We start from the raw sequence: 144179 nt of genomic DNA, 5'->3' as shown, positions 1-144179 counted from the left end.
CCACTGGTGGGTGCCTGATCTCATTATTTAATCAGAAGACAACATCTAAATTTAAGCTCACCACATAATGTTGCTGCTCTTAAAGATTCATTTCTCCCTAACCTCCATCAAGAGACAAGCTTCAAAATATTTATCTAGAAGAGAAGGATCAAAAGTAAATTAAATGCACAGCTGTGTGCAAGTGGAGCCACATGCATGTAAACCTATCCAACAGACAACTTCAAATATATTTTAGAAGTCAGAGTTAAATTAGTAAAATTTGCATTCAAATTAAACAGAAAAATTTTCTCCATGATTTTATCATTTTTCCACCAACTAAAGAGCTCATCAACATGCCAAAGTTTTGTATATTAAGGAGCTTCCTTTAGCCCCAAGTTGTCTGCCAGCAAAACTAAGCAATTTGCACTTCGGCAGATTGTTTTACAAAATTATTACAGCAAGGAAAATTCAAACTGCTAAGTTTGCATAATAACATAATAGTTAAGTTTCCATCTTGATGATAATTAAGCTGATTATAAACAAGTATATACTTAAGGAAAGCCCAGCTTTTCTTCCATAATGCTGTTATTCAATTGGACCAGAAATTCATTTGATTCTCATCATTTCTTCTTTAGACTCCAACTGTAGTATCTGTGATTAAAATATTTCTATCTGAGGTATTTTTAAAAATTTGCTGTTTGTTTTTTAAACTTTGAATGACTGATCAAGAAGTGTTGAGTAAGACACACTTTATTTCCCTGAGAGACCTCATACATAGCAGTTAGACATGGGGCTCTCGATCAGCAGGTAGGCTGAAAGTTGTTTTCTTAATTATTAGCCATGGGACTTTGGAAAACTTACTATTCTCCCTCTTTCTGAGTTCCTTCATTTGTAAAATCAGCTTCTATTGAAATTTTATATGAGAAAATACATGGAAAGCATATAAGTATTCAAAAAATGTGAGCTATTATTATGCATATTAAAAGCTTTTTTTAGCAAAATAAAAATAAGTCTGTGAAAAAGAGTTTGCCGGTTATGTATTATCTTATATTGTAGTATTATAAGTTCTTCCTTTTAAAAAGCTCTACAACTGCTTTAAAAGCGCTGCAATAGACCTGCTATCAGTTTCCTACTCTAATAAATGGAGCATTGGTGTGTACAATTCAAACGTTTTCTGCAGGTAGTTATAAAATGAGTAACGTATCTGTCCTGTTGGTTTTAAGACCTCCTGAACTCCTCCTTTTGGCATTTACTAGGTGATATATACTAAGAGTGACTCTCTCTCTCTCTCTCTCTCTCTCTCTCTCTCTCTGTGTGTGTGTGTGTGTATTTATATGTGTATACATATATATAAAATCAATCTTTATGTATGTATATAATATACATCTTTTATATGATTTTAACACATTATAAACTGTAAGGGCATATAAGAATAAGCTATAAAAGAATATTTTATATTTTGATAAAAGCAGCTAAGTCATTTTGGCTTTTTCCCCTGCCATATTTTAGTCATTTACTGGTACACACACACACACACACACACACACACACACACACACACACACTCTCACACATTCTCAGATACAGTATTCCACCTGAAGAAATAGGAAAAATTAGGAATTCCACCTGAAGAAGTAGGAAAAGGTCAGGCTTCTGGAATTTTTTCTTTTAAGTCAAAGAAGACTGTAATATCTTTAAGTAATGAAGTTCATCATCTTCTCTGAGTTGTACACATGTTTTGAAACATCCATTAGCACAGCTAGAACATGAATTTTAGAAAAGCCAATATTTTAAGCAACTAAATGTCAGGTCTGTAGAAGAATTATAGTAAGCCACTAAAAAACAGTTTATTTCACTGAGTCTGACATCGTACCTGAGCTTGATTCTTTGAATTTCTAAATAGAATCATTTAAAATTCCTAGGTCTCCTTAAACAGTAACATAATATTCTCAACTATATTCTCATGGGAATGAACATAAAAGTACATATTACAAATATTAGAGCAAGATGAGAAGCAGTAATATACAAGGGGGAATTTGAAAGCCAACTGCTTCTTGCAGTCCAAGTATGACATATCCGAATTTACTTGGAATGAGCAGGTCTAAGGGACCCACAGTGGCACTTGCCATTGTGTTCAGGGAGTCTAGAATATGTGTCTGGAGGAGCTTTCAGCAATGACCAAATTACTGAAAAGATTAAAAAACATGGAGATTACAGTCCCACCTTACTAACTAAGCCATTTTCTTTCTGAGTAATGACGTATTTGTGTAATTTGGAACAGAATGTGGCAGTGATATATGAATTCTACCTTTCATTATTCTTGCAGTCAGATGAGTAGGCTCTGATAGCACTGAAATACAAGTGTAAAGACAGCATCATTTTTATTATAAAGGTAAAAATCTATAGCTATGTACATCCAGCAAAGCAAGTCAGCTTTAATGGCCACATTATGTTTTCCTTAAGGGATATTTCAATTGCGTCTTGCAATATTTAAGATTTAAATAAAGCCAATAAATGTCAGTTTTCAGGGCCTAGGAAGATTAGTATCTATAGAATGCTTCTGAAAGCTATTACTCTTAAAGATAGTATCTTTAGAAAACAAATTTGTGGTATAGTGTCTTGAGGTCTCAGTCACATTACTCAGGTCTTAAAACACATTTGAATGTTCACTTTTTTTTTTTCATTTGTGTGTGTGTGTGTGTTTTATTTAGCAAGTGATTTTTTTTATTTTTTAGCCACAATTCTCCCACATTTTTATATTATCACAATTTTTCCATATTTTTAAACACTAGATACACAATTTGTTAGAAGGTAAAAGGGAAAAACATTCTTTTTGCTGAATAATATCACATTATATTTAACTTAAAGGTTATTAACTTTTTGAATATCAAAAATTGAAGCTTCTGGGAATCACATTTATTTGTAGGTCTCAAAATAGGCCTCAAGTCTGAATAGGAAAACACCTTTTATAAACTCTAACAAAACTCTCACCTCAAAATAAAACACTAGGAAATTTACACAATTGTATCTGTACTCAGTGTCTTTACAATATCCAGAAACCTACTGGATTTTTACAAATGACAATGCCAATAGGAATTACATTCAGAAGAGAACTTTTATACTAAGAGGTCCTAATTTGAAACCTGGCACCCTGTCCAGGAATCTGTTCAATCCTTAGAATGGTCAGAAAGTCATCTTTGTTAAAAACACAGGTCCTTGGACACCCCCAAAAGCCAGGCAGAACGAAGAGAATTCCAGTACATTGGCTTTTACTGTTCATCTGAATGGGGTATAATTGCTGGTCCTATTTCTGGGCCTGTCATCACCTTTTGCAGTTTTCATCGCGTGTATCCATAGCTGTGCAGTTCTAAACCAGCTTTTAGAACTTTTGCTTAAAAACTGGTGTTAAGGTGCCTCCATACCTATCTCCCAAAACCTCATAAAGCATCCGGCATCAGGGCAATGTGGTCCATTGCTTTACCTGATGGATAGCTTCATTTTTTCTTTTTATTTAAAAACAACAGAAGGATGTAGTATTATGACAAAACTATTTCCCTCCACAACTGAACTGTGTTAGCATTGATTAGAATATCTGGTATGTAGGCAGACTGGGAAAATACCAGGGCTTCCTCAGGAGATGTTGATTCTGAGGGTAACCCGCAGCCACACGCGGAGGGCTGAATGCCTGGGGAGGTCTTTGTTTGGGGCGGGGGCTGGAAGAAATCTCCTGGGCCCGGGCCCCTTGGATCTGGGCGCCTCCCTGCAGCCAAGGCAGGCAGAGGCAGGGAGACAGCCCGTACCTGGCCAAAGGGGTTCTAGATGAGCTGCCTAGGTCACCACCGCCTTTTAATAAAGACCTGGATTATGACAACTCCAGCCGTGTTCTGTGCCACAGTGGGCGGGGTGCTCACAGTGGGTCCTGGGACCAAGCAAGACCCCGCAAGTCCACTGAACAACATGCCATCAAAGCAAGTCCCATCTGACTCTGCCTGGGGCCCACAGCCAAGCAACAGCAGCATCATCACCTTTGCCCGCACAAAGTCCGTGTGTGTCCTTTCAGCTCATTTCACACACGTGTGCTTGCCCGAGCGCACACTCACACCTCAGTGTACACGTCCACGTTGGCACTGCCTGCTGCCGAGGGCTGTACCTTCTATTTTGGGCTGGGTCAGCCTGGGGAAACTGTGTATGCAACACCGGCTTTCAACCGAGTCACTCGAAAATTAGTCAAATCAATCCAGGTAGTGTGTGTGTGTTTCTTTATCCTGTTTCTTTCAAAAACAGCCTCCAGAGGAGTTTTTTTTAGACACTTATTTAAAATGTTAATGAAGGAACCCGTGAATGCAAGGGCACAGAAAGCAGCTGACTGGACTACACCAACGCAGAAGCAAGTCCCAAATGCGCACCGGGAGGGGGAGGGAAGGGATGGGGGAGGGGGAGGGAAGGGATAGGGGAGGGGTGGATGAGGGGAAGGGTGAGGGGGCAGGGGGAGATGCAAGCCATGCCTTGGCAGGAACCGCTTTTGTTGTCAGCTCCAATGACTATCCACTCTTTTTCGTTTCCTCCGTGCCACTCTACTCACACTAGTGATCTAGGACTTGAAGTTTAGAGGCTTCAATGAAGACAGACTAAGAAAACACATTGAGAAGAATATCATGGCGTGTGTAAAAGACTAAAAAGAATATTCTATCTGAAGGATAAATTACTGGTTTTTTTCATACCTCTATTTCATTAAAAAACGTTGCAGATTTAAATAAAGGAAAAATACATGTTTAAAATAAATAATATCATTGTTTCACTTACATGAAAACTTAGTGTGAGTTTAAGAACTACCAAGTTACATGAGAACTCCGAAAGTTTAATGCACCAAACAAAAATGGGTTAAAAGAAATCTATCAATGGCATTCCACATCATCCAGAAATAAATATCTTTAATATTCCTTTTTAGCAAAAAGATGTGTCATTTCAACGATTTCCAAAAGAACCCTCAAAGGATAACCATTCATTATCCTTTGATTAGGCAAAATGTTCTTTTAATCTCACTCATATTTAAAGACGTTAAACTCTATTTCTTGATGAGTCAAATAATCACTTCTTTGGTATTTTGTGTGCTAACTAGGGATAGACTTGACTAAAAAAAAGCAGCAAGTGCTGGATTTTAACTGAAAATGAACATTTTCTTCTCTCAGGTGCCATTTACTCTAACCAGTGAATATGAAATGTATCACATAAATGCAACAAGACTAGTGTTAAACCTTAATCTTTGCTACTGCAGTCTTCTAGAATTTTCTAAACTTGAGACTATCATACAGCTTCAGTGTCAGTAAGCTACAACTTCATTATACCTCTCCCTTGGATTTTCATGAGATTCTGGTTATTGCTCCATTATGTGGACTGCAGTGAATTCACTTTATTTGTGCTACCTTCCAGAGACTTCAGTTATTTGCCACTGAAAGAGTCAAAAATAAAAGACTACTCCACAAAAGAAAACTATCGGTGGTTTTTATTTTCAGTAGCCTAAATTATTTCTACTTTCCTTTGAAATGGATATATGAGAATGTGGAGCTGTGGTTCTTAAACTTTTATCATTCCCTAGGTATCCCCATCAACACATGATATGACTTCTGTGCTCATTCTCCACCAAAATACTCCCAAAACAAAAATTTGGGAGCTTGTATATTTAGGATACAAATGAGTCAACAAGTCCTCAATAAGGTAGGTCATGGATTTGGTTGGGACATTCTAAAAACCCAATTACAGATTTAAGAGAAATTTATTTTGAATAACCTTTCATTACTACCAGAATTTCTAAGAATATTTTCCATTATTTGAAGTTGGAGACATGCAAACTAAATAGTTAATATGATTATTTAATAGAGAAAAATGGCAAAATTAGAGACTACAAAGAAAAATATAAGACAAAATTATAATAGATATATGGCTAATTGGAGTTCTCATTTAAAAAGCGGAAAAAACAAAAGCTAATTGCAAATTGACAGATGGTACAAATACTCCCCTCCCCCCACCACACACATAAAACAGGGGCAGGGGAAGGAAGAGATTTCATTCATTATAATTAATAACTGTGTTTTACTAGGATGAAACTAAAAGGTGTGGAAATTTTCCAGACAGCAAAATGGTTTGTCAACTTTAGTATGTATACCTAGAAGAACATTACATAGCCTTTAAAAATGGGGTCTAAAAGGAGCAGTTAGTCAAATACAAGATTTAAAGCCAACAAGTCAAATTGGAACTACAGATCTGTCAGTGAATAAATATGTGATCATAATCAGTTCATTTGACCATATGGATCCTAAAAGCAAATAAATAAACTTTATCCCAATAATTGTGTTAAGAACTGAAAACACCACATAACAATAACATTAAACTAAGATTCAATAGACATGGGTTGTGGACTTATGAATATCTTTATAGCCTATCGGTGCTTGGGCAATTACTTTATGTCTCTAAGCCTTGGTTCTTTATATATTATATGAATAATATAAAGAATGAATGTTTTTCCTCTCTCAAATATTTATAAAGAAACAATATCCTCCCCGCACCAGGCCATACACACTCGGCATACAATAACTTTTAACTGAATTAATAGTATTATTGTAATTCAGTTTAAGGATTGACAAAGGAGAGATAGAAGAAAGAAACAAATACGATAGAAGAGGTCAAATTTGAAAATCTGTGTGCGCTTCATAAAACCAAATTAAATCACAATACATATTGCTTCTTTTGACAAGTATACCAAATTCCTTCAACCAATAATCTGAAACTTGTTATGCAACACTGAAATAACATTGTGCATCCCTTTTAGATTTTTGCATCTATGTAGCAATATATCTACTTTAGAATCTACAATAAAAATAAAATTCACTAAGCCAATAACATGTAAAATGCTTGCCAGAATCCAATTATTCTTTGTGCATCCAAGATGTTAAACTCATTATTACAAGCCTTGATCTTCTTGTAATACTATTAGTGAAGCTCAAAATTTTATCCTGTAGCAAAATTTTTTCTGATAAGAAGATGAAGTTGATTGAAGTCAATGGGAGCTGGATATGAGCAAATGCTGTCAATCTTTAGTCTCAGATAAAACTATTTCCTCTCCAGCGGAGGTGGTTTCTTCCCTGCTTTCATCTTAAGGCAAAGTGCTGAATACTGATGAAGGAAGCCTTCAACTAACCTCGGTGATTAATGTTTGGAAAACTCACTTGGATTTTAAACAGAGTTTGGATTTGAATTTTGCATAGGGTCAACCAATCCGACAAAACCAATAAAAGTTTCCTTTTCACAGACAGAACATGCCAGTGAATTATCTCACGTCCTGACCAGTGCCTTACAGTGATGTGACTTGTGAATTTTTAGTACTATCTATCTTTATGAAGAATATGTAGTGAAGTTGTTACCAAAGATAGTGATAGAATTGAATAACACTGAAAAAGTACAGGAAACAACAATGGACCCAATACCACATCATGAGATGAATTCAGGCTGTTTTTCCTCTTACATTTTAGTTTCCTAAAGGATCTACAGAAAGGAATATACACACGCTCTTAGTAACATTGTGGAAATTTTTTTTTCCTAATAGAAAAATTCAAAAGTTGTCTACCTATCCATTTTTTTTTTACAAGGAAATCCTTTGTTGAAAAGACCTAAGATATATAAATTCATGGATAAATTAAGGTGCACTTGTTTTCTGCACATCAGCTGAATAGTATATTGATGTTTGGTGGTATGGACTGGGAATAGAGAGAGAGCATAAGTGTAAATATATTCAATCGAACTACAGTTTTTCTTCCCTTTTCTTTCAAGTCCCTGAAGTAACCCAGGACCCTACTGAGTGCATGCACACCTAATCTCCAGAAAGCTCAAGATTTCTCCCAGCTATTACTCATTATGCCTCAATTATCCTCTATCATCAGATTGAGTTTCTTATAATTCACAACTAAAGAGGAACTGTATTAGTCTGTTTTCATACTACTATGAAGAATACTACCAGAAACTGAGTAATTATCAAGGAAAGAGGTTTAATTTACTCACAGTTCTGCAGACTTCTTAGGAAGCATGGCTAGGAGGTTTCAGGAAACTTAAACTAAAGGCAAAGGCGAAGAGGCAGCAAGTACATCTCACACGGTGGCAGGTAAGAAATGAGAGCGAGCAACGGAAGGCGGAAGGACCAAACGCTTATAGAGCCATCAGATCTCGTCAGACTCACTCACTATCGCGAGAACAGGATGGGGAACCACGCCCACAATCCAATCACCCCCACACGGCCCTCCCTTGACACAAAGGTATTAAAATTCAAAATGAGATTTGGGTGTGGACACAGAGCCAAACTGTATCAGAAACATTCCCTCTCTCGGCCCCCCCAAAAAAGAGCTTTTAGAGTGAGAAAGGCCCATTATTAGGGAAGCTGTGTCTTCCAAAATCTTGGCAACTAAAATTGTACTTCTTTCCTGAGTTTCCTAGCATTAATAAGTGATTCTCAACAGGTGGTTCCTAGACCAACAGTACATATTGGAATTACCTGTGCACTTGTTAGAAATGTAAATTTTCAGTCAAGACCTATTAGTCAGAAACTATAGGAAGGGCTCAGCAATTTGTGGTTTAACAAGCACTCCAGGTGATTCTGATATCGGCTAATATTGCATAATACTGTCTGGTGATAGATCTGACAATTAAAATTAAGTGGATGTGGCTGGGCACAGTGGCTCATGCTTGTAAGACAGTAGTAGCACTTTGGGAGGCTGAGGCAGGTGGAACACCTGAGGTCAGGAATTACAAACCAGCCTGACCAACAGTTAAACCCCATCACTACTAAAAATACAAAAATTAACCAGGATTAGTGGTGAGCATCTGTAATCCTAATCCCCACTACTCAGGAGGCTGAGGCAGGAGAATTACTTGAACCTGGGAGGCAGAGGTCGAAATGAGCTAAGATTGCACCATGGCACTCTAGCCTGGGCAAGAGAGTGAGACTCCCTCTCAGAAAGAAAAAAAAAAAAAAAAAAAGTGGATGCTTAGGATAAGGAAGAATGGCATGCATTCTAGGAGAATGTGGTACAAGCAACAGAAACCTAACTCACAAAGGCTTAAATAACAACAACAAGTCCATACTTACAAACTATAAAAAAAATTTGAAAACTGGCTAATCTGTTGGTTCCATAATACAAGGAACCAGTTTCTTTCCCTTTATTATTTCTGCCATCCACCTTCATCTTGCTTTTTTTTTTCTGTTTTTTTTTTTTTTCTGCCTTCAGACAATTAAAATAATAGCCTAAGGTTCAAACATACAGATAACACTAGTTGTGAAAAAGAATAGGAAGAAAAATCATGTTAATGGTTATTGTCTCTAGTTAATGGAACTATGGATGATTTCTAGTTTTCTCTATCATTCTATGTATTCAAATATATTACCAAATATATGTGTCACATTTATACTTACTAGAAGGAGGAAGATGAGGAGGGAAGGGAGAGATGATAGGAAGAGGATTTTAAAAATCCTTTTTGTCTCCTATACATTTCTCAGTAATGTAAATATATTATCCTAGACCTTCAGTAAGCTCTGTGGAAAATTGCTAGTATAGCCTACAGGATACAAAACCTAAATCCATGTGCCTATGTTAAAACAGACTGAACACTAGAATGTGAAAAATGTTTGGGCCCTGTTCCTTTTCACTTTGGGGATTTATTTTTATTTGAATATTCATCAAGCTAGTGGAATAATCAAGAATAAAGGATTACTTGCAAAAATTTTAATTTTTACATTTACATTTTAAAACCAATGGTCTTTTTTTTTACTTATACCGAGATTATTTTACACTCATTTCTTCTGTTTAGAGATATAACAAAATTAGCTTCTAGATAAGCTTTTATATATATCTCATGCAACTCAGTACTCATGTTCATATATATCAGTTATCCAGTAGGATTTCTCTAATGATAGAAAAGAATATAATAGGCTAGTAAATAATAGAAAAGAATAAAGAGACAAAATATGTTATTCTGTGTTTCATATAGAAATAATATCTTTCATTAAATTGTGATTTCATTATTTTGAAAAATAGCAACTACAAAACTCTTTTCATGTCAAAGACAAATGTTGGTGACATTCCATAATTCAGCAAAGTACAATTATCTCTTCTCATATTTCATAGCCCATTCAAGAAATTCTCTGATTCAAGGAGCTGAGGGTCTTATGCATACTAGATGACAAACCTTTCTGACTAAATGTGTACTTGATTCAAACATCAGTTCTCATTCAATGACCAGGGGTCAAATCTTTCTGTAACTTGTTATCTTCATTCAGTGCTCAAAAAACTCTTTGACATTGAACAAAACACAATTTTGCTTGAAGAAGAAGCATAATTCATCTTCTACATCATTTCTAGTTCTCAACCACAGATACTTTTGCTACTGGTTGTCCTGCATGGTGATGTTCCGTATTAACGGCTGGAATTCCCAAAGGCGTTAGAGGTATACTGCTGAAGCAGGACAAAACTTGGGAACACTCCAGATTTTCCCTAGATTTGGAGCTCCTCACTGTACATCAGCATATAAAAAGCTCTGAGTAGCTCTAAAGTAAAAGACACAATTGACTTCTTTTGAATCAGGGTTTTTGAAATTCAGTTACCCTTGGAAACATTTATATACAGAAAACATTTATATATGAATACAGTAACTATTCATATCCCAGCCAACTATTCATATCCCAGATACACATTTATATTCAGAAAACATTTGTATATCAATACAGTAACTATTTATATATCAATATAGTAACTACTCATATCCCAGATAATTACCACTCCACATTTTGTAGAATTTCGTTTTCAACTTTACCATTACTTTATAAAAAAGTACCCACCTCACAATAAAATGGCTTGGAGTGACTTAGCGTACTTGTTTTTCAAAAGGTTTTCAATGTACTGAAACCTTCTAAGTAACATCATCTTAACCTAAAGCATGGACACTTTAATAATTGAGTTTCATATTCTGGGGCAGACCATACAGGAGGTTTTTCAGCAGCACAACTCAAACTCAGTAAATTACAAGAGAAAAACTTTAATACTTCTAGGCCAATAGTTATTACCAAAGATGCAGGAGTATGGAAATAAGCAACATCACTGTGCTAACTTGATGTGAGGGATGATCCAGTCAGAAAATTCACACTTCTCTCATCCTTTTATCCTTCTTTTCCTTCTTCCTTCTTTTATTTATCACTTCCTTCCTCCCTCCTTACCATTCTCACCCTCTTTCCCTTCTTCTCTTACTTCCTTCAACTGATCACCACCTTATACTAATGAAATCAAGGAAGAATGGCCTCACTGGTGACCATACTTCCCTCCTTCAGTTTCTCCTTCCCATCCCTTCCCTTTACTGTCTTCCTTATTTCCTTACTTCCTTCTTTACAAAGAGACACACCAATTCTCTTATCAGGTCAAAATAGTAGAGATTGAGACAGCATGTTCTGTAGTTGGGTTGTCTCTGGACTTTGTTGCAGTTTTAGTTCAATTCATTTCACCCCATTTTGACTATAGGATCCAGACTTTTCCCTCAGCTGGGCTTGAGATCTGAACACAGGTGAGGTTCTAGCAATGTGTAAATATTCCACAGGTGAGCTCCCTGCTTTATGAATTGTGAGAAATCTATCACTTCTTTAGAGCCTGATTGACATTACTTTTAGGTCACTGGGATGATGTCTTTGACCTACATCCCTGCTCCCTGCTTCCTGCATCTTGGGAGCTCTCTTTCATTCCTGCTGCCTCGTGCTTGGCCCTGAGACGTTGGTTAGAACTGTAAAGCAGATCATGCTTTGTGAAGCAAATATTTCCTCAAAGAGATTCCTCTCAGTTCGTTTCTTCCCTTTGTCTTCCTTGGCTGGAAACACAGAGTACCTACCGGAGTATTTCTCAGATCTAATTCGCTGCTTCCATTTTGGGGATGGTACTTCCTGAAACCTGTGGGGATGTGCTGGAGGTAGCGGAGTGTTGCTCTGTCACACAGGACCGTATGCTGATTTTTCCCTAGCTTGTACTACTAAGGAAACTTTATTTCCCTCTGTTCAGTCAGGGATGAGTGCAGCAGTGGATTATTTCTCTTGTGAGAATCTTGCCACTTCCTAAATTTGGGGTTTTTTTCCCACTCAGCTCTCTTTGATTCAAGAATAAAATGTAATGATGCAACTTAAATTGTTTGGGTTACTGGAGTGAGAGTGATAGTCTGCTATGCCCTTCTCCATTGAAAATGGAGTAAGCATTTGCACCATACTCTTTATTAAGAAAAGTTCTATTCTTAAAACTAAAAGTGGGTCACAAATCAGACCTACTCCTCATGTATCCCTCAACACAAAAAAATAATGAAAATCTGTGAAAATAACCAAACGAAAGTTAAAGACAACAGATATCTGGAGCTTCTGGAGAGCTGAACCTGTTGAGGTTCCTGGAGGGTGTTGCTCCCAGGGGATGGTGTGGAAATTCTATGCCCTTTCCTGTACCTTGGTCTATGTATCTCTTCTACTGAAGGACATAAAATAATCTTGGCATCTGAAATAACCATGGTGTCTCAGGTGATGACAGAGGAACACTGTAATGGAAATACTGCTGCCCAGAAAAATTCGATAATACAATAGAAATGACTTATATAGGATCATGCTACCTGGGGAGTGAAAACAGGAGATCCATACAAGCAGGGAGCCCTTTGTTCCTATGAATAGCTATCAAAGGACTGACAAGGAGCTGCTTAGTTAGTGGATGGTGCTTCCAAGGTGAATGGATAGTGTCCTATTTGGAAGAATGCCACTTAAACAAGGAAACTAAAATTGAATCATTTTGGTGAGCTGAATTGCATGCTGTTTTCCAAGTGGTGGTAGAAGAACTGAACAGTGGTAAAAGTCGTTGTGTTTGGGTGTTTACTGACTTGTGGGCAGCGGCCAATGACCTGACAACATGGTCAAAAAATGGAAATCTGGCCTTTTAAAAAGTTGTTCATAAGGGGGCACAGCGCTAGGGAATTTGAGGGGCACGTTAAGGTAGGACATGTGGATGCCAATGAGAAGAGTGCCCTTCCAAGTTCTGAGAGTGAGTGAAATTGACAAGCAGATATCCCCAGGCATTCATTTGTGTGGCCTCCTCGGTCCATGAAACAAGTGGATATGGGGCTACTGCAACAATGCAGAGACGGACTGAGACTAAATACCAGTAAGAAGTGTTCTGTTTGTCAGCAAGAGAGACAGAAACTGCCAACACTTCTGGAGCAGATTTTCTGATAGGAAGATACTGAAAAAACCTGGCGAATGTGACTGATCCTGGTAGCCCTTGGGGGCTACAAGTGGCTCTTGACAAGAATGGACACTGATTCTGGACTGGGCTATGCTTAAGATGCAAATGCCTAGAGTGCTGTAAAAAAACGAGAACATAATCCCAGCACTTTGGGAGGCTGAGGTGGGTGGATCACTTGAGGTCAGGAGTTCAAGACCAGCCTGGCCACAATGAAACCCTATCTCTACTAAAAATACAAAAAAAAAAAAAAAAAAAATGGCTGGGCATGGTGGCACATGCTGATAATTCTAGCTACTTGGGAGGCTTTGAGTCAGAAGAATCACTTGAACCTGGGAGGTGGAGGTTGCAGTAAGCCAAGATTCCAGCATTGCACTCCAGCCTGGGTGACAAGAGTGAAACTCCATCTCAAAAAATAAACAAACTAGAACAGAAACCATTGCATGAATTTGGACAGCTGACTGTCATTTCTTCAAAGCAAGGAAGCAAGGAACACACAACTACCCATAGTGTCCAACAATGGGCAGAGAGATCTCCTCAGAGTAATTGATAGAGAAGTGGAACTGGCAATTAAAACAGGTTTTCCAAGGTAGGTAGAGATAAAAACATGAAGGGCTGGCTAACAAGCTTTCACAAGTATGTTTGCTCATGGAATGTCTCCATTTTTCTGGTTGATCTGGGGAAGGAGAGATGAGGAAGGATGCTGGTATTTCCATGTAGCTCTTAACAAGGGAGGAATATGCTTGCATAAATGTTATACTTTTAGTTGTACCTTTCTTCTCACATCACCTCAACTTTTTGTCTTTCCTTCACCTGATACAGTGACCCTAGGATTAGAGCTGCATATGCAAGCAGAAGCAGAGGTGATTCCTAAGCAAGAAACTCTGTTTTTCAACCTTATGCCAGAATTCCTAAAGGCTTGATGGAGGTGTGATGTACAAAATTACTGGTAAGAGTAAATGAAGTTATATTGCCTGGTGGTAAAAATGGGCCACTAGTTTGGCACCTATGTAGCCTTACCTGACCTAAATGGGAGTGGGCTGAGTCCACACTTGTATCGGTGCCTGTAATCTAGATCAGCACAGAGGTGCTTCCAACATCACTTCCAAAAGTTATTAACGCAAAGAAAAAATATTACCTGAGGGTAAAGTAATAAATAAATGGGTTATGAATTCAGAAATATCTAATATTACATTAACATCTCGAAAGAGGCTCAGAGCAAGAGATAACATTGACTCTTGGATCAAATATACTAGTTGCTGAATGGGTGAAGCTACTTGTTTGCTGAAACCACTCTTGCTTTAGATGGAAGGGAATGCCGTAAACCTCAGTGTCCTCACCCTGGGAGGCATTCAAACAATATGGCAGACTAGGCTAATGATTAATGTAAAAACATCTTTTGAGATGCATATCCTTTTAAGTAAGGGATAAGGGCTCAAAGGAGGGACTGGTGATATTGTAAAATATGCATTTGGTCTTTGATTATGTTTCCTGATCTATAATTTTGAAAATCCTTGGAATCTCCTAAGTCATGTCTTTTTGTTTTTGTTTTAATTTTTTTGTAGAGATGGGATCCTGCTATGTTGCCCAGGCTGGTCTCAAACTTTTGGCTTCAAGTGATCTTCCTACCTCACCCTGCCAAAGGGCTGAGATTGCGGGTGTGGGCCACCACGCCAGGCCCTGTCATGTCTTTTTGTATGCTAATGATGGACTCAAGGCTGGCAGCCCCTACATAACATCAGAATGGGAACTAATCAACAGAAAGTCCAAGGCATTTATAGAGGCTTGGGATTTTGAGCCCACCCTGTAACCTCCAAGGATGTAAGAGGAGCTGAAAGTTAAGTTAATCATCAAGGGATAGTGGTTTAATCAAGCACGTCTACATAATGAAGTCCCCACAAAAAACCAAAAAGATAGGATTAGGAGAGCTTTCAGATAGCTGAACATAGGGAGGTTCCTGGACGGTGACGCATCCAGAGGAGGACATGGAAGCTCTTGCCCCTTCCCCTATACTTTGTCCTATGCATCTATTCATTGGTATCTTTTCTAATATTCTTTATAATAAACCTATAAACTTAAAAAGATGTAAGAGTTCTCAAACTGTGATTTTCAAGTGAGCTAATGTTGACTTTGGAGAAAGATTAGGCAGATAAAGAGGAGAACAAAAAAATAGGAAGAAGGAAAAGAGGAGGAAGAAGAGAAAAGGAAGGATAGAAAAATGAGGATGGACATTGGTTATAGGTCAGTCAGTCATGAACATGGCAAAGATGTTTTACTTTTGTAACTCAGCTCTGGGATAATCACAAAGACCACATGCAAATGCATCACCATTTCAGCATGTTCATAAAGGATATGAATTAAGTTACCAAGAACTGTTATTGATTCATACAGTTAAATATGTTTGTAAACTTTACAAATGAAAAATATACACACTTTTAACATACTCACCCACTGATCTTTGGTAGAGCTTTTTATATTCACAGGATTTCAATGGGTAGAAAGTAAAACCATGTATTTCATCACCAAAACAACTAAAAAATATATATGGAACACAATAACTCATTATAGTTACTAATTTACTTATATAGTAAGCCAGAAATACATCGATGGGACATTTTATGAAGTGAATGCTACCTACGACATGCACATGGTAGGTTCAAACCATTTACACATAAAGTAACAGACGTTAAGAAATGCAAAAGTAAATTCTCAAAATATATCATTCATTCAAGCAGGTCCTTTTTCTGCTGCTCTCTGTCAAAGGTCAGATGATGTGAAGTTCAACAGCGATATTGTTCTAACTCTGTCATTTATCATTTTTGACTCCCTTCACTAATGCAACTCTTTTTGAAACAATAAAGTTAGAATGGGCATAGAGGCCAGATCCGAAATCCTGGCCAAATGGCTACTTGTCTTTGTGCCTTTATTCACACTGTTCAACATAAAAATGTAGGTATATTAGCTCTTGGTGACACGTGGTAATTCAGTTACAAGGCGAAAAATGTTCAGGAAAGATGTAACTTTCTTTTAGGTGTTAAGCTTGAGAAGCAATTTTAGTTATCCTTTCATATTGTGGAGGCTTTTTAGTTTTTCAAGAAATGTCTTTAATTTCAGCTGGTTTCCTGTGTCCTATTTTCTTGGCTATTATTTTATATATGTTAGAAAAATCTGTAGATTTGTTCTTCTGTATTTAATTTACACCTTGGCTCCTGGCAGCAAATTTGATGAAACAATAGTATTTCTCCCCTACTTTGTTTTGAATATAAACCAGCTTTAAACATATGTATTAGTTTCTCTCAAATGATATGTTACTTTATCTAACTTAATAATGATAAAAATAAAATGTGATAATTAAGCTTAGTACCTTATTGACATTAGTCCATATAGCACTTTAGGAAGTCATGTTGCAAAAAGAAAACACCTTATATAGCAACTAAAGAAGTTTTACTTCCATACAATCCAAAGAATGTGTGCTGAAATGCCGGCATGCACAAGGCCCTGTACTTTTATCTCAGACATTAACATGGGTGCAACTTAACAGAATACTTTATGCCTACTCTAAAATATGCTACATTGTAATTGTCTAACTTGTTCTTCCTGTCTGCTGCACAGAAAACAATCAATTCACTGAGAACATGGTATTGCAATAAAGAAAGAGTTTAATTGACAAGAGGCCAGCCACACAAAAGATGGGGTTATTTCTCAAATCAATCTCCCTGAAAGCTCAGAGGTCAGGATTTTTCAAGACCAGTTTGGTGGGAAAGGGACTAAGGATTGGGTGCTGCTAATTGGTTGGGGATTCCATCATAGGGGTGTGTAAAACTGTCCTTGTGCACTGAGTCTGCCTATGGGTCAGGTGCTACAGGACTGATTGAATCATGAGTTGCCAGTCCAGGTGGGTCCCACTGGTTGCCAGGATGCAACAGTCTGCAAAAATATTTCAGACAACAAATCTTAGGTTCTTAATAGTAATGTTTCCTATAGGAGCAATTGGGGAAGTTATATATCTTGTAATCTCTGGAATAACTGGTTATTGTTTAACTATGTCTGCATCTTAGTGAAATTCAGGGCCCTCTCATAATCCTAAGCTTCTGGATTTTCATTACCTTTACAAAGGTGGTTTAGTTTTGGGAAGGGCTATCATTATCCTTCCATTAAGTTTAAACTATAAACTCTATTCCTCCCAAGGTTAGCTTGGCCTCTGCCCAGGAATGACCAAGGACAGCTTGGAGATTAGCAACAAGATAAAGTAAACTAAATCAGATTTCTCTTACTGTCATAATTTTGCACAGGCAGTTTCAAAATCACTTGGGAGATAACATACAACTATACAATACAGTCTTTACAATAAAAAGTCCTAGAACAATTTTGAATAAATAGGATAGTCACATATGAAAGTTAGATAACAATATAAAGCCATTTCAATATTAACAAATTAAATATCCAGATAGGTAAAATGTATACTAATTGAAATTCAACATTAAACAGTTGAAATAGATTGCTTAAAAGAAGAGGAGTAAGATTTATGTAACACAACTTGTAGGAATTAATTATAATAAATGGATATGATACTAATATGTGAATAGAGAGAGGAAATGGCATTCTACTTATTCATCAGCCCTACACACTATGAAAGGACTTCTCTGAGCTACTAAAAATTATGGCTATTGGTGATATATATCTAACTTTGAGCACCAAACTTAAATTTCCTCACTGGAAGACACTTAAGTTGAAGGAGGACGCAAACCATATCTATCTTTGTCACTATTGCAGCCCTAGGACTTAACTCAGTGTCTGGCACATAATAGATGTTTAAGATTTGTTGAATGAATGAAATCCCAATTTCATAAAGGGCTTTCCCACACACAACGCAAAAGAAATTATTTGAGCAAGAAGCAGTATAACACTCTAGAGTTGTGCTGTTGTATTTAATTGATATTATTTTCTTAATCTCTTTGTGCCTTAGTTTTCTGCTCTGCTAAGTGAAAATAATTTCACTATATGCCTTATAGGGTCATTAAGTAATTTAAATTAGTTTCTTTATGTAAAATGCTTCAGAATGTGTCTTCCACATAGAAAGAAATTTATATCTCTTAGTGTACATCAGCTAAGGCTTCCATAACAAAACACCACAGACTAGGAACCTTAAAAAGCAGAAATTTATTTTTTGGTTCTGGAGCCAGGAAGTCCAAAAAGCAGGTTTGGTTTCTCTGAAGGCCTCTCTACATGTCTTGCAGTTGGCTGCCTCCTCACTATGTCCTCACATGCCTTCCCTCTGTGCCCAAGCACAAACATTCCTGGTGTCTCTCTCTTCTTCTAAGAACACCGGTTGTATTGGATTAGGTCCTCACACTTATGACTGAATTTAACCTTTATTATTCCTTTGAATGTCCTATCTCCAAATACAGTCATGTTAGGTAATTAGGAATTCAACATATTAACTGGCGGGTAAGAAAGTGGGTGTAATTAGTCCTTAGCAGTTAGTCTCTAGTTTACCATTTCTAGGGAGATATATATATATATTGGTTACCCAGTTTTCTAATTTGCAAAAACTCAACGTGGATAATACCTATAGCTATGCCTTATCTTTGGCAAAGGAGCAAAAATTCTAGGCATTGCTTAAGATGAAGAAAATAAAGACTTTAGATTCAGCAAGGAGAAACTAACAATAAACATAAACTTAATAAACAAAAGCATCATATATGTGCTAAAATTTTATAAGTATTAACAGTAATGGCAAAAACCACGATTACTTTTGCACCAATCTAATAATATAGAAAAATAAAATTTTGGCAGAAAGGATTAGAAAGAGTGACTGACAGCCAGCTAAAAAGATCAGGGTAGGTAGGTCTCATTGACATGGTGATTTGAGCAAAAAATTGAAGACACAATGGAGTTAACCAATAGATATCCTGAGGAAGAGTGTTTCAGACAGAGGGAAAGCTGGAGCAAAGCTGCACAGGGAATTTGCCTTGCATGTTTACACAGCCACAAGGAGGCTGGTACGGCTGGGGCTGAAGAGGTAACGGCAAGAGTAAGAGGAAAGGATGTGGGGATGTCATAGGAAGCATGCTGACCATTTCGAGGACTTTAGCTTTACTCCAAATGAAGTTGCAGGATTTTCAGCAAAGGAGTGACTTAAAATCAAAAATATTATTTAAATTAAAGTTTAATTTCATTTAGAAAACAAAAAAAAAAAACATGATGGAGAAATTGTGTGCCAAATGGCTGCGCACCAGGATTCCTCTAATGGAGAGTGTCAGATCTGCAACAAATAATTGAATAATTGCTTAAGTAGAACACCTGGCCCTCAGTGGCATAAGTATTGTGTGGCACCATGACCTCAGAGCAGGAGGAGGTTGCTTGACATTTAGGTGGAAATTTATAGTTCCTGAGGCAATGAAGAAGAGCGTATAAAAGTCAAGAAACAAGAGCAGAAAAAACTAAGAGACAGCTAGTGAGAAAAGAGAAGGTATGCCCTGGATTATGTAACCTCTATTAAGGAACCCTGTAAACAATTCACTAGATTCAATTAAATTATTTGATGTTTAGAATATTAGTTTCCTATTGCTATTGTGACAAATTACTAAAAATTAATGACTTAAAATAATGCAATTCGTTATTGTGCAGTTCTATTGATCAGAGTCTGACATGGCTAAGATCAAGGAGTCAGGAGGACTGCCTTCCTTTCTGGAATGTCTATGAGGCAATTCGCTTCTTTGCCTTTCCCAGCTTCTAGAGACCACTTTCCTTGACTTAAGACTGCCTTCTTTGATCTTCAAAGCCAGTACCATTTGGCAAAGTGCTTCTCACACTGTCATCTCTCTGAGTATTCCTTTCTATTTCCTCTACATATTTATGGACCTAGAGGGTTATATTGGGCCTACCTACCTAATTCAAGACAGTCTCCTTGTCTTAAGGTCAGCTGATAAGCAATCTTAATTCCATATGCATCCTAACTTCCTTTTGCCATATAACCTACATATTTATAGGTTCTTGAAATTAGGACATAGACATCTTTGGAGGGACATTATTCTGTCTACCACACTTGGTATAAGTGATTTTTTATAAGAGAAATTCAATTAAAGACTAGGAATGTAATGTGACAATGATAGTTTATTGAGTATCATAAGATGCCAATAATGGTGTTTCACCTGCATTACCTCTCTTTTATTTTTCCCTTCAAAATCTGTGATCTAATGGAATCATTCATATTTTCAAAATGATAACACTGAACTTAAACAAGATTAATTGCCTGAATTCACATATATTGCTTGGCCTGCACTAGCTTATAAATAACTAGGTAGACTCAAACGCACAAAGATTCAGCCAACCCTTTAATTAGTTATATTTTAAATGACTGAAAAATGCCTAAGCCATATTGTTGAAATTATCCAGGTCTTCTTTACTCGATATATCCCATATACCAGTGAGAAATGAAGGCAAGAAACAATAATTAATTTAGCATCCTTTTTTGTTGTTTTTGTAAACAAATAAATAAAAAATTTCCTTCTTAAGAAATGTTCAAAACTTCCAAGAAAACTAATAAGTTACAGGTGAATCCTTTCCAAATGTATTGGAGGATAATCTAGAAATTATTATTTGTCTAGGAATTCAGTAATTATTCAGTTAGTAATTACTGGCTAAGGCTTGGAAGAAATGACTCATTAAATTTTTATTTGCTGAGACATGCAGCTTCATACTTAAGATCACAAGCTTTGGAGTCAGATCTCTGGGGTTTGAACCTACATTGATGCATCATCGTCACACAGAGGTCATAGTTTACATTAGGGTTCACTCTTGGTGTTGTACATTCCATCAGTTTGCACAAATGTATAATAACATATAACCACCATTATAGTATCATACAGAATAGTTTCACTCACCTGAAAATTTTCTGTGCTATGTCTATTCATCCCTCCCTAACAAGTGGCAACCATTTAATCTTTTTGCTATCTTTATATTTTACCCTTTCCAGAATGTCATGTGGTTTGACTAATGTAGTTTGCATCATTTCTAGATAGGTTTCTTTTGTTTAGTTATATGCATTTAATTTCCTCCATGTCTCATCAGGATTGCATAGCTCATTTTAGTGTTGAATAATATTTCAGTGTGGATTTAACACAATATATTTATTCACCTAGTAAAGAATATCTGGATTGCTTCCAAGTATGGGCAATTATCCATAAACATACTATAAACATTCCTATGAAGGTTTTTGTTTGTACATGGTTTTCAAATCACTTGAGTAAATAAATATCTAGACCTAAATAAATGAATTTTATTGTAAGAGTACATTTAGTTTTTATAAGAAACTGCCAAATTGCCTTTCAAAGTGGCTGTGCCATTTTGCATTCCCACCAGCAACGAATGAGAAGTGCTGCTGTCCACATCCTTGCCAGAATTTGGTGTTACTGTTTTGGATTTTCACCATTCTTATGCATGTGTAATGGTGTTTCACTGTTGTTTTAAATTTTGATTTCCCTAATAACATATAATGTTTAACATATTTTCATGTACTTATTTGTTATGCATTTAGTTTCTTTGGTGAGGTATCTGTTCAGACCTTTTGCCCATTTTTTAGTTGGATGGTTAGTTTTCTTACAGTTGAGTTTTACATAATTATTTTTTATGCTTTGGATAACAGTCCTTTATCAGATATTGTCTGATATGGCTTGGCTGTGTCCCCACCCAAATCTTATCTTGAATTGTGTAATAGCTCCCACCCCTGAATGTCATGGGAGGGACCCAGTGTGAGGTAACTGAATCATGGGGGCAGGTTTTTCCCATGCTGTTTCTGTGATAGTGAATAAGTCTCATGAGAACTGATGGTTTTATAAAGGGCAGTTGCTCTGCATACACTGTCTTGCCTGCCACCAGGTAAGGCATGACTTTGCTCCTTCCCCACCTTCCGCCATGATTGTGAGGCCACCCCAGCCCTGTGAAACTGTGAATTCCTAAACCTCTTTTTCATTATAAATTACCCAGTCTCGGATATTTCTTCATAGCAATATGAAAATGACTACTACATTGTCTTTCTTTTGTAAATGTTTTCTTTTTTTTGAGACAGAGTTTTGCTCTTGTTGCTCAAGCTGGAGTGCAATGGCATGATCTTGGCTCACTGCAACCTCTGCTTCCCAGGTTCAAGGAATTCTCCTGCCTCAGCCTCCTAAGAGCTGGGATTACAGGTATGTGCCACCATAACTGGCTAACTTTTTGTATTTTTAGTACAAATGGAGTTTCACCACGTTAGCCAGGCTGGTCTCGAACTCCTGGACTCAGATAATCCACCTGCCTCGGTCTCCCAAAGTGCTGGGGTTATAGGCCTGAGCCACCGTGCCTGGCCTGGAGATGTTTTCTCCTAGGCTGTGGCTTGTCTTCTCATTCATTTGATAGTATCTTTTGCAGAACAGAAGTTAATTTGTATTTTTTAGTACCAAGTTTCTAGTAATTTGTTATAGCAGTGATAAGAAACAAATACAGCAAGTTATTTTTAAATAACCTATGTAAAATCCCTATTTAAACACCCTATTGTGTCAAAGAGTATCTTCTTAGCTTAACCCAGGTACACGTTTCTCTGTTCATCTGCAGGCATTTATTAGCCAATAGTGCCAATTTTATGATGAGATGTTAGATAGCAAGAAGAATGCTTGAGGCTTGTAAATTTGTTTTTGTCTTCCTTTTGCTTCTCTTGGCTATATTTGTAATTGCTGATTTACTGTATTAGTTTTGTTGCCAGACATCTTTGGATATCCTCACTAATGTGCTAATTTTCATTCTGTAAAATGCAAAAGGAAAGAAATGTATCTGGACTTTATATCAAAATTACACTTTGAAGTAGCATGGCCTATATTCCTAAACTTGTGTTTTAATTTCTACATTGTTTGTTTTACTTTTCAAATAGCATATTTATACTTCTGGTACAGAATATTCCAGAAATTCATTTCTGAAAAGAGCTTCTTTGTTTTCTGTATGTATTTTTAATTATGGGAAATGTTACTATTAGATATACTTTTTGGTGTATAAAAATGGTTCGCCTTTTCTTTCAACCATAGCAAATATTTTAATGTTTAATACATTAAAAAAAACAGCAATAAGAATAACTATCATTTAATCATATTACAACAGCTGGAAACATATGAGAACCCAAGCAGGGATAAAAATTAGACACAGTATATCTAAATATATATTTTTATATAGTATGCCAATAAAATTCTGTAATTTCAAAGAATAAATAATTAAGACCTGGAAAAACATACTTAAGGACACTTTCTAGGGCAGATCGAGGCAATTTTTGTGAATTGAGAATTTGGTTTCTACCTCGATATTTCCTCTTACTTTTCTTACCCCTTAAGGTACTCTGTGGCATCCCCTTAACATGTTTTTCTATAGGATAAAATCTGATCCTGTCATACCTGTACTTTAAAAATTACTTACCCCAAATTATATGTGGAAAGCTGGACTCTATATAAACTATTAATAGTTCTAATCTACCCAACCAACCTCATTTTTCACCACGGTTCCTATCTTTAAACTCCACTCTCCATCATATAGGACAACTCAGCCTGCCCAGAACACCTGCTGTTTTCTCATTCTTCCATGCACCCTCTTGAATGCACCTCTTCTCTTGTCTTTCTGGTAAATTACCAAATAATTCAACATCATTTGTCTGAAATTTTATTCTGTGAAAATTATTTGGTATTATCAAACATCATTAATGAGCATTTTCCTTAAATTCTATAGCATTGTGATCTACTCTAATAAATTCTACTTTTACATGGTGTTGTTTACTACTTTATAAAATGTTCTACCCTACTAGACATCTCCTTGATATCAAAAACTACATATATTCATATTTGAATATGTAATACTTACCAATGGCTCTTATACCTCAGACTATCATTAAATGCTTTTAAAACTACTTGTGCCTCTAGGCTTTCCTCCCTCAATCTCATATTTGAGGTGTCATATCTAAAATATGAAATGAGATACGTGAGCTCAGCACTCCACAGCCTCTTACAAGGAATTCTCATAGGAGATTCCTTCTTAGGTTCATTCAATTTAATTCTATTTATATGTTCCTCTTCTCCCGTTCATATCCAATAGGACTTGTACATACTAACTGCACAGGTTTTCTGTGTAAAATATTTTCATTTTCTTTGACTTAGCTTCTCCATTGATTTTGACTTTTATTATTTTTATGTAATATTATTTTTGTTATTATTATTAATAGAGACAGGATCTCACTGTGCTGCCCAGGTTGGTCTGGAACTACTAGGCTGAAGCAATACTCCTGCCTTGGCCTCCCACAGTGCTAGGATTACAAGTGTGAGCCACTGCACCTGGCCACTATTGACTTTCAAGATGGTAATTAGCTGAATATATAAGCAGTCCTTGTTTGTAACATAAGAAGCTAATTAAAATCTCAAGGTTTTTCTTCTCTATAATTTTGTACATGTCTTTTAACAACGGCATTTTTGAGGTGATGCTATTGTTAGTATTGCCAAACCCATTTAGTTATTCTAGTACTGAGAACTTTTAACCTGGCTAGGAGAGTCACATGGTGACATTTGAAAGCTTGTGCATGAACTATTTGGGGTGAGCAAGGCCTGTGTAACCATTCAGACAACAGTGAGTAGCTGCCTACTCTGTCCTTGGAGAGGCTTCAATAGAGAAACTCAGTGTCTGAAGGAAACTCGGTCAAATTGAATGAAAAGGCAAATTTGGCAATAGGAAACAAAATACGATGTTGACTTGTACAAGAGGGTAAAATACTCAGAAATACCATTGTTTTAAAAACCAAATAATTCACTGATTTTCATTAAAATCAAATTTAAAATCACTTGAAATTTTAAAATTGTGAGGGATTACTTAACAAACAGTTTTGTTCAAAACATTAAAAGTTTTCTAAAAAGATTGGAAGAAGGTGAGCCCGAGAAAGACAGCAGGAGTTACCAGTGAAATATTTCACAAGAAATGTGGCTTGCAAGGAATGTTAACCTTAGCAGGTTCAGAAATATTTGACCATTCTAATAATAAACAATTCCCTCTACTCTATTGCTTCACATCTGGCTAGGATATACTGTTTTTCTAAGCCTCCTTATCCTTTCCCACTTAAAATTAGTTCTCGTCCAAATAGAAAATACATTATAATTACATAAGTCCTCTGTAACAAAGATCACTTTAAAACTGAAATTAGATCTTAAATTAAGCTGTTTATTTAAACCCTTCTTCCTTTAGCTTTACAGAGATAGTAAAGGTCACAGCTCTTGATTAGTTGATGGGTTTTAATTTTATTAAGTTAACTTCAAAGCCTTTTATTCAGATCAAAATGTCATTTGGTTTATGCAAAGTTTTATATTGTTGCTTTAATTTGATTTTTTTTTTCCTGTAGCTATTACTCTTTGAAGCTGCTTTTATCCCCTGCAACTCGGATTCACTTGAAATCTAAGAGACTGAGAAAACTGTTCCGTTACACCAGATGCAGATTCAGTCATTTCTTCTAAAGTCAACTAGATTCCACTTCCATCCTATTTCCTCCTTCTTCAACATTCCATACATTTTTGGTAACAATGTATTTCTCATAAATTTAATAAAGGAAGTGAAAAGTTTCCTTTTGAAAGACTCTGAGAGCTGAAAAATAATCTTTCAGGAAAACTCTTCATTTTTTGTTTTTGTTTTGGTTTTGTTGAGACAGGATCTCGCTACATCACCCAGGAGAGAGTGCAGGGGCTTGATCTTAGCTCAGTACAATCTTAAACTCCTGGGCTCCCACCTCAGGCTCCCACGTAGCTTGGACCACAGACATGCACTACCACAGCTTAGCTAAGTTGTTAAATTTTTTGTAGAGACAAGGTCTTACTTTGTTACCCAGGCTGATCTCAAACTCCTGGGCTCAAGTGATCCTCCCACCTTGGTTTCCCAAAATGCTGGGATTACAGGCAAGAGCTACTGTACCTGCCAGCTTTTCATTGTAAAGATGATATTAATACTGAATACTGGCTGGGCACCGTGGCTAATGCCTGTAATTCCAGCACTTTGAGAGGCCAAGGTGGGTGGATTACCTGAGGTCAAGAGTTCAAGACCATCCTGGCCAACATGGTGAAACCCTATCTCTACAAAAACACAAAAATTAGCCAGGCATAATAGCAGGTGCCTATAATCTCAGTTACTTGGGAGGCTAAGGTGGGAGAAACACTTGAACTCAGGAGGCAGAGGATGCAGTGAGCTGAGATCACACTTGCACTCCAGCCTAGACAACTGAGCAAGACTCCTCAAAAAAAAATTAAAAAAAAAAAGGAGTGAATGGGGAAAAGGAATCAGTAAAGCAGAAAAAAACATCTCTTCCTAAAAGACAACATTTTGTCAAAGTGAATGGAGAATACATCTCCAACCACATTTATGAGTTATGAAAATATATTTTTATTGTTTTATAGAAGCCTTGAGATTAATTTCAAATAATTCTCTACTTAGAAAAATAATATGACCATTTGAAATTATTTTTACATTTTCTAATATTCTGTTTCTTTATGCTTCTCTTAGGATTTGTGAGGTTTATTATTTGTGTGTGTGAGTCTGTGTGTGTGTGCATGTGTGATAAATGAACTGCATTTAAGTTTGAGCCTTACTGTCTGCCTGTCAGTAACTGTTCAGCTAGTGTTACCCCCTCTTCGTAAGCCCTCACTTAGTCCTCCTTTTCTCAATGGCCTCTCAATTGGTTCCCATCAGAACAACTGCTGTCAGACAGTAATAATGGTAGTGCTCCTTCATACAGTACTAAAATGTAACAAATATTATCCTATCTGCCTTACGTATATTAACTCATTTAACCCTCACAACTGTCATAGGTGATTGGTACTTTCTTTCATCATCTTCTTTTTATAGATGAAGAAAGTAAGGCACAGGGATGTTAAATAATTTTCTTCCTAAAATTAATTTATATTTTCTTTCATTTTCTGTCATAGGCAAAAGTCTATTCATTGTACATGGGGAAGAAAAGATTCTTTCAAATGATACCGTCTTTAAGTGGAAATGGGATACTGGAAATACATCATATGTAATGTCTTGTGTGTTTACATGACTAATTGGGGACAGTCTGAACAAACCCCTTAAAATCACATAGTTTATTCAGTCAAAAATTAAGAGTTTAATAGCATAAAAATATGGCAAATGATTGTCAAATGTGTCAGCAATATTATCTCTGAACTTTACTTCTTAAGGCACAGACTAAAAACTTAGAGTTATCTTTCTTCTAATTCTCTACAAAGTTATCTTTGACTATGACTTTGACAAAAGGGTATTTCATTGTATAGTCTGTGCCTAGGGTATTTTATTACCTCAAGAAGTGTTAAATAGCAAAATATAACCTTTCAGTCCATTATCAATAACGTTTCTCCTTTTCAGAAATACTTCATGTCTGCTTCTTGAGTTCTTGCTATGGCTAACATCAGAGAATTTCTCTACTGCTCTCATACTACACTTGAGGCTTTTCATCCATAATGCTTCCTTCACGCTTCATGAACTTGACACACCTTTCTGAGGAAGCCAGGAAACTTTCAGGCTAAATTACTGTCACCTGTTTTTGACTTTGCTCTACAGCTTCCATATCACTCTACAGTTACTAAGAATTGAGTAACTGACAAGAATTGAGTCCAAAAAGACAATGAGCAGAACTGCACAGATTCAACTCTGACAGCAATATGGCTAGCAATGGGCCCCTTCCATACCAGACAAAATGTTGCAAGCGAGCTCCTTGTTTTGATTCAATCTGACAAATATCCATTGAGAATTTTCTATTAGTGAAAAAAGAAGTATTAACTTTGAGTATCAAAGAAGTACCTGTATTATAAAGAAGCACAATCGCTTACTCCCACGAGAAACCCGACTTTTCTGAACCTGTTTTCTTCATGTAAATTATATTATAGAGCTTCAAAAATTAAATGAAACAAAGAATATTTTACCTTTATTCTGTGGTACACAGTAGGCAATCAATCCATATACATATATAAGAGGAATAAATGAAAGCAAGTTGAAAATTTGTAAAGCTGTCAATGTCTACATCCATTCTCGCAAAACAAGTGTTTATGGTTAGCTGACAGGATGGACCCAATGTCACAGCATTCTTTTGAAAGTCCTGAGAACAGCCCCCACTTTGAAATGGGTAAAAGTGTCTCCAGACGGCCACTCACCTGTACGAATGTTTATTTTGTGAAATTTAGATCATATTGTAAGCATGGGCTTTTATCCTATCTTTTTCATTTAAAGCATATTGTAGGAAAAATATGAACAATTTCCCCCATTCTCATATACTCTTCCATAAATGAATTCTGTTATTCCTTAAATTTACATGTAGTAAGTTTTTTGGCATACAGTTTGAGTTTTAACACATACATAGATTCAAAAACATCACAGTCAGGAAATAGAACACTTTCTTCACTTCTCAAATTGTCCTTATGCTGTCTTTTCATAGTTAATTCCTCTTCTATCCCCAGCATGTAGCAGCTACTGACCTGTTCTTTGTTCATACAGTGTTGCCTTTTCTAGAATGTCCTACAAATGAAATCATACATGAAATATATAACCTTACTCACCATAATATATTTAAGATACACCTATATCACTGTGTGTATTAATATGTGTTCCTTTGAATTGCTAAGTAGTATTTCATTGTATGGATATACCGTAGTTTGTTTATTCATTTAAATATTGAAGAACATATGGGCTCTTTCCAGCACTTAGCAATTATGAATAGAGCTGATACCAGCATTTGTATAGAGATTTTGGTGCAAGTATAACTTTTCATTTCTCTTAGGTGAATACTAAAGAATTGGCTTGCTGGTTTATAGCAGATTGTGAGAGTCCTAATATCCGTGTGTTCGCCTCTTATCTTTGCATTATATAGAATCTCTTTCTCTATGACTCACAACACCCTTAAGTTAATAGAGTTTTTTTTTTCCTGCCAGGCCCCAGTATACCCATTAGCCTGTCTTTATTTTATGTGTCTGCTAGGAAACTTCTTATAAAGGAACCACAATTTCTTAATAGGGCTCTAAGAATCCAAAATGGACCATCGATATTTGCTTAGCTTCAGTTTACACATCTAACAAGTGATCAAGCTAATGTTCAAATCCAGTCTACCTTCAGAGCACTCACACTAAAATACAGAATACTGACGTTCTGTTAATAGTGGTCATTATTATCGTGAAGCAGATGAACTCAGAAGGCTGTATATGTATTAGTAGTTTAAATTTCCTTAGAAAACTACAGATTATATAGTTTTGTAGGAAATTTCTATAGTAAATATGTTCATCTTTTTTCAAATAGACTTTAAAGTGAATACTACTTCAATTTTTCCCTCAGAAGTAATTTATAACTGTGCTCTTAAACGCTTCAGCAATATCGTGATAATATGATTGACTCAAAAATGAAAATTAAGAGTTTTGTAACAATAAAGGGGATGCTTATTGGTACAAACCACAAAAATAGTTGTGTTTTTTTCCCATTCCTATCCTTAAAGAATTGAATCTCAAGATCATTGATAAAAACTCCTTTTGATTTCTGAGTAGTCCCTTACAAGCATGACCGAGACCACTTTATCACTGAGGCTGATTTCACAGTGGTGTAACACCTCCTAAATATTAATATCATTACTAAACTTTGCCAGCATTTTTTTCAAAACATTGTAATAGTGACTTGTGAAAATAGAAATAAAAATAAATATATTTTGATGAGGTATGTTTGTTGTAGAGGGTCTGGAAAGGAAAAGAAGTGTGTACTTTATGTTGCCAAATAAATACTAGGACTATTCAAAGCAAAAAACTGCAGCTCTCATAGGCTTCTTGGAAATTCATTTCAGTCAGTCATAGCTCTTTTGAAAAGCCGATTTAGAAAATGTTTCATGTATAAGACAGCGATTAATATTGCAAAAGCATTAGCCGATAATCTAGCGGTCCACATATATAGCATTACATGTGCATTCGAAATAAAGTTTGAATTTTACTTGGCTTTTCAGAGCAAGGTTTTATAGTGGAGTAAATATCTAGTTAGCAGTTTCTACCGTTTATTGGGAAAAGGATTCATACTTAGAAATATACTCAAAGCAAGGTTCCTTACTGTTCAAGAACAAATAGACTTTAGCAGGACTATCACAGGATTGCATCAGTGTTCTGTCTGCCTCATTATACAAAGCAGCAAGGTGTAATGGTGAGAAGTAAAATATGGCCTAATTTTCAGAGGCTTACATGGGGAGGGAGAGCATGGATCAAGAGAGGAGCACCTCTCTTCCCTTTCAACTGGCTGTATCTGTGCCTGCCCTGATAAGAAGGCTCCCTGATGGGCCAGCTTTAAGGCTTCTAATCTATTCAGAAAAGAGAATTAATAAAAATAAAGATTTGCATCAGCTTAATTTGTATAAAACAGTCAGGTTAGGCTGAAAGTAAAATTCACTGATCTCATAAATAGAAACTGATAAGTTCAAAAGGATTTAGTATCCTTAAGTTAGAATCTAGAGAAAATAGCTCACTTTAATATTAGTAATTTTCAACCTTTTTGTCTATTAGCTTATGAGATAACTTGCTTCAGTATTCTAGATAATCACGTACCTTAAAAACGTCCTTAGAAAGGTATGTGGATTGATTACTGAATTACGTATGAGATGAAGATGAGTAGCGTTAACTTTGAAAATTACTTCACTGCTACTGCACCCTTAGACAGAAAGCCTGGCAAAGGTTTCTATACCCACAGTGGTGAATTTGGGATGATTTCAACATACTTGAAAATTTATGATTAAGAGGTATTATTTCTTTTTCTAATTTTGAGTATCATTGAAGATATTTAATTCTCCCTAGAGACTACCGCTAGATTATCATTTACTCATTGAATCACATATAGGAAAACAATGACTAATATTATTTTTAACATTTAGCATAATTATTTATATCATTTCAATTCACGTAAATAAGGAAACCTTAAAAATATAATAAACATAGCTTTAGATAGATACAATTCCTATATTAAACAGTTATGTAACAAAAACAGCTGACTTTTACTTGGCCTTAATATATTGTACATTTCCAATAAAAATAATAATTTCCAATTCACAGGTATCAGTCACCAACTCTGAGCAATTATCACAAGTAATTATTATATCTTAGGTACCCTGGGAGCCATGCAGTAGCATAACATGCTAGGGCATGTGATATAGCTGATGGACAAGTTACATAAAAAGTCAGAGGCAGTCATTCAAGACAAAAATTTAGAATGTAGACAGTAAATGTTAAAGAAATGAAAAGTAGATCAACCCTTCCCTTTGATATGATTAGAAAAGTCTTCTCAGAACTGGTAAGACTGGACTTTAGCTCTTGAAGAAGAGGACAGTATCTGATAAGCAGAAATGAAAGGTAAGAGCCTCCAGATTGATAGCGTAGCTTGATGATGGATATTGTTTAGATCAGGGTAGGCGATACTATAATAGAAAAGATAAATTTTCAATAATAACACAATAATGCTTTATTTGTCACTCATGCTGAGTCTGATGAAGTTCATGCTGTCTACTTCCTTATCATAGACACGTTATCTGAAGCATATGGTTCACAAGCATTTGGGCAGAAGTGATTACAGGACCTGACATAACTGCAAAGAAGCCTGGGATAAATCAGAGGTGCACTTAAAAGGCTAGCGGTCATTAATTCTTTCTAAAGTAGGTGGGCTTTATTAAGGAGAAATAAAAGAAAATCTGAAAAAGGAATACAGATGTCAAATTATAGAGTACTTTGAATATTAGACTTTGCATTTCATCTTGTTAATCGTCAAGTGTTAATCTCAAATAACTATTACATATTGAAATTACAAAGCACTAAATATGATCATAAAGAAGATACAATATAAAAAAAAATGAGAGTGGGAACTTAAAAAAATAATACCTGAGCCATTAGAGATGAGAACTCCCAAGACGATACAGACAACTATTTATGTTTTTCTTCTTCAGAACTGAATTTTATGTTTAGTTGTGTGCCTCCTGCCTCTTCACCCTCCCTCCAACACTAGTTTGTATTTGAAATTCAACAATTATAAATTGAGAAACAAATATGTACTCGGAGATGTTGTGGGTTTTTGGGGCACACTAATGAAAGAAATTGAAAAATGTTTCTGTCCTGGTGCAGCTTACACTCTGACGTGTTCTAACCTTTTACATTTCTAGATTTTGAAGAACAAGATAGCACAATTTTCAATACACTTCTTGTTTTAAAAGAATATGCTGCTGCTCTTAAAAAGGTTAGAACATTCCTAACCTTTTACATTTCTAGATTTTGAAGGAGAATAAGATAGCACAGTCTTCAATATACTGCTTCTTAATATACTGTTTCTTTTAAAAAGGTTAGAACAAAGGAGAGCAGGTTATTTAAAAGATCCCACTCTCCTCCTGTCTCTTTTGCTCTGTCTCTCATCATGTGGCATGCTGACTCTCTTTTTGCCTTCATGACTGTAAGCTTCCTGAGGCCCTTACTGGAAGCTAAGCAGACATTGATGCCATGTTTATACACCTGTAGAACCATGAGCCAAATAAACCTCTTTTCTTTTACAGGACGCAGCCTCAGGTATTTCTTTATAGCAATGCAAAATGGACTAGCAGACTAGGTCTTTATCAAGTACTCACTGTAATACAAAAATCATTGAGCAGGTAGAGAAAAACAATCTCCAGTTCCCTAAAATGCTGAGCTGATAGAATTTGATGAACCCATACATCCATAAAAGCCTAACCAGAGCTGCATTTTCTATGAGGACAAGAGGAATTCACACTTTCTCAGTTCCATTTCTCTACATACATCTCCAATATTCATTAGCCACCAACCATAAAGTAGATAATGTGCTAAAGACAAGGGAAAACTACAAATAAAACAGCAACAATAACAGCAGCAAAAAACATCCCACAATAAACCAACAAAACACAAAATTAATGTGGTTGCCTGCTCTTAAGGAGTGCACTATTCAACAACTCTCTCTCTTCTAATAAATGGCACTGATAAGTAGGCTGCCGTGCCATGAAATAGAGTATCGAAGGCCTGTTTGTGAAATGTCTCCCCAAGCCTTAGGCACTGTTTGCCAATCTGATTCAGGTAAGGAAAAGTGTCTAATGAATAAGTAGTCAAATGCTGCCACAAACTATAATGTATAAGCAAGGAACCTAAAACCATGAATGACCTTCTCAGATTTATCCCATTTTAAGTGGCCAGTCACAATAATATATATTAATAAGTGGAAATATATGTTGTCTTATTAATATGATATTGTAAAAATCATGTCCAACTCATACAGTAGGTTAGTTGAAATAATTTGTTCTATCTTTATATACCTTGAAACTAGCTTAGGGGCTTATCAATAAAAGGATCTCCATAAAGGCCTGATAAGTGCAAGAATAAAATAAAAAATGAGAATGATGTATGAATGTAACAGACTCCTTGTAATGTGAGTACCTCTCTAGACATGTACCTCATGGTATTAATTCATTCTCACATTGCTATAAGGAAATACTTGAGACTGGATAATTTATAAGGAAGAAAGATTTAACTGACTCATAGTTTAGCATGGCTGTGGAGTCCTCAGGAAATTTACAATCACAGCAGAAGGTGAAGGGGAAGCAAGGCACCTTCTTCACAGGATGTAGGGAGCGAGGAGGAGTATTGCCTTTTATAAAGCCATCAGCTCTCATGAGACTTATTCACTGTCATGAGAACAGCATGAAAAAAACCCACCCACATAATTCAGTTACCTCCCACTGGGTCCTTCCCATGACATGTGGAGATTACAGGAGCTACAATTCAAGATCAGATTTGGGTGGGGACACAGCCAAACCACATCATTCTGCCCCGGCCCCTACCAAATCTTATGTCTGCATATTTAAAATTAATCATTCTTCCAAACAGTGCCCCAAAGTCTTAGCTAATTTCAGCATTAACTCAAAAGTCCAAGTCCAAAGTTTCAACTGAGACAAGGCAAGTCTCTTCCACCTATGATTCTGTAAAATCAAAAGCCCATTAGTTACTTCCTAGATACAATGGGGGTACAGGCATTGGATAAATATGCCAGTTCCAAATGAGAGAAACTGGCCAACCGAAGAGGACACAGACCCCAGGCAACTCTGAAATCCAATAAGGCAGTCATTAAATCTTAAAGTTCCAAAATGAACTTCTTTGGCTCCATGTCTTACATGCAGGTCACAGTGATGCAAGAGGTAGGCTCCCATGGTCTTGGGCAGCTCGACTTCTGTGGCTTTTCAGGGTACAGCTCCCTATCCTGGCTGCTTTTACAGGCTGGCATTGAGTGTCTGCAACTTTTCCAGGGTCATGGTACAAGCTGTCAGTGGATCTAATATTCTAGGGTCTGGAGGATGGTGGCCATCTTCTCATAGTTCCACTTGGCAGTGTCCCAGTGGGGACTCTGTGTGGGGATTCCAACTCCACATTTCCCTCTGCACTACCCTAGCAGAAGTTCTCTATAAGGGCTCTGCTCCTGTAGCACACCTTTGCCTGGGCATCCAGGCATTTCCATACATCCTCTAAAATCTAGGTGGAGGTTCTCAAACCTCAATTCTTGACTTCCATGTACCCGCAGGCTGAACACCATTTGGAAGCTGCCAAAGCTGGTTGCTTGCACCTTCTGAAGCAACAGGCTGAGCTGTATGTTAGCCCCTGTTAGCCATGGCTGTGATGCAGGGCACCAAGTCTTGAAACTGCGCAAAGCAGCAAGGCCCTGGACCCAGCCTATGAAATGAGTTTTTCTTCCTAGGCCTTTTGTAATAATGGAAGGAGCTGCCTTAAATGTCCCTGACTTGCCCTGGAGACGTTTTCTCCATTATCTTGGTAATTAACATTTGGCTCCTGATTACTTATGCAAATTTCTGCAGCCAGTTTGAATTTCTTCACAGAAAGTGGGTTTTTCTTTTCTATTGCATTGGCAGCCTGCAAAGTTTTGGAACTTTTATCTTCTACTTCCCTTTTAAACATAAGTTCCAATTCCAAACCGTATCTTTGTGAATGAATTATTTTTTTAAGAGCACATATTGAAGTCACATACTGAATGCTTTGCTGCTTAAAAATTTCTTTCATCAGATACCCTGACTCATTTCTCTCATGTTCAAATTTCAACAGTCTCTAGGGCAGGAGCAAAATACTGCCAGTCTCTTTGCTAAAGCATAGTAAGAATCACCTTGGCTCTAGTTCCCATAAGTTCCTCATCTCCATCTGAGACCACCTTAGCTTGGGCTTTTTTATCCATATCACTATCAACATTTTGGTCAAAACCACTCAACAAATCTCTAGCAAGCTCCAAACTTTCCCACATATTTCTGTCTTGAGCCCTAAAAACTGTTTCAACCTCTTTTCTGTTAACCAGTTCCAAAGTCGCTTCCACATTTTTGGGTGCTTTTACAGCAATTCTCCACTACCCAGTATCACTTTACTGTTTTAATTCGTTCTCACGTTGCTGTGAGGAAATACACCAGACTGAGTAATTTATAAAGGAGAGGTGTTTAATTGACTCACAGTTCAGCATGGCTGGGAAGCCTCAGGAGACTTACGGAAAATTATGGCAGAATGCTAAAGGAAAGCAAGGCACCTTCTTCAAAGGGTGGCAGAATGGAGTGAGTGGAGAAACTGCCCTTAATTAAACCACCACATCTTGGGATACTTATTCACTATTAAGAGAACATCATGAGGGACTGTTAGAGGAACTTCCCAGGGCCGGCTAGGGGCCTTTGTTTCCCTTTTTCCACCTCTGGCCAGCTAGGGTCCTTTGTTTCCACTTTCCTGCCTCTGGCTCTTGGAGGTGGGGGCTCTGTGACTCAGGGTTGTAAAATAGTAGCCAATCTGGTAAAGGATTCAAAGATCAATTAATGCAGAGGAAGTTTGAAAGAACCCCCCTCATTGGATGAGAACATGCATGGGGAGGGACTAACTCAGGGTTAAAAACTCTAGCCACCCCAGCCTGGACTGGCACCGTCTCCAGGTTCCCTTCCATGGTGGTGTGGAAGCTGTCCTTTGGCTACGCCTAATAAATTGCACTATCACACACTCTTTGGGTCCATGAGTTCTATTTGAACTGTAATACTCACCACAACACTGAGGCCCCTTTCCCCATTCTTTGGGGTTAGGAAGGCCAAGAACCTAAGTTCCAGTTACAGCCACTCTGTTCCTGTGATGACCTAGTGGTTAGAACTGCTGGTTTTCACCCAGGCAACCCGGGTTCGACTCAGGATATGGGAAGCAGAGAATCTGGCTTCAGCTACTCTGGTTACAATCATGGAAGAAAACACCCCAGTGATTCAATTACCTCCTACCTGGTCCCTTCCATGACACATGGGGATTATATGAATTACAATTCAAGATGAGATTTGGGTAGGGACACGGCAAAACCATATCACTCATCTCTCACTTCATATTTTCATACAAGTTGCATAATTTCAGTTAAAACACCTTTTTTTAGAACCTTCTGGACCCCTAACAATAGAGATTTTTCTAAAATCTAATCTCTAATAGAGATTTCTGAAATAAGAACATTTTATAAAGTAAAGTCTTCCTGAGAAAATATAGTTATAAGCACCAGTTTTCTTGATAAAGATAAATATACCTAACGTGTTCTGGGCAAATGAAAATAAATGCAGTCACAGACAAGCAAGTAAGATTTTAGGGAGAAGTCTTAGACTCAAAAAATAGGAAAAAGAAAGATCTATTTAAATATCTTTTTCAGTTGAGTTAATAAAAGTAAAAAGTATATCAACCATAGTTGTTCACAGGAGAAGATGAAAGATGGATGAACAGATTAGAATGTCTTGAGTGGGTGCATTGTTCTGATTTGCATGTTGTTGATTTGAATGGCAAAGGTTTAATTTGAATTAAAAAGTTGGAATATAAATATATAATTGGCTTTGATGCTTTAAGTTAGACTGCAATGTAAAGAATCTAGCTTTAATTTTATAGAAGTCAAGAGTCTAATACTGATATATAATTCCTTATTCCACTTTAGGGAGCCTGTACTCACTAGTGGAGTAGAAGTGAGGAGATTACTGCTGATACCATAAAACATCAATGTGTTTGAGAGAGAAATCATATCTTCAAAATCCATACTAGTAAAGGGATACTTACAGAGTTGTTAGGAAATTCTTATTAAAAATAAAATATGAAACCTAGAATAACTAGCATAATATTGAATAAGAACAAAGTCAGAGGGCAAATGGTACCAGACTTCAAAAGTTATTATAAAGCTATAGTAATTAAGATTTTATAGTAGGAACAAAACAAGAAACACAGAGATCAAAAATATAAAATACAGAGCCCCCTAATAGACTCACATAAATATAATCCAGTGAATTTAACAAAAGAGCAAAGGCAATTAAATTTTAAAAGTGTAGTCATTTAAACAAATTTTTCTATGAAAAAAATGAACATTCACATATAAAAAGTGAATCTAGTCAAACAGATTTTTTATCTTTCACAAAAATTAACTCAAAGTGCATCTCTTCTGTAAATGCAAGTTAAAAAATATAAATTTTATAGAAAATAATAAAGAAGAAAATTTAGGAGACCTTTTGTTTGGTGATAACTTTATATATAATACCAAAAGCTGTCTATGAAAAAAATTAATAAATTGGACTATATTAAAACTAAAAACTTCTTCTCTATCAAAACCACCGTTAATATATTGAAAAGACAAGAAACAATCTGGTAAAAAAAAAATCTCTTCAAAATGATTGTCTGATAAATATTTGGCATCTAAAGTATACAAAAAAACTTAAACTGAACAATAAGAAAACAAAAACTGGGCAAAAGTTCTCAACAGATACCACATTGAAGAAGATATTTCAGATGGCAAATAAGCATATGAAAAAAATGTTCAACATCATATGTCATTAGGGAATGAAATTAAAATAATGCTGTATCATATTACTACATAACTATTAGCTGGAATCCAACATGTTGACAGCAACAAAGGGTTATAATGTGGAGCCACAGGAACTCTCTGTCAGTGCCAGTGGGAATGCAAAATGTTTTAGCCACTTTAGAAGCCAATTTGGGAGTATGTTACGTAACCAAACATGCCATACAATCCCGTGATTATGTTCCTTGATTTTTAACCAAATGAATGGAAAACTATGCAGAATTCTTGACTGTTTATAGCAGCTTTAGTCATAACTGATAAAACTTGAAAACAATCAAGATATTTTCAGTAGAGCAACATAGAAATAAATTTGGTACATTGGAATACTACTCAGCGCTAAACAAAATCAAATCTATCAAGTCTTGAAAAATGTGAAGAAAACTTAAAGGCATACTGCTAAGTGACAGAAAGCAACCTGAAAGTGTTAGATACTATAATAGTCTAACTATATGACAGTTCTGGAAAAGGCAAAACTGAAAACGTGAAAAAAGCAGAGGTTATCTGATGTTAAGGAGAGTGAGGGTAAATAGTCAAACCCCAGAACATTTTAGGGTAGTAAAACTATTTGGATTAGTCTGTTCTCACCCTGCTATAAAGAAATACTTGAGACTGGGTCATTAATAAGGAAAAGAGGTTTTTAATTGGCTCACAGTTCTGGAGGTCATACAGGAAGTACAGCAGCTTCTTCTTCTGGGGAGGCCTGAGGAAATTTACAGTCATGGCAGAAGGCAAAGGGAAAGCAGGCTCATCTTACATGGCCTGATCTGGAGCAAGAGAGAGAGGGAGGAGGGAGGCGCTACACACTTTTAAAACAATCAGATATTGGATATAACTTACTCATTCACTAACACAAGAACAACACTGATGTTATGGTGCCATGGCATTTATGAGAACTCTGCCCCTATGATCTAATCACCTCCCATCAGCTCCCACCTCCAACACTGGTTGTTACAATTTGATATGAAATTTGGGTGTGAACACAGATTTAAACCTATCATTTTGGCCCTCCCCTGTGAAAATCACTTGTCTTTCTCGCATTGCAAAATACAATTATGCCTTCCAACAGTACCCCAAAGTCTTAACTCATTCCAGTATTAACTCGAAGTCCAAACTCTCATCTGAAACAAGGCTATGAGCCTTCTGCCTATGAGCCTGCAAAATTAAAAACAACCTAGTTACTTGGAAGATACAGTGGAGGTAAAGGCATCGGGTAAATACCGTCATTCCAAAAACGGAGAAATTGGCCAAAAGAAATGGGCTATAGGCCCCATGCAAGTCTGAAACACAGGACAACCATTTAACCTTAAAGCTCCAAAATAATCTCCTTTGACTTCATATCCCACATCCAGGGAACACTGATGTGAAGGGTGGTTTCCCAAAGCCTTAAGAAACCCTGCCTCTGTGACTTTGCAGGGTTCAGCCCCTGTGGCTGCTTTTATGGGCTGGTATTGAGTGCCTGTGGCTTTTCCAGGTGTATGGTACACACTGTCAGTGGATATTCCATTCTGGGGTCTGGATGACAGTGGCCTTCTCACAGCTACACTAGGCAGTGCCCCAGTAAGGACCATGTGTGAGGGCTCCAACCCCACATTTCCCTTCTGCACTGCCCTAGTGGAGGTTCTTCATTAGGGTTCTGTCCCTGTAGCAGGCTTCTCCCTGGACAAACAGGCTTTTTCATACAATCTCTGAAATCCAGGTGGAGGCTCTCAAGCCTCAACTTTTGCACTCTGTGAACCCTCAGGCTTAACGCCACATGGAAGAGGCCGAGGCTTAGAGCTTGCACCCTCTGAAGCGGAAGCCTGAGCTGAAGCCCTTTGAACCACAGATAAAACTAGAGGGTCTGGGATGCCGGAAGCAGTGTCCCAAGGTTGTGCATGACTGCAGGACTCTGAGTGCGGCCCACGGAACTATTCTTTCTTCCTAGCCCTCTGGGCCTGTGATAGGAGGGGCTGCCATGAAGGTTTCTAAAATGCTATCAAGGCCTTTTTCTCACATTGTACTTTTCTTTTTTTTTTTTTTAAGGCAAATTTCCACAGCTTACTTAAATTCTCCTCTGAAGCTCAGCTTTCCTTTTCTACTACATAGCCAGGCTATAAATTTTCCAAACTTTTACACTATGCTTCCTTTCTAAATATAAGTCACTGTTTTAGATAATTTTTTTGCTCACACTGTTTGAAGCAGCCAGGTCACATCTTGAATATTTCACAGCTTAGAAGTCCCTTCCACCGGATACCCTAAATCATCATGCTCTAGTTCAAAGTTCCACAGATCCCTAGGTCAGGGGCACAATGCAGTCAACCTCTTTGCTAAAATATAACAAAAGTGGCCTTTGTTCCATTTCCCAATAAGTTCCTCATTTCCATCCGAGACCTCCTCAGCCTGGACTATCACCATTTTGGTCACAACCATTCAAGTCTCTAAGGGAGTTTCAAACTTTCCTTCACATCCTGTTTTCTACGAAGCCCTCCAAAGTCTTCCAACCTCTGCTCATTACCCAGTTCCAAAGTCACTTCTACATTTTCAATTTTCTTTATAACAATGCTTCACTCCTTGGTACCAATAATCTGTATTAGTATCTTTTCACAATGGTATAAAGGAAAACCTGAGACTGGATAATATATATATATATATAAGGAAAAGACATTTAACTGGTTCATGGTTATGCAGGCTATGCAAGAGGTATAGTCGCTTCTTCTATGGTCTCAGGAAACTGATGGTCATAGCAGAAGGCAAAGGGAAAGCAGGCTCATTTTACATGGCAGGAGCAGGAGTAAGAGAGATGGGGAGGTGCCACGCACCTTTAAACAATGATATCTCGTGATAACTCATTCACTCACTATCATAAGAACAGCATCAAGGTGATGGTATTAAACCATATCTGAGAACTCTGCCCCTATGATCTAATCACCCCCCATCAGGTCCCACCTCCAACATTGGGGATTATGGTTGAACATGAGATTTGCGTGGGAACATAGATCCTAACCATTTACTATACTATATGATTCTATAATGGTGTATACATGCAATTATTCTTTCTACACAACTTACAGAAAGTTCGATATGTAAGAGTGAACTCTAATGTTAACTGTAGATGTTATTTAATAATAATGTATCAATATTGATTCATCAATTGTAATTGATGAAACATATCACACTAATACAAGTTGTAAATATTAGGGAAAGTTGGGAAAATAGGTGGTTTACCAGGGCAGTTTGTACTTTCTGATCATTTTTTTCAGTAAAACCTAAAAAGATCTTTAAAAAAAAGAATTCTACTATTTAAAACACATATTTAAAAGAGAGATATTACATCAAATACTACCAGTCACTGTCTAATATTGTTTCTATTTTATTTGTGACAATCCCCAATGCAAAGCAGATCTTAAGTAACAGTTTCAGAACAAGCTAGAGGTCCAATTCAAAGACAATTTACTGTCAAGTTGTAGTATAGAGAAGAGCATTATCAAGACCCTTCTAACTGACCATGTTTAAGTAAAAATGGAAAATCAGGCACGCAGCTATACAAAATACTGAGATTTATCAGGCCATGGTCAGAATGAGGCCTGCTACAAGTCACAAAGACATGTCAGGGACCCCTCTGTTTCATTTCCAGCTATTAGTCAATATCTTTGTGACCTTCAAAGCTTTCTCTGCCCATCATTTAATAATTTTAAAAAACTATTTTTAAATTACTTTTGGTTTCTTGGATGAATAATCACTTCATATTCATAATTTTTTAAATTTCATGTAGCAGACACAATTTTTAAATATTCATCACATGAATTTATTAAATGCTTTTATCTTGAAACTATTCACCACTCGTTAAAACACTCCACAGAATGTGAAGGGAAATCTTAGAACAATCATGAAAGAAATGATATATCTGAATTATAATTATTTTATTTATAAAAACACAACAAATGTCATTAGGTTTTTTTAAAGTTTTACATTGCAATTTGTTAATATACAGCTATTTAGTTTTTAGAGAGACTACAGAAGACTTGAATTCTAAAATCCATGACTCATTCGTTACTAGAATTCTCAAACAAAATATCCATCACAAATGTTGCATGTAACATTTTCATAATTTAATGCTTGACTAAATTGAAATAATGGCAGAATTTTTATTTGGCTTAACACATGTATCCAGAAAACTCTGTTGGCAGGTCTGAGACTGATAGTTGAGCTGCATTGAGATTGCTTGTCCTAGATTGTCTTACAAAGAGCATATGTCATTTAGGTGATTGGAGTCTATTTCACATGTTCTTAGCCTAAACAGAATACCTATTAACTTCACTGGGAATTAGAATGCTTAGAGTTTGATTAAGTCTTCTTTGGGAGCCAGAATTGTAGCCAGCTGTAGTCCCTTCAGCTGTTCCATTAAAGTTAAGTTTTCATATTTAAGGTAATTCACACTGATTTTCTCTAAGGTACAGTTTTCACAAAATATCTGTAAATTTTGTGCTTATTTTATCAAGGTAATATATTCTTTCTAACATTTGATTAAATAAGCATTTAAAAAGGCAGTACAAAGATCCTCAAGTATTTCTTTTTATTTTTCACTTGAGTTTTCATATTGATTCAGGATGTTGGAGATGCTCAAACTCAGTCCCTCTTTGATCATAGAGCATGGATTATAATATATAATTTTATTGATAATATGAATGGTCCATATGAATGTCAAATGATTGATATGACTATATATTAGTGAAGACAACACTTTGACAAAGACAATGACAAATGTGACTTTATGTTTAATGAAAACAATGCCTAATTTTTAAGGTAGTAACTTAATTAATTATGTTTCAATGATCAGGGCCTTAATTAAGTTGCCTGATCATTGAAACATATACCCATATTGGCTATACTAATTCTATAGAAAACAGGTTGGTCTATAACTCCATTAAAAATGTATATCAGGTCCCAATTCCCTTGGAGTTATAATATATTGCTCAAGTACTGAAATACCACTGAAATAATAAAAATAGCAACAAAAAGTGCAAATTCTTACAGAGAGCTTACCACGTGCCAAAGATTTTTTAAGCACTTATAATGAATCATCAGATCCTTAAGACAGAGCTGTAAGTAAGTATTATTATCTCCATTTTATGCTAAAAGATGATGAAGTACAGATACAGGGGTGTGTTAGTAAATGTTTAACAAGCTTCTAAGTAGAACGAGACCTAATTTGTAGTGTTTGCCAATTTTCATGGTATAAACACTCCTACAACAATCACCATAGATTTCAAGCCACTGAAATGACTTAGCTGAACATGGAGTTGAGAAGAGATGCACAGTACCTCACAATTATTTACTACTTATGCCAGCCAGATTAATAGATGTAAATAATCTGAACAGAATTGATTAATAGTAAAATGATAACTGATGAGTTTTGAGTATTTATAAATTCTGTATTTTATAGACTTATAAATTATATAGTTAATTTTTAATAATGACTCCACTTAACAATTGACTTACAGAATTTTTGCAAATATAAAAGTCAAGTTCTCATGCATTTATAGAGCCAGTATAAGCTGGCTTTAAACAGCACAAAAAAGTTAAGTAACTTGCTCGAGGAGAGTTAGTAAATAATATGAAGTGTGTGACTGTACCATGCTCACAACAACCACTTCCGATAGGTGCTTATTATTATGCCCATATTATAAATGAGAAAAGAAATATGAAAACGTTCATCACTTTCCATACAGAAAGACAATGACAGAGATGCTGTTCAAATCTACGTGGTTCCAGTGTCTCTGCTCCAAGTCCCTAGATGAGAATACATCTCAGTGTGTCATAATTGGGCAAGAAAATGTAAACATTGTAAGATGAAAATCTCCCCATTTTGTTGTAACCAATCATCTGTTACTTATGTAAAAAATGATATATGAGAAATACATCTATGTCCATGTTTTTCTCTAAGCGATTTCACGAACATTCAGTACGTTGGACCATTTGATCTTAAAAATCCTATTTGTTCTCATATCACAAATCACAAAACTGAGTACTCAGTCAATAAATGGCCTATCCAAGTTGTAGTTAGGAAATGATGAAAACAAAATTTAGCTCAGGATTTATTTAAGAAATATCAATTCCATAGAAAAACTCAGTTCTACAATGTTGTGTTTAAAGCCTGAAGAAATAGAATAAAAATGACAACGCAGACCTAGATTATTCTTGAAAGTGTCAGGCCTGTGACAAGAAGTGTTTCGTTATTGGGAATGAAACAAGAAACAAAGAAGTAAAGCAGAGTCCAATAGCGGCTGCCACCCGAACCCTCCTCTCAGACTGCTGCAGGCACAAGTCCACCCACACCCTGAGGCTCTGGCCTGACTTCCTGTCCTGTGCACCCTCAGTACTCTTAGCCACTTCTCGACCATCAACCTAATATCCAGAGCAATATGCTGCTTTTTAAATCATAGAATCAACAGGAAAGCAAAATTCAGCATGTTTTAAAATTCAAAACTAAACCTCAGTATGATTTTTATTCATCATTTATAGTCCTCTTTAATCTTACTAAAAAAAAAAATAACAAGTACAATTCTTCTACACCTAACTAGAAATTTTAGAACTTGGAACGCGTAACCTATCACAAGTAATAAAGTTTCATGAGAACCTCAACTGTGTCTTTCTTTTCTTCTACTATGACATGCAGTGTTGCAGAATTTAGATTTAACTACTAAGAATGTAAACAGCTAGACAACAAGCTTCACAAGGGAAGGAATATTTTTAAGGCTGCTTAACATAATGTCTCTTTCATAGAAGAGGATCAATAAATATTTGCTAATTACATTTTGTTAATATGGGAACATAGTAGATTAGAGGGCTCCAGAAGTGTATGATAATAAATTTTGTTGTTTTAATCACCACTAAGCTTGTGGTGATTTATTACAGTAGCAATAAAAAGCAAATACAGTCACCACTGATGCAAAGAAAACCAAGTAAATTCATTACATTCCAGAAGCACCAGAAAGTCATTAAGTTTACTCTAGATAAGAACATCCTTATGAGACAGAGTCGGGATGGAACTCAACTCCCCTTCTCCCCAACCCTGGTGTCCCACCAAGGAAGGAAGGACATCTACTGCAACTTGATGGGGGTGGGGACCTTGTGGCCACTAGTGACCCCAAGTAGACAATCCAGACCTTGGACCATAAATCTTGCTCCAGGTGCCATGCCCACTGGTCACAGGGCCTTAGAAAAACTACGATAAGCAATGTCCCACCACAAATCTTACTTAAGATACTGTATCTACTGATTGTGGGACCTTGAAATGAAAATCCCACCTTAAATCTTAGGCAAAGAAATTAATACTGTATCCTGTGTGCATATAGACCAGAAGAATGACCAATTATTTACCTTAGCTTCATATAATGAATATGAAAATGACCAATCATTTACCTTAGCTTCATATAATGAATTTTTAGTATTATAAATACTAAAAATTACACCCAGGCATGGAGATTTAACATGCTAAGGAGACACACGACACCTGAAGAAGTATGAATAAGCATGTTATCCAGCTGTGCAAGTACCAGAATTTCCCCAGCTGTAGAAACCTAAACTTCACTCTCTGCCTGCTTTATCCTCTTTAAAATTACTCTCCTGACGCTCTTTGGAGAGTCAGCAGATAATTTTCTCTCTTGTGCTGCCTACCTTGTGTTTGAATATAATCCCCTAATAAAAGGTTTTGCTGGGAAACTTACTCAGCCCCCTGCCAATTTCTGTTAAATCAGAGTCAAGAGCCTGTGGTCGGTAACACTTAGATGAATCCAGTTAGCTCAGATTTTTCTTCATGTATGTGTTCCAGAAATGGACAGTACAGGCAAGGCTGTCACTGCCTGCATACTGAGAGAGACCAGTGACACAAATGATCCTTTGTACTAAACAGAGACAATTATCACATCTTCTCTGAACGTGTTTCTCTGATGTTACTGCCAACAGATAGAATCCAGTGGTCTTGGTTCTTAATTGGCTTCTGAGTGTGAGGAGTAAGCTAACAGGCAGACAGTCCCTCCACTCCATCAATGTTCTTTAAGATCAACCTATAATTTTGAGTGTGTCTCTTGTTCTCTAAATTCTGAAAGAGCCCAAAAATAATTGGAAGCACGCCATAAAGTTTTTCTTTGAGGCTACTGATTGATCTATATTCAACTTGTTCAAACATCTTCAGATATTCTATTGTCAATTATTTTAAAAAGATCTTTTTTCTGAACAGCACTTTTTAAATGAAACTGAGGTTCCTGGAGGTATAATGAATTGAAGCATTTCCTTAAATAGGAGAATCTACTCCTCAAATATAGGCAATGATTAGTTACTCTTTCAAATTATTTGATTATTACCTTTAATAATTCTGCAACTAGCACTAAGTCAAGAGGTGCCAGCAACATTAAGAAATCCAAGATTTGACAGAGACTGATAAAGCCTTGGGCAGCTGGAGAGTTCATTTATCTTTCCCTTCTATTTTTCCTCAAATTGAGTTCATAATTTCTGCCAGGAGTGGTGTGAGAGTTAATTTAGTGTTGAAATTAAGAACCTCTTAGATAAGCCTTGGAGCACCGTGGCATGGTATGTAACTTACAATTCCGGTCTCCATTTTTCAACCATATTCCGAGCGAGACAACTCACACCTCATACACCGTGTATATATGTTAACATCTGTATTTATATATGAGTATCTTTAACTAAATTGAAATCTAGCACTACATATTCTTTTTCTGCACAATAATTTACAACAGAAGTTTCTTTTATGGTTTTTTTTTTCCAAGATGGCAGATTAAAGGTCTTTAGCATGGCTTAGCCACTTGGAAAGAGCAAAATAATGCATAAAGGTCAACTCTGTGAGCTTTAATTCAAGAAGCACAATAGGAATCCACTGGGATCATGAGAGACATCCCAGAACACAGGGAAAATGCCAGCAAACAGCTCCTGTGACAGCATCCGGCTAATAAAAGGAGTGAAGTCTCAGAATGTCAGCAAAACAGAGAGACTCCCTCTATGAGTCACCTTTCCACTAGGGATCCATGTAAACCAGGATGAGGGAAAACATTTTGTTTTTCCCAAGCCCTGGAATTAACTTGGGGAGAGGCTTGGGGATGCAATGAGAAAAAGATGCCATGAAACCTTGCAGACGTTTTCCAAACCTAGGACCAAGAGCAGGGTGCCATTTTTAATATAGGTGCATACAAACTCAGCCATTCTTTGGTGACCCAGCAGCATGGCAAGATAGACATTATAGCCTCAGACCAGAGACTGAAACACCTGCTCTGCAGTGGAATAGGGGCTTCCACAGCCAGTAGGCATTGTAATCCTGTTCTCCCTCGCCACAGGCCTGGGGTGGAAGGAGAGCTGCTACAGCTGCAGTTTCTCCTGAATAGTGAGACTTGCAGCCAGGGCCAGCCTGGAAATTAGAAGTGGTCTGGGTATATCAGTACTAGATTCCCCAGCCTGTTCCCCTGAGATCGTTGTGGAGTGCCCTCTCTGCTCCATTGCAGAGAGAAATCCTGGCATTTGGAGCACCTGTTTGTCACAGCCTGAGCTGTCCCACTCTTCATTAACATAGATCAAGGTCCAGCAGGGCCATTTCCATTCCATGCTCAGGCAGATCTTCAGTCATCTGAAATACCCACACTACTGGATTAGGAGTCTATGACACCCATCATTCTTGTTCAGAGAATTCAGGGCCATAAAGGTTTCCCAGATCCATTCCTAGGCACACCTCTGGGCACTTGGTGGCCCCCCACTGAATTATCTCTTGTTGCTGGTGCTTATGCCCGCCATTGAAGGACTTGTAGGCAGACCTGCCTGATCTGGCCCAGCCCACCTTGGCCTCTGCCCCCCTGGGGCTGTTCAGAGAGCTCAGGCAACTGTGACCTCCATTAATTGGTACCCAACCTTGAGGCAACGTAGAGTTTCTCCCAGTGAAAAAACTCAAGTATAAACCCAGCCATGTTGACCACAGCTGGCTCTTACCTATAAGAACCATCTACTGGCTTGTAGGTCAAACTGAACAGTCCAATATAAAAGCTGCAGTCAGAAGTGCATTGGATTTTGAGAAGTGTCTGTTCATATCCTTTGCCCACTTTATGATGTTTTTTATCTTCTAGTAAATTTGTTTAAGTTCCTTGTAAATTCTGGATATTAGACCACTGTCAGATGAGTAGATTGCAAAAAATTTCTCCTATTCTGTAGGTTTCCTGTTTACTCTGATGATATTTCTTTTGCTGTGTAGGAGCTCTTTAGTTTAATTAGATATCATTTTTCAATTTTAGCTTTTATTGCAATTGCTTTTGGCATTTTTATCCTGAAGTCTTCACCCATGCCTATGCCCTGAATGGTATTGCCTAGGTTTTCCTCTAGGACTTTTATGGTTTGGGGTTTTACGTTGGAGTCTTTAATTCATCTTGGGTTAGCTTTTGTATAAGGTGTAAGGAACGGGTCCAGTTTCAGTTTTCTGCATATGGCCAGCCAGTTTTCCCAGCACTGTTTACTGAATAGGAGATCCTTTCCCCATTGCTTGTTTTTGTCAGGTTTGTCAATGATCAGATGGTTGTAGATGTATGATGTTATTTCTGAAGTCTCTGTTCCACTCCATTGGTCTATATGTCTGCTTTGGTGCAAATACCATGCTGTTTCTGATACTGTAGCCTTGTAGTATAGTTTTAAGACAGGTAGTATGATACTTCCAGCTCTATTCTTTTTGCTTAGGATTGTCTTGGCTATATGAAGTCTTCTTTGACTCTATGTGAAATTTAAAATAGATTTTTCTAGTTCTGTGAAGAATGTCCATGGTAGTTTGATGAGAATAGCAATTGAATCTATAAATTACTTTGGGCAGTATGGCCATTTTCATGTTACTGATTCTTCCTATCCATGAGGATAAAATGTTTTTCCAATTGTTTGCATCCTTTCTTATTTCCTTGAGCAGTGAATTGTAGTTTGCCTTGATCCTTCACAACCCTTGTTGGCTGTATTCCTAGGTATTTTATTCTCTTTGTAGCTATTGTGAATGGAGGAAGTTCATTCATTTATGTGATCAAAAAAATATGAAGAAAAGCTCAACATCATTGATCATCAGAGAAATGCAAAACCACAGTGAGATATTATCTCATGCAAGTCAGAATGGAGATTTTTAAGAAGTCAGGAAACAATAGATGCTGACGAGGCTGTGGAGAAATAGGAATACTTTTACACTGTTGGTGGGAATATAAATTAGTTCAACTATTGCAGAAGACAGTATGCTGCTTCCTCAAGGATCTAAACCAGAAATACCATTTGACCCAGCAATTCCATTACTGGGTATATACCCAAAGGAATCATTCTACTATAAAGACATATGCACACCTATGTTTATTGCAGCGCCATATACAACAGCAAAGACATGTAATCAACACAAATGCCCATTAATGATAGCCTGGATAAAGAAAACATAGTAGATATACACCATAGAATACTATGCAGCCATACAAAGAAATTAGATCATGTCCTTTGCAGGGACATAGATGAAGCTATAAGCCATCATCCTCAGCAATCTAACATAGGAACAGAAAACCAGAAACCACCTGTTCTCACTCATAAGTGGGAGTTGAACAATGAGAAAGCACAGAGACAGAGTGGAAAACAACATACATCAGGACATGTAGGGGGCGGGGGGTGGTGGGGGGGGACTTAGAGGATGGGTCAATAGGTTCAGCAAACCACCATGGCACATGTATACCTGTGTAACAAATCTGCACATTCTGCATGTATATTCCATTATTTAGAAGAAATTTAAAAACATAAAAATAACAAACAAAAAAGAAGTACATCGGGTTAAATAGAAGCAAAGCTAAAAGATCCCACCCATTATTCTCCATAGTCACATCCCTACAGAAGGGATGGAAGGGAACAGGAAAGAATAAGATAATATTATATAGAAAGAAAAAGAAAAACTCCTATCTGCAAGAAAATAAATACAAAACTTAAAGGTGTCAGCATCTATGGAAGAAATCAACACAATAATTATGATCAGTTCAAGAATTCTGGCACTGTGAAAATGTGAATGTAGTGACACCATCAAAGGATCACACTAGCTCTCCAGCAATGCTAACCAAAATTGGAACTCAAAAATGACAGATAAAGAATTTAAAGCATGGATTTCAAGGAAGCTCAATAAGATCCAAGACAAGGTTGAAAATCAACACAAGGAAACTTCGAAGCAACACAGGAAATGAAGGAAGAGATAAATGTTCTAAAAGCAAATTAACCACTGCTTCTAGAATTGAAAAAGTCACTTAATAAATTTCAAAATAAAACTGAAACCTTTAACAATAGACTGGACAAAACATCAGAAAGAATTTTAAAGCTCAGTGTCTTTGAATTAAAACAAAGATAAAGAAAAAAATTGTCAAATGAACAATCTTTAGAAACATGAGACAATATAAAGTGACCAAATTTAAGAATTATTATAGCATTCCTGAAAGAGGAGAAAAAATAAATAAGCTGGGAAACGTATTTGAGGAATAATTCAAGAAAAATCCCTCTAATCTTGGTAGAGAGGTTGACATCCTGATACAAGAAACCCAGAGACCACCTACAAAGTAAACATCACCAAGGCAGACAGTCACAGTTTGTCCAAGTCCAATGCTTAAGAAAAAATTTTAAAGGCAGCTAGAGAAAAAGGTCAGATCACATACAAAGGAGTTCCATGAAGGTAAAGATGGGCTTTTCAACAAAAACCCACAAGCCTGGAGAGACTAGGGGTCTATTTTTAAGCATTTTTAAAACTAAGAAATTCCAACCAAGAAGTTTATCTTCCACAAAACTAAGTTTCATAAGCAAAGGAGAAGTAAAATATTTTCTAAAGAATCAAGTTCTAAGTGAATTTGTTACCACTAGACCAGCCTTACAGGAGATTCTAAAGTAGTTCTAAACATAGAAATAAAAGAATTATATCTGTTACTAAAAAACACCCTTAAGTACATAGCTCATAGACTCTATAAAGCAACCACATAATAGAAATTACAAAGCAACCAGCTAACAACTTTACAATAGAATCAAATTCTCAGAGAGCCATATTAACCTTGAATATAAATAGTCTACCTCACTTAAAAGGCACAGTGGCAAGTTAGAAAAAAACAAGATGTCTATTCTCAAGAGACCAATCTCACACATACGCTACACATACACTCAAAGTCAAGGGTTGGAGAAAGATCTACCATGCAAACAGAAAACTAAATAGAGGAAGAATTACTAATCTTATATCAGAAAAAACAGACTTTAAACCAACAACGTAAAAAATGACAAAGATGATTATGTAATCATAATGACACAGGGTTCCAGTCAATCAGGAAACTTAACTATTCAAAATATATATCCACTCAACATTCAAGCACCTGTACTCATAAACCAAGTCCTTCTTAACCTATAAAGTGACTTAAGAAACCACACAAAAATAATGAGGGGCTTCAACACCCAACTGACAATATTAGACAAATCATTAAGGCAGAAAACTAACAAAGACATTCTGTGCTTAAATTTGACACTAGGCCAACTGGACCTAATAGAAATCCACACAGTACTCCATCCGTTAACCACAGAATACACACTCTTTCCATCTGTACATGAAACACACTCCAGTATTGAACATGTCCTTGGCTGTAAAACAGAAATCAGTAAATGGTAAAAAATCAAAATGATACCAATCATACCCTCAGACCACAGTGGAAAAAAAAATTGTAATCATTAGCAAAAAGAGCTCTCAAAACTTCACAATTACATGGAAATTAAATGACTTTCTCCTGAATGGCTTTGTTTAAAACATAAAATTAAAGCAGAAATTAAAAAATTATTGAAATAAATAAAAACAGAGATATAAGACATCAAAATCTCTGGGATGCAGCAAAAAAAAAAAAAAAATAGTGTTAAGAGAACAATTATAGCACCAAATGCCTACCTGTAAATGTTAGAAAAGTCTTAAATTAATAAACTAACATCAACCCTGTAGGAAATAAAAAATATAAACAAAGTATCCCCAAAAGTAGCAGAAGAGAAGAAAATCAGAGCAGAACTGAATGAAACTGAGATGCAAAACTCCATACAAAGAATCAACAAAAGTAAATGTTAGTTCATTAAAAGGATAAAAAACACTGATAGACTGCTAGCTAGATTAACAAAGAAAACAAGAAAAGATTCAAATATGCATAATCAGAAGTAAATACAAAAGATCCTCAGAGATAAGTATGAACACTTCTATGTACATTAATTAGAAATTCTAAAGGAAACAGATAAATTCCTGGAAACACACAATCTCCAAAGATTGAATCAGGAATAAATTAAAACCCTCAACAGACCAAAATCTTGAACAGAACCAAAATAATGAGTTTCAAAACTCATTATTCATCTGTTCAAGGTTTTGGTCTGTTGAAGCAGTAATTTTAAACACTATAAAATTTTAAAAGCCCTGGACCAGAGGAATTCACAGCCAAATTCTACCAGATGTACAAAGAAGAGCCGGTACCCAATACCACTAAAATATTCTTAAACATTGAGGAGGAGGTACTCCTCCCTAATTCATTCTGCAAAGCCAACATCCTGGTACCAAAACCTGGCAAAGACACAGTGAAAAAAATCAAAAAAACTACAGGCCAACATCCCTAATAAACATAGAAGCAAAAATACTTAACAAAATAGTAGCAAATTGAATCCAACAGCACATCAAAAAGCTAGTTTATCATGATCTAGTAGGCTTCGTCTGTGGGATGTAAGGTTTCTTCAATATACACACATCAATAAATGTGATTCACCACATAAACAGAATTTAAAACAAAGACAAGTGATCATCTTAATAGAAGCTTTTGTGGAAAAAAAAGCTATTTGTATTAAAAAGCTTATTGAAATAAAGCTTTTATTTGAAAAGCTTTCAATAAAATCCAATATCCTTTCATGATAAAAATCCTCAATAAACTAGGCATCAGAGAAACATAGCTCACAAAAATAAGAGCCGTCTATGACAACCCCAAGGCCAACATCATACTGAATGGGCAAAAACTGGAAGTATTCCCTTGAGAACTGAAACAGGGATGAGAACTGGACAAGGATGACCACTCTCACCACTCCTACTCAACATAGTACTAGAAGTGCTAGCCAGGCAATTAGGCAAGAAAAAGCAATAAAATGCATCCAAATAGAAAGAGGAGAAGTCAGACTATATCTCTATGTGGATGACATGTTTCTGTACCTTGAAAACCCTTTTAAAGACTGACAAAGACTCCTGGAACTAATAAATGACTTCCATAAAATTTTGGAATGCAAAATCAATGTACAAATATCAGTGTCATTTCTATACACCAATAACATTCAAACTGTCAGCCATATCAAGAATCCAATCTCATTTATAACTGGAGAGGTGAAAGATCTCTACAAGGAAAACTGTAAAACACTCTTGAAATAAATAATAGATGACACAAACAAGTGGAAAGTGCTTATGAATTGGAAAAATCAATATTGTTAAAATGGCCATAGTTCCTAAACCCATCAACAGCTTCAACCATATTCCTATCAAACTACCAATGTCATAGAAAAAAGCTATTCTAAAATTCTTATGGAACCAAAGAAAAGCCTGAATAACCAAAGCAATCCTAAGCACAAAAAAAAAAAAAAAAAAAAAAAAAAAAAAGCCAGAGGCATCACATTACCTGACTTCAAACTACACTATAAGGCTATAGTAACCAAAACAGCATGATACTGGTACAAGAACAGGCACATAGACAAATGGAACTTAATAGAGAACCCAGAAATAAAGCCACATGCCTTCAGTCATCTGATCTTCAACAAAGTCAACAAAAATAAGGAATGGGGAAAGAACTCTTTATTCAATAAATGGTGCTGGAATAGTTGACCAACCATATGCAGAAGAATAAAACTAGACTCTATGTGTCATTATGTACAAAAATTAACTCAAGATGACTAAAGATTTAAGTATAAGACCTTAAAGGATAAGAATTCTATAAGAAAATCTAAGAAACTCCATTTTGGACATTAGCCTTGGCAAAGAATTTTTGGCTAAGTCCTCAAAAGCAAGTGCAACAAAGACAAAAATTGACAAGTGGAATCTAATTAAACAAATGAACTTCTGTAAAGCCAAAGAAACTATCAAAAGACTAATCAGGCTAATCAGACAACCTAGAGAATCGGAGACAATATTCACAAACTTTGTATCTTACAAATGTCTCATATCCAGAATATATAAGGAATTTAACAAACAAAAAAATGTATAATTTCATTAAAAATGGGCAAAAGACATGAACAGACACTTCTCAAAAGAAGACATAGAAGCAGCCAACAAGCTTATGAACAAAATGCTCAATATCACTAATTATCAGAGAAATTCAAATCAAAAACACAATGAGATACCATCTCATACCAGTCAGAATGATTATTACTAAAAAGTCAAAAAATAACAGATGCTGGTGAGATAGCAGAAAAAAGGGAATGCTTAGACTCTGCTAATAGGAATGCAAATCAGTTCAGTCACTGTGAAAAGCTTAAGTTCTTTCTCAAAGAACTTAAAATAGAACTATCATCTGACCCAACAATCCTATCATTGGGTACATATCCAAAAGAAAATAAATTGTTCTACTGAAGAGACACATGCATTCACATGTTCAGTGCAGTGCCATTCACAGTAGCAAAGACATGGAATCAATCTAGGTGTCCATCAATGATGGATTAGATAAGAAAATGTGATATGTATACACCATAGACTATTAGGCAGCCACAAAATAGAATGAAATTATGTCTTTTGCAGCAATATGGATGCAGTTGGAGGACATTATCCTAAGTAAATTAATGCAGGGACAGAAAATCAAATACCACATGTTCTCACTTATAAATGGGAGCTATACATTAGGTACTTAGGGATATAAAGGTGTGAGTAATAGAATCTGGGGACTAGTAGAGGGGAAAGGGAGGGATGGGAGCAAAGACTGAGAGAACTAACTGCTGGATGCTACTCTCAGTAACTGAATGATGGGATCATAGCCCAAATCTCTGCATCATGCAATATATCCAGATAATAAATCTGCATGTGTACCCACTGAATCTAAAGTAAAATTTGAAAAAAAAAGTGTCTTTTGTAATTTGATATATTCATTGTGCTTTTTAAATGTACACCAAATCTTATTATTACATAAAAGCAACAGTAAAACAAAAAATACAATCTTATCAGCTATTCCTTGCCAGAAAAAAAAAAGGCTTAGGAAAGTAAAATAATAATGGCAATAATTATAATAAAATGAAATTTGTATTTCACCTTCTTTTAGAATATATTTTGTTTTTAATCATCTATCCTTTTAATCAACTTTGAGGTATACATTGTATATAATAAAATACACATATTGTTTAGTAAAATACATTTTGGCAAATATATACACTCAGGCAACTGTGACCAAACTCAAGTTAAAGAATAGTTCCATAAATCCAAAAGTCCTCTTCTGCCCCTTTGCAATAAATTTCAACCTCCTTCTCCCCCTAGGTATCCGCTGAGCAGTTCACTGTCACTTTACATTTGCTTGTCTTTTTCAGAATATTATGTCAAGCTACCATGCAGTATCTGGATTTTTCATTCAACGTAATATCTCAGAGATTAATTCATGTTGTTGAAGATATCAGTAGTGCATTTCCTTCTATTCCTCAATGGTATTATATTGCATATATATACTAGTTTGTCTTTATTTATTCACCTGTTGGATATTTGGGTTTCCAGGTTTTGGCTAATATGAATAAAGCTGCTCAGAGTACTGCTGTACAAATCTTTTTGTAGAAATAAGTTTTTTATTTTTCTTGATAAATAACTAGAAGTATAACCACTAGATCATATAGTTAGTGAATGTTTAACTTTATGAGATACCACCAAACTCTTTTTCAAAGTGTAGAAGTTCATATTCTTACCTGTAACGTGTGGACATTCCAGTGGTTTTATGTTCTGGTCAATCTTGTTATGGTCAGGCTTTTCAATTTTTGCCATTTGAGTTGATACACAGTGATATTTCATTGTGATTTTATTTAAAATCTTCCTGGTGAATAGTCATTTCTTGCCATAAACATATGTGGTATTTTTTTTTTTCATTTGAGCTGGAGTGTTGCTCTGTCACCCAGGCTGGAGTGCAGTGAATAGTTCACTGTAATCTCTAACCCTTGGGCTCAAGTGATTCTCCCACCTCAGTCTCCCAAGTAGCCAGGACTACAGGCACCATCCACCACACCCATTAATTATTTTTAACATTTTTTGTAGAGATGGGATCTCATTATGTTGCCCAGGCTGTTCATTCAGACGCCTGGCCTCAAGTGATCCTCCCTTCTCAGCCTCCCAATTCTCTGAGTTGTGACTTATCACACCCTGCCTTGTTCTTCTAAATCATTTGTCCATTTTTCCCATGGGGTGGTTTGTTATACTAATTAAATTTTTATAGATATTTTGCATTATTTACTAAGACATATGTATTTTAAATATTTTATTTTAATGTGTGGCTTGCTTTTTAAATTTGCATGGAATTCAACTCATTTCTCTCATTATTTGTGCTTTTTGTGTCCTTAAAAATTTGTCTTAGCCCAAAGTGACAAAAATTTCCTCTACTTTATCATCATAGCTTTTACACTTAAAGCTATGATCCATTTTAAGTTAATATTTGTGCACAGTGTGAGGTAAAGATAAAGATCTATTGTGCTAAATCAAAATATAATGATTTAATACTATTTGTTGAAAAGACAGTTGTTTCTCTAATGATTACCTTCAAGCCTTTGTGAAAGTTAATTAACCACACATTTCCAGACTCCCAGTTCTGTTCCATTGATAATCTCTATATTTATGCCATTAGCTCACTGTCTTAATTACTCAAGAATGATAATAAGTCATAAAATCAGTAGTATAAGTGCTACAACTTTGTCATTTTTTCAAAATTTCATTTTCTATTCTAGGCCCTTTATACTTCCTTATACATGTTAGAACCTGCTTGAAACTGTGTGGATCAAAGATTTGAGGAAAGTTTATGAACAGATGTGGGAGCTTACTTGCTCTATAATTCCTTTGTTGCTGGAATCCCTACTTACATTTCTAACTGCTCTGGTAGTCCTGAACTCTGTGTCCTGCCACCGCAGGCCAGTAAGGCTTCAGCTTTCTGTCACCTGAAGTATACATGGTTGAGCCTTGCACTTCATTCAGGCAGTACACTTGAAAGGTCTGTCTTTCAAGGGCAAATTCCTCACTGAATTCTGTCTTGGTTTTTCACTAGCCTTTGGATTCCTATCCAGAAAGAAAGTTTTAGGGTAGGTCAGGGGATTTAGGCAGAGATTATCTTCATATTTCAGTTCTCACCCCATGTGTGGGTCTCTTATCTCCTGAAATTTCCTCTAAATTTTCATTTAGCCTGCCAGCTCTGAATTCTCTACTGTGCCACCTCCAGCTCCAAAGGATGTAACTTTCTATTGCCATAGCTGTGGTGATTGGAGATCAACCTCTGGAAAGAAAGCCAAAACTCTGTTTTGACTGTTTCAACTGAGTCTTTCAAGGGTAAACTTGTCTCCACTTTCCCTCTGGTTTTGGTTACTTTCAACTGTCTTTAAAGATGATAATAAAACACAAGCACATGTGTGTATACATATATAAACATATCTACGATATTCAGATTATATACACACACGTTTTGTTTTTATTTCATATTATCATCTATTGAGAAGAGATTATCCTAACTATGCCACTTTAACATTAATTGAAGCTGCCTCCAGATCCATTTTTAATTTGTTGGGCCCAGGCATAATTACTGATAGTGCTTTCACTTGTACAACTTGATAATTTCAGATCTAATATAAATATTGGATTGATAACTATAAATCAAAATGTTAAGGGTATATATGTGTTTCAAACATCAATTTCCACTTTAGAATTACAGAAGCAATGAAATAATGAGAATATAATGAAATCTTAGAGAAAACTGATTTGAATATCCTAGGAAATTGAGGCGCACAAAAGCAAATCACCTTTTAAATATTATACATACAAACTGTAATAATACCAGATTTTAGCCTCTTTCATTCTCTATCTGGTGTATTTTTAATATATGATATATACAATGATACCATACTTTCTATTTGCACTGCTTGTTTCAGTCCATGACAATGGAAAGTTCAGATAAGAGATAAACTAGTGAACTTTTAGGTCTCTTACAATCTGCACAGTCTCCAAATTCATAATTTTTGTAAAGAAAAAAGCTGATTCATAGTTAATAGTATTGAATAGATGAGAAAGGATGATATCCTTTGTAATTGCCTTTGCAATTTTATTAGACTTCATTAGATGGTCTTTGTAATCTTGTTAGACTGTCTTCATATATTTCAGTTCCTTTCCATGTTTACCATTTTCAGTGTAGTGTAATGAAATGAAGACTATAGGCTTAGAAACTAGTTAGACATGGGTTACAATCTCTATTCCACTACTTATAAGCTATAGAATCTTGAAAATTTGCCTAATCTCCCTAAGGTCTAATTTTCTTAACAAAAAAAATATATATAATGACTAAATACATTTCCTAACACTATTTCAAGAATGAAATAAAAGCATATTACAACACAAATATAATACAGATTCCATATGGCTCAATCTTTGCATCATAGTTATTTCATTCAGCTGAATTTTAAAATACTACTTACAATTTTCCAAAAAAGACAAGTATATTTTTAATGCAAAACACTCTATCAGTATCTCTGTCACTTTCAATATCATCTAAATAAATGCAAACACCTCCTCAAATTATTTATATCACCCATTTTTATCACCAAGAAGAAGTTCATTCTCATCTATGTTTCACTTTTCTTTCTTGCTCTGTTTTTTCTACTGTCCTGCAAGTAATATTATCTTTCTTATTCAAATATCTCATCATCATTCTTACAGCCTATCATTAATGTACTCATTACCCAATTCTTCCTTACACATCTATATTAATGGCACTGTCCAATACATCATTGTCCTTTTTAGTGAATATCTTAGTCAGCTTAGGCTGCCATAATAAAGCACCATAAACTGAACGGCTTAAATAACAGAAATACCTGTTTCCTTTACTGTTCTTGAGTCTACAATGTCAAGAACAGGCTGCCAGCCTGATCGGATTCTTGTGAGCACTCTCTTCCTTGTTTTCAGAAACTCACCTTCTTGCTATGTCCTCATCTGACCCTTCCTAGGTGTGTGCACTCGCAGAGAAAAAAAATTCTGTCCCTCTCTCTTTCGATTCCCATATAATAGAGATGAGATCTTGCTATGTTGCTCATGCTAGAGCACAATGGCTATTCACAGAAATGATCAAAGCACACTGCAGCCTTATACTCCTGGGCTCAAGCAATCTTCCTGCCTCAAACTCCTGAGAAGCTGGAGCTACAAGTAGGTGCCAATGTGCCTGGCTTCTCCAATTCTTATACAGCCACTAATGCCATCATAATGTTATAGGACCAACAGCTTCATATGCCCACTGCACAGCAACATATCAGTACGCCTAGACAGCAGGGCTTGAAGTAGAGAAAGAGCTTACAGGGCAGCCAAGCAAAAAGATGGAAGAAAACACTAAAATGGAGAGATAGCAAGGGGAGAAATGCCAGATGTAGGTGATGGGGAGGAAGGCAGCGAATCACACTGCCACGTGTGTTCCTATGCAACAATTTTGCATGTTCTTCACATGTACCCCAAAACCTAAAATGCAATAAAATAAATAAATGGGGAAAAAAAAAAAAAAGAAAAAGAAAACACTAAAATCCACCTCCCCGAGGAGTTCTGATCTGGGTTTTTTAAGAAAATTGTCGAGTGGGATAGGCCTGAAAAACTGGGATCATTGATTGGTCAGGGTAAGGAGAAAGAAATCGTTAAGATATGGAAACAGCATTCTTTGTGTGTCTAAGCTTGTTGGGTCATTCAGATCAGCTGATGTCAGTAGTTTCATTTTTATGTAGGACCTAAAATAATATTTCAAAGGGAAAAATTAACATTTTATAATGTTCAAGTTGTCATCAATAGAGCAGTTAAGGGGAATTATAATCTATTGTCCATATGATTCGGAGACAATAGGCAAACACTACGAGGAAGCAGGTCGGACAGAAAGTTGACATAATGATTAATGCTGCACATACTCAGGCTTGGTTTATTTTCATTTTATCCCCTCCCTTTCCTGGTTAATTTTATAAAGTTTAGAGGGTTGGTTTCAATAAGGGCCCCACCCTCATAATCTACTTTAACCTCCCATAGTTCCAATCTCTAAATATTATTACATTGGAGGTTAGGGCTTCAACATACAAATTTTGATGGGATACATTCAGTCCACAACAGAGAGGAGGTGGAAGCTGAACAAGCACTAACAACAAAGGTGGTAGTAAATGCTCTCAAAAATAGCTTACCTCTGTTTCTCTTTGCACTAAATTATCTGGACTTTTGGAGGTCGTGGTACTAAAGAATTTCCAAGCATATCGGCATGGTGAGCACTGGAGCCTGTTTAAATCTGATAAGATTAAGGCAACTGACTTCTGTATGTTCTCACCCTACTCCTTTGCACAGTAGAGCCCATTTAAAATTTCTCTGAAGACTTCTGGATTTAGTTATAGCCATGCTGCATAAAATAATTCATCCAAGAATAGATGGATGACATTCTGACTAATCCTTTCTTTCACTGTAAGCCACCACTTCCACATATGACTGTTATATGACAAGACTTGACAAAGTCCAAAGGCAACTGCATTGCAGAGTATGTGCAACTCTTATGAATAAATATGTCACAAAAGACTCTCATAAGATCTTCTAAACATAAATAAAAAGCCATATTTGCTGGTTTTATTTTGTTCACATAGTCCCTGTTTCTATTTCTTTATATGAGGGTTTTAAGATTTATCCCTCAAAACATGTAAGGATAGCTAAGAACACAAATACAGAAACACTAACTGCCAAAATGTGTGGAGCTGGGGGAATATGTTAAATGATGTTTTATGTTTCTAACTACTACTTTTTTTCTGTTAACAATACCTGGAAATGTTGCGATATTGAAAATGGCATTTACCAGATAATATTATAAAAATAATTTTCATTTAAGTTTATTATCTATAGAGTGAATAAAAGACCATATGTTGGGTGAAGAAGCAGGAAAAAAATGCTTTTGTTCTTAATATTGGATCTTGCTATATAAATAAAAATTTGTGTGAATTGCGGTTAAGCCACTTAACCTTCCTGGGATTCAGTTCTGTCATCTATAAAAGTCAAATGGGAGGGCAGGATGATATCAGCTCTAAGGCTTCTATTATCATATAATTTTGTCTTCATAGTTTCACACATTTTTTTCATTACTAAGTTAAAAGGAACCCATGAGAAGAAGGTTAATGAGTGTTAAATTTTAAGAATACATAAAATAACATGCTAATTGGCCTTATACATGGTCTAACAATCTTTCTGGGCTGCCCATATGTGGTTCTGACCCAGATACAACTGGCTCTAAAATCATTTTGTGCCAAGCTTTTTATTCTCTCTTTTGCTTTGCCAGTGAATGATGGCTAGGAAGGGCTGTCTCGGTGAGCAGAATGAAGACAGAGCAGGCTCTGAGTCTTGGAAGATTGTGTAATTCTAGCATAATGAAGCAGAGACTGTGCCCCCAACGCTCCTATGGGAAGCTCTGCTCTGATTCCCTTACCTGTCACATAGTTTCAAAATATTTTGTCCTTTACCCCCTAACCTTACCAGGTAGCAAATGGTTATTACCCCTTTTGTAAAATTCCTGTTTCATATAAAAATAAAAATAAAAAATCAGGAAACCATTGTCTACATTTTTTCAGATAATTACATTTATGAATAATACAAACTCTGTATATTATCTCTGCTTTACTATCACTGAAAAAACCTAAAAGTACCTATCTTTTTGATAGAAGAATAGAAAACACATTTTAAATTCCCATTTACCTTTAGGATTCATCCATTTGACTGTCCAGGTCTCTTAATGTTTAACTTTCCCACAACTCCACAATGCACTGAATATAATATGCTCTATCTGATGATTACTTTTGTAATTTGTTCTCGTCTCAGGCCATACTTAATAAATATCATGCATTGGATCTTGAAGGAAATAGGGAAAAACATCTTAAAGTTAATTCTAGAGAGAATTGAAAGCAAGTTACAAGTTGCTTCTTTTTAAGAATGTGATTATGAATTCATACACATCACTTCTGCTGACATATCATTAGGTAAGGTTTAATGCTTGGCTTTAATTTTACTAGTAGCATCATTAAGGTAGAGAGTAGATGGGTGATCACGCCCTCAGACAAATCCACCTAACTAGGAGGAAGAAAGAATGAATGCTCTAGATAACTAGTGGTACTGGCCATAGTTATTAAAGTAATATTTATTTTTCAAATCATGTTTTTAACATTTTATGTTCCTAAAATGTGGCTCCAAACATAACATTATTGTAAAATGTTTGTAGAAAATTTTGTAAACATTATTGCTAGAATCAGAATTTGTTATTATCAGTCAACCCAAACCATAGCCACTTCAGTTTGAGGCAGTTTTGTATTGTGCAGTTAATCTGGGATTCACACTGACAATCATGGATATGATGACGGCTTAGTCAATCAATTTGTCGTATTTTGAGCAAGCCTGAAATTTCATAATTTCAGGATGAAAATATAGTCTAACTCATAGAATCCACTGGAAGAATTCAAAATGATAAATATAAAATTCCTGGTAAAGTATTTGTCTCATGTGACGTGTGTTGTCAATAAATGCTAGCTCTTATTATTTCATCATCAGGAACACTCAAGCAAAAGCTTTGCAATTGACATATTTTAAAAGTAGCTATTATTTCTGGGAAGTGTTCTATAATTTTAAAATTTATTAGGCAACATTGTAATTATTTGCCATTAGAAATTAGTTGAGAGACAATGGAAAACATTTGACATTAGATAAGAGTGCAGAAATAGCAAGGGATGCTTCTTGTAGACGAGAAGTTAGGGAGAAAGCAAGAAAAATACTAACTACTTGTATTTGTTTTTCTTTTGTTTTATAACACATTACCATAAACTTCACAGTTAAAAACAGCACTGATGTATTATTTCACATTTTCTGTAGGCATAAGTCTAGGCATAGCATGCCTCAATTCTCTGCTCAAGGTCTCATAAAGTGGCAATCAAGATGATGGCAGGAACTGTGAACTCATCTGAGCTTGGGGTCCTCTTCTTAGCTCACAGGTTATTGTCAGAATTAATTTCCCTGAGGGCGTATGATTGAAGTTCCCACTTTTTGGTAGTTTTTGGGTGGGGATCAGTCTCAGCTCCTAGAGAGCACTCTTGGATCCCTGCCAGACAACCTACTCCGTAGTTCCCATCACAACACAACTGTGACATTTTTTGTAACAACAGCAGCTCTCTAATTTTTTTTTTTTTTCTGCAAAGAACTCACCTACCTGATCAAGTTAGTCCTATCCAAGATGATCTTCCTTTTGATAAACATCTCCAAGTCAAAAGATGTGTAACATAATCCCAAGAGTCACAAGAGTGTGAACCAATGATATTTTTTAGATTCTCACTGCACTCAACAGGAGGGGATTCTATAGGGTGTGTACTCAGGGAACAGGAACGTTGGGGGCTATTATAGAATTCTGCCTATTAATTTTAAAAAGGAGGCTGAAATTATACAAACATATATATACACCCTTAATTCAGGAACTATGCCTGCCAAAATTCTAATAAGTATGTGCACCAGTTATCAATTTATTGCCTTTCAGTTCCAAATTTTTCCTTAATTTCCTGCTGTAAAGATGGAGTTGGACCCTTTAGATCATTTGCCAGCTGGCATGATGTTAAGCTTGGTCATTAGAGGGCAGTGGAGAGACATTGCAGGAGAAAAGGTTTTTCTCCTCCTCATTCCTGTGCTCCCTTACCAGGCTCCTGCAGCAAATATTCTTTCTAGCACCAACTTTCCGTTGCATATGTTATCCCACAGTTTTGCTCCTGCAAGGGACAGCTTCTTCAGTGCTTGGCTCTTACAGGGTACATTGATTATCAGTACCCAATAGCCAGCAGTTGCTTCTGATATCCTTCAGATAGCTTTTTGGGAAGTGTCTCTAGTGAAATATCTTCCTCTATAACTCTTCCCCAGACCCCCTCAATTAGCTTGCATATGATTCCAGAGGTGGAACACATTTTTGTGAACCACATCCCCCAGCACTCCAGAAGGCAGGTTTCTAGCAAACTCTGCCAGCATAGCGCCTCAGCAACCTCTCCACCATCCAGGGAGCCATAGCCACGTTCTATCTAAAGAAGTCTGGATTTCAGTCGTGCAGGGAGAATAGTCATTCCTTGGGTGGTTTATTTTATCCATGGATATAAAAAGTAATACCCAAAACATGGCCATCAATTAATGCATAATTTCATTGATCGTAATCTTTGAGGCAAGTCAATCTTTCTTACTTGAAGAAACCACCCTGAATAACTTATAGGGTGGTTTCTTCAAGTTAAAGTAAAAAAAATTCCTGATTTAATTCTAACAAATATACTTTCTATCTCCAATAAGTGTTAACAATTCTCTGAAAAACTACTTTTGTATTTTTATGTATAATATAGCTAATATTTTCTACAAATACTAGCTATATTATATTCATATGAAAGGAGAATAAAAAACAATTAAGAATAAACTACAGATTTAGAAATTCAGAACTTTTAAATTTATTATTGTTTATTCTGATACAGATACAGTCAAGCATTTATGGTCTTCTATAAATATTCTTGGATCACAGAACAAACAACAGAAATACCTGGTGTTACCATGCTCTAGTAAACCAAATTTAATTTTCCTTCTGTGACTCTAGTGCCAGAGAAGAAATTAATAGCTCAAGGTTCTCCCTCCCTCAGTCATTACCCCCAGAAGACTCAGAAGAAAACATTTAATTGATTAGATTTTTCTAATAAAGTTAACATGCAGTTTCCTTATCTCCAAAGTTCATGAAATGGAGTCTAAACATGGAAAAAATCAACTATTTCCTAATCCAGTTTTTCTGAAGTTTAGTCCATTGAATAGCAGCTCTACAAGACTGTTATTAAAAGATTCACATGATTAAATAGACTTGTAAAAACTGGGCAAAAAAAAATACACAACTAGATGTCTTTACCACAAGACTTTTAGGGGCTTTAATAAGTTCAGGTCCTTGTGAGAATTCCAGAGAGGGAGATATGGAATGAAACATTTACCTGACCTATTGAGTGTCATGCACATGTTTTTTGAAGAACTAAGACTAGAATCCAAGTCTGTGTCTTGAAGCACAAATGCTTTGACCTCAACATCCATTCTCCAGCCCATTTTCTTCCAGTTTGAGAAAAATTTCTAATCTAATCTCAAATCTTAAATTTTTACATAAATTATAATAGAAAAATGTATTTTACCATTTTTACTGTGAAAATTTTTTCATACTTGGGAAGAAAAAGAGAAAGACTGATAATTGTTTCTTTAATTGTAGAGGCTCTTCCTCTCTTTGCTTCTTTTTCCCTGTCTACTATAATTCTCTCTTTTTCCTCCGACCATATATTCTATGCTGCCACAGGGATTATATACATAGCCACATTACCTAAGACCCAATATTAATCCTGGATAATGATGTATGTCATGTCTATGTGGTAGATTAGTATGGTTATTAGAAGAATTCTTTTTTATTTATTTTTTTGAGACAGAAACTTGCTCCGTTGCTCAGGCTGGAGTGCAATAGCGCTTTCTCGGCTCACTCCAAGCTCCACCTCCTGGGTTCAAGTGATTCTCCTGCCTCAGCCTCCTAAGTAGCTAGGATTACAGGTGTCTATGACCATGGCCAGCTAATTTTTGTATTTGTAGTAGAGACAGGGTTTCACCATGTTGGTCAGTCTCATCTCAAACTGTTGACCTCAAGTTGTCCACCTGCCTCAGCCTTCCAAACTGTGAGCCACCATGCCTGGCTATTAGAATTATGCAAACATTGCACTAAAATTTTTTACATAGTATCCTTATTAAATTACTACCTGTATAGAAACCTTATTTAATATCAGTAACTACCACTACTGTAGATAATGTTATACTGACTTTTATAAATTAGGAAAATAAGACTTAACATGTTTAAGTAACCTACCCAAGGTTTCACAACTAATTTTTGTTAAATTAAGTTTAAACAGTGGAAGTAGGAATTCAGATACACACCTTTAACCACTCACTATGTGGTTGGCTAAGGTTTTAACTCTCACAGCAATTAAATGTCAAACTGCTGGTCAAACTGAGATGATACTTTGATGTAGTCACAAAGAAGATTAAATACTAATAGCTACAGTGACACCTAACCTGCCCTTGACGGTGATTCATTCTCTTATACTCTGCCTTCTCTTGTACTCTGCTTTCTACAAAGTCATTTTTGTCTTGCCTCTCATAAATTTCACACAAAGATGATAGTTATAGTTAATACTGACAGTCTGAATTGTGAGTGATCAAATGATCAGTATTCAACTACATAATCAGTAAAGATGAAAATTTCAACTTTAATAGTCTACTAGTAGGAAAAAGAAATTGAACTCGAGTACAATAGCTTATCCATACAAACAATGATTACTACTAAATTTAATAACATGAAAGAATTTAATACCATAACTGAGCATTTGAGAAGTAATATCTATTATTTCCATCAACTTATAAATGGACTTTGGATTTAAAAGGCACTTATAACTTAGAATAGCTAAAACATTTCCTGCTGGTTATACTCAGAATTTAAAAGGCGCAAATAGTAAAGAAATTATTTGGAGATAAAGAGCAGCTTAGAGATCTTTAATTGTAATATGAACTAAAAATTAGAGAAGAAAAATATCTATAATCACAAAGGATTATCACCTTTTCACTCTTTCCAAAAGACATATTCCTTATTTGATATTTGAAGTCAAATAATAAATTCCCCTCTGTTTCAATTCCAAGAACAATTGTTTTAATAGATTATGGAAATTTTTATATTTTACTTTACTGCGGTAAAGAGCACCACATTTCTAATTAAAACACTTCATTGTAAAGAAAGGATGAAAGGGAAAAGAGAGAACAAAAGGACATGAAAGTATAAAGCAAAATAATTAAGCCTTATTTCCACAAAATACTGATAAGTTTATTTTGGAAGAAAATAAAAAGAAACAGTGATTGATTCCTTGGTCCATTTACTGTTGCTATAACAGAATACCAAAGACTGGGTGATTTATAAAGGACAGATGTTTATTTGACCCATGGTTCTCAAGACTGGGACATCTAAGAGCATGAAAATAGTGTCTGCTGAGGGTCATCCCCTGACCAAAGACAAAAGGAAGAAGCAAGTTTTTGAGGTAGAGGGAGGCACCAGCAGCTGGACTCTATTTATTTTTATTTTGGGGAGATAGGATCTCACTTTGTCACCCAGGCTAGAGGGCAGTGGCAGGATCATGGCTCACTGTAGCCTCTACCTTCTGGGCTCAAATAATCATCCCACTTCAGCCTCCAAAGTAGCTGGGACTACAGGCATGTGCCGCAACACCCCACTAATTTTTTAACTTTTTGTAGAGACAGAGTCTCCTTATGTTGCCCAGGCTGATCTCAGACTCCTGGGTTGAAGCAATCTACCTGCCTTCGTCTTCCACATGCTGAGACTACAGGTATGAGCCACTGTGTTCATCCTGGACTCACTTTATAACAACTCACTTTTATGATAAGTTACCTGCTCCCCTGTTAATGACATTAATTCATTCATGAGGGTTCTGTCATGAGAATGACCCATTCACTTCTTACTGAGCCCCACTTACCAACACTGTTGCATTGACAATTAAGTTTTCAACACATGAACTTTAAAAAGATGCATTAAAATTATTAAACTAAAATATGATTTTATTTTTATTTTTAATTCAACTGAAAATAAGAAACAAACAATTGCACATCACATTCTTCTAAAGAAACGGAAGACAAAGAGATAGAGATAAGCAAGAATCTCCAAATTAGTTCAGATTTTTATTGCATTACAGTCAAAGAGGAGGACAAAACCAAAATTTCTTTTTTTAAAAAAATTATTTCCATAGGCTTTTGGGGAATAGATGGTATTTGGTTACATGAGTAAGTTCTTTAGTGGTGATTTGTGAGATTTTAGTGCATCCGTCACCCAAGCAGTGTAGACTGAATCCAATTTGTGTTTTTTTATCTCTCACTGACTTCCCACCCTTCCCCCCGACCTGAGTCCCCAAAGTCCATTGTATCATTCTTATGCCTTTGCATCTTCATAGCTTAGCTCCCACTTATAAGTGAGAAAATACAATGTTTGGTTTTTCATTCCTGAGTTACTTCACTTAGAGTAATAGTCTCCAATTTCATCCAGGTTGTTGTGAATGGCATTAATTCATTCATTTTTAGGGCTGAGTAGTATTCTATCATATATATATATATATATATATATATATATATATGCATGTATATATAATACACACACACACACAAACACACACACCACACTTTATTCACTTGTTGATTGATGGGCATTTGGGCTGGTTCCACATTTATGTAATTGCAAATTGTGCTTCTATAAATTTCCATAAAGATTTACATGCAATGTAAGAACAACACAGATGTCAACAATACCTTACATAATGAATTTTAGTAATATCAATAGATTCTATGTTCAGCTCAATAATAAACTTTTGACCCTAGGAAGTCATTTTACATAATTAAGACTCAGTTCTATTGTGATAAAATAAGGTATGATGGCAGAAGCCAATACATTTCTTAAATTTCTGAATAGTTCTGAAAAGATAAAGCAAGAAAAATTGCTGTAAAGTTTACGTTATCATCTCAATTCTCTTAGATTCTTCAATCATAACATTATATTTTGCTAGAGATCATAAAATTTTCTATTCTTCACTCCTACTGGCAAATATTTCGCATTAAATAAACTAAAATTTAAACAAGGATTAATTAATTGACTTGTCTAGGTGCCTGAGACTGTCAAGAGACATAAGAGATTCAAAAATAGAGTGAACTGGGTGCAGTGGCTTATGCCTGCAATCCCAGCACTTTGTGAGGCAGAGGAAGTCAAATTGCTGGAGCCCAGGAGTTTCAGACAAGCCTGAGAAACATGGTGAAACTCTGTCTCTAGAAAAAATACAAAAATTAGTCAGGCATGGTGGTGTGCATCTGTAGTCCCAGCTGCTCGGAAGGCTGAGGAGGAAGGATCTATTGGGCCCAGGAAGCAGAGGCTGCAGTGATCCGAGATCATGTCACTGCACCTTAGCCTGAACAGAGCAAGACTCCATCTCAAAAAAAGAAAAAAAGAAAGAAAGAAAAAAATCCCAGAGTGAACAACATTGTCCAGTCTACATTTCCATTTCCATTTTCCATTTACATTTCCATATGTAAATATTATGACATAACTTTTACAAAAATAAGAAAATACTAATAAACATAGAAATTAATGCAGAAGATAGTAAATAACCAAGTATCAAAATTATTGGCAGAGACACACGTAAAAGTCTGAAAAGGATAAACACTGGTGAGATTATGTTTCAAAGTATTAATGGATATGTTTTCCTCCTGCGTTATTGCCTACCTTCAACCACTAGTAGCTGGCATTTTGTCTTTCTGATTTTACCCTCAATGCCATTTTAATGAGCTGCTCTACCTTTTCTTATAAAAACTGTTGAGGGTTCAGTGTGCTTGAAAATTATACTATTATTCTGTTGACTTGGACCACTGACTTGTATAAGTAGCTAGGCAAAATCAAAACAAGTGACGTCCCTCTTTTTCAAATTTATCAGTTACTATCTATTCTCCAGCCTACAAGTGAGGCTGAAGGAATTGATGCCTTCTGGGAGATATTTAGAAAATGCTGATGCACCAGCATACAAATTTGTTCTGTTTTTCTTATTTATGCAAGTTTTCTTTAGGTAGACTGCAGTGTAGATGATGAGGTTTCAAATAATTAAAAATGCATTTTAACTCTGCTTACCTGAGAGAACACTTGGGATATTTTGATAATTTTATTAGGGTTTCACAATTTTGTGGCCATCGTGCATAGATTGACAATAATTCTGTGTACTCCAGGTGTGATTAAGCATTTGTTTGTGCACAATTTTGTTCAGAGAGTCATTTAAGCTTCAAGTTATTTGAGGTAACTTTATTGTCTCACTCTTGTACCTTCTACATTGTTCATATAATTTATGAACTTGTACTTATGTGTTTAAAACAATTTTTTAAATTAAATTTAAAAGATTGGACATTTTTTCTGACCTCTAATGGTTTCTTGACTTGTATCAGTAATGAATGATGAATAGCAGGAAAGAAACTGTCAAATAATTATACGTCCCTCCAAACTAATTGAAAACTCTGAGATTTTCCCATCAAAAATATGAATTTTTGTTCTGACTGCAATTATTGCTAATGTTGCCATTGTGTTCTCTAAGACTTGTCAAAAAGTGGGATAGATTTCCAGAATAACTGTGCTCTGAAAGGAGGATATAGTCTCATATTTCTGAACTGATCTTCGTTCATATAGCTGGATGCGGGAAGAAAGGGTAATGAATGATCACATAATATTTCTTGTCCAATCTTTCAAATTTAATTTTAAAAAATTGTTTTAAACATAAGAACAAATTCATAAATTATCTGAACAATGTAGAAGGCACATGAGTGAGACAATAAAGTTACCTCAAATAACTTGAAGCTTAAATGACTTTCTGAACAAAATTGTGCACAAACAAATGCTTAATCACACCTGGAGTACACAGAATTATTGTCAATCTATGCACGATGGCCACAAAATTGTGAAACCCTAATAAAATTATCAAAATATCCCAAGTGTTCTCTCAGGTAAGCAGAATTAAAATGCATTTTTAATCATTTGAAACCTCATCATCTACACTGCAGTCTACCTAAAGAAAACTTGCATAAATAAGAAAAAGCACAGAGCTTACAAGTTAGAAAAAGGAAGCTCGGCCAGGCGCGGTGGCTCACGCCTGTAATCTCAGCATTTTGGGAGGCCAAGGCAGGCGGATCACCAGGTCAAGAGATGGAGACCATCCTGGCCAACACGGTGAAACCCTGTCTCTACCAAAAGTACAAAAGAAGTAGCCGGACGTGGTGGCATGTGCCTGTGGTCGCAGCTACTCCGGAGGCTGAGGTGGAAAAATCGCTTGAACGCAGGAGGCAGAGGTTGCAGTGAGCTGAGATTGTGAGATTGTGCCACTGCACTCCAGCCTGGTGACGGAGCAAGACTCCGTCTCAAAAAAAAAAAAAAAGGAAGCTCAACAGCTTCAAGGTGTCATGGTTGCTCTGGAATAGTCCAGACTGAAAGACACCAAATCTGGTGGACAACACACAGTCCTTAGAAATAAGAACTTTATTTACAAAAATATATATATATATATAATTGAGTGTCACCACAGTCTAAAGGAAAAATCCCCTATATTAGTTTACCTCCCTCTACTTGCATCCTACAGTACTTACTAAGCAACCTTGCATTTATTAATTTAGTGATCATGAAAGGTATATCCTAAATAGGGACTCTGAATATAGTAGTTAATAGAAAAGAATAATCTTCATTGTCAATTAATACATTGGACTTACTGCTTATTAACCAGGATCTTGCAAGCTTATTTCTAATGTGAGTTGGCATCTTCAGTCAATATGGAGTATTCTAACAGACCAAATAATGAACCATGAATAAGTTATGCAAAACATCTGCATGCAATGCTATTATCCTCTCCTAATAAACCAAATTCATTTTGGTCAACATACAACATATTTTACTGAGGTGCAGTATATATGCAAAATATTCACAAATCCACATAAATACACAAAGCTTTATAAAATTTCATATACTGAATATTTCTCTGTAACAGAAAGCCAGAAACAGAAAACTCTTGCCACTCCGAAGTCTTCACCTCAAACTTCAAATGATAAAAGTTTGAGGTTATCAACATGTTAACTACCCTGATTTGATCATTATACAATGTAGTATGAAAACATCACACTATATATCCCATATACACATGTAATTATTATGTGCCAATAATGAACACAACTTTTAAAAATCAGAAGAAAGTTAAAAATAGAAGAGAAATTCTTACTAGATTGTGAAAGATTACATTATCTTTTCAAGCACTCTGTTAGTAACTGTTGTTAGAAAATTACAAAATTCCAAATAAAAATTCATTTACAGTTAATAGTGGTTAAAAGGTCATCTTAATTTTTAGACCATAGCTGTCAAAAAATGAGTTCTTTAAATTTGAAAATAAGTTCTGGGGACAGTTATGCATAACACAGGAAAGGAAAGTTCCCAAGGGATTTTTATCCCATCTTAATATGACCAAAGAATGCAGTTCCAAATCAAACTCAGTATTTATAGCTATGTTCCTGTAACTCTTAAAACAAACACAAAACAAATGGCTTCCAAGGTTAAACTAAGACAATTGTGACCCCTCTTGTTCATAACTATTTGCACATTTGGGTTTTCATTACAAAATTCAGTATCATCACTAAATAAATATTCTTTAAGTATATACCGACAAAGACCACTAAGCTCTACGTCAAGATACGGTCTGAAAATAATGCTTCTGCTTTTGAAGAAATAGAATATCCAGTATACTGTGGGAACAAAAAGTAGAATAGCATTGATTAAGTAGCTCTTTGCTTTTTCTCTAAGTTTTCTTGTAAACTAGCCAAGGCACTTTACCTGTCTCTCACTTCCATTTTGTACAGATGTACGCATTATGGCTGAGAGTACAGTGTACAAATAAGACAATGATTATTTATACAATGGTATGTTAACATTAAAAGGATATTTTAAAAAATGGTTTGCCCATAGCAGAAGCAACCATTAGTTTTACTGCTTCTTTTAAGTCACCCTAGAAGGGTCTAGGAAGAGAAATGACACAATCTGAATTTCATTTTATTAAGGTCATTCTCACTACTGTATTGTGTATAGAGCCCATGGACAGGCTAGGGCGGAAGCAATGAGACCCTGAAGGAAGTGGATGCAGTAGCACAAGGGAGAGATGACAGTGCATAGTCCGGATAGCAGTAAAGGTAGCAAATGTGGTCAGCTTCCAAATTTACTGAAATGAGAGAGCAGAAAGGATTTTCTGGCAAATTGCATAATCAAATATGAGAGTAAAACATGACTCAAGAATGACCTCAAACTCAATCTGAGCAACTGGATAAATAGGACTGCCCATAATTAAGGGGTAGGGGAATGAGGGGGAATAAGCAAGTTGAGGTGGAATAACCACATTTTGTTTAGATGTTAAATTAGAGACGACTTTTAGAAGCTTAAGCAAGGATTTCCAGAAACATGTATATGTAAAATCTGACCTAAATCTGACCTTCAGTTAAAAGTCATTAGTGTAGAGTTGATATTTACATCAAAATGGCTAAATTCCTAAGGGATTAAATGTAGACAAAGAAGAGGAGAGGCCTAAGGACTGAGATCTGTGCCCTTACAATATTAGAAGGATAGTGAGAAGAGAAACAACGATAACAGCAAGAAGGAGCAGCCACTGAATACAGAGCCAAAACAGTAAGGGTAGGGCACCTGAAACGTAGTTTTAGAAAGAAAAGTGTTCTCAGCAGTGTCAAATTTTGCTGATATATCAAGAAGAAACTGAGAAATGACTTCTCAATATAACAAATAGTTTCATAGAAGTGTTCATTTTGTTGAAAGCCTATTTAGAGCAGGTAAAAGAAAGGGTGGGAGGATCACAGGAATAAGGACAGTGAGTAAAGCCAACTCTTTTCAGAAATTATGGTCTAACGAGATGCAGAGAAATGGGGTAATGATAGAAAAAAGAAGTGGGATCCCTGTCCAGTCTATCATCGATGGGCATTTGGGTTGGTTCCAGGTCTTTGCTATTGTAAACAGTGCTGCTATGAACATATGTGTGCAGGTGTCTTATAATAGAACGATTTATAATCCTTTGGATATATACCCAGTAATGGGATTGCTGGGTCAAATGGAATTTCTATTTCTAGGTCCGTAAGGAATCATCACACTATTTTCCACAATGGTTGAACTAATTTATACTCCCACCAACAGTGTAAAAGTGTTCCTGTTTCTCCACATCCTCTCTAGCATCTGTTGTCTCCAAATTTTTTAATGATCGCCATTCGAACTGGCGTGAGATGGCACTTCTAAAAGTTGTAATTTTTTTCCCCTTATAATATCTGTTTCTCTGGAGGATTTGTCATCCATATCCTGTATTCCTGTATTGTATCTCTAATTTTTTTAAGTTGGTTTTCATCTTTCTCTGGTATCTCTTTGAGTAGGTTAATAATCAACCTTATGAATTCTTGATCTGTTACAGCCAACATTATACTAAATGGGAAAAAGTTGTAAGCATTCCCCCTGAGAATGGGAACAAGGCAAGGATGCTCACTTTCACCACTTCTGTGTATCATAGTACTAGAAGTCCTAGCCAGATCAATCAGAAGAGAGAGAAACAAAGGTGATCCAAATCAGTAAAGAGGAAGTCAAACTGTCACTGTTTTCTAGGTTTGTCGCCTAGAAAACCCTAAATACTTACCCAGAAAGCTCGGGTTCATAAAGTTTCAGGATACAAAATCAGTGTACACAAATGATTAGCGTTGCTACATATCAACAATGACCAAGCTGAGAATCAAATAAAGTGTTGAACAACATGAACACATGGGCACAGGGAGGGGAACATCACAAACCAGGGCCTGCGGGGGGCAGGGGGGCTAGGGGAGGGATAGAAATTGTACACAATTGAAGATAGATAACATTAGGAGAAACACCTAATGTAGATGACGGGGGGATGGATGCAGCAAACCACCATGGCACGTGTATACCTATGTAACAAACCTGCATGATCTGCACATGTACCCCAGAATTTAAAGTATAATAATAATAAAAGAATCAAATCAAGAACTCAATCCCTTTTACAACAGCTGCACAAAAAATAAGACTCAGGAATATGCCTACTCTGGAAGGTGAAAGATCTCTACAAGAAAAACTACAAAACTGCTGAAAAAAATTGCTGATGACATAAACAAATGGAAACACAATCCATAATTATGGATGGGTAGAATCAATATTGTGAAAATGATCATACTGCCAAAAGCAATCTGCAGACTCAATGCAATTCCCATCAAAATACCATTATCATTCCTCACAGAAATAAAAAAAAAAAATCCTAAAATTCATACTGAACCCAAAGAAAGCCTGCATAGTCAAAGCAAAGCTAAACAAAAAGAACAAATATGGAGGCACATTACCTTACTTCAAGCTATGCTTCAAGGCTGTAGTTACCAAAACAGAATGGTACTTACAGGAAAATAGGCATGTAGACAGGTAGAACAGAATAAAGAACCCATAAATAAAGCCAAATGCTTATAGCCAACTATCTTCGACAAAGCAAACAAAAACATAAAGTGGGAAAAGGACATTCTATTCAACAAATGACCCTGGGATAATTGGCAAGCCACATGTAGAAAAATGAAACTGGATCCTCATCTTTCACCTTATAAAAAATTCAACTCAACATGGGTCAAGGACTTAAATCTGAGACCTGAAACCATAGAAATTCTAGATTATAACAAACAGGCAACCCACAGAGTGGGAGAAAACCTTCACAAACTATGCATCTGTCAGAGGACTAATATCCAGAATCTACAAGGAACTCAAACAAGTCAGAAAAAAAAAAAAAAATCACATCAAAAAGTGGGCTAAGGACATTAATAGAAAATTCTCAAAAGATTTACAAATGGCCAACAAGTGTGAAAAAGAGCTTAACATCACTAATTATCAGAGAAATACAAATTAAAACCACTCAGCAAATGAGTATGAATTAAAACCATTCACAAGGAGTGGTTTTAATTTGTATTTCTCTGATAATTAGTGGTATCAACCTTACTTCTGCAAGAATGGCCATAGTTTAAAAAGAAAAAATAATAGATGTTGGTGTCAGGATGGTGAAAAGGGAATACATTTCCGCTGCTGGTGGGAATGTAAACTAGTACAATCACTATGGAAGACAGTATGGAGATTCTTTAAGGAACAAAAAGTAGAACCACCATTTAACCCAGCAATCCCACTACTGAGTACCTATCCAGAGGAAAAGAAGTCATTATATGAAAAAGACACTTGCACACACAAGTTTATAGCAGCACAATTCGCAATTGCAAAAATATAAAACCATGCTTAAATTCCCATCGATCAATGAGTGGATTTTAAAAAATGTATAGTTATATAGCATGAAATACTATTCAGCCATAAAAAGGATGGGAATAATAGCTTTTGCAGCAACCTGGATGGAGTTGAAGACCATTATTCTAAGTGAAGTGACTCAGGAATGAAAAACCAAATAGTTTATAAGTGGGAGCTAAGCTACAAGGATGCAAAGGCATAAGAATGATATAATGGACATTGAGGACTTGGGGGAAGATGGGAGGGTGATAAGAAATAAAATACTACACATTGGGTACAGTGTACACTGCTTGAGTGATGGGTGCATCAAAATCTCAGAAATCACCACTAAATAACTTATCCATGTAACTAAGAATCATCTATTCCCCAAAAACTACTGAAATAAAATACTTTTTTAAATACTATTTTTTTAAAACGACAAGGATAACATTTATGCAAAAAAGAGAAGGAACAATAGTTGGAGCTGATTTTCTGGGTAGGCAAAATAAATGGAGTTTAGTGTAGTGTATACACAAGTGGAGGCATTAGCCTTAGATGGGATCATGAACACTTCATTCAGAGTAATAAATCGTCACCTTTGGGTAAGGATGCAGAGAAAATATTAAAGATTTGAAAAGGTATTATAAAGTCATCCAATAGAATGAAAGAGTAAATTAATTAGGGAAATATAGTCAAATATAAACTCTAAGAACCCCTTGAGTTTAGTGATAGTTAAAGCTAAATAGTTAAAGTTACATCAGACAGCGCTTACTGTGCGCTTTTCACTAGTCCTGCTTAATGACACATATAGAAACACAACCAAGGCAAATATTTGGATTTAATCACGGTGGGTTTTTTACCTTGGAGGTAATTTACTTTTTCTTTTCATTCATATATTTAACACCTGAGTGCATGTTTTCATAGTAAAACATGAAAAATAAAAGGCATATTTTAAGGATAAATTATACCGTATTTTTAATTTTTTTTTTAATAAGGATTCATTTTAGGGGTACTTTGTAATACTCTGTAGTTACACAAAGTTATGTTTATTTATTTATTTGGAGACAGGATCCCATTCTGTCACCCAGGCTGGAATGCAGTGGTGCAATCTGCCCACTGCAGTCTCAACTTTCAGGGCCCAAGTGATTCCTCCACCTGTGCCTTCGAGCAGTTGGGACTGCAGGTGCATGCCTTCATGCCTGGTTAATTTTTATATTTTTCTTTTCTTAATTGTTTTAAAATAGCCTAAAGTATATTGTGAATACCTATGAAGCTAATATAATTTTATTATCAGGAGAATGAAATGCTTAACCCCAGTAGAACACATTTATCTTCAATATTCTTAATGATTACCAAATTGCTCTGCTATTCCTTCCTTGCCTGATGGCAATGGGTTAAAGGCAGCAGGAATTGGCTATATTCTAATTAGGGATTATCTTACTTCTTTTCTTCTCAATGACCTTTTGAATTCCACATTGCCAGAAGAAATACACAACTCAATAATCGCAACCCTTACTCAAGCATCCACTGAGAATCTATGTAAAATGCTATAGTACATACTGGGAAGAAATACATGGGTATGAAAAACATTGTGTGCTCTATTTGACCTTAATATCTATATAAAGGCAAATTAAACACATCTCTATGTCCCATACTTCAGTAGTGAAATTCTAACATCTAGACAAAATCACCTAATTGTACTAATCAAAAAATTATCCAGTTTTGTACTCAGATTTTTATATATGTAAAAATTGAAAAACAGAGGTCAAATGATGCATCCAATGAAGGTTATAAATTTAGAAACAAAGGAAACAAATTCTAGAAGCTACGCCATCGGGAAGGTAGTGGAGTGTACTGTTTAGGATCGCAAACCTTCAATTTGACCAAACTGGGATTTAAAGTTTTGATTATTAATATTGCTTAACTGAAAACCACTTCCTTGCCTGTGAAACAGGGTATTACTTTATACCTCATAAAAATGTTGTGTGAATTAAATGAGATACTTGTAGAACACAGCTGAGCTTGGTACCTTGCCAGCATTCAATAAATATTAATTGCCACGAGTTTCTAATATTAATCTGACTTTCAGGTTAATGTTCTACCTAGGAAACAACACAATCTCTTGATAGGCTTATAATTTCTAGGTTATTTTATAGATAATAAGTAGAAATAATACTGTTCCTTTTGCTGGCATTCACACTTTTAGTACTTAGCTAACTAAAATTCGAATGCCTTATTGCTTCAACCATTACATCTCAGAGTGGATTTGCCAGATAAAACAAGACAGCCCATTACATTTGAATTTATTAGAAATTTACATTTCACTGGGTGTCTTGAATTTTGATTTGTTAAATCTGGAACCCCTACCTCAAAGTCTATTCAAATATAACAGTACCAATACATCTTCCAAATGTCTGTCACTGCTGTGTAAGCAGAAGCAATTCTAGTTAAATATCAGTTAAAGATCTACTTAAAGTTTTTCAATATTATCTCAGATATACTTACTCAATATTTTATTATTTGAATAAGTTTAGGCACAGCAAAGCTTGAACCTCAGTGAACAAGCATATCCTTAAGCTACAAATCTTATTTAACAAGATCAATGGCTTTGCTTTTTGCAAAAACTATTATTAGTGGCTCAGAAGAGAATTTCAGCTCATCATGTCCTTTTTATTTCCACCTAAGAGCTATAATGGTGGATAAAAATTAAATATAGGAAGTTTAATACTGCCTGTTGAAAGCATTTATTTTAGAAAACTTTTAATTAAGTTCTTTCTAGCCTTCTTTGAAATGGAGGTAAATGATTTTTAAACCTAAATAAGTCCCTTGCCAGACTGATGACCCAGGAATGTTTCAATCAAAGACCTGAGAACCATCACTTGAAATATAATTATCAAGGAATATAGTGCCCCCTACCCCCAGTTTCTGTAGGAAGGCTGGAGTCTAACTTTGGCCAATGCCATAAAGATATGGGAAATGTATTATTAGTTGGATAAGGCCAGTTAGCAAACCCAGATGACCACCCCAATTACCAGGGGTGGTCATCCGTGTGAATGGTGGCAAATGGTGCTGTCAAGTCCTCTTGAGAACTAGGTATTGTTTATGTTAAGAATATGCATGTAATGGGTTATAACTACTTTGCTATATAAAAAGGACGGATGTCTTTTTGTCTTTGGAATTGTTTAGTGGATTTCCTGTACTGAATATCACATTTCGGTTTCATGTTTACTCAATAATAAATTTGTTTTCTTTCTTTTCTACCCTGTGGAGAGGTTTTCTGAAGTAAGAGGGGATTTTGTTTTAAATTATATTTCTCCAACACTTTAATTTCAGGCCACAGTGAATCTGGTCTATAACAGTGATTTTTGGTTTAAAAGTCAAAGAGAGGATGACATGTAAATTTGTTTCCAAAGTGAATAAATAAAAGTGTATAGTTTTTCACAAATTAATGCTAATTTTTTGTGTGGTCTGGTCCATCTACACCAAAGCACAATCTTCTGCTCTCTTTTTTTTTTTTTGTCTTGCCCTGTCACCCAGGCTGGAGTGCAATGGCTTGATCTCCGCTCAATGCAAACTCTTCCCCGCCCCCACCAGGTTCAAGCGATTCTCCTGCCTAGCCTCTGGAGAAGCTGGGATTACAGGCATGTGCCACCAGCCCCAGCTAATTTTTTTTTGTGTCTTTGGTAGGCACAGGGTTTCACAATGTTGGCCAGGCTTGACTCAAACTCCTGACCTCATGATCCACCTGCCTCGACCTCCCACAGTGTTGGGATTATAGGCATGAGCCACGGAGCCCAGCCTGCTCCGTTACTTTCTGTTTTTGAGAAAAAGTTTCTGAGGATATAAAATATCTCTTGCTCAACAAGCAGCATGGACAAAGAAATGCTGTAAATGATGAGATCCGTGGGTAAATACCTAACGGTAGCTGAAATTAGAAAATTTTTCTTGAATTAATCAAGAAATAAAGTGTTCAGCAGATCATGGACTTTTTAAAAAAAAGTATTTGCAATGAAGAAAACTTTTTAAAAAGACACTACATTTTATGAACATTTCAGAGATAAATATTTTCTTATTTACCAAAGTTCTTCATTTTAATGGTTTCTTCTACTTCTTGTATAAAGCAGGTATAACTTTGCTGAAAAAGCCTATATAAAATAGTAAATATTGGTAATATTCTTGAAATAATGTTTCAATAATAATGCGTTTTACTTAGAACAAAGCAATTTCAACAACTTTAGTCCAGAAGCCTCTAGACAAAACTAATTTTTCTTCCAGTCTTCTGCTAACGGCAAAATAGTAAGTTGTATGAAACTTTCTACCTTGAACAAGTAGAATCTTTGAAAATTATTAGTATAGTCCCCACAGTTGTAATAATATTACACTTCAATTTACTCATGTGTGTTTCTATTTTCTACTGTCAATAGCAATAAAAGTGTTAAAATATTGCTCTTTCATCATTTTCTCAGCCTATATTAATTGATACAAAAAACGTTTCTTCATCTGCCTGAATTGTGGTCCTCCACATTAAATAGCACCCACCTAAAATGCAAAAGAGCAAATATTGTGAATGGGCAGAATTATTAATTATGGCATGATTCTTTCTATAGAAGAACATCATAACGCCTCATAGACTTGGGATATTAATACTAACCTTTGTTATTTTTGCAAAGGAAGGCTACCAAACTATATATAGATATAGATATAGATATAGATAGATGATATAGATATATCTACTCCTTAAAATAAAAATCGTGTGATTTTGTTTATTAAGATTTTATTTTATAAAAAGGTAAAATCAATTATCTATTTAGCCAAGTGAAAGGCAATTCCCAACAATTTTATGTGAAATTGAACTTTCATAGCTTTTTTTCTCTCCCACAAATTCTAACAAAAAAAATAGTATCTTCTCAATGCAAGACCAATATAAAATGTCAAATCTTGGTAGGCTTTCAAATACATGATATAAAGTCTTGACTTTACACATGTATAATTGTCTAACTAAAAATACTCCTTTATTCAAACCATAGGCGGTTTTTAAGTCAATATATTATTGGCATGCCTTAAAGCTAAAAATATGTGGGTTTTTCTTTTTAAGCAATTTTCTTATAACGACCTGAGAATTATAACCACTTTCAGTGTTATTATAAGTCTGTTACTGACCACTAACATAAAAAAAGATAGGATCATTGATTATCTATATTATTAATGGCTGTCTCCAAAGAAATGCGAAGAGCTGAACAAATGAAAAGTAATATCCCTCAGCCAATGGTTATCTGACCCCAAAGTAATTTCTGCTCAGAACAGGTTTTTACAAGTAGGTCAAATGGCTCACATTTTATAGTAAATTTAATATTAACATTGTGTCCACTGTCAATTCTTTTTAATTTTTAACTTTTTTAAGACACAGGGGTCTTGCTATGTTACCTAGGCTGGTCTCCAACTCCTGGTCTCAAGTGATCCTCCTACATCAGCCCTCTGAGGAGCTGGAATTCCATTTTCAACTGGGAAATCTGAACTATATACTCTTAAGACTGTCCATACAATGAACAAGTTATCTGAACATAAATATTTTAAAGAGCATAATATATTGAAATGGTGATTCAAACTATAAAACAGTAAAAGAGTAAAGATTTTACAATAAGAATAACCAGCATGGCTCCTCCTCAAAGATAAATGGTTTAAAATGTTTCTGTTTCTATTATATGATCTTTGCCTCCTCCTCCTCTACTCTTATTTTTGAAAGATACTACTAATTTAAATTTCTTTTTTGGTTTACCTAGTAACATTAAATAATATTCTCAAAACTTTCTTTTGCTACCTAGGCAATCATTTAATAATTTATAACTGCTCATTATGTAAGATAATATTTTGATTCCTTCCTTCCATCTCTACTAGCCATTTGACCCCTAATTTCTTTCTATTTCAACTTTATTTTTTATACTGGTAAGGCTGATAACATATGCATTTTTTTTGTAAACAAATATATAATATGTGTTTTACTAAAGATTGATTTCAACATTTAAAACAAATAAATGGGTTTTACATTAATATATATATGCAAATATTGACAGCTGAAGTATCAAGAGGTTTGTTAATATTGAATAATATTTTCTAAGTGTCTAAGGTCAGAAAATCTATGTTGTGTATTTGAAAGGAACTGTTCCAAAGTGCAAAGTCAAGTGGATTTTTCTTTCTACAGTTGTTCAGTGGATCATGCCATGTTTTATTTTACTCCTTAATGACTTTGATAATGACTTAACTGCACATTTTCTCTTTCCCGACACACATCTCCAATGGCTGTTATTTTCTTTTTGCTGACAAGAACATATGATTCCATTAAATTCTTGTCGCATCCTTTAATATATCTATTGCCCCAAATCTCCTTTTTTGATGTTAACGATGAAATAACTATTATCTTACCAGTTATATAGTCTACTCTCACCATAATCTGAGAATTTCTACTTATTCCTCTGCTGAATCAGGATAACTATTTCCTAGAATCCATATCTTACCTTCTTGCTTTCTACCTTATATTGCTGGAATTCATCCTCAGTTCCTTCTTTAGAAAATACGTGTTACATTTTCTGAAAACTTAAAGTTGCTTTGTTAAGTCTTTATATTTGATTAATATGTTTATGAATATATAATTTTAGGTTTAAAATTTTCCCACATTACTTTGAAGGGATTACTGCCACTAAATTCTGGTATCCTATGTTGTGAATTATCTCTTCTTTGTGGATGATTTTTTTTTTTTTCAAAGTTTTTCAGAATTATGTTCTTTACACTTAGAGTTTGGAAACTCTACCATGCTAAGTCTCGAATTGGATTTTTGAAAATTCCCTTTTAGGTCTAAACTTGCATGTCTAGGCCAGGCACAGTGGCTTATGGCTGTAATCCCAGTACTTTGGGAGGCCGAGGCAGGCAGATCACTTGAACCCAGGAGTCCAAGACCAGACTGACTGGGCAACATGGTGAGATCCCGCCTCTACAAAAAATATAAAAATTAGCCAGGCATGAAGGCATGCACCTGCAGTCCCAACTACTTGAAGCCACAGGTAGAAGAGTCGCTTGGGCCCTGAAGGTTGAGGCTGCAGTGCGCAGACTGCACCACTGCACTCCAGCCTGGGTGACAGAATGGAATCCTGTCTCCAAATAAATAAATAAAAATAAAAAGTCGTGTGCCTTTCTTCAAATCCAGGAGATATCCGGTCATTTATTTAATTAAGTCCTCCCTTTCACTTTCTTTGTTCTACTAGAATTTCTTATTGGTAGAATTCTGTACTTTCAGAATAAACCCCTTAAATTTCTATCTTTTTCTCATAATTATCAACTCTTTGTGTTTTAGGTTGATGTTTAGAAAAGTTTCTTAAATTTAAAATGTAAACAAAATGTAAACTCAAGTAATATATGTTTAAACATTAGCAATTATATTTTTAATTATCAAGAAATCATATATGTTGACTTTTTCTTTTTCTTAGCATATTATGTTTTTTATGAATGTAATATCTCCACAAATAAATGAGGGTAGGAATTAGGTTGTAGTTTTTTTTAGTTCTGTCAGTCTTATATGTCCTCTAAGGTAAGTTATTCTGTTTTAACTTTAATTTTTTTTTGTCTACCTGAATATCTTACATTGTTTTCATGTTATAAAGGAAATAAAAAAAGACGATTCTAGGTATCTGATTTGTGTTTTGCTTGCGGTGGTATAAGCAGCTTTGTTTCCCTTGTACAGCTCCCCGTAAGAGGAAAAGCTGGAAGGAATGCCCAAGTACACATGGCAGGGTTCTCCTGCACTGGGAGGCTTACCTTACATGTGACATCAGGAAGACAGCCGACAAGTCTGCTCACTCCTACCATGCACTACCCAAGGAGCTATTCACTCTAAGGTAGCAACACCCAAGCTAATATCCCTTGTTCTTTCAAAGAGGTTTTTAAATTTTTTTTAGCGAGAAGGACTCTGGTTCTTTTTCATCTTTTTGTGGGGATTTTTTGTTGTTGTTTGTTTTGTTATGTTACTTTTAATGTTAGGGCCAGACTGCATAAAGGAGGAAAAGAAAGGTTACTACTATAAGGTAGCTAAAGCACACAGCTACCTTGCTCTAGAGTTTCAGCTAATCTCATTGTTATTAGTCCCACCTCTTACTCCTACTCTTTGAAGTCAATTTATATCAAGCCTCGATCTTCTTTGGGTTTCCTGAGGAAGATGGACTCCCTTGCAACATCTTTACTTGTACTCTCGGCTGTTTCATCAATTAAATTGTCTTCATATGATCCATGGTGTTTGGAATTTTGTTGACATCATTCTCTAGTACTGAACTTTCTTCAAGCCAAAATGGCACAAAAAAATATTTTGTTGACGCTATTATTGGAATATGTTAATAGGCATGAGGTCCAATCAAAATGTTAGCCTCAGACACTTACTAGTTGCTCAGATGTTGTTAAGTCATCTGATAAACAGTGAGGATAGTTAGTCCACCAGTTAATTCATTGGGGGACAGTTGAGACATTCTGTTTTCAACCATCTCATATTTTTACTTGAAGTACGGTAGTGAATTCTAAACAGTCTCATCACTTTAGTAAAATCTCCAGTTCCAAGTGTCTCTAATTTATTTGAAGGAAGTTATTTAACTTCACCATGCTAAGTTCTGCTCCCTTATGTGGAACCACACATGGCTGTGTTTTCAACACAGACCTGAAGGTGAGCCTTACTTGTACCTCTTCAGTTACAGAAAAACTATGACAAGTCCAAATGAATTTTTATCAAAATAATATTATGAAATATCACTATTTAGAGAAAAAATACCCAATTCATCCAATAAACACCCACTTAACCCTATAATATAGTTATTGAAATATTATGTGGCCAGTCCAAGAACGTAAACTTTCCTGCCTTCTTCAGTGCCGAAGATCAAGTTCATATAAGGACTAAGGAAAAGAGGGTCTCCTCACAGTGATGAGAAGTCTACAAAAAAACTGTCTAAAAACAATAATTTTCTTTTTGTTATAACCCCCAAAATTTCAGAGAATTATGTGACAGCTGCATCTGGAACCAAATAGAGCTGGACTCCATATTGTGTTCATTCCTGGTCCAGCATATGGGAGCATTCTATCTGAAGCATGGCTGGTCATCAGGACATCAGGAAAAGGGAACACAGGACCATGTGCTAGCTCTCAAAGAGTCTTCCCAAAAGTGACAGGTGTCACTTCAATTCCTATTCCATATGCCAAAGCAAGTCATAGGGCTAAGACTAATATAAATGAGTGAAGAAATGTAATTATTCCCCAGAGAATAGAAGCAAATATTTGTGAATAATAATGCTATTATACAATGCAATTAGAGTATTTACAATTGTATCCCAGCTTCACTGTGTCCACTTTATTTCTGACAAACAATATATTTTTTATCCTTCAATAGGCAGCTATTGTTATCCCTTTTCCAATATTAAGAAAACTGAATAAAGAGAACAAAGTGAACAAAGAGAATTCTTACTACTTAGAGTTGTCTGAAAACAGTTTGTGTTCCTGAGGTCAAAGTCCCCTGTCATTGAAAATACTTAAGTAGAAACAAAATGACTCCTCTGTGGGAGTTCTCAAGAAAGAGGATTTATGCATTCTGTGAATAATCTTTAAAATTCCTTTTATTCCAGAGATTGTGTTCTACAAGTTGTTCAAGGTCACACAGCTAGTAAGAGGCTATAAAACATAAATGTCGCTTCTAAAGAGGTGACCTCATTTATAAGAAGAGAAAAACAGACTCCAGTGTGATTTAATAATCTAGTGTTCAGGTGCCATTACTGTGAAATTCAAATGTTAAAAAAGTTTTATTATATATCACTGTTCAATCAGCATACAGCAAGATTTGTTCATTTGATGACTGAAATGCTACAGATTATTACTGCTATCATATCAAATTTTCCAGATACCCTAGAGATTGTTGCACTGACATAGTTATGAATAAAATATAAGTAATAGCATTTCTTCCGTTCCCCAGAAATAAACATTTTCTAGAGTTGCATAATAAACAAATGTTCTAAGAGAGACTTAAAAATCAGTACATCTTAAGTAATTATTTAAAAAAAAAAAAAAAAGCACTCTCCTTGATTGAAGACCTATATTGAACCCATCCTTTCTAAAGATATTTTAGGAAATTCTATACAGAAATAATCCATTTCCTGATGACACTCATTTCTTACCACATGCTCTTAAGGGTTATATAGCTTTAATAACTCTATAGTGCTATGATTCTAATGTGATTATTCCACATAGTGATTAGAATTTTTATCATTTTAAAGTAAAAATGTAATGATAAACACAGGAATTAAATCTAATTTTATTCTCTAAGATGTGGCTTAGAGAAAAAAAAGAAAAGGGAAGCCTGATTTTAATAAAGTTATTGTACTTTTAAAACATTTCTCATTTTCATTTAATAATTCACAATTAACAAAGCTAAGTCAGTGCAAAATGCAGAATGATACATATTTGCTTATTTTAGGTGTTTTAATTTATTCATCATTCATATTAGGAGCCAGAGAAAAAAGATTTTATAACTAAATTAAATAGCATTTTGAATACATTTGGAAACTACATAAAATAGCATCTTCATCTTCTGGCACAAACAGAGATTTGGCGATTTAGGTATGACAGGCCTGACAACTAATTAGAAGTTCATCCAGGACAGCTCATCCAAAGAAGCTCATCCAAGGCAGCTCAAAACATCAATTTGCACCACTGTGTAACCAAATGAAATGCTTTTCAAGCTGGTCACTAGCCCGAGCTCTAGTAAATAACCACCTTCAAATCCAGATGATTGCAAACATTTAAAATGTGTTTGGGGAGAGAAACACTTTTGGAATTTAAGTTATTAGATACCATGAAGGCCAGAAGACAGGGCAATGACATAGTCACAGTACTCATAGCAAAAGACTGTCAACATGAAAATTAAACAACACAATACTAAATAACTAATGGGTCACAGAATAAATTATTAGAAAAGTTAGAATATACTTCAGAAAAAATAAAATACAACATAGTAAACTTATAGAATATTTTTAAAAAGTTGTACTAATAGAAACCTCCTGACCTCAAGTTATCCATACCACCTTGCCTTCCCAAAGCACTGGGATTACAGGCATGAATCACCACACCAAGCCCAAAAACTATTCTTTATAGCATTGTTTGAAATAGTAAAAATATAGAAACAACTTAGATTCCTATTAAAAAGGGACTAGTTACATGATATGAAATTATATGTCAGAAGAAAAATAGAATGGCATAGATTTATATTTATAGACAGAAGTACCTTTAAGATATATCATAAAATAAATAATGTAGGTTGCATAATATATACAATGTAATAATAGTCATGAAATATGTGTATATGTGTGTTAATATGGATATAAGTATATATGTGTAAAAAGGTATAGAAAAAATATTGATAGGTATTTTATACTGTTAGCAGTTATTCTTTGTAGTATGTAGAGTGAAAACTGATCAAGGTTGTTTATTGATTTTACTTTCAATCAGGTTAAGTCTTTTGATTGGGTTAATCTTTTTAAGGATTAGCAAGATACAGGGCAATTCACAATCTTACCACAAAGGAAAAATGAGTTCTGTCGTCTCCTATCCCTGTTGTTTCTTCCCACTCAGGTAGGACAACGGAGGTAATATTAGATACCAAATACCTAAGATATTTACACACATGGCCCATTGGGGGAACTTAAGAAGTACTCCAGCATATTGGATCAGCATTCTAACTTTAATTTCCAACCCCAAGACCAGTCTTATGACTATACTTAAAATAAATAATAAAATAAAGTAATAGCATTTATTTGCAATCCGATGATATAAATTTAATCAAAACAAAAGGAACAAATGTTTTAGAACGAACTCTATTTGCAACAAAAGACAACTTAAATGAACAAGCAAACACCTACACTGGCTTCTCAACAATTTCTCACTTCATTGATCATTTCCATAATAGTCAGAGGCACTTTGTACCAGGGAAATAATATCTCCTTTTAGCATGATGGGATCTAGTTGCTTTCTTGACTGTTTTAAAATGAATCTCTTCTGTATCATCTAATGTAAGTTTCATATGTTAATCGAAGCCAATGATATAGTTCTCTATTTGATATTTATTTGCTAATAGAGCCACACAGGCACTATTTTGCAGGTATCCGAAGTGAGGTTTGGTCTGTGGCATCACCTTCTGCACTTTGTGGCCCTGGCCATGTGGTGAAAACTCACAAAGACTATACTCTGGGTAGGCTTTTTCACTTTTCTCAAACTCATCCCAGACTTCTGATTCTTACTCTCTCTTTCTTTACTGTATTTTATTTTGATGTGATTGTTTTAACACTTAGTCATTAACAGCAGGTAGAACTTCAATAATCTTGACAAAAAGGTCAGCTCAAAATTTTAACAGTCTACAGTTTGTAGCCCTTCCTTAATTTTAGCAATTTAAGCATAAAATATAGTTTTTTAAAGTTCTTTTTACACTATTATCTCCTTACACTTAGACTTTTTACTAAATAATAAAACTATATATAGTGCATAATTTTGTTAGAATATTTTATCTTACCTTAAATATGCAAGATTATATTCATAAGATATATAATTATACATTTTAATATTCTATAAACATTTAATTAATCATTATAATATACAGTTATATAACCATACATGTAATTATTTTATATATATATTCATTTTGTATTTGGTAAAATGTCTTATAAATGATGAATTAATCTGGAAAAAAATTAGAAAGGATTTTAAAATTTTGCTGAAATTGCTTCAATAAGAAAAAACTGGACTGTTAAAATTTGTGAATATGTTTTTATTTATATTTATGTACATTTAAAATAAAATAAAAATTCAAGTAAATACACACTGTATATACATCATCATATACTTCTATTATTAGCATGATGACAGCAAATTTGTATAATGAAAAACAAAAGGAAAATTTTCATTTTTACTCCATAAGTTTATGTATGTTATTTATAATTTGAGATTATTTTTGAGTATATGTGTATATTTCTTGGAAAATAAAAGCCCAATAGATAATTTTGTGCCAAGTTTGGAAACTAACGATTATACAAAAGGCTAGTACTAATGTTAGAAACCTTTTGATTGTACCAAGTTTGAAAACTAATGATGTGTACAAAAAGCAAGCACTAAAAGCAGAAGAAAAGAGAATGTGTTCATAGGGAGAAGAAGAGAGGGTAAGCTCCCAAATTTTTCAACATTAGAAAACTCATCATTAAGCACCAAAGGGACTGCTGTTATTTCACTATTTATTGACATTATGTTCAATCATTCTAGTAAGCTTTTAACTTGAATTATCTTTGTTAATTCTCACTTATATGCTGAAAGCTATTATTATCCCCAAATAGAGAAATGGAGGCTTGAAAAGTTAAATAACTGAAAGTTCATGCTCTTAGTATTGGTTAGAATCATTATTCAAATACTGCGTCTCTGGCCTTTGTACCTGAGTTTTTAAATATATTTGACACTAACATTTGACAATTTGGCATAAGAAAAAATACCAAAAAATTTGCATTCAGGAAACCTAGCTATAAATCACAGATCTTCCATATAGAACACTGATGAGCAACTTATTAATGCCTGGCCTTAAGTTTCTTGATTCATAACATAGTATAATATGAAATTAGATATGACAGAATCTATTCCTGAAAGTAACTCTGGCTGCTCCAACAGACAGACCCCAAGAAGTCAGTAATTTAACATAATAAAAATTTCATTCTGACTCTTAATTCTAAATAGGTGTCCATAAATGGCGAGCAGTTCTCCATGTCTGTATTAGGAACCAGGGTCATTCTACCCTGTGATTCCATTATCCTCAATTCATAGCTCACAGCATAGCTCTGAGATTTGTCCCAATGCTAGATAGACAAACAGCTCCCTAAGGGTGTATATCACCCAAACAAGTGGCCACAGCTTGCATAAGAGACACTGGAAAACATAGTACAATTTCATACCTGGGAAGAAGAGGAATCAGACTGGTTTATTAGTTAACTATCTCCCCCAGTAAATATATATTTATATATACAGACATTATATGTAAAGTTACTATTTTAAATATTTAGTCTTAGTCATTGTCATTCCAGATTTTCAGTCCTTGAAGAAGGCTTAGCTTTAAAGAAACACATGAGGAGCCGGGCACGGTAGCTCATGCCTGTAATCCCAGCACTTTGGGAGACCGAGGTGGGTGGATCACCTGAGGTCAGGAGTTCGAGACCACCCTGGTCAATATGATGAAACCCCATCGCTATTAAAAATACAAAAATTTAGCCAGGCATGGTGGTGGGCACCTGTAATCCCAGCTACCTGGGAGGCCGAGCAGGAGAATCACTTGAATCTGGGAGGCAGAGGTTGCAGTGATCTGAGATCATGCCATTGCCCTCCTGCCTGAGCAATAAGAGTGAATCTTCGATAGATAGATAGATAGATAGATAGATAGATAGATAGATAGAGACAGACAGACAGGCAGACAGACATGAGATACATAAGCATTAACCCGTGGGCCTCCTTATTATATAGAAGAGGGTTGGTCAGTGTTGAACCAAACACCTCAATATGGAAAACCATAAGATCCTCTGGATAGTGTATAACCTTCAAGAGACAGCTGCATGCACCCCTTCGAAGCAAAATAGATTTCAGTATCTAAACTACTAGTGGGAAAATCATTTTAATCTAGAGAGAATTCCCCTGCAGGAGAGTATGCTATCTAAAATATTTTTCTTTTTTCTCACAGAACATCTTTCCATTCCAAACCAGACAAGATCTAATTAAGGCTTGGAGAAAAAAAGAGAGGTAAGATAAATTTTAATTTTACATATCTTATGGTGTTTTAGTTGCCCTATAAGAGTACTTATTTATTGCATTCTAATAATTAATTATGCTGACATATAGGTATGATATATCATTTTTAGGAATTTATACCAATGCTTTTAGTTATCATGCATATTTTTTATTTATTTTCAGAGCCAAGGTCTTGTTCTGCTGCCCAGGCTGGAGTACAGTGGCAAAATAAGGGCTCACGCCTCCACCTCCCAGACTCAAGTGATCCTCCCACCTCAGCCTCTGGAGTATCTGGGACTTCAAGCACAGGCTACCACAACCAAGTAATTTAAAAAATTTGTAGAGATGGGGGTCCCACTATGCTGCCCAGGCTGGTCGCAAACTCCTAGGCTCAAGAAATCCTCCTGCTTTGGTCTCCCAAGAGTACTGGGATTACAAGTATGTGAGCCACCACTGCTGGCCTTGCATATTCTCATGTTGTGATATTTATGAAGGGTATAACTACTCTGCATCATAAGTAAGACTTCTCGGCCGGGCGCGGTGGCTCACGCCTGTAATCCCAGCACTTTGGGAGGCCGAGGCGGGTGGATCATGAGGTGAAGGGATCGAGACCATCCTGGTCAACATGGTGAAACCCCGTCTCTACTAAAAATACAAAACATTAGCTGGGCACGGTGGCGCGTGCCTGTAATCCCAGCTACTCAGGAGGTTGAGACAGGAGAATTGCCTGAACCCAGGAGGCGGAGGTTGCGGTGAGCCGAGATCGCGCCATTGTACTCCAGCCTGGGTAACAAGAGCGAAACTCCGTCTCAAAAAAAAAAAAAAAAAAAAAAAAGTAAGTGAGGCTTCTCTTATTTCATCCTCTTTAGATATATAATTACCTTGATTATTTGCACAAATCAAAGGATCACAGGCAACAGAACATAATAGTTAAAAGCACAGACTATAGTCTATCGCCCTGAGTTTGAATGCATGACCTTCAGAAAATTATTTCACCTCTCTATGTTTCAGTGTCCTCAAAGTAACTAGAAATAAAATTAATGTAGATTTTGTAAGATTGCTGTAAGTTAATATTTGTAAGTTGCTTAGAATAGTTTCTGGTGACAGATAAGTGGCTGCCATATAAATAAAGAAAACAAACTAGAAATTAGAGAGGAACTCCAATATCTAAAAATGTTATATATTCAAGAGTTATTAGTAATAACTTTATCATCACTTTGTAAGTATATGAGTTTGGATATATTCATTATTATTTGTATACCTTATTTGCTTCAGTTGTAAGAAAATTATAAAAATAGTGACCACTTTATTGAGTTATCACAATAAATTAACTGAAGTTTTAAGGCTTTAACTAAATGGTGCTTGGACAGATGAAAAGACTTGGGGGAGGGACACTGATTACATAATGAAGGAGGCATTACATGGTTATTTGAACATAAGAATTGCCCAGTAAACGGTGATGAGGCGCCTGAACAATCATGTAGGAAAAAGAACTGGAATTTCACTATTACTTCTTATATCAATATGAGCCTATACGTAAAAAGTGAAATACTTAAAATACTAGGCACAAAACAGAGATGAATGAATGATATAATCTCACTAAATACATAAAATTATAAAGAAAAATGAAATGTATTTTAGTTCCGTGACCTAACAAAACTTATGTGCCAGCTCAGAAGAATATCTGTTGGCTTTGTAAGCATGTCATATTATTCTCAGACTCTACAAATCACATCTTCTGCCTTTTCAGAATGTTTATTTAGCAAATCTTTTCAAATAAGTGAACAACTATAACAAGAACATAAAATGTGTTAAATCAGTAGTTCAAGTTGTGGTATGTCAATTTTAGAAAACACAGGAAATTAAACTAAAACTGATTCAGAATAATATTAATTTCTATTTCTTTACTATTTCCCAGTGGTACCAGGCTATACTTGTTTAAAATTACACAAAAATGTTACTATTCCTTAGAGAATAAAGATAATTATTTACAATCAGTGAATCAGACATTTATGCTGTTTTCTACTTCTTGATCCATGTAATTATATGTATCTACCATTAGACCCAGTTATAAAAATGGGTTTTCCTTGCCAAATAATAGGAAACTGCAAAGCTGCTACAAAATCCCATTTGTCAGCATTTTTATGATCCTCTCACACACTGCCTTTCCTTTCTTTTAGGATTTACTTTGCTGTGTCAATTTGGATGCTAATTTAATTTTCTAAAGAGTTAACTCTGAATCACTCCTCAGTTAACTTGTCAAATTATTGAAATTTGAATTATGCCATCAGGGAATGCTGTCTAAGTGAACAATCATGTGTTTGAAGCATTATGCCATTTGTTCATTCTGGCATGACAAATATAGCTTATTGAGTCATCAAACTTTTAGATGCTATCAACTTAAAATATAAAATCAAGAATCTAGACTTTTGTTCATTATGACAAGAGATCCCATAAGAAATGCTAAGAAAGGCAACACTGGGGGAAGATCCAATATGGCCGAATAGGAACAGCTCCGGAGCGCAGTTCCCAGTGAGAGCAGTGTCAGAGGGTGAGTGCTCATCGCATTTCCAAATAAGTTTTCGCTGCCTAAAGAACAGGAGATTCCTGGGCCAAAAAGCGCCATGAGTTTTCAGTGCGGTGGTTCGAGCCAGTGCTGCCTCAGCACTCAGAAACTCAAACAAGTCTGGGGGGCTGTTTTGACTGGTGCCTGGAATGTCTGGGAGACAGAGCCACCCATTCAACTGAAACGGAGGGGGCTGACACAGGGAGCCAGGTGATCTTGCTTGGTGGGTACCACCCCCACAAAATAGGCAATCTGAAACGCTCTGGATTGAGAGTTTCACAGCAAGCACAGCTGGACCCAGAACAGTCCAGCTCAGTGGGGCGAAGGGTGTCCTCCACTACCAAGGCAGTCTACCACTACCGTGGCAGTTCACACAGCAGCTGGGCAGAGCGTGCGGCAGCTCAGCAACACCTCTGGTAGCAGACCGTGACTAGACTACTCCGTGCAGGGCAGGGCATCTGTGAAAAAGGCAGCAGCATGACAGGAACTTATAAATAAAGCCGACCTTTCTAGGACAGAACACCTGAGAAAAGAGGCGGTTATGACTTTGGGAGGCCGAGGCGGGTGGATCACGAGGTCAAGAGATCGAGACCATCCTGGTCAACACGGTGAAACCCCGTCTCTACTAAAAAATACAAAAACATTAGCTGGGCATGGTGGCGCGTGCCTGTAATCCCAGCTACTGAGGAGGTTGAGGCAGGAGAATTGCCTGAACCCAGGAGGCGGAGGTTGCGGTGAGCCGAGATCGTGCCATTGCACTCCAGCCTGGGTAACAAGAGTGAAACTCCGTCTCAAAAAAAAAAAAAAAAAAAAGAGGCGGTTATGAGTTCCACTGCAGCAGATTTAAAGATTTAAAGATACCGGTCAGCAGATCTGCATGGAACAATGGAGCTCCCAGCACAGGACTAGAGCTCTTATAAGAGACAGACGGTCTCCTCAAGCAACTCCTTGACTGCTGTATACCCAAAGAGATACCTCATAAAGGAGAGCTCAGGCCAACATCTGGCGGGTGCCCTTCTGGGACAAGGATAGGAGCGGAAGAAACCAGCGGCAACCCTTGCTGTTCTGCATCCCCCAAGGGTGATCTCGAGATAAGCAGGGTCTGGAGTGGATCTCCAGCGGTCCTGCAGCAGAAGGGGCCGACCATTAGAAGGAAAACTAAGAAACAGAAAGAAATAGCTTCAACATCAACAAAAAGGACGTCCACTAAGAGACCCCATCCAAAAGTCATCAACTACAAAAACTACAGGTAGATAAAAGCACTAAGATGGAAAGAAACCAGCACAAAAAGGATGAAAACACCAAAAACCAGAATGTCTCTCCTCCTCCAAGGGATCACAACTCTTCACCAGCTAGGGATCAAAGATGGATGGAGAATGAATCTGATGAACTGACAGAAATCGGCTTGAGAAGGTGGGTAATAACAAACTTCTCAGAGCTAAAAGAACATGTGTTAACCCAATGCAAAGAAACTAAGAACCTAGAAAAAAGGTTAGATGAGATGTTAACTAGAATAAACAGCCTAGAGAAGAATATAAATGATTTGATGGAGCTGAAAAACACAACATGAGAACTTCACGAAGCATATACAAGTTTCAATAGCTGAATCGACCAAGCAGAAGAAAGGATATCATAGATTGAAGATCAACTCAACGAAATAAAATGAGAAAGCAAGAATAAAGAAAAAAGAGTGAAAAAAAATGAACAAAGCCTCCAAGAAATATGAGATTATGTGAAAAGATCTAATCTATGTTTGATAGTTGTACCTGAATGTGACAGAGAAAATGAATCCTAGCTGGAAAACACTCCAGGACATTATACAGGAGAACTTCCCCAACCTAGCAAGGCAGGCCACCATTCAAGTCCAGGAAATACAGAGAACACCACAAAGATATTCCTCAAGAAGAGCATCACCAAAGCACATAATCGTCAGATTCACCAGGGTTGAAATGAAGTTAAAAAAATGCTAAGGGCAGCCAGATAGAAAGGTCAGTTTACCCACAAAGGGAAGCCCATCAGACTCACAGCAGATCTCTCAGCAGAAACCCTACAAGCCAGAAGAGAGTGGGGGCCAATATTCAATAACGTTAAAGAAAAGAACTTTCAAGCTAAAGTTGCATATCCTGCCAAACTAAGCTTCATAACCAAAGGAGAAGGAAAATCCTTTATGAACAAGCAATTGTTCAGATGTTTTGTCACCACCAGGCCTGCCTTGCAAGAGCTCCTGAAAGAAGCACTAAACAAGGAAAGGAACAATGAGTACCAGCCACTCCAAAAACATACCAAATGGTAAAGATCATTGACACAATGAAGAAAACGTGTCAACCAATGGGAAAAATATCCAGCTATCATCAAAATGGCAGGATCAAATTCACACTTAACAATATTAACCTTAAATGTAAGTGGGCTAAATGCCCCAATCAAAAGACACAGACTGGCAAATTGAATAAAAAGTCAAAACCCATCAGTGTGCTATATTCAGGAAACCCATCTCACCTTCAACGATACACAAAGGCTAAAAATAAAGGGATGGGGGAAGATTTATTAAGCAGATGGAGAGCAAAAAAAAGCAGGAGTTGTAATCCTAGTCTCTGATAAATTGGACTTAAAACCAACAAAGATCAAAAGAGACAAAGAATGGCATTACATAATGGTAAAAGGATCAATGCATCAAGAAAAACTAATGATCCTAAATATATACACACCCAATACAGAAGCACCCAGGTACATAAAGCAAGTTCTTAATGACCTATAAAGAGACTTAGACTCCACTCCACTGTCAATATTAGATCAATGAGACAGAAAATTCACAAGGATATCCAGGACTTGAACTCAGATCTGGACCAAGCAGACCTAATAGACATCTACAGAAATCTCCACCCCAAATCCACAGAATATATATTCTTCTTCTCAGCACCACATGGCACCTGCTCTAAAACTGACCACATAACTGGAAGTAAATCACTCCTCAGCAAATGCAAAAGAATGGAAATCATAACAAACAGCCTGTCAGACCACAGTACAATCAAATCAGAACTCAGAATTAAGAAACGAACTCAGAATTGCACAACTTCATGGAAACTGAACAACTGGGCCCTGAATGTCAACTGGATAAACAATGAAATGAAGGCAGAAATAAAGATGTTTTTTGAAACCAATGAGAATGAATACACAACATACCAGAATCTCTGGGGCACATTTAAAGCAGTGTCTAGAGGAAAATTTATGGCAATAAATGCCCACCAGAGAAGTGGGGAAAGATCTAAAATTGACACCCTATTGTCAAAATTGAAAGAGCTAGAGGAGCAAAATCAAAAAAACTCAAAAGCTAGAAGACAAGAAATAACTAAGATCAGAGCAGAACTGAAGGAGATAAGAGGCACAAAAAAATCCTTTAAAAAACCAATAAACCCAGGAGCTGGTTTTTTTGAAAAGATCAACAAAATAGACAGACCACTAGCCAGATTAATAAAAAAGACAAGGGAGAAGAATCAAATAGATGCAATAAAAACGATAAAGGCGATATCAGCACAGATTCCATAGAAATACAAACCACCATCAGAGATTACTACAAACAACTCTATGCACATAAACCACTAAACCTGGAAGAAAGGATAAATTCCTGGATACTTGCACCCTCCCAAGCCTAAACCAGGAAGAAATTGAAACCTTGAACAGACCAATAACAAGGGCTGAAGTTGAGGCAGCTATTAAAAGCCTATGAACCAAAAAAATCCAGGTCCAGATGGGTTCACAGCCAAATTCTACCAGATGTACAAAGAGGAGCTGATAGCATTCCCTCTGAAACTATTCCAAACAATTCAAAAAGAGGGAATCTTTCTTAAATCATTTTATGACACCAACATCATCCTGATACCAAAACCCGGAAGACTCAACAAGAAAAGAAAACTTCAGGCCAATATCCATGATGAACATAGATGCAAAAATCTTCAATAAATACTGGCAAACTGATTGCAACAACACATCAAAAATCTTATCCATCATGATCGAGTAGGCTTCATTCAGGGGATGCAAGGCTGGTTCAACATAAGAAAGTCTATAAACGTAATCCACCACATAAACAGAACCAAAGACAAAAACCACATGATTATCTCAATAGATGCAGAGAAGGCCTTTGACAAAATTCAACAGCCCTTTGGTTAAAAATTCTCGATAAACTCGGCATCAAAGAAACATATCTCAAAATAATAAAAGCTATTTACAATAAACCTACAGCCAATATCATAGCGAATGGGCAAAAACTGGAAGCATTCCCTCTGAAATCCAGCACTAGACAAGGATACCCTCTGTCACCACTCCTATTCAATATAGTATTGGAAGTTGTAGCCAGAGTAATTAGGCAGGAAAAAAAAAGCATATTCAATTAGGAAAAGAGGAAGTCAGTTGTCTCTATTTGCAGATGACATGATTGTATATTTAGAAGATCCTATCATCTCAGCCCAAAATCTCCTGAAACTGATAAGCAACTTCAGTAAAGTCTCAGGATACAAAATCAATGTGCAGAAATCACAAGCATTTCTATACACAAATAACAGACTAACAGAGAGCCAAATCATGAGCAAACTCGCAATCACAATTGCTACAAAGAGAATAAAATACCTAGGAATACAACAAACAAAGGATGTAATGGAGCTCTTCAAGGAGAACTACAAACCACTGCTCAAGGAAATAAAAGCGGACACAAAGAAATGGAGAAACATTCCATGCTCCTGGTTAGGATGAATCAATATCATGAAAATGGCCATACTGCCCAAAGTAAATTATAGATTCAACACTATCCCCCATCAAGATGCCAATGACCTTTTTCACAGAACCAGAAAAAACCACCTTAAACTTCATATGGAACCAAAAGAGAGCCCATATAGCCAAGACAATTCTAAGCAAAAAGAACAAAGCTGGAGGCATCATGCTACCTGATTTCAAACTACATTACAAAGCTACAGTAATCAAAACAGCATGGTACTGGTACCAAAACAGAGACAGAGATCAATGGAACAGAACAGAGGCCTCGGAGGCAATGCCACACATCTATAACCATCTGATCTTTGACATACCTCATAAAAACAAGCAGTGGGGAAAGGATTCACTGTTTGATAAATGGTATTTGGAAAACTGGCTAGCGACACGCAGAAAACAGAAACTGGACCCCTTCCTGACACCTTACACTAAAAGTAACTCCAGATGGATTAAAGACTTAAACATAAGACCTAACAGCATAAAAACCCTGTAAGAAAACCTAGACAAAACCATTCAGGACATAGGCATAGGCAAGGACTTCATGACTAAAACACCAAAAGCATTGGCAACAAAAGCCAAAATAGACAAATGGGACCTAATTAAACTCCAGAGCTTCTGTACAGCAAAGAAACAATCATTAGAGTGAACCAGCAATCAACAGAATGGGAAAAAGATTTTGCAATCTACCCATCTGACAAAGGGCTAATATCCAGAATCTACAAATAACTAAAACAGATTTACAAGAAAAAAACAAACAAACCCATCCAAAAGTGGGCGAAAGATATGCACAGACACTTTTCAAAGGAAGACATATATGAGGCCAACAAACATATGAAGAAAGGCTCATCATCACTGATTATTAGAGAAATGCAAATCAAAGCCACATTGAGATACTATCTCATGCCAGTTAGAATGGCAATCATTAAAAAATCTGGAGACAACAGATGCTGGAGAGGATGTGGAGAAATAGGAACACTTTTACACTGTTGGTGGGAGTGTAAACTAGTTCAAACATTGTGGAAGACAGTGTGGCAATTCCTCAAGGACCTAGAAATAGAAATTCCGTTTGACACAGCAATCCCATTACTGGGTATATACCCAAAGAATTATAAATCATTCTATTATAAAGACACATGTACATATATGTTCATAGCAGTACTGTTTACAATAGCAAAGACCTGGAACCAACCCAAATGCCCAACAACAGACTGGGCAAGGAAAATGTGGCACATATATGCCATGGAATACTATGCAGCCATAAGAAACGATGAGTTTGTGTCTTTTGTAGGGACATGGATGAATCTGGAAACCATTATTCTCAGCAAACTGACACAAGAATAAAAATCAAACACCGCATGTTCTCACTTATAAACAGGTATTGAACAAGGAGAACACATGGACACAGGGGGGGAGCATTACACACTGGAGTCTGTCAGGGGGCGCCACTGGAGGGACAGTGGGAGGTTGGGGAGCTCAGGGAGGGATAACGTGAGGAGAAATGCCAGATGTAGGTGACGGGAGGATGGAGGCAGCAAACCACATTGCCATGTGTGTACCTATGCAACAATCCTGCATGATCTGCACATGTACCCCAGAATCTAAAGTACAATTAAAAAAAAAAAACAAAAACCAGAAGGAGGGGGGAAAAAAAGAAAGGCAACACTATGCAAGGTAAAATTGGTTTGGTTAAATATACCAAGTTCTTCAAAATCAACTATATATCTGGAGATACTTACATTACTTCCATTTTCCAGGCAAATTTATTTTATTTGTTATTTGAATTTGCTAAACTACTCTCATCCTAGATAAGTGTTTATTATTTTTTCTGCCTGAAAAAGTTTACCTAGAATCTTCCGTGTTCTTTTTATTCTTCAGGTCCTATCACATTTTTTATATTAATATAAAACTTTTTTGTTTTAGAGCAATTTTAGATTTACCCAAAAATTATAAAGTTAGTACCGAGAGTTCTCACATTCTCCATATTACTTTTCTCTATCATTACATCTTCCATTACTGTGGTACATCTGTTACAGCTAATGAACCAACACTGACACATTATTAATAACTGAAATCCATATTTCATTCAGATTTTCTTTTTTACCTAATATATTTTTTGTTGTGGTTTCAGGATCTCATCTCAGATACCACATCACATTTAGCCGTCCTGTGTTCTCTGTCTTCTCTTAACTGTGACAGTTTTTCAGACCTTCCTGGTTTTGATTACATTGATAGGTATGAAGAATCATGGTCAGGTATTTTATAAAATATTCTTCACATGAAATTTGTTGATTTTTCTCATGATAACTTTAGGGTTATAGGTTTTTGAGAGGAAGATGACAGTGGTAAATTACCAATTTCACCTTATATGAATGGTACCTAATATTTACATCATATCACTGTTTATGTTGACCTTGATCCCCTGCTTGAGGTTGTTTGTCATGTTTCTCCACTGAAAAAGTACTTTTTTTAAATATATTTTTTCTTACTGTACTCTCGGAAAGAGGTCACTACAAGCATCTCACAGCTAATACTAATGCAGCATATTGTCTACATGAGTTATTTGTAATTCTTCTGCACAGATTTGCCTCTTATCTTCAATTTTTTCAATTAAATTATTTATATCACTATGGACTCATGGAAATTCATTTTGTAATTTTGTTTATAATTGAATAACTACACTTATGTATTTTGTTGCTCAAACTGTTTCAGCTTTGGCACTGATAACACCTTTATTTGGCTCCTGTGTTCCTTTGACACACTCCCATTATTATGAGCTCAGTTTTTATTTGAGCACTTTTTTATTTCAAGGTCGTCTTAAATAATTTTTCTGGCTCAATCCTAGAATTAGCCATTACTCTACAGATTCCCTCATTCCTTTTATTTAAGGATAATATTAAAATCCAAGATTTAGGCACTTAGTGTGTTGACTGGTACTGGAATGTCATTGCCTCTGGGGTTCTTTTTTACCTAATATATTTTTATATTAGGTAAAATATAAAAATTTATAAAAATTTTTATATTTTATTAATATAAACATTTTCTTTTTTACCTAATATATTTTTATATTAGGTAAAATATAAAAATTCCTGACAGAGCAAGAAAATATATGTCTGACTACTAACCCATGTATACATACATATCAATAAATATGTGGATGTGAAACTATATGAACTAAACATGAGTTTATATGTGGGTCCCTAACTCTAAAAATGACATTATCTCATAAATTATTCTAGCTTCTACTAAATGCTTATCTATAAACTTACATTCCAAAAATGAGAAACCTGGTTCTCACAGTTCACTATTTATATATTTAATTGTTCAATTATAGCACATATAAAATTACATTACATATGTGCTATAATTATACTGTATATATGTATTATATATTACAATTATATATAACTTATATATTATATATACATATATAATTATGTAGGTATATGTGTATTATATGTAATTATATATGCATATATATGTTAAAATATAAGTATAGCATATATACGTGCTATAATTGAACTCTATATATATAACGGTTTCAGAATTGTGAATCTGTATCCCTATGGAACACAGTTCAATACTTACAGTGTTCCTTTTGCCTTTAGTCTTACACATGATACTCATTTCCAGTTAGAGTGACACCATGAGCCCAGAACCTTCCTCAGTGTGATTGTTTCATACATGTTGAACAGAAGTAGATTGTGTTGCCACTTCTACATTCCACACTGAAATATCCCAACCTCAGAAACTTTTTTTTTTTTGAGACAGAGCCTTGCTCTGTCACTCAGGCTGGAGTGTAATGGTGTGATCTCGGCTCACAGCAACCTCCATCACCTAGATTCAAGCAATTTTCCTGCCTTTGCCTCCCGAATACCTGGGATTACAGGTGACCACTACAATGCCTGGTTAATTTTTGTATTGTATTAGAGATGGGATTTCACCATGTTGGCCAGGCTAGTCTCCATTTCCTGACCTCAGGTGATCCACCCACCTCGGCCTCCCAAAGTGCTGGGATTACAGGCGTGAGCCAATACGCTCGGTCAGAAATTACTTTAAAAATTTGTGGACAGGTGCGGTGGCTCATGCCTGTAATCCTAACACTTTGGGAGGCTGAGATAAGCAGGTTACCTGAACTCAGGACTTCGAGACCAGCCTGGGCAACATGGTGAAACCCTGTCTCTACTAAAATAAAATTAAAAAAAAAAAAAAAAAAATTAGCCGGGCATGGTGGCTAGTGTCAGTAACTGCAGCTAAGCGGAAGGCTGAGGCATGAGAATTACTTGAAGCCAGGAGGCAGAGCTTGCAGTGAGCCCAGACCATGCCACTGCACTCCAGCCTGGGCAACAAAGTGAAACTCTGTCTTAAAAAAAAAATTGCATCCATCAAAGCTCATACATTGTGTTGTAAAGTTCTGTGGGGTGAAAATGTATAGGATTGTTTATACACCATTACATTATATAGATTAGCTTTATCACTCTAAAAAAAAAAAAAAAAAAAAACAACTCCCCTGTGCTTCACCTATCTAGTCCACTGCCCCTCTCCTAGAACTCCTAGAAAAACTCCTAGAAAATGATAATCTTTTTAGCATTTCTATAGTTTTGCCATTTCCAAAATGCCATAGAAGTTTAAAGGATGTAGCTTCTTCCTATTAGTTTCAATATGCATTTATAATTTATTCATGTCTTTTTGTGGTCTATTTCCTCTTTTTATTGTTGAATCATATTCAATGGTATAGAGGTACCACAGTGTGTTTATAAAAATTCACTTACTGAAATACATTTTGGTTGCTTTCAGTTTTTGGTGATCATGGGGGAAAAAAGCTGCTGTATACATCCATATGCATATTTCTGTGCAGAAAAACATTTTCAAATCAATTGGGCAAATACCTAGGCACATGATTGCTTTACTGTATTGTAGTACCCTGTTTAGCTTTGTATGAAACCGCCAAACTGTATTACAAAGAGATTGCAGTGGTTTGCATTCTCACCAGCAATGAATGAGAGTGACTGTAAGCAATTGATATGATAAAAATTTTTGGATTTTAGACATTCTTTTCAATAGTGGTATCTTTTAATGTTTTAATTTGTAATTATCTAAGGACAAATGAAAAATGTTTTGTATGCTTATGTTCTGTCTTTATATCTTTTTCAGTGAACTGTTTGTTCAGATATTTTGCTCTTTTTGAGTTTTTGTTTTCATAATGTTGAAATTTAAACGTTCTTTGTATTTTTGAATACAAGGTCTTTTTATGAGATATGTATTTTGCAAAAATGTTTTTTTCTAATCTTTCATTTGTGTTTTGATTCTTTTAACGGTGTCTTCTGCAGAGCAGGTATTTTAAATTTTAATACAAACTGTTTATTTCAATGATGATGTTACCAGCAGTGAATCCATACAAGTCTGCAGCAGACTTGATACTTGCTTCCTTAGAGGAAATAATTCCGCTGAGGGGCAGAAATAGGTTTAAGGCAGAGGGAAAGACACATTCACAGTGTCAGTCAGCACTTGGGAGGGTGACCGTATGCGTATTACATTTACTGAGGTTGTGCACTTATTCTCTAGGGGTGATTTTCCTGTACCAGTCCAATGCCCCAGAGGAAGGGCATACATTTGCCATTTTTGTCTCTCAGTGCATATGCTTGAGCCTGCTCGCTCACCTCCTCCTGAGATCTTATTGGGAAACTGCTGGTCACCAACTCCAGGTATTTTCTGTCTCTTGGAATATTGTCTTCCTCTGGCGCCTGCTGCAACCAATTATCTTTTCAAGAAGACAGCTTAACAACTGCCTGACCATCACCTGATGATCAGATGACATTCTTTAGGGTGGGGTGGTGGGTGTTCTCTTTCCTGCTTATGTCTGCAATTACCTACTCTAACAATGATACTTTTAGTATTGCATCTTCTGTGTATTTCCCAAAATGCTGTCTATAACCCTATGAAAAGAGATGTTCACAGCATCCTTTTTTGTTATTACAAGGTGTTTTTATGTCTTCATTAACCTATACATTCATAATCCCTTCACTAATACTAAAACAGATTTGATGTATATGTCTAATTAATATGTTTAAGTACAGAACATTTATAAAACCACCATGATAAGCCTATCTCTGCTTTCTTTTTCTTTTAATCTTCTTCTGATTTTCCCTTGCCTATTTATGGAATAGAGGTATTTCCATTTTTTGTGGCTTAAGACCTGTTATAGACCACTTTAAAAATAGGACAACAGGTATTAAGAGATATTTTCCTGACTACTCTCCTATTTGCCACCCAGAAGTATGTAACTAGTATTCCAAGAAATTCTGGCCATCAAATAAATTGAAATATTTAGGGATATAATTAGAAGTAGGTTGGGACCAAAATTTGTTATAAGGTTTTATATATCAAATTTTTAAAATGCCAAATGAAATCGCTATTTATTGGTGCTGAGATGTTCTATTAAAAGCTACAGAGAAGTAGAACAAAATAGTCATAAAGCACCATCTCAAATAGAAATAATTCCCATTAAAATATTATTAAGCAAAAAAGGCCCAGAGATTTGTAAACTATACATTTTATTATTTTTTAACACAAAGTATTAAATATGTTTATTTTAAAAAACAAATACTATTTAAAAGTATTTTAGAAATAATATGAATTTTAAATCATGTTAATAATAAAGTATTAAACATAGAGAAACATGTGTCTGAAAGTTTTCTGAGATATTAAAGCTCCCATGGTATAACTGGTCTTGGTATTATTGCTTTATTTTATTCTGGGAATTCTGCATTTGATGGGAATATGAATTCAATTGAGCCAAATATGTACTGTGTAGGTAAGCATTCATGACTATTGATTGTATTTTGGAAAACTTTCTAGCTGATACTGAGTGAGTGAGAAATTTTCCTATAATGCCATATATAATTCCTCTATAAATCTACCTCTTGTGCTAAATTGGAGCTAACATAAAACGTTGAACTTGCAGAGGAATGATTCTTAGAGCTTAGGTTAGGAATCATTTTTAATGCAAAAGGATAATATTGAACCAACATTTGGCCTTGTTAAATACTTTCACAGAATTTCCACAAACATTTCTTAGTTTTTGAAGACATTTCATGTTTATGCAATCTATTGCATTGTGTCACAGCAGTCTCAATGGAACATTTACATAAATCAGTATATAAGGAGAGAGTCACAGTTAGAGAGTATAAATAACCAAGTACCTTGAGTCTCACAGTTGTATTAAATACAACAATAATTTAAAATAAAATCAAAAACTGAAAAAATATGATTATGAAAAAATTTTTAATTTGAGCATATGGATAAAAATTGCTGCAATTTCTACTGATAGTCATTTAACATTAAACCCAAAAGCACCAGACAAAAAGACAATGGTCTGAAATCTCTAGACTACAAAACTACACCAATTTCATGTACTTGCTATTTGGTTTTAGATGCACAATCAAATATCGTTGCCAAAAATCAAGAAAGAAAGAAGAGGTCTGGAAATCAAATTAAATTTTCACCATGGCCTGGGAGAAATTAGCCAGAACTGAAATTCTTAATATTTGGTTCCCCCTTCCAGCATAACTTGTGGGGCCTCGGGCAATAAATTGAATCTGTGACTCCTTCTGTCAACTCTAGTTTAATCTATCTGTATCACATGGATGGTATGAAAATGAAATAAGAAAACTACAGGTGAACATATTTTGAAAATGTTAGTAGATTATTGTCTTAGTCTAGTCCTGCTGCTACAACAAAATACTTAGACTGGGTTAATTGTAAACAAGAGAAGTTTATCTCTCACAGTTTTGGAGGCTGGGAAATTCAAGATCAAGTCACCAGCAGATACAGTATCTAATGAGGGCTTTCTCTCTGCTTCCAAGATGCTGCCTTCCTGTTGTGCCTTCAAAGGATGGAAGAGGGCAGAAGAAGCAAACAGTTCTCTTGTATCCCTTTTATAAGGGAAATAATCCCATTCACCAGTGTTTTTCCCTCATGACTTTACCTCCAAAAGGCCCTTCCTCTTAACATTTGGCAGTTAAGTTACATTTTGGGGGCATGCAAACATTTGGGCCATAGCAACTATCCAATCATAAGTCAGTAGCAATAAAGGTACTGACCCTGCCTCATCCGGTCTTTATTCACCCTTACAAATCCTATTTCATACCACAATGCTCCTTGACCTCTAGGTTTAGATATGCATGCCTTCACTCTGCTTCTCGAGTCAGATGTCCTCCTGCCAAAGACTTTTGCACATATTTTGATTATCATATGACAGATGATCATTTGATCATATTTTGCTCATATTTCTCTACCTGAAACATACTTTATTTCTGAGTCCTACCATCATGATCCAAACTCTGGCTCTCAATAATCTTCATTTAGCTCTATTCTTCCTTCAGATATGAGCTCGGGTTGTACTTTGAAGGGAAACCTTCCCTGGTCTACCACTGTCCATGGTTAGATCAAGCTCTATCTATCATTTACCCTAATGACATGAAATCCTTTCCTTCAAACACTTATCACAGTCTTAATATTTTATTCTTTTATGATTATTTTATTTATTCTATCTGTTCTCATTGTTATTTGAAAACTCATTGTGGTCAAGGTCCATATCACTTTTTTGTTCAACATTGCATTACAAGTCCTTAATGTAGCAAATAGCACCTATTAAAACTAAAACAAAAATTATTGTTTAGTGAATCAAGTGAATAAAATACCTATCTTAGGTCATTTGTGCTGCTATAAAAATACCTGAGACTGGATAATTTATAAATAATACAGCTTTGGAGGCTGGGAAGTATGTGATCAAGGTGCCAGCATTAGGTGTATGATGAAGACCTCAGCAAGATGGCCATGAACCCTCTTCTCAAGCCCTATTATATGGGCTTTCATCCTTTCCATGAGTGCCCTACATTCATGATTTAATCGCCTTCTAAAGAACCTACTTCTTAATACTATCATCATTGGTCATTAAATTATAATAGATGAATTTTGAGGGACATATTTCAGACCATAGCAGTACTGTATTAGGATTCTCAAAACCAAAAAACAGAATCATTAAAATAGAGAGATGACAGATAGATAGATGATAGATAGATAGATAGGAGATTTATTTGAATGAAATGTCTCATTTGGGAGGCAGGAAAGTCTGATGTTCATAGGACAAGCTGGAAATTCTGGACAAAGTTGATGATACAGTCTTAAGTACAAAGGTTAGACCAAGCAGAATTTCTATGCTGTGGTCTGGAGACAGAATTCCTTCTTATTCAGGGGAGCAGAGTCTTTTCTCTAAAGGCCTTTAACTGATTGGCTAAGGCTCATCCACATTATGAAAGTTAATATGCTTTGCCCAATGTCTACTGATTTAAAAGTTAATCACATCTAAGAACAAACACAAATTTTACAACAATATCTAAACTGGTGTTGACCCTAGCCAAGGCAGAGACACCCACATGCTTCATTCTCTCATTTCCTTCAATTCTTGGTGAGTGCTTTCCTCACCAGCTTATTTAAAATTTTAACCTACACACCTCCATCCCATCTTTCTTCAAACTCTCCCTATTCTCATTTTCCATTATACAAGTTTTTTTCACAGAATTTATTGCTAGTGGATATAAAATGTATTGGATTTATCCACTTACATATCTCTAATAAAATGTAAACTCTAAAAGGGCAAAGAATTTTGCCAGTTTTATTTACAGAGAAATGTCCATGATATTTGATGGGTTCTCAATAAGTAATTGTTGAATTAATTGAATACTGCATAAGATTTGATTATTGGAACCCCTACTTACTAGTTGCATAAACTTGTGAAGTTACTTAATATTTTCAGGTTTTGTTTTATTCATGTAGAAAAGAGTTATTGAAATACATTATTTGACTATACACTAACTATAGTTCCTGATCCAATAGTACTAATGCTAGAATTACCATCATTTGATAGCAGACATAAATTCAGAGACCTGTGAAACTGCTTTGAATTCCTTTTCATTTGACCATCCCCAAATTGGCTCTTCCCCAGTCCAGACAAGGGAAAAAAATAGATCTTGATACCACTGATGGTCAGTTGACAGATAATAAAGAGTTAATTTAAAATAAATAGGATTTGGCTTTTGTTTTTATTGGAATTGTTTAGATATGTTATTCTTTCTTATAGTGTAAGAAAATCTGTCTAAAAAGGTGATATCCTTACTGAACATTGAAATTATAATTGTAGCTTCAAGAGGATAAGAAAAGATACAGAGGCAGTATTACAGAATTGTTATAAATCCAAACCTAAACTTAGATTTTCTAGATTCAAATTCTGGTTTTACTACCTACCAGCTATGTAATGTAGGTACCTTCAACAAACTCTAAACATCAGGTTCCTCAAATGTAAAATGGAGTGATAAATGCATCTACTTCACAGTACTGCTACATATTTTAGGACAGAAGATATGACAATGGGATATGAGAAATATATTTCAGGCATAGTTAGTAGAATGGAATCAGTTATGGAAACTTCTTTTAACAGATAAACTGGATTGGTTTCACAGAAAATATTACAGTCAACAAAGAGATGAAGCTCAAGCACCCTACAGTGAAATTAAAATTATTCGACAATAAAAATTTTAAAGGCCACAGCTGTCGAATTTCATAGAAGCAATTATTCTATCTGTTATCTTAAAAGTGATCTAACTTAGATATTGATACTCCATTGACATGACCACAGACCACGGCCCCCTCAGAAATTCTACCAAGCACCAGCAATGGGCTCAGAACTAGCCAGTAAGCTAAAAAGTAATAACAAACCATGAGTTGATGTTTAGAATTAGTTTTATTTGGAGGTGAGAATTTATCCCTTTTTTTGTTTCTTGTCTCAGAAAGAGTTCACTTAATCTCAACTTTCCTGGTTAACCATGCACACCGTTGGTAGATTTATTGTTCTATCTACATGCTTTGGTTTCATTTGTGTTATATAATTTATTTTGTTTAAATAAAAGAAAGTCACCTTCAGAATCCAGAAGATGAGGTATTAAATTATAAGCTTTCATATCAGAACTCTCAGAAAAATATTTTAATTTTTACTTATCTTTATTAAATAGCTTAATCTTTCAACCAATAATAAATTTTTATAGTGTCCTTAGAAACATAGTTAATAATACCTACTAAAATTTTTTAAATTACATCATCATTAAAACAACAATGTCATTACTGAGGCATTATATTTAGAAACACTAATGATTAAAGATGTATGCACAGGATATCATTTATTATGACTATTTTCATTAAAATAAGTAAAATTGCAAAAAGTAAAAAAGAAATTAAATATCTATCACTAAGTGAATAAATTAATAAATTATATATCCATATCAAAAATTGCTTTGCAGCAGCCATTTAGAAGAAGAATTGGACCTCTATTCCCAGCAATATGATGAACTAAGCTGATATTAAAAACCTTTTACTGGCTGGGTGTGGTGGCTCATGCCTATAATCCCAGCACTTTGGGAGGCCAAAGCAGGTGGATCATCAGGTCAAGAGTTTGAGACCAGCCTGGCCAACACTGTGAAACCCCGCCTCCACTAAAAATACAAAAATTAGCCAGGCATGGTGGTGAGCACCTGTCGTCCCAGCTACTGGGGATGCTGAGGCAGGAGAATCACTTGAACCTCAGAGGAGGAGGTTGCGGTGAGCTGAAATTGCACCACTGCACTCCAGCCTGGGCAACAGAGCGAAACTCCATCTCAAAAAAAAAAAACAAAAAAACCTTTTACTCATAGCTCCAATGATAGACAGTGATGGATGCTGAATTAAAAATGTGATTTCCTTTTTAAAAAATATTATAGCTTAAAATGAAAGAAACAAAAACAAGAAAGCAAAAATTCAAGTACCAAAAAAATGAGTAGGATGGAAGCCAAAGCAATAGCTGTGTGAGCTGATATTTCTGCAGCCATGCAAGAGTTCTGGACTCAGTAATTGTGAGAATGTTAGGTTTCAACCCTCACCTCCTCCAGGAATGGGAAATTAAGGCTCAGATACATAAGAGGTATGGAGTTACAACTTAAGTCTCTGATAAAAATCAAGACTACTGGAATGGATATAATTTTAGATGAAGAATAAATAAGTAACTTGATATATGCCCCCCCCCCCCCCACAAATCTAACGTTTCTCTTGAATCTGAGTAGAAAGAAATTCTCCCATGAAAAAATGAAATCATACTCCATGGAGTTTAGAGTCCAAATGTACTTTACTCAGTTGTTGTAAAGAAACCCCAAGTCAAAAACTATTATAACTTGTTCCTAACAAGTGATGACCCTGAACAAAATCAAAGTCAAAATTTTTCTTGCATGATACTTCAAAAACTTATATCATATAGAATTCTATAAGAAAAAAGTGTACTTAAAAATAAGCTCAGAGAAAAAAAATTTAAAATATGTAATAAAACAAAACACCATTAGTAGAAGTAGAAAATACAATAAATAAAAGGATTAGGACACTCAAAAAATGAAATAGAATAATTTTCATTAGAATAATAAACAATTATGTGCAAGATTATTAGCATATATTTTCAAAAAATAGAACCCACAAGGAAGGAAAAAAAGACATTAGACAAACCCAATGGAGCCCGGTGCAGTGACTCACTCCTATAGTCCTAGCACTTTGGGAGGTCAAGTCTGGTGGATCACTTGAGGTTAGGAGTTCAAGACTAGCCTGAGCAACATGACAAAACCCCAATTCTACTAAAAACACAAAATTTAGGCAGGCATGGTGGTGCATGCCTGTAGTCCCAACTACTCAGGTGGTTGAGGCAGGGGAATCGTTTGAACCAGGGAGGCAGACGCTGCAGTGAGAAGATATTGAGCCACTATACTCCGGCCTGGGTGGCAGAATGAGAATTTATCGCAGCAAAAAAAAAAAAAGAAAGAAAAAGACGAAAGCTAATGAGCCTGTTACAAATACTTTATTTTGTTTTGTTTTTTTGAGATGAGGTCTTGCTCTGTTGCTCACTCTGTCATTGCAGCCTCAATTGCCCAAGCTCCACCATGTCTGGCTACTTTTTAAATTATTTGTACAAACAAGGTCTTGTTAAGGTGCCAAGTCTAATCTCAAACTCCTGGGCTCAAGTAATCCTCTTGTCTTGGTCTCCCAAAGTTCTGGAATTATAGGCATGGGCTACCACATATAGCATGTCATGCATATTTTTAAAGAATGAGTTAGAGCACTAGGAACTTGAAGGTGAAAAAAAAAAAAGAAAAAAAAAGAAAATTAAAAAGAAAGAAAAAAGAATTTTTTAAAAGAAAAAGGCATTAAATGACCAATGGGAATTCTTGTTCATCACACCTCTACACTACTTAAGCTTATTTATTGTGGAATTCTCATATAATGTAAGTTGTACAAGTATAAATTTCTTATATAATAATATGAATTACACATAAATACTTAACTAAGAGGTACATCTTATAATATTTTAGGTCCACCCATATAGCTCCCTTTAAAAAAAATACACACAGACAGACAGACACACACACACACACACACACACACACACACAAGCTCCTGACATACCTACAACTCAGTGAATACAAAAACACTGATTTCTAAACGGAGACATTGTATTCAAGTTGTACTCTTGTCATTGCCTTTTTTATTTCTATTACTTAGTTCAGATTTCCTTCTTAGCACTTATAACTATCAAGGATGAATAAGGAGTCATATGATTAATTTCATTAAAGATGAAATTAGATATTTTGCTTTCTCACTGTGAGACTGATTACTCTGACTTTCAGGCAGTTGTGGGTGTCTTTATTTGGATTTAAAGCTAGCATTAGACCTTTAATGAAGCTGTTAACTAATCTGCATTCAATATTTTAATTTTACAGAAGATAATATTCTTCCACAGACATGAGTAGGAGCCATTCTTTTTTAACAAAATGCTCTAGAAAAAATTATGTGAGAGTCTCTGAATTCACACCGGTCTACTACTAATATTAACATCTATTTATTCGGTCATTTTATATCGATGCATGAGTCTGACTCAGGCTTCTAAAGCTTTGCAGAGTGAAGAGCTAGTATGATCAAAGCACCATTTCTTGTGGTGATATGTCCTTCAAATTTATTTTCACTAATAAATAATTGTTTTCCAGGAACAAGTTTGTCAAAGCATAGTAGCAGATGTTACAGATTTTGGTCTTTAAGAAGACCAAATGCACACTAGGCATTCCTCCTATAAATGCAAATTTTTTCTGCAGCTTTGAACTGTTATTTCCACAGATTTTAGTGACTTCAGAGTTATTCTGTCTATATAGATGCCAAGCCTAGATTTCTTCTTTTGTTTTAAATATTTAGGCAACATATTTTCTCATAATCATTACCTTCATTTACATTTATGTCCAATCAAAAAATGCAATACAATATTAATAAAGTGAAATAGAGATTATTATACCATCTGTAGAAAGTATCAATCAGTATTTATATTTGAAGAGTTAAAAAAAGGAGGTTATATAAGTTTCATAATTTAACTTAAAGGAGGCCACCAGACACAAACCACAAATAACAATATTTCAAAAACCAGAGACATAATTTTATTTAAAAGATATGGCTATTTTAGACTCTGGAAAGAGAAGTAGAACCTTGTTAATTTTAAGCATTTTTTTTTCTGGGAAAATAGTAAGATTTCTGCTAAGGATGGCTTCAATTAGATTTGGGAAAAAAATCTGCACTTCCCTTTTAAGACATGAGTCACTCATTTGAAACTTCTTCATTTCTTTTCTTTCCTCATTGTTCTCTAGTATTAGGAATAGCAACAGTCCTGAAATCTTGGATTTCCTTATCTAGAAAACTCAATAATCTTCCCTTCCATTTGTCTTAAAATATTAGCACTGTTCTTCCTTATTGACAGGTGGGCTCTATGAAATTTGTGTGAGTTATAAAAATCTATGCATCAGGATGGATGATTTTTTTTAAATGGTCTCCCATAAGTTTACTGCAGCACTTGAAGGAGCATGGCTTAGCAAGCAGTTACCTTTGTGCAATGCAAATATTCTTTACTAGTACTTAACTGCCTTGTTACAATTTATGCAATTTCACTATTTATTAATTGTATTTAAGATTGACATGGTGAGTGTATTCGTTTTCTGTTGCTTTATAAATAAACACCACAAAATTAGCAGCTTCAAAAAACACATACATATTATCCAAGTTCCTACAGATCAGAAGTCTGGAAAATCCTTACCTGGGTCTTCAACTCAGAGTCTTACAAGCTGAGAGCCAGGGGTGCATTTTCAACTGAGGCTTGGGGTCATCTCTAAGCTCACATGGCTGAATTCACTTCCTTGAAGTGATACTAGAGACAAAAAAGAGAAATGATCAAAGAAGCCCAAATGAAAACTCTAGAAATGACAAAATAACCGAATTAGATATACAATGAATGAGATTACCAGCAGACAAAAAAAGTAAAAAGAAGAATATTAAACTGAAAAGTAAGTCAAAATAAAATACATAGATTGAAGAGAAAGAGATGTCTTTAAAAGATGAAATAAAGTAAAAAACGAAATGGACTTAGCGACATGAAAAAATGGTCTATCATACTAGAAGGAATGAAGACCAAGGGATTGGGCATAATTGCTAACCATTTTCAAAAACTGTTGAAAGATATTAGCTACAAAATTAGTAAGAAGATAAATTTTAAAAGATATCAACTAAATATATTAACTATAGATTGAAGAAGCATTATAGGCTGAGCAAGGTGGCTCATGCTTGTAATCCCAGCAGTCTGGGAGGCCAAGGCGGGCAGATCACCTGAGATGAGGAGTTCGAGACCAGCCTGCCAGCGTGGTGAAATCGCGTCTCTACTAAAAATACAAAAATTAGCCAGGTGTGGTGGTGCGTGCCTGCAGTATCAGTTACTCAGGGGGTTGAGGCAGGAGAATCGCTTGAACCTGGGAGGCAGAGGTTGCAGTGAGCTGAGATCACACCACTGTACTCCAGCCTGAGCTGAGATGGCAGAAAAAAAAAAAAAAAACTCATACAAGATACATATAAAATCATAAGAATAATAAATATTCTAGAAAACTTCTTACTATGAAAGACAAAAAAATAAGTGAAACTAAAGTAAAACATATACTACTTCACAAATAGCAGAATAGCAGCACACAAACTGTTAACTTCTCAACAAAAATCAGTGGAATTATCCCCACTGAATGGGGATATCTTTACTATAAGAATTTTACATCCAAATTGAGAGAGGTTATATTGAAAGACCCAAGTTAAGAAAAATACTAAATGCTAAATAGTACTCTCCAGGGAAATGTAAAGGTATAACACAGGTTATATTGATCAATTGGAATTAGTCTACATAAATATTGATGGCAAAACAACAATAATAATATCTTTAGGGTTTTAAGTATAGAGTATTCTAAAACAGCTTTTAAAGAGAAAGAGTTAAAAATTAATACGGTGTTCCACAGGTCTTGAATTTTCCAAAAAAATAGTAATTTTAGAAACATAACAAATCTGAAGTCGATAATGTGCATTATAATTTCTAGAGTGACCAATAAAACAAGTGGATCTACATAAAATTTACTTACTTAATAGTGAAAGAAAAAATTATTTCCTTAGATCAAGAACAAGGCAAGGATAATCATTCTCACCATTCCCACTTGATGTTCTCTATTTAACAGTCATCAATGATGTGATACTCAACATGAAATGAATAAATAATCTGTTGTTGTGTCTATGAGAAAGGTAGTGTCATAAGACAGAATCTTATTTCAGATGAACAATAAATTCCTAAATTCAAAAACCTGATTTCCTTAAATTGAACCAAATGATAAATGTCCCAATAAGATCTTCTCATTGTTTAAGGCCAGACACTGGGGTATATACCTCTTATCCATCATTTCACTGAATAGCAATAACTTTAATTAAGTATTTTAAGATGATAACAGATGTTTAAAGAGGTTAGAGAATACGTCCAAGGCTATGCAGTTTATAAGTCAAATAATTCAGATTCAAGATAGGCAGTATCATTTTTAATTCTGAATCTTTAAACACGATCATTTTCCTGAATTTACTGTCCTTTATTATCAATAGCAAATTGCTTCAATTCAGTTTGCACATTTTTAAACTTGGAAAGTATACCTCCTCGAAAAGCTGGTGACAAATGAGAGTTAAATCTAAATTTAACTGTATTTCATCAATTTAAATCACTTTACACATACTGTTCATTCTCACAACAGAGTGCCATCTTTAAATGTCAAGAATATGCCTACAATTGAATTTAAACTTGAAGAATTTATTTTAAGTATATAAAATTAGAAGAACAAAAAGTATATAATATTCCTAGGGGTGGTTAGAATTCAGAGAAAACTATTCTCTCTAGCTTGCACAATATTGACTTGGCACTCTCTTCCTAAGCCCATTCCTTTAACGTCTAAGACTATTGAACTGAAACATCTGCTGGCTTCTCCATCATGCTTCACAAAAGACAAATATAGGCTGCAGTTTGTCTCTGAAGTTGTTTTAGCTAATCCCCGCAGCAGGAAGAGAATTTCAAAGAAATTCTGTCAGATTTATCCCTCATTAATCTGTGTGCACTGCTTAAAAATTACGCCACCTACTGTGCACAGAAAATAATCTGGCAACTCGAAACCAATTAGTAGGGCGAATTACTTGGATTTGGGTTGTAAATAATTTCACAAAATTCCATCAAGGAACACTTCTATATGATAATTTCTGTATATCACAAAGTCAGGGACTAGCTTCCTCTTCATTTGTGTCTACAAAGCCTACAAAACAGTATGCTACATTAGATAGTGCTTTCTAAATATTTTGTATAAGGCATATTTCTTCTGTCTGGCTGTATTGTTTCTCAATGATAACAATTTTAGACAGAAAAGGAAAACATGTCCTTCATTGACTGAAGCGTGTGAAAATAAGTAATTGAAAATTAAAGCTGTTGGAACTTCAAATTATTTTGAGCCTTAAGGGAACGTAATTATGGGTCCTGAGTCATGTGATAGGCAGCTGTAACCTTTATTCCTCTGATTATAGGTCAGCCGTTTGTTTATCTACACTGTTTTGTAAAATATTATAAAAGACTAAAGGGCACTGGGGAAGGCCTTTTCCCTCTGAAGTGTTGATTTTCATTATAGATTAACTTTCCTCTTCTCTTACACAAAGACCTCACAACTATCAAATTGTCTAAGATGGAATGTTGAATAAACTCTTTAAATTGAACGAAAAAAAAAAAAAAAAGGGGTTTAAAATTTAAAAAAAAAAAAAAATCTTTAACCAGTCAAGTTGCTGTAACTCATAAACCAGACTTGTATGAAAAATGTTGTAATCTTATTAATTTTTTTTTGTTTTCTGCTTATGTAAGCAAGATCTTAACTTTTCAGGTTTGAAGCACTGACTCTATTCCTTTGGAATCTGTGTTTCCCATATGGCTATCCTTAGCTTTGCAGTTAAATAAATTCTTTTAACCTGGATTCTGACCCTTTCAATTATTTCAAGTTGACAAGAGGAATACATATCCTTTAGCAAAGAGTAGAAGAACAGGATTTATCATCCTTTCTTTTCAAGTGTTGCTTTTTACTGGATTTTCATAGTGTCAAGATTCTCTTCCTCTAATCAGATGCAATGACAAATCCTGAGTCTTTAACTAGATAGAGGGGAAGTGTATTGAAAGCACTGGTAAGCTCCAACATGCTAATGTTTTAAAATAAAACTATCAATGTTCTTATTAGGCAGATATTGTTACAATAAATATTTCTATACTGTCTGAAATGACCATTAAGAATAATGTAGTTAAGATGTTTTGGTTGCAAATTACAGGTATCCATTTGAAGCAACTTTAATAATGAATTTACAGATGCTAAGGTATTTTAGAAAACTCAAGAAGACAAATAAGAGTGGGCCATATCAACAAGCTAGAAATCAGAGCTCAGAATACCATCATAACTCTTTTGCTGTCTTCTGTGTATGCCCAACTCTAAATCCGCTTAGGTCCTCATCCATTTGTCTACCTATATAACCTACCTGTATAACTCAAGACCAGTTATTATTTCTCTAAAAAATAAAATGTAACTCCTTGTCCTGGCAGTGGAACTTGAAGCTCAAAAAGGACACACAGCCTAAACTGTGTCAGTCCAGTTCCTTACTCCAAAATTTGAGAAGGAACTGAGAAAGAGAAAACAATATGCTCTAGGGATGCCAGATTAAACAAATAAAAATACAGGATGCTCAGCTACACTTGAATTTCAGGTAAACAGCAACTAACTGTCAGCACCTATTTACACTAAAACATTATTCATTGCTCAGAGGAAATACAAATGTAACTAAGCATCCTCTATTTTATCTGGTAACCTTTTGATGACCTCTTAACATGTAAAAAGGGATTGTCAGTGGCAATTCTATACAAAAGATACTGTGGTTTTCATCTTTACGTGACCTCTTCGCAGAAAAAAAGGTGGGAACTAAGACTTCTGGCTTGAAGCACTCCACTTTAAAAAAAAAAGTCAATTAAACATAAGAAAGATTTGCTTAAAACAGTGAATAGCTGTTTTAACTTTGGTGACCTACTATACATCTAAATTTTTAAAAGAACAAAAAAAGTATTTCCATGTGCTCTAATTTCTGTAGCTTTTTCCTCTTTCCACCTCTATAGGAAAGAAAAGAAAAAACAAAAACAAAAAAGCCACTTGAAAAAATTATTAAAGAAATTTATATTGAAAGCTCATTCCCTAATAGGTCAGAAGATCAGGATGGTGACATTTATGAAAGGACAACTAACTTGGACTGGCTGGATAAATGCAAGAACTTAGTGTAAACTGAAACTTTATTGTAGAATAGTGACGAAGATTCTTTGCTTCACAAACTTCAGTCATGTTCCTAGAACTCTAGAACTTCTCCTAGGCCCATCTGTGCACTGCCTTAAAAAATACAGTTTTAGCAAGAACTCTATTAAATCAGTTTAACAAGAATCCTTCACCCGACCCTTGATATCTGATCACTCTCACTATCTGATCCATTTCCTCATCCTCCATCATCCCCCAGATGATGTCTGATCTACTGGGTCAGCCTTCAGCAATAATCTTGTTAGGTCAGTTTAGCCAAAATACCCTGTGACAGTTGATGACCTGAATTGGGTCATTCTTCACATATCCAACTAAATCAGAGTTGAGGGGCTAGGTGGAAAAAAAGTACATAACATTGCTCTAGAAATGTAATTCTCTGCACATATGATGGCTGAAATTGCCTGTGTTAACCTGAAACCAGTTTTACCAATAGTTGCTGAGATGATTTGCTGAAACTCTGAGACTAATTTTGCTTGCCACCATTGCCCACCAATTAGAGCTCCCCAGTTCCCCAAAGCTTTACTAATACCAATGAACTTTCTCTCAGGACCACACGTAACATTCCTCCTTTTTTTTATAAAACCCCCAACTTTTTCTTTGTTCTTCAGATATACCAAAGACTTTTCCAGTCTGTATCTAAGGCTCAAATTGCAATTCTTTCTTCTCAAATAAACCATTAGAGATTCATCTCTATACTTTTATTTTGACTTCCACGTGCCTAACCCTTGATGTTTCCTCTTCACAATTTCTTATCCACTGACCTGTGGATACACCCCGTTTCTTGGTTATAAATTCCTACTTGTCCATACTGCATTAGGAATTGAACCCAATCTCTCTGTCCCACTGAAAAATTCTGTTGCGATGGTCCCTTTACCTATTGCAATCATCCTGCATAAAGCCTGCCTTACTATGTGTAACAAATGTCACTAAATAATTTTTTCTTTAACAATATCAATATGAAAGTTTAACTGGCTTTGGTAATAAATGCTAATTCTAATGGGTAAATTTATATCTACTCATATGACAAATATTTATTCAGCAGAAATATATTAAAAAAAAACTAACAGGAATGAAATTGGTCTCAATAAGAGTTTGAGTTATTGGTCTTTATCCTCAGCACCTTTCAAAAAGTCCAGTAAATATTCATTAGCTAAAAGCAAATGTCCTCTGATTATCCAATGTTAATAAAAGAAAAATTGAAGGTTAAAATAATGTCTACAGGCTTTTGCTCACCAAGTTCCAAGTTTACTCATTAAAAGTATCATTGAGATAATCTGTATAAAAATATCCAGTATTGCCCTTTTAGAAATTATTGCTTTTATATATTAAATATTGCTGTTATTTATAATCTAAGTTGTGCTTAATAACAAAATATTTAAACATACACAAAACATTTGCCTAAAATTCATTAATTTGTTAGGGCATAGTACTGCTTCTTTCAGAAAATTCCTCAAGAAAAATGTTATTTAATTAAGTAAGCACAGGATTTAAAAGAAATATTAAGGCTTTCTGAATATTCACAGAGCTAATGAGGTTTAGAAAAATGGGACATTTTGCTTACCAAACTAAAATTTTACTTAAAAAACAAAAGCAAATTAATCCTTTTTAGCCCTAGAAAAGCAGTTAAGAATAATCTGAAAAATAATGGACCTGTAAAATCTGTCTTGTTGCCTCCAAAAAATAATGATGTAGAATCGAAGTTTAATTTTGAAACAATTAAAAAACATAAGCAGGGTTTTCAATGACTGGCAAATTAGTTACCCCAATTAATTTAAATATCTTTCTACTGAAACATTAATCTAGGGTTCTAGTCAAAGTATTTGCATGGATATAGAATCAAGAAACTTAGATTTAATTTCATAGTGTCTGAAAAAGAACTGGTATGTCCTTGTCTCAATAGGTAATCTGGAATAATTCACTCATGTCCTCAGTTTCTTTATCTGTTTTATGGAATGGTAATACATAGCAATTAGCTCATTCTATTAGGTGCAAATAAATGATCTGTAGGTTTTTCAGATCCTCCTCTTTGTCTCATATAAATCAGCACATTACAATCTCTATGTTGGTGTTGGCCATGCTCTCCAAATTCCATTTCTCTACCTGTATAGGCTCACAACTTGACTACATTTCTCTGTATTCTCTGCAGGAGAACATTGTCAAAAATGATAAATGCCACTCTCAGCCTTGCTTTTCAAAACCTGCATAATCATTCACGATCTCTCTCCCTTCCTCTTTGCAGAGTCAAATGCTGAGAACTCAGTGGAAGACTCCAAGACCTTAGAGGATTATGGAGCCACTAGACCAAGCTTGTCCAACCCATAGCCCATGGGCCACATGTGGCTCTGGATGGCTTTGAATGTCACCCAACACAAATTCACAAACTTTCTTAAAACTATGAGTTTTCGTGATTTTTTTTTTTTTAGTAACTCATAAGCTATGGTTAGTGGTAGTATATTTTATGTGTGGTCGAAGACAATTATTCTTCTTCCAGTGTGGCCCAGGGAAGCCTAAAGAGTGTATACCCCTGCATTAGACAGAATAAGCATTGGGAACTGATTACATCATTGTACAACATAGGTATGCATTAAAGCATAGCATAAAATGTTTTGTAGCCCATAAATATGTACAATCGCAATGTGTCAATTAAAATGAATAAATAAAAATATATAGTTGGCTGGATGCTGTGACTTACACCTATAATCCTAGCACTTTGGGAGTCCGAGGAGGGCAGATCACTTGAGCCCAGGAGTTTGAGATCAGCCTGGGCAACATGGCAAAACTCTGTCTCTACAAAAAATATAAAAAAATTAGCTGTGGCATGGTGGCACCACTGCACTCCAGCCAGGGTGAGAGAGTAAGACCCTGTCCATCTCCCAGATAGCCCCTCAAAAGTAGGCAAATAGTTATTCTCAGGTTCAGATGGTTTTCAAATAAGTGTGTGTAACAGACCTTACTACCATAAATGGAAAGATGGATACACAAACTCAACTACCATAGAGTCATTATCTTTGTCGTATGCTGGTTTCTTATATAGTAGTGTGATATGATACAATGAAATAGCAGTGATAGCTAAAATTTATTGAATACAGATTATTTACCAAGCACTGTTTCAAGCATAACGTGATTGATCTCAATTAATACAACAAGCCTTACAAGGAAAACATAATTATTCCTATTTTACTGACAGAAAATTGAAGCTCAAGGACATTAAATAACTTGCCCATATTCATGAAGTAGAAAGTTTTGAACTAGGACTGTCTAACTATCAAGTCCATGGTATTAACCACTTCAGTAAACTACAGCATGAAGAAGCAAAGTGGAATGACAGCCAGGATACCAGGAATCCAAACTCAGCCCTAACACTAATATTAACAACATGTTCATGAGCAGAGAACATTTCTCTTACCTGAGCCTCAAATTTCTCCTGTCCCTTCCAGTGTTAATTTTTTGTTATTCTTATTCAGAATCAAAAAGCTTAGAATTGCTCAAAGATTAATGACTTTCTACATCAGCTTTGCTGGTGCTTCTGTGTTTATCTCCTAAAATAAAGGATATTTCTAAAAATTCAGATTAAAAATCTAAAAAATATAACTGTGACATTGAGATGAAAAGTTTGAAGCAGGTATCAGTCTGTTTCTGGGCATTTTTCTATTCGGAATATCATTACGATGTGCTCCCCATATATACAACTTAATTAGAGAAATAACTTTTTTGTAAGTAGGGCTGCAGAACATTCTGTATGTACAGGATATGCTGTATAATTAATGATATTTTCCTGCATCCTGTGTTGACATTGTCTGAATGCCTTAAGTATCCTCTATTCAGCCCTTCTGATTTTTTTTAAGTCAGCAGTTAGAGATGTTTTTAGACTATAGTAATTAGAGTTTAAATTACTTAAAAGATGGCAACAGTAGGTGAATATCATACCACTGAAAACAAAAATTTGAACAATTTTTTATGATCTCTCCAGGAAACTTGGCTATGGGAAGACCACATTGGAAGAATGAAAATTAAATGTACTAATTTTTCATATTCAAGAAAGAAAAAAAACTATTCTTTTGGCTAAAATCCCAGGTTCTGGACAAGAAACCATCTTTAGAGATAACCTCAGATTGGGAAACCTGCTCTGAAAATCAACCAATCAGCAGCAGCCTCAGAATGGTAACTATACTTTGGAAAGGTAGCAAATCAGTTACAGTCCCAAACTTCTGAAAGTCAGCCAATGAGTGATTGGCTCTGGTGACCGGGATACTGAAAGTCAACTATCAATAGTGGCCTTTCTCCCAAGACCTTACTAACACAGCTGCAAGTCTGGCAATCCCTAAACACTTCTGCTCCTGAAAATCCGACAATTCCAGAACACTGAACTTCCCAAAACATTACATAAAATCAACAAAGCTGTGCCTTCCAAGTACAGGTCCCTCTTGCAAGCAAATGGGAAGTTCATTTTTCACATCACATGTGAATTCTATTTATTCATTCACATACTTCCAGTTCAACCCCCGTTTACATTTATTTACGAGTAGACATTCTCATAAATATTAAACCCTGTTTACATTTGTTTATGAGCAGACATGTGAGTGACAGACTTGTCCATACACTGTGAGATAAGCACATTTAATTTCTTCATTTCTTCTGGTAATTACTGTTAGGCTTTTTAAAATTCTATAAATTTTAAGGTGCCTCTGTAGTGTAACAGATAGCACATTGGACTTCGAAAATTGTGTGTATTTCAACCCCCAAATGCCAAAAAACAAAAGTGTAAATGTTTGGACAAATAACCTAAAAGGTGGTCAATTATTAAACAAGGAAAAATTATTTTGAAGCAATTTGTACAATATTCAATTGTTCAATTATCATTCAATATCAAAAATGGTAGAAAGTAAGATATAAACCAGCATATACTAATAGCTAAGCATATGAGATTTCTGATTTATTTAACTAGTATCAAAAAAAGTCATAAATTAACACCCTTTAACAAACACCTCCTGATTTCCCCACTCCCCATTTTCTGGCAAACACCATTTTACTCTGCTTTGATGAGTTGTTTTCATGTCTTGGCTATTATGAGCAATGCTTCAGTAAGCATGGAAGAAGGGTACAGATATCTATTAGAGATGCTGATTTCATTTCCTTTGGATTATTTACCCAGAGTGGGATTTCTAGATCCTACAGTGCTTCTATTTTAAAAATTGTTTTAAGGAACACCTCATACTTTCATTTTCAATAAATTTCTCATAAAACTTATTTTATAATATCTGTACTGATTACATTTCTATAATTTACCAGGGCAGGGTGCCTTTTTCTCCACACCCTTGCCAACACTTATCACTTCTATTTCTTTATAATGACCATCTTAACAGATGAGAGCCAATGTCTTACTGGTACTTTGATTTGCATATTTAGGACCTTTGCATGGACCTTTTGGCTATTTGTCTTCTTTGAAAAAAATGCCTATTCACTGACACCAAAAAAGATTGTTATTAATACTGCCAATGCCAGAGCAAAGAAACTTATTGACAGCTAAAGCTACTGCTGTACTTTTTTATAATTTACTAACTTCCCTAGTTCCTCCTCCAAAGTCATTACCTTTTCAGAGTTTAAATTTTTGGTTCCACACTCTCCAAACTGGGAGATAATATGGAAGAAGAGCCAAAGGAGTAATAGCCCCCCTATTTTTCTTATTTTCTCTGTTTTTCCTAAGGGTAGACAGCTGTTCAGCCCTCATTCTTGTATTTTCCTTCCAGTCTGTACTCTTAGATTGCTTTTTACACATCCCATATAGTGTTTTCATCCTCCTCATGTACTTCAGTAGGTTCTTTTGCTTTCAGGATTTAGAAGCATTGCCACAGCCACAAAGAAGGAAGCTGTAGAGGTGGTTTCTGTTGTTTGTTTTTGCTTTCGTGGTGGAGGGAAAGGGCAAGAGGTAAGAGGTTGTTACCTCAGTAAAAACCTTCAGGCTGCAAAGCAAAAAAGTGCATAGCCACAGTGAAGATCTAATTGGATATAGGTTTTAAGTCACAGTTATTGCCAATTTAGGCTAATTCTTGGTTTTGGAGCTTTTATACACAATATTTTAATTAGGCATCACAGTTGTGCAACTTCTGCACCAAACAGAAAAATAGAATTTTTTTAAAGGGAGCTTAATTTCTGAACTCTCAATGATTCATATATATGCACATAACATCTGTGATGTTACATTATGGTCTGAGTATAAAGAGGGCCTTATATAATAAATTTGGGAGTGCTTCCTCATTTTAAATTTTCTGGAAGAGTTTGAGAAAGAGTTGAGCACTTAACTCTTTTTTAAGTGCTTCTTAGAATTCACTGGTGAAGCCATCTGGTTATGGATTTTTCTTTATTGGCAGGTTTTCTATTATAGACTCAATATCCCTACTGTTGGACTGGTGAAATTTTCTATCGCTTTATGATTCAGTCTTGATAGGTTGTGTGCCTCTGGAACTTATCCATTTCTTCTAGGTTATCTAATTTGTTGGCATAAAGCTTCATTTGTTGGTGTACAGTAAGCTCTTGTGAACCTTTGTACTTCTTTCAAAGAAGAAATTACAACTGTGGAAATGGCTGTAATATCTATTAGGCACGTCGCTCACATAAAGAGACCACCAGGCAGGCTTTGTGTAAGTAACATGGCTGTTTATTCACCCGGGTGCAGGTGGCCTGAGACTGAAAAGAGAATCAGCAGAGGGTGGTGCAATAGGAGTTGGTTTTACAGTTTGGGGCAAGTGGTCTGTTAAAGGTGGTAACCTACTTTAGGAAGGGGAAGTGCATCACGGAATGCGTGACCACAAGGGTAGGGGTCATCTATTACAAACAGGCATGATCATAAGGGTGGGGGTTATCAGTTGCAAGCAGAGGGGAGAGTGAGGTAAATTACACAGGTACAGGGATGGGGGTCTTGAGAAACCCAATGTCCAGGGGGGAAATTCTGCAAGGATGAGCAGCAACAATGCTTGCAGGTTGCAGGTTGAAGGCAGAGAGCAATTAGTTGAGGCAGGAACAATTTGTTTAACTTCTTTCTGTGGCCACCTGGTTACTTCTTGTTACTTCAGACTTTCTAGTTCCTGGGGACCATCCAGAGGTGTATGTGTGCATCACCAAGGTTACAACGACCAGGCTTCAACTTGGAGGCCTGACAATATCTTTTATTTATAATTTAATTTGAGTCTGCTCTATGTTTATTCCTTTTTAGTCTAACTAAAACTTTTCTAATTTATTTATCTTTTCATAAAACAACTCTTGATTTTGTTAGTCTTTTACATTACTTAGTCTCTATTTCATTAATTTCTACTCCGATCTTTTTTTATTTCCTTTCTTGGGCTGACTTCAGGCTTAGTTTATTCATTTTATTATTCTTAGATATAAAAAATTAGGTTGTTTATTTATCTGTATTTTTAATAATGTAGGCATTTATCACTATAAACTCTTCTCTTTGAACTGCTTTTGCGATACCAAAAAAGTTTCAGTGTGTTGTGTTTCCATTTTCATATCCCTCAAGACATAATGTTTTATTTCCCTTTTGCTTTTTTCTTTACTGCATTGCTTTTTCAAGGGTGTGTTGTTTAATTTTCACATTTAAAAAAGTTTAAATTGGCCTTATTATTGGTATCTAAGTTTTACACCATTGTGATTAGAAAAACACTTGAAAATATTTTGATTTTCTCATGGAATCTTAAAGTCAGCTACGTCAATTTGGTCTACAGTGTTGCTCAAGTAAGCAGTTTTCTTATTGATTTTCTGCCTGGACAATCTAACCATTATTGAACGTGGGATACTGAAGCCCTATATGATTATTGTATTGCTATTTTTCTCTTTAGCTCTCTGTTAATATCAGTTTTATATGTTAAGGTACTATAATGTAGGTACAAATATATTCATAATTGTCATATCCTCCTCTTGATAAATTTATCACGTCATCATTATATAATGACCTTCTTTGTGTCTTGTGACAAATTTTGACTGTCAATTTTTTAATATATGTATAGTAACCCCTGCATTCTTTTGCTTACCATTTTCATAGAATATATGCTTCTCTTCATTCATTTTGAGTGTATGTATGTCTTTAGGTTTAAGTGAGTCTCTCTTATAGGCAGCATATTGATAAATCTTATCATCATTATGTATTTATTCAATTACTTTGTGTCTTCTGATTGGAGAATATAATCTATTTACATTTAAAGTAATTACTGATAAAGAATTACTATTGCAATTTTGTTTTCAGTTTTGTAATTCCTTTGTTCCTTTTTTCCTATCTTGCTGTCTTTCTGTATAATTTGATCTTTTATAATAATATGTTTTTATTCTTTTTTCTTTTATCCTTTGTGTATCTGTGAGAGGTGTTTTTCTTGGTGGCTATGTTGGTGTTTACATAAATCATTTTATACTTATAACATTCTATTTTCAAGTTGAAAACAATTTCAATCACATGCAAAACTCCACTTTTACTCCTCCCCCACATTTAATGCTATTGATATCACAGTTTATATCATTTTATAATATATTATAGCTATAGTTGTTTTTAATACTTTTGTCTTTGAATTTTTATAGTAATGTAAAAAGTTATTTATATATTATCCTTACAGAACTAGAGTAATCTGAATTTGTGTATACATTTAACTTTGCTAATGTTTTCTTTATTTTTTTATTTTATTTTACATTTTTTTTTTTTTTTGCCATGGAGTCCCATACTGTCACCCAGGCTGGAGTGCAGTGGTACAATCTCGGCTTACTGCAACCTCCACCTCCCAGGTTCAAGCAATTCTCCTGCCTCAGCCTCCCGAGTAGCTGGAATTACAGGTGTCTGCCACCACACCCAGCTAAATTTGTGTGTGTGTGTATATTTTTAGTAGAGACAGGGTTTCACTATGTTGACCAGGCTGGTCTCCAATGCCTGACCTCGTGATTCACCTGCCTTGGCCTCCCAAATTCCTGGGATTAGAGGCAAAAGCCACTGCACCCAGCCAGCACTAATGAATTTTATACTTACATATGTTTTCATGCTGTTACTTGGCAGTTTTTTATTTAAACTCAAAGAGCTCCCTTTAGCATTTCTGTAATGGAGGTGTCCTTGTGGTGAACTATCTCAGATTATGATTCTCTAGGAATGTCTTTATCCCTATTTTTGAAAGATAGCTTTGTGAGATATAGTATTCTTAGTTGGCAGATTTTTTTCTCTCTCAGTACTTTAAATATATCATTTAATTTCCTCCTGGCTTGCAATGTTCCTGTCGAGAAGTCTGCTGATAACCTCATGAGGGTTTCATTGCATGTGACAAATCTCTTTTCTCTTGCAGCCTTCAAAATTCTTTTTGTTTTGACAAATAAATATAATGTGTTTCAGAATATTCTTATTTGAGCTTATCATGCTTGAGATCTTTTGAGCTTCATGAATCTGGATGTCTGTATCACTCTCAAAATTTAGGAAGGTGTTACCCAGTATTTCATTAAATATCATTTTTTGCCTTTTCTTTTATTCTCTGGGACTCCCATAATTTGTATATTCATATGCCTCATGGTGTCCCATGGGTTCCTTATGTTTTCTTCTTTTTATTTTCTTTTTGTTCCTTTTATTGGCTAATTTCAAATGATGGCTTGTTATCATGCAGACTTGCATTAATGTCTGTGCATTTGAAGGGAAAAAACATTCCTTTCAATTATTAAATATTGCTTTTGGAAGTATTTTGACTTTCTTCTGTCATGTCCCTAGAATACTGGGATTGCCTTTGGTACTGTAGTTGAGTAGTGTTAGAATCAACTCAATGGCTGCTGCTGGGTTCATAGTAGGTTCTGCAGTTGTCAGGCCTGTTACCAGGGGCTCAAGAGGAAGTGAATAAGGCAGTTTAGTTCTCTGGACTGAGTGAACTAAACTGCCTATAGGACCTTGGTCAGTAGGGCCGGTGCTGGAATGAGGGTCTGCAGACAGTTGGACTGTTACTAGGTGTGCACATGGTGTGCCTTCCGCCAGGTACTTGTGAGGGTTATGTTGTGTCACTCAGTGGATCTTGGGCAGGTAATATTTGCCATGGACTATAACCTAGAGGGGCTGGAGCAAAGTTACAGGGTTGCTTCAGGGTCCACAGCTGGGACCAAGGTCTGTAGGGCTGTTTTCTAGGGCGTTGGACTGTGTCTCCTGGCATGTACTCTCAGACCACATCTAAGAGGGTATGGAATCATTTATAGGGCAATTTCGGGATCTGCCCTGTTGCAAAGATTAGCAAGTATGCCTCAGGAATTCAAACAATAATACCTTTCTCTTGGACCTTTTGTGGGCAGGACTGCTCTCAAACTTCAGCTAAATGCGGCTGGAGCCAAGGTGCATTTTCAGAGTCCTCAGCTGGTACTGACATCAGCAGTTCTGTCACCTTAGATACAAATGAGAGTGACCCCCCCAGGTTTCTTGATAGATAGTTCTGGTAACAAGAACAAGAAAAACCTAGCTGTAGCTATGTTCACAGTAGGGTAGGGCCATTTCTAGATCTGAAGCTAACACCGCAATTGGTGATTCTGCCACCCAGGCACAGGTCTGTCTTCTCAAAAGAGCCCTTCTAGGGTATGTGTGTTTGCAAGTGTGTGTGTGTGTAAATTTTTTTAATAGGGACATGGTCTCATTATGTTGCCCAGGCTAGTCTTGAACTCCTGAGCTCAAGCAATCCTCCTGCTTCAGATTCCCAAAGATTTGGGATTATAGGCATGACCCATTATGCCCAGCCTCTCCTAGGTCTTGAGCTCTACCAGGTTTTTATAACCTTATAATTGAATCCCAAGACTCCACAGAACATTTATGTCTATAAATAGTTGCAAAATTTTTGCTGCAGAAGTGGGCTGTGATCAAGGAACCTCCTATTCCACGATCTTGCTCACATTCTTACCAAAAATAGAATTTGTGATAGTTTATTTCAGGTGAAGAAGATAAAATAATCACAAAAAGTGATAACTTTCTGCACGATATAATATTATTAGTCTTTCAGCTCAAGAGACTGTCTGGATGTACTGCTACCAGAAATATTTTCTAATTCCAAAATTGCAATCAAGGTTTCAACTGCCAGGAAGAAATGTACTGAAAAAGAAAAGGACGATATCTCCATTTACTATTACAGATGTCGTTAAATATCTAAATGGCTCACTTTTTTGGCACATTCAAGGATGCAAGTAATAATAATGCAGAAGTCATTATTTTGATAGTACAATAATTTTCTCTTCTGAAGAAGGCTTCTTTACAAGGATATTATGAATAATATCTTAGCCATATGAGACACTAGAAGTAATAGCAAATATTTGTGGAGACCCTCATACTGAGTTAGAAGTTAATGAGAAAATTTGTATTGCTTTTGGTGAAGATAATAACATTTTGGTGGATGTTTATATAAGCAGGCAGACATGTTTGTTCACAATTGAAACAAAGCATGATTCATTCTATGGAAGGTATTGGTTGCATAATGTTGCTCAAAGAACATCTGATGTCCTTTTAATTGACATTGACATTATCATAAAATTGTTCTCCTCTTTCAGGAATTTTATGATTAAAACTGAGCAAAGTAATTTTGTGTTTGTGTTGCCATTCAATATTTTTCAGTTTCTTTCATTAAAAATCCATTTGCTCTCTTTAACAGAGTTGAGAGACACTTGAGTTTACTTGAAATATTGTAGTTTTATCAAAATTGCACACAATCATTCCATCTAATCACATGCTGGAAGAGTATTTAGTTCTATGTGTCGTGTAAAAGAAGATGGGAATAAAAATTGATGACAGTATTCTTTGTTGGTGGCCACCATCTAATAAGGTGACCAAAGAAGAGATGCACTGTAATTCCACCAAATGAAAAAACAAATTATGTCATGAAAGGTGGTGTTATGTATATTAATAAATCAAATTTATAGAGCAATTCTCAGAGTTGTTAACTTTAAACCAGGACATGTTCAGTAGACTGGCTCATAATGCTAATATTGATGTGCCTCCTTATGGATAAATATTTAATGGGCAATAGAATAAAATAAATTGAATGTGAATACTGTAGAAGATATTTTACAATGTAAATGGAACACATAATGTAACTACAAAACATTTTATAAGTGAATTTTGAAGGAACTGTTAAGGAGAGACAAATCCAAACAAATATAATCGAAGAAAGATACATGTAATTTACAGACATAATTTATTTCACATTTTTAGAAATGTGGCTCACGGAATATTTAATTTTATCATATTTAGCATATGTACTGGCAATTATGAATAATTTAACTGGGCATCCTGTATTATAGCTAAATTTGGCAACCTTCTTTGTAAGAGTATTTTTAAAAGTAAAACGGTAGTTGAAATACTCTACGTTTTAAGAAAAGTTACCCGTCGAATAAAAAGCCAACTTTTAATGTCAAGAAAAGGTTTATCTCTGCTGGATGAAGACATACGGGTTACTCCCCCTTAAGGTTTCTTCAGGGAATATCTTGATTCTGCAAAGGTGCTTTGAGACAGAATTCACCCTTGACAATTTTCCCTATGAGAACAAGTCAAACAAAGAGGTTTTCAATGCCTTCCAAGCCACAGGTATCCTTTGAAAAAAGTACTTCTTCTGAGAAATTCCCTACCTGGGCAAAAGGTAAGAGAACTGTCTTTTCCACACCTCTATAATACACAATAAATTGGTTTCCTTTTCACTGTTGGTAATTTATATTCTAATTACACCATGTAGGTAGGGAAAACAAAAAATGGAATAATCTATTTGTAACATCTTTAGCATAATTCAAACCGATTTATAAGACCTGGAAAAATAATCTCTGATTATGCACAAATTTTCTGTAGATTATTCTTATAATTTTAAGATGGTCTACATTATCATTCTACTTGTCTGTTAATCTTGCAGATGTTAAAGAAAAAAATATTCAGTGATATTTGTTAAAGCATGGCAAGGCACAATTTGTTCAGCCCCATTACAATAAGCATAGAAACCAATATGATTTAACAGCTCGGGGAGAGACTGGGCTCAATTTTGAGTACAGCATGGACAAGTTGGAATTTTTAACCAAGGAATAGAGGATTTGGGGGTAGTGGGAGAAGGGGTGAGTGGATAGAAAATTACTATGAGCAGACATCAGTGCTTTTAGTTAGTTAGTTAGGGAAACTCTGGTCAAATCACCCTAAGAGCATTTTGCTTAAGGCAGGCCAGGTAGACCAAACATCACCTGGGGAAGGCTAAATCCAATCAAATATTCAGAATGGGAAAGTTTCTTGCTAAAATGACTTAGCAGGGCTCTTACTGAACCTGAAGTACACAGATGGACCTACGAGAAGGTTCAGGAACCTAAGTTTGATCAGACAAAGAATCTTTATCAAAACCAAAAATCTTTGTTTTCATCAGAACCTGGATTGCATAACTCTATCATCTACTAGGATATTATATAATCAATCTAGGGTGGAATTTTATGCTTCCTTTACAATTTAACATTTATATTTTATGGCTTAATTTGATCTCAAATAATCTATGCATTTGTAGCTATGTAAAATATTAAATAGCTTGTTGTGGTGTTTTATAGCTTCTTATTTAAATGTATGAGTATTTTCAAAATATAGCTTTAACAAATTTATGTTAAATCATATTGAAATTTTTAATCATCTGTCTTTAGTTGGAATTTTAAAAAATAAACTCTTCTTTCAATATTGTCATTCATCACTAACTGTGCTTATCAATGCACGTGATCAAATATAAATGTGCCTACCATATTTGGATCATAATTACTGCTGCTGAGAAAAGGAAAGACGAAGTTAAAGGCAGGAAAGAAAATCTACTTAAAAACCTGTGGATAAGGGGAATCGATCCAAGATGGCCGTTTAGGAACAGCTCAGGATTGCAGCTCCCAGTGAAAGCACAGAGGGTGAGTGGATGCCTCATTTTTATTGCCCACAGACTAGGAAATTCCCAGGAGGAGGAGCTCCACGGGTCACCAAGGCGGCTGTTTCGGCCAGCGTGGCTGTGCCGGCCCGGCGCCGCTGCTTTGCCCCACACGGCTGCTTTGTCGGCGCCCCGGAGCAGCGGTTCTCCGTACAAAATACACTGGTCTGGGTGCCCTTTTGGCTGGCGATTGGAGCCACAGGAAGTCGCCCATTTGTCTGTTTAAAAAGGGGACTGAGGAGGGAGCCAGGACAGTAGATTCCAGGGCAAAAATAGCGCCACAAATCTCAGTGCCGCTGTTTAAGCCAGCACACTGAGTTGTCGCACGGGAAAAAACACACACAGCGGGGCCTCTTCAACAGGTGACTGGAACACCAGCTAAAAAAAAAAAAAAAAAAAAGGCTCTGAGGCAGGGAGCCAGGCAATCAGGCTCGGCTGGTCCCACCCCCACAAAAGAACAGCAATCAGAAACTCTCTGGATTGACAGTTTCACAGCAAGCACAGCTGAACCCGGGACGGTCCAGCTCTGCGGGGGAGAGGCATCCGCCAATACCGAGGCAGCCCACCACTACGGAGGTAGTCAGCCAGTCCTGAGGCAGCCCACCGTTGCCAAGGCAACCCACCACTACAGAGAGACTCAGCCTTAACAGAGGACAGCCACCCTTGCCAAGGCGGTTCTAACTACACACATATAAACAGGACTGCAGGGAAGTTCACTCGTCAGCGGGGCGGAACCCACAGCAGCTCAGCAAAGCCTCTACAGTGACTAGGCTGCCTCCTCGCTGGGCAGGGCAGCTCTGAAGGAAAAAAAAAAGAGAAGGCAGCAGCATAACCGAAAGTCATAAAGCCCTAAATCCCTGGGACAGAGCACCTGGGAACAAAAAGCAGTTTATGAGTTCTGCTGCAGCAGACCTAAACGTACCTGCCCAGCAGCTCTGAATGAACAACAGAGCTCACAGCTCAGCATTTGAGCTCCTATAAAGCAGAGACCGTCTCCTCAAGCAGCTCCCTGACCACTATATATCCAAAGAGCCACCTCGGAAAGGAGAGATCAGATTGACACTTGGCGGGTATCCTTCTGGGACAAAGATAGCAGAAGAAGAAGACTGGTAACAACCCTTACTGTTCAGCAGTTGCTGCAGGTGAACCCCAGGCAAGCAGGGCCAGGAGTGGACCTCAGCAGACATACAGCAGAGGGGCCAGACTGCCAGAAGGAAAACCAAGAAACAGAAATAACCTCATCATCAACAAACAGAACGTCAATCTGAAAGATTTGAGACCCAATCTGAAAGCCAGCAACTACAAAGTCAACAGGTGGATAAATCCATAAAGATGGGAAAAACCAGCGCAAAAAGGATGAAAACACCCGAAACCAGAACACCTCTCCTCCTACAAGGGATCACAACTCCTCACCAGCAAGGGAACAAGGTTGGATGGAGAACGAGTGTGATGAAATGACAGAATCAGACCTCAGAAGGTGGTAGTAAGAAACTTCTGTGAACTTAAAGAACATGTTCTAACCCAATGCAAAGAAACTAAGAACCTTGAAAAAAGATTTGACGAAATGCTAACGAGAATGGACAAAATAGAAAGGAATATAAGTGAATTGATGGAGCTGAAAAACACAACACAAGAACTTCGCGAAGCATGCATAAGCATCAACAGTCAAATTGACCAAGCAGAAGAAAGGATATCAGAGGTCGAAGATCAACTCAATGAAATAAAACGGGAAGGCAAGAATGGAGAAAAAAGGGTAAAAAGGAATGAACAGAGTCTCCAAGAAATGTGGGACTATGTGAAAAGACCTACTCTACGTTTGATAGGCGTACCTGAATGCGACGAAGAGAATGAATCCAAGCTGGAAAATACTCTTCAGGATATTATCCAGGAAAACTTCCCCAACCTAGCAAGGCAGGCAAACATTCAAGTCCAGGAAATACAGAGAACACGACAAAGATATTCGTCAAGAAGAGCAACCCCAAGACACATAATAATCAGATTCACCAGGGTTGAAATGAAGGAGAAAATACTAAGGGCAGCCAGACAGAAAGGTCAGGTTACCCACAAAGGGAAGCCCATCAGACTCAGAGCAGATCTTTCAGCAGAAACCCTACAAGCCAGAAGAGAGTGGGGGCCAATATTCAACATCCTTAAAGAAAAGAACTTTCAACCCAGAATCTCCTATCCAGCCAAACTAAGCTTCATAAGTGAAGGGAAAATAAAATCCTTTGTGAACATGCAAGTACGCAGAGATTTCGTCACCACCAGGCCAGCTTTACAAGATCTCCTGAAAGAGGCTCTACACATAGAAAGGAACAATCAGTACCAGCCACTCCAAAAACATGCCAAAGGGTAAAAAGAATCAACACAATGAAGAATCTGCATCAACTAATGGGAAAAACACCCAGCTAGCACCAAAATGGCAGTATCAAATTTGCACATAACAATATTAACCCTAAATGTAAATGGACTAAATGCCCCAATCAAAAGACACAGACTGGCAAATTGGATAAAAAGCCAAAACCCATCGGTGTGCTGTATCCAGGAAACCCATCTCACATGCAAGGATACACAAAGGCTCAAAATAAAGGGATGGAGGAAGATTTACCAAGCAAATGGAGAGCAAAAAAAAGCAGGAGTTGCAATTCTCATCTCTGATAAATTAGACTTTAAAGCAACAAAGATCAAAAGAGACAAAGAGGGATATTACATAATGGTAAAAGGATCAATGCAACAAGAAGAGCTAACGATCCTAAATATATACGCACCCAATACAGGAGCACCCAGATACATAAGGCAAGTTCTTAATGACTTACAAAGAGACTTAGACTCCCACACAATAGTAGTGGGAGACTTCAACACCCCATTGTCAATATTAGAAAGATCAACCAGACAGAAAATTAACAAGGATATCCAGGACTTGAATTCAGGCCTGGACCAAGCAAACCTAATAGACATTTACAGAACTCTCCACCCCAAATCCACAGAATATACATTCTTCTCAGCACCACATCACACCTACTCTAAAATTGACCACATAATTGGGAGTAAATCACTCCTCAGCAAATGCAAAAGAATGGAAATCATACCAAACAGTCTCTCAGACCACAATGCAATCAAGTTAGAACTCAGAATTCAAAAACTAACCCAGAACCACACAGCTTCATGGAAGCTGAACAACTTGCTCTTGAATGTTGACTGGATAAACAATGAAATGAAGACAGAAATAAAGGTGTTCTTCGAAACCAACGAGAATCAAGACACAACATACCAGAATCTCTGGGACACATTTAAAGCAGTCTCTAGAGGAAAATATATAGCAATAAGTGTCCATATGAGAAGCAAGGAGAGATCAAAAATTGACACCCTATCATCAAAACTGAAAGAGCTAGAGGAGCAAGATCAAAAAAACTCAAAGTCTAGCAGAAGACAAGAAATAGCTAAGATCAGAGCAGAACTAAAGGAGATAGAGACACAAAAAACCCTTCAAAAAATCAACAAATCCAGGAGCTGCTTTTTTGAAAAGATCAACAAAATAGACAGACCACTAGCCAGGTTAATAAGAAAGAAAAGAGAGAATAACCAAATTGATGAAATAAAACGATAAAGGGGATATCACCACAGATTCCACAGAAATTCAAACCATCATCAGAGATTATTACAAACAACTCTATGTACATAAACTAGTAAACCAGGAAGAAATGGATAAATTCCTGGACACTTGCCTCCTCCCAAGCCTAAACCAGGAAGAAGCCGAAACCCTGAACAGACCCATAACAAGGTCTGAAGTGGAGGCAGCAATTAAGAGCTTACCACCCAAAAAAAGCCCAGGTCCAGACGGGTTCACAGCCGAATTCTACCAGACATACAAAGAGGAGCTGGTACCATTTCTTCTGAAACTATTCCAAACAATACAAAAAGAGGGAATTCTTCCCAAATCATTTTATGATACCAACATCATCCTGATTCCAAAACCCGGCAGAGACTCAACAAGAAAAGAAAACTTCAGGCCAATATCCATGATGAACATAGATGCAAAAATCTTCAATAAAATACTGACAAGCCGATTGCAACAGCACATGAAAAAGCTTATCCACCATGATCAAGTAGGCTTCATCCCCGGGATGCAAGGCTGGTTCAACATACGCAAGTCTATAAACCTAATTCACCACATAAACAGAACCAAAGACAAAAACCACATGATTATCTCAAATGATGCAGAGAAGGCCTTTGACAAAATTCAACAGCGCTTTATGCTAAAAACCCTCAATAAGCTAGGTATTGATTGAATGTATCTCAAAATAATAAAAGCTATTTATGACAAACCAACGGCCAATATCATACTGAATGGGCAAAAACTGGAAGCATTCCTCTTGAAATGTGGCACCAGACAAGGATGCCCTCTCTCACCACTCCTATTGAATATAGTACTGGAAGTTCTAGCCAGAGCAATCAGGCAAGAAAAAGAAATAAAGGGCATTCAAACAGGAAAGGAGGAAGTCAAATTATCTCTATTTGCAGATGACATGATTGTATATCTAGAAGACCCCATCGTCTCAGGCCCAAATCTCCTGAAACTGATAAGCAAGTTCAGCAAAGCCTGAGGATACAAAATCAATGTGCAAAAATCACATGCATTCCTATACACCAAGAACAGACTTAAAGAGAGCCAAATCAAGAACAAACTTCCATTCACAGTTGCCACAAAGAGAATAAAATACCTAGGAATACAACTAACAAGGAACGTAAAGGACCTCTTCAAGGAGAACAACAAGCCACTGCTCAATGAAATAAGAGAGGACACAAACAGATGGAGAAACATTCCATGTTCATGGTTAGGAAGATTCAATATCGTGAAAATGGCCATACTGCCCAAAGTAATTTACAGATTCAATGCTATCCCCAACAAGCTACCAATGACCTTCTTTGCAGAACTGGAAAAAATCACCTTAAACTTCATATGGAGCCAAAAGAGAGCCCACATAGCCAAGTCAATTCTAAGCAAAAAGAACAAAGCGGGAGGCATCACACTACCGGACTTCAAACTATACTACAAGGTTACAGTAATCAAAACAGCATGGTACTGGTACCAAAACAGAGATATAGACCAATGGAACAGAACAGAGGTCTCGGAGGCAACACAACATATCTACAACCATCTGATCTTTGACAAACCAGACAAAAACAAGCAATGGGTTAAGGATTCCCTGTTCAATAAATGGTGTTGGGAAAGCTGGCTAGCCAAGTGCAGAAAGCAGAAACTGGACTCCTTCCTGACACCTTACACTAAAATTAACTCCAGATGGATTAACGACTTAAACATAAGACCTAATACCATAAAAACCCTAGAAGAAAATCTAGGCAAAACCATTCAGGACATAGGTGCAGGCAAGGACTTCATGACCAAAACACCAAAAGCATTGACAACAAAAGCCAAAATAGACAAATGGGACCTAATCAAAATCCACAGCTTCTGCACAGAAAAGAAACAGTCATTAGAGTGAATCGGCAACCAACAGAATGGAAAAAAATTTTTGCAGTTTACCCATCTGACAAAGGGCTGATATCCAGAATTTACAAATAGCTAAAACAGATTTACAAGAAAAAAACAAACAAGCCCATTCAAAAGTGGGCAAAGGATATGAACAGATACTTTACAAAAGAAGACATACATGAGGCCAACAAACATATGAAAAAATGCTCATCATCACTGGTCATCAGAGAAATGCAAATCAAAACTACATTGAGATACCATCTCACGCCAGTTAGAATGGCAATCATTAAAAAATCTGGAGACAGCAGATGCTGGAGAGGATGTGGAGAAATAGGAACACTTTTACACTGTTGGTGGGAGTGTAAATTAGTTCAACCATTGTGGAAGACAGGGTGGCGATTCCTCAAGGACCTAGAAATAGAAATTCCATTTGACCCAGCAATCCCGTTACTGGGTATATATCCAAAGGATTATAAATCATTCTACTATAAGGACATGTGCACACAAATGTTCGTAGCAGCACTGTTTACAATAGCAAAGACCTGGAACCAACCCAAATGCCCATCGACGATAGACTGGATAGGGAAAATGTGGCACATATACACCATGGAATATTATGCAGCCTTCAAAAACGATGAGTTTGTCTCCTTTGTAGGGACATGGATGAACCTGGAAACCATCATTCTCAGCAAACTGACAGAACAGCAGAAGATCAAACATCACATGTTCTCACTCATAGGCGGGTGTTGAACAACGAGAACACATGGACTCAGGGAGGGGAGCACTACACACCAGGGTCAGTTGGGGGAAATAGTGGAGGGACTGTGGGGCATGGGGAGCTGGGGAGAGATAGCAAGGGGAGAGATGCCAGGTGTAGGTGATGGGGAGGAAGGCAGCAAATCACACTGCCACGTGTGTACCTATGCAACAATCTTGCATGTTCTTCACATGTACCCCAAAACCTAAAATGCAATAAAATAAATAAATCGGGGAAAAAAAAAACCTGTGGATAATAATGTCCACATAAAACTGGGCGTGGTGGCTCACGCCTACAATCCCAGCACTTCGGGAGGCTGCGGTGGGTGGATCACGAGGTCAAGACCATCCTGTCAACATGGTGAAACCCCATCTCTACTAAAAATACAAAAATTAGCTGGGCATGGTGGCACATGCCTGTAGTCCCAGCTACTTGGGAGGCTGAGGCAGGAGAATTGCTTGAATCCAGGAGGTGGAGTTTGCAGTGAGCCGAGATCACACCATTGCACTAGAGTCTGGGTAACAAGAATGAAACCCGTCCCCCGCCCCCGCAAAAAAAAACAACCAGAATGTCCAGATGCAAAGACTCAGAGAATTTCACTGTGTTAATATATTCACTCTACACAAATTATTAGGCCTTCCAAAGAGTTATGAACTGTGAATATCTGTGCCCAACTTTAGTTTGGAACAGTCACACTTCCCTCCTGCAATGCAATTGAGAACTCATCCAGTGATGTTGCCACTAGGCATATGAAATAAGGAACTCATCCAGAAGCTGTGCCAAATCTGCCTTGGATCAGGTTGAGTTGTACTTACTTCTCACAATGGGGAAAAAAATTAGAACAGAATTTTTCTTCCTTAATTAGATTAAATTCAAAGAGTAAAATATTACTGTATCTTGTCTGCCTTGACTGCAGAACTACTCAAGCTGTAACACTGCCATCACTCCAGCTCTCCCCTAGCCTCACTAGCATCTGGTAATGGCTCAGTGTCAGTGGTTGGTGTTACTTTCTTGCTTACAAATATGTCAAAGTACTTAGAGATTTCCAGGATTTCTCCCAGTGAAGAAAGCTTCATGGTGAGTTCCTTATAATGACTGGCTACAAATGCCTTGGTTTTGAGCATGGCTCATGTCTCTCCATTAACATTTGAAGGGATAATGCTTTAGGAAACTGATGAAGGAACTATTTTCAAACCTCTGCTACAAAATTCACTAAGCTAATAGTGAATGATTTTTACCTTTAAACATTAATTTTTACATCTATGTTTTTTCCCATAAGATAACAAATCTGGTGTATTATCTGGGGCAGAGTCTAGGCTCATTTGAGTTTTGCCTTCACTCACAGTTCATCTGCTCCTTAATCCTGATCTCTTAATACTGTTTTTACCCAACTTGAGTATCCACCTTTACTCCCAAATCTACCTATCAGCATACTCAATATGGTTATTTTCTTGTCTCTTCTTTCCACACTTGCTTTCTGCATCAATTTGGTTTTAAGCTTTGAAAAGATATTCTTCCATCTTTAGGTCCTCCTGTTATCCAAGATGAGGACTCTTCACCTTTTTATTATGTCCAATAGAACCCTCATTGTCCTATTTCTCACCGAATATACAAGTCAAGATAGCCCCTGCCCAGTCCCTCTTCAAAAAAGTGAGAATCTTGGGACTTTAATTACTGAACTGTGGTCAAACCATCAGTACCCAACACCAAGCTATGACTAAAGCAACATTCTTTTTTTTTTTTTTTTTTTGCCACAGTTTCACTCTCTCCCCTAGGCTGGAGGGCAGTGGCATGATCTCAGCTCATTGCAATCTCTGCTTCCCAAATTCAAGAGATTCTTCTGCCTCAGCCTCTTGAGTAGATGGAATTACAGGCACCTGCCACCATGCCTGGCTAATGTTTGTATTTTTAATAGAGACAGGGTTTTACCATGTTGGCCAGGCTGGACTCGAACTCCTAACCTCAGCTGATCCACCAACCTCTGCCTCCCAAAGTGCTGGGATTACAGGCATGAGTCACTGTACCAGGCTGCCAACATTCACTGTTAACCACAGTTGGCCAGGTTTAGAGATGGCTTATTATTATTTTTATAAATAGCACTTGTGTTTATGAACTAGATCTTATCTGTTCAAAAAGCTGATATGTATATATTAAAGAATGAGCAGGTAATGTGCTACCAAATGAAACCACTACAAAAGCCTCCTCTAGTGACACTAATTGAATAACATAGGTTCTGATCAAAGAAACACTTTAGACATATCTTTCTGGTCAATTATCCAGCTAATAAACTAGTTTGTGTCTATAAGAGAAAATGAGATACTTGATATTTCTAGTCTTTTAAATTTAACAGGCTTTAAACTTTTTCAATTATCTAACATATGACCCCCAACAAAGCAAAGTAAACTAGTAAACTGGCATCTGTTTCTCAAACACCATTTTTATGACGTGTGCTGTCAGACCAATGCTGCGAATAGTTGGTTCAATTTTAGCCTGTAAATATGTTCTACACAAACCACACTTTCTTGACATGTATAACTTTTAAAATTATTTACAACCCTTAAATTTGGAGGGAATCTTAATATAATTTTTTTTAATTTGAAAACTTGGAATATCTGAAACATTGTGCCTCTCTCCCACATGGCATTATTTCTAGTCCACAGTCCTTACTACTCCTGCTGTTCTACCTATATCAACACATAGTGTCTATTGTGACATTTTCCTTATTTTTTATGGTAAGGTGAAAAATAATATTTCTCATGCCCAACTCTTCCTATCAGAAGTGAGAAAACACAATAGAAAAAAAAAATCCCTTGATACAGTTTGGATATTTTCCCTTGTCAAATATCATGTTGAAATACCACCCCCGATGTTGGAGTAAGGGCCTAGTGGGAGGGTGTTGGAATCATGGCGGTGGATCCCACATGAATGGCTTGGTGCCCTTTCTGTAGCAATGAGTAAGTTCCTGCTCAAATAGTTCCCCCAAAAGCTGATTGTTTCAAAAAATGTGGCACTTCCCACCTTTCTTGCTCCCTCCCTCATTACATGTCAGGTCCCTTTGCCTTCTGTCCTGATTGGCAGCTTCCTGAGGCCCTCACCAGAAGTAGATGCTGAAACCATGCTTCTTGTAGAGCCCATAGAACTGTGACCCAAATAAACTTCTTTTCTTTATAATTTGTCCACCTTCAGGTATTACTTTATAACAAATGCAAAATGAACTAGCACATCTATTTATGAAAATCAGGAAAACACATACTTTTCTTACAAAAGTTATACCTTCTTAATATACAAAACAAATTAATCTGTCAAAGGAATGCGCCTGGCTTGCTGCATTCATGCTACCCATCCAGCCACTGAGGGTATTCTCATTCATTTGCTATAGACCACAGGTTTGTAAACTATGGCCTATTGTCCAAATCCAGCCCACAGCCTGTTTTTCTAAATAAAGTGTTACAGGGACACAGTTATGCTCATACACTTGCATACTGCTGATTTCACATCCAATGTAAAGGCGGACCGGTTATAACAAAACCATATCATCCCCAAAGACCCTTATTAACTAGCCCTTTACAGAAACCGTACAGATCCCTGCTATAGGTGATACAAGGGAAGAAATTGGCAGCCCCAACTACAAGAGTCGGAGATCAATATTAGCTGAACAGTTTGGGAAGGAATTCATAGAGAATACATTGTTGAGCTAGGTACTGAACATATTTTAAGAAAAGTTTACAAAACAAATATTGTAAGTTTTTCTAATGTTCCTAGGTTTGAAAGTGCCTATAAAAAACTCTCACCTAGAAGCAAAGAAAAATTAATAATGTTAACTGTATTTTTGTGGAACATTTATGGAGCGAGATGACACTGGTAAGATAAAGAACACAGACGCTAGAAAAAAATTTTTTTTTAAATTTACATTTTCACTTTTCTATTTCCTAATAGAATGTGAATTCACATATTTTGACATCTAGAATTGATTGAAAATAAGATATTGTCTTAGTGTCCAAATGAGATAATGGCAAAGTGAATATATGCAGTGTACATATATTATTGTCAAAACGAAAACATTTTCTCTTGTTGAAAGAAAACTATAAAAGCATAAATAAATTTATTTTCATGAGACTTATTTCTAATAATTTCAGAATGTTGTCATGATTAAGTCAGAAAATTTTACCAACGATACATTATGATTGTGGAAAAAGCACTTAAGAGGACTAGCCATGTGCAAAATGCCTGTATGATGTCAGACCTATGAAATTTGTGTAGAATCAATTAAGTGGTAGAATAAAACAGTTTCTTTGTTTGCTAACTATGAAGAATAGCATTTTTTCAAGAAAAACAAATCATTTTTAGATAAAACTACATTAACTATCATTTAGTTTATAAATTTTATAGCGCTGAATTTCAAAAATATACATGAGTCTGTTTCCTAAGAGACTACCCATTCTAAAAGATCCAAGCAGTTATGATTCTTCCAGATGAAGTGAAACAGCAGTGAATGAATTTTCTGAGTCAAGTCCATGGCAAATGGTGCATAAATCAATACAAATTGACACTTGTACAGCCATTTACGTCCTTGCAAGACCTTAAATAAATTAAACCACAAAAAATATTGTCTATGACTCGATGGAAGGGCAAAATAACAGGAACTTGTTAACTGAGGGAGTGAAGAAGACAAAAAATAAGTACATGCCAAGCTGGCAAGCTGCTATGCTACACTGGACCTTGTCATTGAAGAGACAGTTTAGGGAAAAATGCTTCTAAGGAAATGACTGAAACCTAGGAATGTCAAGATGCTCCGGTTTTCTTAGGCTTGCCGCTCTTCTCTTCTGATTTGCAACTCTTTTCCTTCAGAAGTATAGGAACAATAGAGCTTGGAATTACTAACAGAAGAATTTAGTACTGAAAATTTAATAAGTAAATAAGAGACCACCCCTCTGTCTGTTTAGGGAATAAGAAAGCACCAAGGAACAGCACTGTATTCGATGTGGCTAGGTCATGGAGGGTTTCCTAGATGAATAGACATCTTTCCCAGTCCTGAAGAAACGAATATGAGTCATTTAGTTAAGATGGCGCTAAGGATGATGAAAGAAGGAGGGAAATGTTACAAAACCAGAGCAAGAGAAAGGGTGAAAAAAAGATAGCATTATCATTCACTTAGTCACCAAGCCTGAAAATGAAGTCAGTTTTACGAAGTTATCCCCCTTATGCTCTAAATATTTCAAGTTCACTTATATATATGAACTATTTAAATTATATATATTTAGAAAAGAGTATCTGAACCTTGTCTCAAGAACCTGGCAGAGAGCTTAGAACAATCTTAGAACAGAGTATTTACAAATACATAATTTAGACTGGGCACAGCAGATCACACCGGTAATGTCAGTACTATGAGAGGCCAAGGCAGAAGGAGCATCACTTGGTACCCATCCTTATTTTAAAAAAGAAAAAATTTGCTGGGAGTGATGGCATACACCTTAGTTACAGCCACTTGGGAGGCTAAAGTAGAAGGATCCCTTGAGCCTGGGAGGTCGAGGCTGCTGTGAGCCATGATCATGCCACTGCACTCCACCTTGGGTGAAAGAGTGAAAACCTGTCTCAAAAAACAAAATGTGTGCACACGTGTGTGTGTGTGTATAAATAAATAATTGCTTGTGCTATTAAATATTTTTAGGTTTTCAT

The sequence above is a fragment of the Sapajus apella genome, unplaced genomic scaffold (genome assembly GCF_009761245.1).
Source record: "Sapajus apella isolate SASKATOON/1434 unplaced genomic scaffold, GSC_monkey_1.0 scaffold58, whole genome shotgun sequence".
Taxonomy (NCBI): Eukaryota; Metazoa; Chordata; class Mammalia; order Primates; family Cebidae; genus Sapajus; species Sapajus apella.
Note: the sequence above shows the minus strand (reverse complement) of the source record.